The sequence below is a fragment of the Rhinoderma darwinii genome, chromosome 13 (genome assembly GCF_050947455.1).
Source record: "Rhinoderma darwinii isolate aRhiDar2 chromosome 13, aRhiDar2.hap1, whole genome shotgun sequence".
Taxonomy (NCBI): domain Eukaryota; kingdom Metazoa; phylum Chordata; class Amphibia; order Anura; family Rhinodermatidae; genus Rhinoderma; species Rhinoderma darwinii.
The window spans coordinates 7,621,429-7,765,607 of NC_134699.1; the positions used below are offsets into that span (position 1 = coordinate 7,621,429).

General features: G+C 45.9%; 4 protein-coding genes, 1 long non-coding RNA gene and 1 other non-coding gene across 16 annotated transcripts in view; 4 read left to right on the forward strand and 2 right to left on the reverse strand.

The window, feature by feature from the left end:
* Window positions 1-952: 952 nt before the first annotated feature.
* LOC142665876 (tumor protein D54-like) lies at window positions 953-29,402 on the forward strand. Of its 7 annotated transcripts, none has more exons than XM_075845662.1 (9): window positions 953-1,028; window positions 14,357-14,493; window positions 15,495-15,643; window positions 17,169-17,228; window positions 20,484-20,585; window positions 23,454-23,480; window positions 25,505-25,546; window positions 25,900-25,948; window positions 27,601-29,402. In XM_075845662.1, the coding sequence occupies exons 1-9, from the start codon at window positions 1,010-1,012 to the stop codon at window positions 27,685-27,687; spliced, it is 672 nt and encodes a 223-aa protein (XP_075701777.1). In that variant the 5' UTR covers window positions 953-1,009; the 3' UTR covers window positions 27,688-29,402. The 7 variants fall into 7 exon arrangements, with proteins under 7 accessions (XP_075701777.1, XP_075701776.1, XP_075701778.1 ...); XM_075845661.1 differs by having other exon boundaries at window positions 961-1,028; window positions 14,330-14,493; XM_075845663.1 differs by lacking the exon at window positions 23,454-23,480 and having other exon boundaries at window positions 961-1,028; window positions 14,330-14,493.
* A 5,585-nt stretch (window positions 29,403-34,987) lies between these two features.
* Window positions 34,988-35,059, forward strand: TRNAE-CUC (transfer RNA glutamic acid (anticodon CUC)). Its single transcript has one exon. It is a non-coding gene; the product is annotated as a tRNA-Glu (tRNA).
* A 9,134-nt stretch (window positions 35,060-44,193) lies between these two features.
* Window positions 44,194-66,678, forward strand: LOC142666486 (dnaJ homolog subfamily C member 5). The gene is made up of 5 exons (XM_075846553.1): window positions 44,194-44,369; window positions 58,630-58,745; window positions 60,143-60,356; window positions 65,586-65,757; window positions 66,351-66,678. The coding sequence occupies exons 2-5, from the start codon at window positions 58,639-58,641 to the stop codon at window positions 66,455-66,457; spliced, it is 600 nt and encodes a 199-aa protein (XP_075702668.1). The 5' UTR covers window positions 44,194-44,369; window positions 58,630-58,638; the 3' UTR covers window positions 66,458-66,678.
* Window positions 66,679-77,264: 10,586 nt separating this feature from the next.
* Window positions 77,265-123,051, forward strand: LOC142666113 (uncharacterized). The gene is made up of 3 exons (XR_012851639.1): window positions 77,265-77,501; window positions 101,853-102,055; window positions 122,506-123,051. It is a non-coding gene; the product is annotated as an uncharacterized LOC142666113 (long non-coding RNA).
* Window positions 113,011-132,399, reverse strand: LOC142666111 (uridine-cytidine kinase-like 1). Of its 3 annotated transcripts, none has more exons than XM_075846043.1 (15): window positions 132,302-132,399; window positions 126,741-126,925; window positions 126,113-126,219; window positions 125,621-125,791; window positions 124,266-124,337; window positions 123,947-124,136; window positions 123,764-123,825; window positions 122,556-122,572; window positions 115,618-115,716; window positions 115,336-115,429; window positions 114,384-114,446; window positions 114,146-114,268; window positions 113,632-113,739; window positions 113,398-113,554; window positions 113,011-113,153 (listed from the first exon to the last, which is right to left on the reverse strand). In XM_075846043.1, the coding sequence occupies exons 1-15, from the start codon at window positions 132,352-132,354 to the stop codon at window positions 113,083-113,085; spliced, it is 1,572 nt and encodes a 523-aa protein (XP_075702158.1). In that variant the 5' UTR covers window positions 132,355-132,399; the 3' UTR covers window positions 113,011-113,082. The 3 variants fall into 3 exon arrangements, with proteins under 3 accessions (XP_075702158.1, XP_075702157.1, XP_075702159.1); XM_075846042.1 differs by having other exon boundaries at window positions 126,741-126,928; window positions 132,302-132,396; XM_075846044.1 differs by lacking the exons at window positions 113,011-113,153; window positions 113,398-113,554; window positions 113,632-113,739 and adding an exon at window positions 113,770-114,006 and having other exon boundaries at window positions 126,741-126,928; window positions 132,302-132,396.
* A 4,572-nt stretch (window positions 132,400-136,971) lies between these two features.
* The window catches only part of LOC142666426 (zinc finger protein 512B-like), a 20,054-nt gene continuing 12,846 nt past the window's right edge, over window positions 136,972-144,179 (reverse strand). For 2 of the 3 annotated variants that reach the window (XM_075846461.1, XM_075846460.1), the window contains exons 10-17: window positions 143,985-144,077; window positions 141,713-141,811; window positions 141,454-141,621; window positions 140,168-140,362; window positions 139,854-139,955; window positions 138,930-138,992; window positions 138,754-138,852; window positions 136,972-137,807 (exon numbers count right to left, since the gene is read on the reverse strand). In XM_075846461.1, coding sequence (XP_075702576.1) covers window positions 137,526-137,807; window positions 138,754-138,852; window positions 138,930-138,992; window positions 139,854-139,955; window positions 140,168-140,362; window positions 141,454-141,621; window positions 141,713-141,811; window positions 143,985-144,077 — 1,101 coding nt within the window. In that variant the 3' untranslated portion in view covers window positions 136,972-137,525. The remainder of the gene's footprint in view (window positions 137,808-138,753; window positions 138,853-138,929; window positions 138,993-139,853; window positions 139,956-140,167; window positions 140,363-141,453; window positions 141,622-141,712; window positions 141,812-143,984; window positions 144,078-144,179) is intronic. The other variant, XM_075846462.1, reaches the window with a different exon arrangement.

The window sequence follows — 144,179 nt, forward strand, 5'->3', positions numbered from 1 at the left end:
CGCGTTTTTTGCGGCGTCTTTTACGGACGTAATTGGAGCTGTTTTCATTGAAGTCAATGAAAAAGGGCTCCAATTACGTCCCCAGAAGTGTCCTGCAATTCTTTGACGCGGCCGTCATTTTACGCGCCGTCTTTTGACAGCGACGCGTAAAATGACAGGTCGTCTGCACAGAACATCGTAAAGCCCATTGCAAGCAACGGGCAGATGTTTGCCGACGTATTTAGCCGTCTTTTCAGGCGTAATTAGAGGCGTAAAACGTCTCCATTACGTCTGAAAAGAGGTCGTGTGCACTTACCTTTAGGTCCTGTTCACACAGAGTATTTTGCGGAGCTTTTTGGAGCGGAATCCGCTCCACAAAACTCGTCAAAAAGCGGCCGAAAATGCCTCCCATTGATTTCAGAAAGAAGGGACATGCCCTATCTTCGTGCGTTTACGCCTCTGACCTCCCATTGACATCAATGGGAGGCAGAGAGAGCGTATTTCACTGAGTTTTTTGCCCGTAGCACTCAATGGCCGCAGGCGAAAAACGCCATGAAAAACACGGCGAAAATCACGGCAAACGACGTGCAGGAAGGACAAAATCTGCCTCAAAATCCCAAATGGAATTTTGAGGCAGAATTTTCCTCCTGCAAAGAACTCCGTGTGAAAACAGCCTTATTAACACTCCGGTTTTAAAACAGTGGCGTAAAAAGACGCTCCATATGAACTAAATGCTGTTTTTCCCATTGATTTCAATGGGCAGATTTTTGGAGGCGTTCCGTTTTTTCAGGCGTTTTTCGAGGCGTTTTCGCCCCCGAAATACGCCTGAAAACACTGCGTGTGAACATACCCTGATGAACATACCATCAGCCTGCTAGGGATGAAATCAACCAACACAATGGCGTCTTTCCTTCCTGCTTGGCGACATAGCACTGGCGTGACGTCAAATATATGCGACACTTGCTCAGCTGTTAATGTTTCGTCAAGTGGCCCCGCCCATAACTGGAAACAACTTCCGGTCAACGAAGCGATGGATCCAGGCGGGCAGGGTGAGGAGGGAGCGGGTCCGGGTGTTGTTTATGTGATGGTTGGTTGGTGGGTTGTTTATAGTTCGGCCGCGTTCTTGAACATGAGGAGGGCGGGTATTGCTTGAAACCATTCCCGGGGACTGCGCTGTGTCACTCATGACGGGGAATGGCGATACTGGGTGTCATATTATAACAAGAGCTGTCAGGCGGGTGGAGAGGGCAAGTGGTCATCATCGTGTGTGGGGAAATCTGGAGGGGGAGGTTATCCGTGTCTAAGGAATTAGATGGGGGGGGGGGGGGCGGCTCAGGGTGTCACGTGACAGTTGATGGGGCTCAGTGTCATTGGATGAGGGTGTCATGTGACATTGTTAGGGGGCTCGGCGCGACATTGTTAGGGGGCTCGGCGCGACGTTGTTAGGGGGCTCGGCGCGACGTTGTTAGGGGGCTCGGCGCGACGTGTGACATTAGGGGGCTCGGCGCGATGTGTGACATTAGGGGGCTCGGTGCGATGTGTGACATTAGGGGGCTCGGTGCGTCGTGTGACATTAGGGGGCTCGGCGCGTCGTGTGACATTGTTAGGGGGCTTGGCGTGGCATTGTTAGGGGGCTCGGCGCGTCGTGTGACATTAGGGGGCTCGGCGCGTCGTGTGACATTAGGGGGCTCGGCGCGTCGTGTGACATTGTTAGGGGGCTCGGCGCGTCGTGTGACGGGGCTCGGCGCGTCGTGTGACATTGTTAGGGGGCTCGGCGCGTCGTGTGACGGGGCTCGGCGCGTCGTGTGACGGGGCTCGGTGCGTCGTGTGACATTAGGGGGCTCGGCGCGTCGTGTGACATTAGGGGGCTCGGCGCGTCGTGTGACATTAGGGGGCTCGGCGCGTCGTGTGACATTAGGGGGCTCGGCTCGGCGCGTCATGTGACATTAGGGGGCTCGGCGCGTCGTGTGACATTGTTAGGGGGCTCGGCGCGACATTGTTAGGGGGCTCGGCGCGTCGTGTGACATTGTTAGGGGGCTCGGCGCGTCGTGTGACATTGTTAGGGGGCTCGGCGCGTCGTGTGACATTGTTAGGGGGCTCGGCGCAAAATTGTTAGGGGGCTCGGCGTGTCGTGTGACATTGTTAGGGGGCTCGGCGCGTCGTGTGACATTGTTAGGGGGCTCGGCGCGTCGTGTTACATTGTTAGGGGGCTCGGCGCGTCGTGTGACATTGTTAGGGGGCTCGGCGCGTCGTGTGACATTGTTGGGGGGCTCGGCGTGACATTGTTAGGGGTCTCGGCGTGACTGTTAGGGGTCTCGGCGTGACATTGTTAGAGGGCTCGGCGCGTCGTGTGACATTGTTAGGGGGCTCGGTGTGACATTGTTAGGGGGCTCGGTGTGACGTGTGACATTGTTAGGGGGCTCGGTGTGACATTGTTAGGGGGGCTCGGTGCGACGTGTGACATTGTTAGGGGGCTCGGTGTGACGTGTGACATTGTTAGGGGGCTCGGCGTGACTGTTAGGGGTCTCGGCGTGACATTGTTAGGGGTCTCGGCGTGCCATTGTTAGGGGGCTCGGCGTGCCATTGTTAGGGGGCTCGGCGTGCCATTGTTAGGGGCTCGGCGTGACATTGTTAGGGGGCTCGGCGCGTCGTGTGACATTGTTAGGGGGCTCAGTGTGACATTGTTAGGGGGCTCGGTACGTCGTGTGACATTGTTAGGGGGCTCAGTGTGACATTGTTAGGGGGCTCGGTGCGTCGTGTGACATTGTTAGGGGGCTCGGTACGTCGTGTGACATTGTTAGGGGGCTTGGCGTGGCATTGTTAGGGGGCTCGGCGCGTCGTGTGACATTGTTAGGGGGCTCGGCGCGTCGTGTGACATTGTTAGGGGGCTCGGCGCGTCGTGTGACATTGTTAGGGGGCTCGGCGCGTCGTGTGACATTGTTAGGGGTCTCAGTGTGACATTGTTAGGGGGCTCGGTGCGTCGTGTGACATTGTTAGGGGGCTCGGTACGTCGTGTGACATTGTTAGGGGGCTCGGCGCGTCGTGTGACATTGTTAGGGGGATCGGCGCGCTGTGTGACATTGTTAGGGGGCTCGGCGCGTCGTGTGACATTGTTAGGGGGCTCGGTGTGGCATTGTTAGGGGGCTCGGCGCGTCGTGTGACATTGTTAGGGGGCTCGGCGTGGTATTGTTAGGGGGCTCGGTGTGACATTGTTAGGGGGCGACGTGTGACGTGTGACATTGTTAGGGGGCTCGGCGTGGCATTGTTAGGGGGCTCGGCGCGTCGTGTGACATTGTTAGGGGGCTCGGTGTGACATTGTTAGGGGGCGACGTGTGACATTGTTAGGGGGCGAGGTGCGACATTGTTAGGGGGCTCGGCGCGACATTGTTAGGGGGCTCGGCGCGACATTGTTAGGGGGCTCGGCGCGACATTGTTAGGGGGCTCGGCGCGACATTGTTAGGGGGCTCGGCGCGACATTAGACGGGGCTGTCATTTATGCGGGAGTGTTACTTTGTCCTGTCACATTCTATGTGTTGGGGGTTTTACAGTTTGTCCTGTCGTACTGCGATTGTCGGGTGGGGGGCTGTTCTGTTTTATGGGTGGGGTGCGTTATTGTAATGAAGGGGGCTGTATGTGAATGATCTGACATTGTATGGTGGTAATGTAGGACTGTCTATATGGAGTGTGCCAGACACATTGGGCGCCGCTTATCTACCTAACAAATCAGGGATTGTATGGATAAAAATGCCACCTATTTGGGCCGGCCCCGTACTCCAGACTTCACTGCCAAATATCTGATGTGTATGGACGGGGGGTTGTTTATGGGACCTGCTCTGGAGCGAATCACGAGAACGGGGGTCACTTTAAAAGACAATGAGATAATAATTATTTTATAGCGCAGGAAGGAACATGGAGCGGCGCCTCCGTCCTGCATCTTATCCGTTCTTTTCCACAGCAATGAAGCTTCATCTCACAATACATCTGCATTTTAAAACATCGTGTCCTCCTATAGAGCTGCCGCTGTGTGCTGCCGCCGTACCCCATAGAGCTGCCGCCGTACCCCATAGAGCTGCCGCCGTACCCCATAGAGCTGCTGCTGTACCCCATAGAGCTGCTGCTGTATGCTGCCGCCGTACCCCATAGAGCTGCCGCCGTACCCCATAGAGCTGCCGCCGTACCCCATAGAGCTGCCGCCGTACCCCATAGAGCTGCTGCTGTGTGCTGCCGCCATACCCCATAGAGCTGCCACTGTGTGCCGCCGCCGTACCCCATAGAGCTACCGCTGTGTGCCGCCGCCATACCCCATAGAGCTGCCGCTGTGTGCCGCCGCCATACCCCATAGAGCTGCCGCTGTGTGCCAAAGCCGTACCCCATAGAGCTGCCGCTGTGTGCCGCCGCCATACCCCATAGAGCTGCCGCTGTGTGCCAAAGCCGTACCCCATAGAGCTGCCGCTGTGTGCCGCCGCCATACCCCATAGAGCTGCCGCTGTGTGCCGCCGCCGTACCCCATAGAGCTGCCGCTGTGTGCCGCCGCCGTACCCCATAGAGCTGCCGCTGTGTGCGTGCCGCCGCCGTACCCCATATAGCTGCCGCTGTGTGCCGCCGCCGTACCCCATAGAGCTGCCGCTGTGTGCCGCCGCCGTACCCCATAGAGCTGCCGCTGTGTGCCGCCGCCGTACCCCATAGAGCTGCCGCTGTGTGCCGCCGCCGTACCCCATAGAGCTGCCGCTGTGTGCCGCCGCCGTACCCCATAGAGCTGCCGCTGTGTGCCGCCGCCGTACCCCATAGAGCTGCCGCCGTACCCCATAGAGCTGCCGCCGTACCCCATAGAGCTGCCGCCGTACCCCATAGAGCTGCCGCTGTGTGCTGCCGCCATACCCCATAGAGCTGCCGCTGTGTGCCGCCGCCGTACCCCATAGAGCTGCCGCTGTGTGCCGCCGCCGTACCCCATAGAGCTGCCGCTGTGTGCCGCCGTCGTACCCCATAGAGCTGCCGCTGTGTGCCGCCGCCGTACCCCATAGAGCTGCCGCTGTGTGCCGCCGCCGTACCCCATAGAGCTGCCGCTGTGTGCCGCCACCATACCCCATAGAGCTGCCGCTGTGTGCCGCCGCCATACCCCATAGAGCTACCGCTGTGTGCCGCCGCCATACCACATAGAGCTGCCGCTGTGTGCCAAAGCCGTACCCCATAGAGCTGCCGCTGTGTGCCAAAGCCGTACCCCATAGAGCTGCCGCTGTGTGCCAAAGCCGTACCCCATAGAGCTGCCGCTGTGTGCCGCCGCCGTACCCCATAGAGCTGCCGCTGTGTGCCGCCGCCGTATCCCATAGAGCTGCCGCTGTGTGCCAAAGCCGTACCCCATAGAGCTGCCGCTGTGTGCCAAAGCCGTACCCCATAGAGCTGCCGCTGTGTGCCGCTGCCGCTGTGTGCCGCCGCCGTACCCCATAGAGCTTCCGCTGTGTGCCGCCGCCGTACCCCATAGAGCTGCCGCTGTGTGCCGCCGCCGTACCCCATAGAGCTGCCGCTGTGTGCCGCCGCCGTACCCCATAGAGCTGCCGCTGTGTGTCGCTGCCGCTGTGTGCCGCCGCCGTACCCCATAGAGCTGCCGCTGTGTGTCGCTGCCGCTGTGTGCCGCCGCCGTACCCCATAGAGCTGCCGCTGTGTGCCGCCGCCGTACCCCATAGAGGTGCCGCTGCAGCCATACCCTGTACAGCTGTCATTGTGCCGCCCCCGTCTATAACTGCAATGCAGCTACTTGTAAAGTCCTGCAGTGGTGCTGTTTGGAGGTCTGGAATTACTGTCTGGTTCTCTTGCATTTGTGGCATCGTCCGCTGATCCTATCGGTGCAGGAGAACAATGTCGCCGTGTATCCGCAGGCCTGGCATTGGAAGGAGTGAATAAATGCCGCTGGTTTAGTCAGCGACCCCTCTCCCATAAGGCGACCGGCCCATCATATACCAGGACTCCTAGACATTAAAAAGATTGTCCGGTTAAGGCCGATTCCCATTGTGACCCTTTATCTATTCCTGAACGGAGAACTTCTGTAAAGAGCGTCTCTGAGGCTGCGTTCACGCGCTCAACAAAATACGGCTGAACATACGGAGCTGTTTTCCAGGCGATTTTTAAAAAAAAACTCACGTTTTTTATGGCTGTTTTTGGAGCTGTTCTATCGAGTCAATGAAAAACGGCTCCAAAAACGGCTCAAGAAGTGACAGTTTTTACGTGCAGTTATTTGAAAATGAGGCGTAAAATAACGCCGCGTTGATTTCCATTTGGAATCATTGGGCAGATGTTTGTAGGCGTCCTGATTCTTCAGCCATAGCCCGTGTGAACATGCCCTTATAGCAGTGGAACGTTGTATAATCAGCAAATCCTTGAAAAAGTGAATTACCGCGATCGCTTGTTTTTGGATCCTGTAGGCTTCGGACGTCTGTGGCCAGTGGAAATTCAATATCCATAAGAAAACATTTTCCGGTCGGGCAGATATCCTGGGAGGGCGATCGCCGCAGTCTGATCATGTGACGGCTGGCCTGGTGCGGTGCTTACATTAGTAGGGTGTTGCTGCACTATCGGGGTGTGGTTCTGTGGGTGTTACCGTGGCCGTATAGGAAAGAGAATTCCATCTCAGGAGTATGTAGTATATATCGTGTGACTACAGGAAGCAGCGACTGTCCGGTCTGCTCATTATAATATGCAAATGCACCGTATAGGGGATGGGACCTGGCAACAAGTGTTCAGTTTTCCTGCAGCGCCACCACAGGGGAACTGCAGCATTACAGTGAAATCAATGAGCGAATACATGTACACGCTGGGCCCCACGGAGCGAGAATTGGGGACCTACCATGTATTAACTCTAAAGTCCCTATAAGGTCCTGTTGCTGGCAGAACATGTGCCGTGTTTTTCACTGTGTTTTTCGCTCTCGGCCATTGAGCGCCACGGGTAAAAACCGCCCCGAAAAACGCAATCTCTGCCTCAGTCATCAATGGGAGGTCAGAGATGGAAACACCCGAAGGGCGTGCCACTTCTTTTACCCACGAGCGTTTTTTGCCGCTTGTGGGGGAAAAAACGCCTCCACCTCCCATTGAAATCAATGGGTGGCGATTTTGGGCATTTTTCGGCGCTGTTTACGACGTGGTTTCCACGTCAAAAACAGCAACGAGATATGCAGATTTTTTTCTGCGTGTGAACTGGGACTTAACTATCATCACAGATGGGACCACCACCGATCACTAGAGAAGGGGCTCCTCCGCTCTCTGCCTCTTTGAGACTGGAGATTCTTGTATCCGACACCCAAAGAAAGTCCTGTTGAATTCATATAAGTGATAATATAGATGATCTTGGACTCCTTTAGCCGCCACCGGTTTTCATTCTGCGCCTTTGTCAGAACACTACAACTCCCAGCATGTTTTCACCGCTGTATTGCAGAATATGTTAGGACTGTATCTTTCTATTTTTTGGGGGAAATGCTTTTTAATCAGAAAGGAGCAATACTAATAAAGGTAGAAGTCCCCCTCCCCCCCCATTACGCAAATGATTTATTTTCATCACTACATTCAGTCGCCATTGTTATAGATTTAGAAGATCATAATTGCAGGTGGGATCCAGAGTGAGATTTAGTAACGTGGTGGATTACAGTGATTTTATCTGTCAGCTCAGCGTCCGAGCCGGAGACTCCTCGTACATGAGCGGCCGCACTCGCCACCATCTGGCCCCATAAGAGCGCACATCTCTGCCGCGCCGTGATATTAGGGGTCGTTGTCAATGAATTGTAAATGCTGTTGGGTAATAAAATCATATAGAGCTCGTCTAACAGAATATCTTGTGTTATCACGTTGCCTCTTAGACGGGCAGTGGAGCAGAGACTGTGCAGAATGAGCTGCTTACCCCGATGACTCATGTCTCTGCTGATAATGGCAAAGTGTGAATTGCGGTTCCAGCAACACATCCCTACCCTATAACCAGGCACGAAGCGATGTAATCCTGTCTTACAGGGTAGTAACACTTGGGGTAGAGAATAATGACACACTGACACTTGGGGTACAGGATAATGATACACTGACACTTGGGGTACAGGATAATGATACACTGACACTTGGGGTACAGGATAATGACACACTGACACTTGGGGTACAGGATAATGACACTGACACTTGGGGTACAGGATAATGATACACTGACACTTGGGGTACAGGATAATGATACACTGACACTTGGGGTACAGGATAATGATACACTGACACTTGGGGTACAGGATAATGATACACTGACACTTGGGGTACAGGATAATGATACACTGACACTTGGGGTACAGGATAATGATACACTGACACTTGGGGTACAGGGTAATGATACACTGACACTTGGGGTACAGGATAATGATACACTGACACTTGGGGTACAGGATAATGACACACTGACACTTGGGGTACAGGATAATGACACACTGACACTTGGGGTACAGGACACTGACATTTGGGGTGACACATTACTTGCACATTGATATATAAGGCTTTATTTTCTGGGACGTGCGGCGCTATTACTTTGGTTATTAGATCTTGGCGCCGGTTGTTTCCATTGGCTGAGGTGTTTCTGTATCTTGTCCGTTGTCCTTTGTCGTCTCCGGGAGGAGTGACCGTCTCGTCGATCTGGTGTCTGTTTCCGCACCCTGTAATCTAGTCGCTCGCGGTAACATTTTTGGAGATTAGTATCTCGCACAACAAGGAGCCAAATTCAGAAGCCGTTCTAGTAGACAAAGAAAACTGCATTGCCTTCTTGTCCTCTTCCTATATCTCCTAGCAGTCCTTGAATGCAGATTTTGGGGGTATTCTCTGTCTATCTGCTCCCCCAGCTCCGCACTGCATGGATGGGACACATCCTGGGTTACCTGCAGAATTGATTGACTAAGGCCTTGTTCACACTGGGCAGTTGTTGTTTTTTTTTTTTTTTTAATGCCCCCCCCCCCCCCCCCCCCCAAAAGCTGGTGCGGATCCCCGGTAGAAATAAAGTATAAAGCAAAATCTTCAATAAGACTCCGTATGTACGGGGGGGGGGGGGCCTGCAGTGTTCAGGGCGATGGGGATGCGAAACCCGCAACAAAAAGCCAAGTGTCGCGACTTTTGCAGCTAAATCACAGAGATTCCACCGGAAAAATCGCAACTCAGGAAAAAACTAGAAAGAACAAAACATACTTACCCAGAACTCCCTGCTTCTTGCTGCAGTCCGGCCTCCTTTGATGACATTTCATCCCATGTGACCGCTGCAGCCAATCACAGGCTGCAGCGTCACATGGCCTGTGACGTCATCCAGGAGGCCGTACTACACGCAGAGAAGAGGGAGCGGGTAAGTATGAACAGTTGTTTTTTTTGTTGTTTTTTTTTTGCTGCTTTCCGCAGTGGAAATTCCGCCTGAAAAACCGCACTACAACGTATTGCGGTTTTATGGACGGAATGTGCTGCGGGTTCCAGGTCGGATACGCTGCTTAGTTTTTACGCAGCTTATCTGACCCGTTGAAGCCCGGCCTTACCGTCCACTACAGAGTCCGCGTATGATACTCCGTGAATATTTGTGTGTGTGTGTGTATATATATATTGGGCAATGCAGGATATACAGTCAGTCGAGGTCTAACAGATGGGGGTTTTGTGTGTCGGGAGCGTTTCGTTATCCGCTTCCCCCTCTGGTATCACTTCCATGTTGTTTCCTCTGATAAAACACAAGCCTATCGGTCATACAGCGGGGGTTGTATATCCATAGGGTTGTATATCCATAGGGTTGTATATCCATAGGGTCGTATATCCATAGGGTCGTATATCCATAGGGTCGTATATCCATAGGGTCGTATATCCATAGGGTCGTATATCCATAGGGTCGTATATCCATAGGGTCATTTGTACTTTGCTTGTTTTTGTTGCAAATTTTAGCACTGGCCGTAAGTGATCGACATTGTTTTTTACACTTTGTGACGTTTCGAACCGGACGTGAACCACAAGGACAGGTCTCGCCTCTCGTAGCTGTCGATACATTAAGCTCCAGCATGTTAAGGCGGTTGAAACGTAGGATTCTAACTATTTGATTCGCTTATCGGCCGTCCGTTGGTTATGTTTGCGATCCGCCAAAAGAATGAGCGCCATGTTGGATATTTTTGCTCGGTAATCTGTCATAATCTGAGTTTGTTATAAAGGACTGACGGGGTGTATGATTTTGGATCTAAGGATCTTTGTGCTTGATCGCATATGTTTGGAACTGGCCAACCAATAGGACGCGTGTCTGACGGCAGGTTTCCGTCTCATGTCTATGGCCAGCTTAAAGGGGCTTTCCAGACAGTAAAAATTGATGGCCTATCCTCAGGATAGGCCATTAATAGCTGATCGGTAGGGGTCTGACTCCCAGGACCCTCGTCGATCAGCTGTTTTGAAGGGGTGCAGCGCTCCTACGTTACTTGCTCACTGTGAATCGGCTACATCCGTGTCAAAGATTCGCAGTGAGCAAGAAGAAATGAAGTGGAAGCAGCACCCGCTTCAAAACAGCTGATCGTCGGTGGTCCCGGGAGTCAGACCCCTATCGATCAGCTATTGATGGCCTATCCTGAGGATAGCCCATCAATTTTTACTGGCTGGAAAACCCTTTTAAGGGCTCGTGCATCTCCATATTATGGGTCTGGGTTGTATGAATCCATAATATGGCACCTATAGAAATCTAAAGTGCTGCGGAATATGTTGGCGCTATAAAAATGATTTTCATACAGTGATATTTCTCTTACAAACTCATATGGAATCCGTGAGAAAAAATTGTCAGGCTCCATTATGGAGGTATGAGATTAAAGGGAACCAGTCCCCAGCATTTCACCCATTCAGCTCTACTCACCCCTCGCTGGCCGCTGCTTCATTTCCGTTATCCCCTCTCCTAAACTCCTCCCACGACCATAAATAACGGTCTGCAAACCTTTTATGGTAATAATCCGCCAGTCTCGTTCGTTCATCTTCTTATGCCCCGCCCACCGCCGAAAACTGTCCCACCCAGAATGCCGAAATCTTGTCTGAGCACGCATGCGCCGTCCTGTATGGTCTGACACCCTTCGCTGCTTCGTCCAGGCCTAGAATCTAGTTACTGCGCATGCACCGCTATGGTGTCTTGTTGTGCGCACGCACCAGAACAGGACATCACTGCGCACGCACAGGATTTCTTGTGTGCTGGGGTAAGCGAGGAGCTGTCAATCAAAAGTAAGGAGGCGGGGTTAACTAGGAAAGGCATGAGGAATGTAGATAAGACTTGCGCTCATTAGCATACGGTGCGGGAACGCTAAAAAACGGAATGCTAACGGTACAGAGAGCTGACTTAGAAGATAATTATAGGTTACATAACAATGATTTTTCACGCACTACCACCAGGTCTTGCTGCATTAATAGGTGAAATGCTGCTGACAAGTTCCCTTTAAATGCCTACGGTCCGTAATACGGATATGCGCCGCGGTAAGGTTCCGCGTACGTGGCTTTTTTCCTTGTGTGAAGTTGTCCCTGTGTAGCGTGCAATAAGCCTGTTAATGAGAGACTGTCATTTCTTGTGTGATCTGCTGGCCCGGTGTCCGGCGCTCGGTTTCCTGTGATGTTCCCGCGCGCTCCTTTGTTCCGTGTCAGCACATCTGTAGGACGCTCTTATCTGGCCGCCGCCTGTTTGTGTAGGATGTGTCATCCAGGGAGATCTCATTTCCTCAGTTGCCCGGAATACGTCTGGCTCTTTGCAGATCGTTCTAATGATCCTGATCAAATCAGAGGCTGCTGGGTAAAATAAGCCAGGAACAGTCTGCTGCGGGGGGAGGGCGGCTTCCTGCGGGTGTGCGGGGCAGCTCCCACCGTCCTGCCATGTGCGTGCTCTCAATTCTCTCCTCATTGGTCTTAAAATTAGTGGGTTTTTTTTCCTTCACATCGAGGGTCCGTTCACACGTTGCGTAAATACGGAATGGAAAAAAACGCTCAGCAATTGACTTGCGGTGCCGAGTTTTATTCCGCAACATGTCAATTGTATTTGCGTAAACGCTGCGTATTTGTTGCGGGTGTTTCGATACCATTTCGATGCCGTGCGGGGGCAAACGGTTCAATACCGCCAATTTATGTATTTCGATACTGAGCTGTGCTGCCGCAGTGGAAATGAATGAAGAGAACATGGCGCGCGCAGTGCCCGCACCGCTCGTCCTTAGTCCGGCCGCGTCACATTTGGAGGGAGGAGCGCTCCCTCCTTACCTCCATTGACCTCATTAATAGTAATTAACCCCGTCATGTACCTCACACATTAACCCAATGTTGTCCATTATGACTGAGCGAGGTACTTCATGGGATCTCTTACTATAATGGGCAACATTGGGTTCATCTGTGAGGGCAATGATGGGGTTAGTTTCTATTAGGGCTTATTCACATGGCTGTGTTTGGTCCGTGATATACGGATCGTATGACGCCTGCGTTTCCCGGACTGTACACCGTTTAAGCAGCCGGGGGGCGGCGACTTCTATCACTATAGATAACGGATGCCAGGAGCCCGGCTGCTTAAAACGGTGGACGGTCCGGGAAATGCAGGCGACATACGATCCGTATATCACATGTCCTATTTTCTTCCGTTTTCACAGATTCCTCAATAGAATCAAGTCTATGAGGGATCCGTGAAAACGGGACCCGCACGGGCACAACTCGGTGGTGTGAATCCGGCCCAATGTGGATGGTTTTTCTCACGCTGGATTTTCTAGGCTACCGGGCCACTTATAATAATTCTTTTCATTTGAATGTGCGCAGTAAATAAGTTCCGCCTGTCGTGAAGCAGCCGGCAGTTTTACTTGTATTATTTCCGTGTCCGCGCACCGTTTCCTGCTTGGTCTTTAGCGTTGTCTTTGATTTATTTGCGTTTCCTTTTGTTTGCTGCATCTGCCTGAAAACTCGTGCACGCGACAGCAGCCAATCAGAACTCCGCTTTTATTATTCCAGCCTGAAAGTAAAAGCTGATTGGCTGCTGCCTGAATGTAGCTGGCTTCTGATTGGCTGCTGCCTGAATGTAGCTGGGGTCTGATTCGTTGCTGCCTGAATATAGCTGAGTTCTGATTGCCTGCTGCCTGAATGTAGCTGGCTTCTGATTGCCTGCTGCCTGAATGTAGCTGGCTTCTGATTGGCTGCTGCCTGAATGTAGCTGGCGTCTTATTGGCTGCTGCCTGAATGTAGCTGGCTTCTGATTGGCTGCTGCCTGAATGTAGCTGGCTTCTGATTGGCTGCTGCCTGAATGTAGCTGGCTTCTGATTGGCTGCTGCCTGAATGTAGCTGGCTTCTGATTGATTGGCTGCTGCCTGAATGTAGCTGGCTTCTGATTGATTGGCTGCTGCCTGAATGTAGCTGGCTTCTGATTGGCTGCTGCATTTTCTGTATGTACTTCCCTACATAACCTGTCCTATGTCTTCATGATCACCGATACGTGTGATTTATAATATTTGGAGGGTCTTCTGCCTCGTCATCTATGTCCCACGGCGCAGCCGAAAATGGAACAACGTATTTGGTGTTTTTCCACTGCGGTCTCCTCCGATGTTTGCAATGTAAAGGGATCGACTCTGCCATTCATTAAGCCCTGTTCACACGGTGTGTATTTGACGCATTTTCGGCGCGTATAACACATGATTTAAGCTTCCCATTGACATCAGTGGGAAAGCGCATTGTCAGGCCCTGTTCACACAGAGTTGTTTTTGCAGGCAGAAAAATCTGCCTCAAAATTCCTGAAGGGATTGACCTGCCTGCAAATTCTTGCCATGTTTTTTGCCATTGAGCACCGTGGGCAAAAACTGCAGTGAGAAACACTTTCTATGCCTCTCGTTGATTTCAATGGGAGGTCAGAGGCGGAACCGCGGCAAGAAAGAACACGCGGCATGAAATCAATGGGAGGCGGTTTTGGATGTTTTTTGTCGCTGTTTCCGCGTCAAAATCAACATACATAAACTCAGTGTGAACTGGGCCTTAGTGCATACGTTTTTTTACGGGAAAAAAGGTGCATCCGTGCGGGTCGCGTTATTGCTCATCCCCCATAGACTAGGGTTTATGGAGGGATCCGTAAAAACAGAACAAAATTGAACGTGTCCTATTTTTCCGCTGACGCTCCGTTGAAACGTCGCCACGTGACCGGCTCCATTGAAATACAAGAGTCCGTGTGACGGTCTGTATTTTAAGAAGAGCTCGTTAGTTTTTTAGCGCCGTGTGAACGAGCCCTAAGCCTATCGGACGGCCAGCTTGCTGTCATGTTGTTCCGCTTCCAGTTGCCGCTTGCTTGCAGTATTCCCCGCTTGCTTGCTCGCTCACTCCCTTCCCGCTGACTTTCCTTCTCCTCCCCTGACAGACATCAACCTTAACTCTCCCAACAAAGGTTTGCTGTCAGACTCCATGACGGACGTCCCGGTGGGTCCAGCAGGAACACGGATGCCCGCTGACGCTGCAGGAGGAGCGCTGCCGGAGGGCCTGACCGAGGCCGAAGCGGAGGAACTGCGCAGTGAACTGTTTAAGGTTCGTCTCGTCCTGTTATTAATAAGATATCGATTATAAACGCGCGCTATTTAACCCTATATTTAGTGTCGTATTGACGTCTGTACACCCTTTCAGGTGCGGCTTTTACCGTACATACCAGTTATGTGCCATAGGAATACGTCAGAGGTGCATTTGCGGAATTGCTGCTTTTTTTGTTGCCGTTTTCTCTTTCGAATTCAATGGGGGGTAAAACCCGCAACAAATAGCAGTTGTCGCGATTTTTGCAGCAAAAAAGCTGCGATTTCACTGCAAAAATCGCAACTCAGAAAGGAAGTAAAAAAAAAGCTTATACTTACCCAGAATTCCGTGCTTCTTCCTCCAGGCCGTACTCCTGGGAGGACGTTTAATCCGATGTGACGGCTGCGGCGGTCACACCGGATGAAACGTCATCCCCGGAGGCCAGTCTGCAGGACGTCAGTGGGTAAGTATAGGCGGTTTTTGTTTTTGTTTTACGTGGCGGACTTTTCGACCAAAAAACGTCATCATGATTTGGTACGGTTTTTCGTCCGGGATTCCCTACGGCCTGCCAGGGCGGACATGCTGTGTTCCCTTACGCAGCGTATCCGCCCTTTGTGTACTTACCCGAACTCTGGAAGGTAATTGAAAGCGGGTTGGGCTGCGATGTCGCTGTGACGGTCACACGTGATTTTAATTGAAAAAGTTTGTGTCACTCCTTGGAATAGCCTCCGCCTATGTGAGCAGTCTGCCATCTGGTGGCTATTTCAGATATTGCACCCACACATCATCTACCAGGGGTTATAATACATCTAACGTTCATTACACACTATGGACTGCAATATAAAGGAGGATTACGTTACACTGGTCAATATATTAATTTGGGTTCATTAAAGTAATTATTTCAGGACCCTATTAAATCTGTAGTAAATTGCGGCATCTATCTGGAGTTGTTTACATGGATGATTACAAATGTGAGACAGTCGATCAGTCACGTGATGAGGTCTCTGGTCTTTCTTCTATAGGTAGAGGAGGAGATTCTTACCCTGCGTCAGGTTCTGGCCGCCAAGGAGCGTCATTCAGCAGAGCTAAAGAGAAAGCTGGGACAGACCCCTCTAAACCAACTCAAGCTCAACCTCTCGAAGAGTCTGCACGACGTCCAAATGTCCACTGCGTGAGTCGTCCCTAGAGAAATGTTATAACCTCTAAAGATTATTCACGAAGCATCAGGGACCTTTTACACCGGCCAATTATCCGGAAAACGAACGTTCCCGATAATTACACGTGGCAGCGATCAGACAATGAACGAGGAAACGCTCGTTCATCGGCTGATTGTATCATTTTAAATGCTGAAAATATCGTCATTCGTGCTGCCAACATGATAGAAATATATGGGGACGAGCGATCGGAGTAACGGGCGCTCGTCCCCATACTAGCTCCTTTGGGAAAGGAGCAAACGAGCGCCGATCAACGGCCCATCTCATTGATCGGCGCTCGTTTACACGGCCCTCGTAAGACCTCCATTAGCCCTGCCCTCTGGGTCTCATGCCTGTCCCGGGCTTACAAGCAGAATACATTATAAGAGGTGTCTGTACTTATCAGGGTCATGATATTTGTATTCCGCTGCCTGAGTCACATTGTGAGTCCCCTGTAGGAATAAAAAAATCATAACCTCTGAACCTGCAGGGATCACAAAGCCGGAAGTACAGGATTAATTCACACACGTCTCTACCAAGGAGGGTATAGATCTTACGACCCCTATAGATCTTACAGCCCCTGTAGATCTTACAGCCCCTGTAGATCTTACAGCCCCTGTAGATCTTACAGCCCCTGTAGAAGTTACAGCCCCTGTAGAAGTTACAGCCCCTGTAGAAGTTACAGCCCCTATAGATCTTACATCCTCTGCACTTGGCATTACCAGCTATGTAGCTGCTATAAAAATATTTTGCACCCTAAGGCTCAATTCACACGAACGTGGCCAACCTCGGATGTGAGAAACTGCAGTTTTTCACCGGGGCGGGACGCGTTCTCACCGACTCCCCCCCCCCCCCCCCATAGACTAGAGTCTATGGAGCGATGCGTGGAAACGCACGAAAATCGGACATGTCCTGTTTTTTCACGTACCTTTTACACGCTCCGTTAAAACAACGGTCGTGTGAACGGCCCCATTGAAATACAGGAGTCCGTGTGACGGCCGTGGTTTCACGTCAGATATTTCTGTCCTATTCTACTGATTCCTCCTGAGATCAGTGATGTCATCACCATCATCATCATCACCATCCATCTTACATGATACCACTTCAGTAAAAGCAGAGGCGCAGCTATAGGGGTGCACATATTGCATTCACACCTGCGCCCTAGAGTCTGAGGGATCCTAAAAGGCCCCATAAGAAGAGACCAGCATTATAAACGGCACATGGTCGGTGAGGGCCCTTTTACAGATTTTGTTTTGGGCCCCAGTTGTGCAATGTTTTTGGACAGTTTTATTTAATTGCCGCAACACAATTTTCGTTGTCGGCCATTGTAATACTAAAGTCGCGAGCTTCCAGTCCGCCCCAGTGATCGCCTAGGCATGTCTTGTATCACCCGCACCCTGCCATGTGGAGACGCACCATGCCGTTACCCCTCACACAGTGCCAGGCGTCTTCTGCACGGCACACGGCTCTTTCATTAAGATCCCGGTGTTCATTTTGTTACAGTTACGTTAAAACCTCAGAGAAACTTGGCGAGTGGAACGACAAAGTGACGCAGTCTGATGTGTGAGTCATTTTGGATCTGCCGTTCTCCCAGCTTACTGTAGGGGGGGCCACACTTGCTTAGGGGATGTGAGAATGAAGTGTGTGTCGTTTGTACTCTGCTCTGATTGGTCGTACGGTTATTATAGGATTGTGGTTTGGGAGCGTGAAGTACCGGGGATCATGTATGAAATCCATTCTCTGAATGACCCCGACACATCCGACATGAAAACTTTTATGAAATTTCCCCCGTTTATATCTGTGCATGTAGCGCCACTAAGGCCGGGTTCCCAAACAGCGAAAACGCTGCGTAATTTCCGCAACAGAATTCTGTGCGGAAATTCCGGAGCATTTACAGCAGCAGCGAAGTGGATGAGATTCAGAAAATCTCCGGCCCGCGTTGCGGAAAAAAACCGCAGCGTAAACGTTCATAAATTGGACTGTGGTTCAGAATTTAAATCCATGTCAATTTATGCTGCGTTTTCTTTGATTTTCCATTGCGGTTTTCCCTATTGAATTCAATGTGGATGCAAAACCCGCAACAGAAAGCCAAGTGTTGCGACTTTGGCGGCGGAATCGCAACGATTACGTCGCAAAAATCGCAACTCCGGGGGAAAATAAAAAATCATGCCCCCCCAGAATGCCCTCCTCCTTCCTGCAGTCCGGCCTCCTGGGATGAAGTTGTATCTCATGTGACCACTGCAGCCAATCACAGGCTGCAGCAGCGGTCACATGGGATGATACGTCATCCCTGGAGGCTGGCCTGTATGATGTCAGAGGCTGGCCTCTTGGGATGACGTTACATCCCATGTGACCGCCGCTGCAGCGAATTTCCGCAACGGAAATTTTGTTCGACAAAAGTGCACCTTAGCATGGTGCGGTTTTCTTCGGACAGAATGTACTGCGGGTTCCAGGTCGGATACGCTGCATGGTTTTTGCGCAGCGTATCCGTCTTGTGGGAACCCGACCTTAAATGCCTTCCCTGGGATCTGACGTCTGGACGGACGTGTTTACTTGCAGCTTATGCATACAGGTTGCTATATGGACTGGGTACATATATTTATATGGCTCTCTGTGGATATAGATTATATACCCTGTCTGTAGCACAGCCTGTGTGGACGAGTGTTACGTCTCCTGTCTGTGGCACGGCCCGTATGTCGTCACACGTCCTTCCCTGTGCCCTAGATCACTGCTGGGACCAAATGTTTATGCAAAGTAAAGCCCCAGGCACACGACCGGAGTTTTCATCCGTAATTACAGATCAAATTGCGGATCCATTCATTTCTAGAGGTCGCGGACACCTTTCCGTATATTTTACGGATGTGTATCCGTACCGTAGAAATGATCCGCAAAATATAAAACCTGTCCTATTCCTGTTTGCGATAGCGGGGCAGACTCGCCATAGACGTCTATGAGCGCTTCCGTAATTGCCGACAGCTGAGGAGGTGGATCCGTAGCCGTCCGTATTTCCGGAAGCTTTGCTATTCCACGCCAGGGGCTTACGCAAAATTCCGCCCTGTTTTTTTTTTTTTTTTGCGGATCCGTAAAGACGGATGCACTACGGACTATAATTACGGATACCATCCTGTATTTGCAGATGATTGCGGATGACTATGGATCCGTATTTGCGGACAGTAAAATGCAGCACGGTCGTGTGTATGAGGCCTAAATCATGGGAATTTATCACACCATGTGAGTAGTTCTTGTAGCCGTACTTACGAAGGCCCCATGCACGCGGCCGTAGCCGTAATCCCGGTCCGTGATTGCGGGTACAGCCGGCCGCGGACAGTCACCCACATTTGTGGGCTGTGCTCCCATTATAAAGTATGGGAGACGGTCCGTAAAATAAAAAAATAGGACGTTTCCTATTTTTTTCGGCAGGTTTCTACGGCACGGACACTTGCCCGTAGACATACGGGAAGGTGTCCGTCGGCCATAGAAATGAATGGGCCCGTAATTACGGGCGATTTTACGGTCGTGTGCATGGGGCCTGAGGCTGAGTTCACAAGTCGTGGATTTTACTCGGCTCTCGCCCTTTTTCGGCGGTTAAAATCTGCACTCAAAATCCGCAACAAATCCGCGACGTGTGAATGTGGACGGAGTGCCCGTACACATAGCGGCCTTATGTTGGTAGTGCGCTGCAGTTGTGCGGTGCCGTTTTTGCCCACGTAGCGTGTACAGGTGAAGCACATGGTTTCAATGTGCTTCACCTGTACAAGCCGCGCTCCCGAAAAACTGCGTACTGCTACGTGTACTGGAAACCATTCGTTTTCCAACGCTTTGTGGCGTTTTTGTAACGCCGCATTTTTTACACGATTTTGGATAGCCACAGCGGAGGTTTTTTTTTTTTCCCATGATTTGGTGATGATCGCGGCAAAACAAAGCCACAAAACCTGCCCATGTGAACACACACTTATGTGGTCTGAACGGTTGTATGAAGGGTTTCTTCGCACAGTGTGGTCAAATGGCACCAATTAACCGCAATTTGACACCGCACCGTGTGAATAAGCCCAAAAGAGTGGGAAGAACGCCTAGTATTTGCAGTTGGATGAATTTTGTGTGCGCAGGTGGAGTAGATTTGGGTGCTCCGGTGATGGGTGGTGACGTTGCTCATTTCCTTGCTGCTCCTACTATACTAACATGCTGCTTCATTTGCTGCTTCATTTGCTTTGCTAACACGCGACTCCACGTAACATGACTGGGTTGTCACAGAGCTGCTTAAAGAGAACCTGTCACTTGCCCAAAAAACTGCAGCCGACGTTTCCGTTAAATTGCCGGCGCCTCACAGATTCTGCCGCTTTTTCTTTTTTTCTTCTAGCCCCAACCGTTGCTGAGATATCGGTGCGGTTAGTTCTGGTGTCCGATATGCAAATGAGGCCTTTGACTGTCAAGTGGGCGGGTAACACCTGTCACTTGATAAGCGGTAACCGCCCACTTGACGGCTAAAGGCCTCATTTGCATATCGGACACCAGAACGAACGGCACCGATATCTCTGCAACGGTTGGGGCTAGAAGAAAGAAAAAAAAAGCGGCAGAATCTACGAGGCGCCGGCAATCTAGCGCAGGTTTCTGGCCAAGTGACAGGTTCTCTTTAAACCCTGTTTGCCTGTATCAGGCTTGGACAAAGCCCCAGGAGCCAGGTAGCCAGCACCAATTTTGCTGTTGACATCTTCCTCCGCTCCTGAATTGTACATTTGTCCAGGCCTGGTCTTATACATGACACATATTTTGCACCCCGCTCCTCGATGTGTTCATTTATATTCACTGCTTGTATTTCAGCTACAAGAAGACTCAAGAGACTCTCTCTACTGCCGGGCAGAAAACCACTGCCGCTCTGTCCACGATGGGCACCGCCATCTCCAGGAAACTGGGGGACATGAGGTAAAATATCTTCTAGTCATATCTTCATGTTCTGTACGACGTTGTGGCCTCGTAGTTGTCGCCTTTCTAAAGAACGGAGGTAGGGGAAAAAAAAATCACTGCGTATGTGAAATGCATGGAGTCTCGCTGGTCACGTGAAGTCTTGGACGCCTCCAGTGATGGATCTCGGTCTACAAAGCGCCAGCTCTCTGCCAAAGAAGAAGAAGAAACAGCGTTATCAGAAGTCCTGAAAATACCTGGCGCAAAATTATAAGGAACTAGCGCTATGTCCACGTGAGCAGAGACACGTTATATGTGACCCCGGAAGTGGAACGTCAGGCAAAATTTCAGGATTAGTAAAATGGACCTACCTCTACGTTACCCTATCTGAGAGCAACATAGGCTGGAGGGGGAGACGCTGATTTGGGGGATATCTATTATTACATATGAGAGAGCCTGAGTGTCCTGCCTCCCCCGCCCCAACATACAGAGTGATTGACTGGTCTATATGTATACAAACTCATACTGGGAAAGCGGTCAACCACTCTGTGTAGGTGGGAGGAGGACAATCGGGCTCCATGTGTGTGGACGGGGGTAGCGGGACTCGCGGGATCTCTGTGTGGACGGGTAGCAGGACTCGCGGGATCTCTGTGTGGACTGGGGTAGCGGGACTCGCGGGATCTCTGTGTGGACGGGTAGCAGGACTCGCGGGATCTCTATGTGGACTGGGGTAGCGGGACTCGCGGGATCTCTGTGGGTGGGGGTAGCGGGACTCGCGGGATCTCTGTGTGGACAGGGGTAGCGGGATCTCTGTGTGTGGGCGGGGGTAGCGGGACTCGCGGGATCTCTGTGGGCGGGGGTAGCGGGACTCGCAGGATCTCTGTGTGGGCGGGGGTAGCGGGACTCGCGGGATCTCTGTGGGTGGGGGTAGCGGGACTCGCGGGATCTCTGTGTGGACAGGGGTAGCGGGATCTCTGTGTGTGGGCGGGGGTAGCGGGACTCGCGGAATCTCTGTGGGCGGGGGTAGCGGGACTCGCAGGATCTCTGTGTGGGCGGGGGTAGCGGGACTCGCAGGCTGAATCAAATCATAGAGAACTGTATATCCCATACTCCGCGTCTCCCTTTTTATGCGATGTTGCCCTCAGTAGGGTAGAATAGAGCGGTGTTTCTCAATGTTTTTTGTTTTTTTTAGCCCAGTACCCCCTACTCCAAATAAATTGCAGTAAAGTCTCCCCAAGGCAGTTATCATACGGTATACTATATATTAAAAGTGCAGCATGATGAAATATAAGTACCCCCTAGAGACATGTTGAGGACCCCCTGGGGTAGATGTACCGCAGCGTAGGAAACTAGGGCACTTTCTTTCCAGAGCATCTGTCACTAGTAATGCCCAGTCTCCTGGCTAATCTAATAGTCGCTGTCACACTGATAATACTGGCGGGAATTGTGTCCCAAAACATTTCTTATTTTAGAAGTTATGAGCTTTTTTCTAAATATGCAAATGAGGTTATACTAGACAAGTGGGTGTCACCACCAACGATCCTCCTGAGGTGGAGCTACCTCACATCCTCTGACCTATCAGCTTGAAGCTGCTTCACACAGTGTGAGAGACTGAGGCTGGAGGGAAGGGGATCACTTTAAACAGCCATATCTCCGGCTGTGGACCACCTAGACCAGTGGTTCTGGTAACATAAGAATAATGAGATTCTAATCTTTCATATACCACCATCACAGTTCTAGCTGTGAAATTACCAGAGGTATCACCAATTGAAAAAGTCGGGAATGGAAGCTGTATGGAAGCTGTATGATCAGGCTGTGTTGCTGGGCTGGGAAAAGGAGAACTGTATGACCGTGATTGGACAGCGCCATACAGTAAACATTACACCGCCCAGAGTGAAAAGAAAGAGTCACCTCCCATACGACAAGTATAGCCAAATTCGCATATTTAGAAAAATTAACATAACTTTGCAAATAATAAACGTTTTTGGAAAAAAAATATCACACACTAGTTATTATCAGCATGACAGCGTCTATTAGATTAGGTAGGCGATAGGGAATTAATAAACTGGTGACAGATCCCCTTTAATACCCGTCCTGTTATTTCTTTCACTTTAAATGATGGAAATCTGATCATTGGGTTTGCCAACTTTCTTGCTACTAATGTTCGCCGTGTCTCCGATCATGATCGCTTTGTCCTTGGGTTGCGTCATGTTCTCCTGTCGTGCGTTTCCACATTGTTATTGTGCCATGTTAATAGATCCCTTAATACTTTTACTTGATCTGACTTGACCCGTCTGTTTACCTGCGGACACTTCAGCCTGGCTGTGGCTAGAGCGACTTTTGTGCCTTTGGAGATGATCGGAGGGTAAGAGTCTGCGTACCTTGGGGTGCTCCTACTTCTCTGAATCCACTACTTACCTTCCTGTACTGCTCACCGTAAGATCCAAAACTGCTGCAGTCAGTGAATAAAACTCATTTACACAAAAAGGACAAACGGAATGGTTGTAAAAATCAAACATGGCTGATCTGTTTGCAGAATTCTGGGGAGTCCGGCAGCAACAGAATATAAAATGCCTGGGTAGTTTAAAGGGTTTGTACACTACTGTAGCTACATATAAAAGGGGGCAGTAAACGAAGCAATTTTGCAAACCGTGTTAATGAAATATCATCCATTCAGCTCCTATGCAGACCTTTGTCTCCATGGCAACAGACTACAAACAAACCCTCTGCGTAGTCTGAATACATGACTACACACATTTTTTTTGTAGTCTGTTGCCATGGAGACACATTGGTCTTTACAGGAGGGGATGGGGGGGTGCTCTGTTTTCGCAGTGAAGGTTTTGGGGATACCCGGTGCTGATTTCTGTCTGCTCCTCCATTCCCTCGCAGGGCTCTCCCTTTCTCTCAGTCTTTTAGGTAAGGGGACCCCTCCTCTATTCTGTGTTCTCCATTACATATATGCAGGATGTCCCCTCGTGGTGTAGACGTTTCCTGGTTGGTCCCTGTAGCTCCGCATGTTACCCCGAACTATTAGTAGGGAAATGAGTGGTCTAATAACATCCTCCTTGTTTCCTTGTAGTGCTGCATGTTCTTCTCCGTTTTATTTGACTTTTACCCATAACCTTTGCCTGGCAGCAGAGTTAGTGACCGCTATTTCTCTCTGTTGTCATCCTCTGCCGGGTTTGGTTTGTGATGCATTCAGGACATCGTCCCCTTTTCCGAAGATAAAATCTAAATATAAAAGTATACGACGTTTATAGAAAATAACCGTATAGATTTACTGTATGTAAACGGATATAAACGTATAGCGTTACATTTGCATGCGTCGTCCATTGAGATCAATGCTCAAAAGAACCCGTTACGTCGCGTATACGCTTTTTTTTTGAAGTACAGAATAGCGTAGCAGATTATCTCAACGTAAACCCCGACAAACCTAGACCGAAACGGACGCCATTTTGGTCGACATTTGACCCATTATAGTTATGTATACGCTTCAATACTTTTTTAGTGTTTAAAAACATATACGCCCGGCCGAACGCACAAACGCGATGTGAATGGGGCCTAAAGCAGAATTTCGACGACCGCGGTATACGTCCATGTGACGGCCATTATAACAACGGCCATCACACGGACGCATGTATTTCAATGGGGCCGTTCCCACGGCCATTTTTTTAACAGACCGTATGAAGGGTCCGTTGAAAAGTAGAACGTGTCCTATTTTCTTCCGTTTTCACGGATTCCCTCCATAGACTCGAGTCTATGGGGATCTGTCAAAACGGGGGACGTGAAAAACGACCATTGTTCACGTCGGAGTTTCCTCGCCGTTCGCCTGAATTCGGCCTTCTATCCACAGCAGGGCGTTGGTCAGGTCATCGATAGCACCACGGCGGCTGGAGAAATGCGATACGACGCTTTCACATTAAAAAAAAATCAAACGCGTCAGCGATTTTTAGACTTAATTTGTACATGTCCGTTATACATTAACCCTTTATACCTGCATGCCACGCACCGTTCTGTCACCGTCTGGTCTAGATCTATAGAATATTTGCCGCACGCGGTCCGTGTGTCTCCGTTTCTGGTATTTTAGTGAAGACGATTTGTGGTGTGGTGTCCGGTGTTTGGGTTTGATGTTTGCAACAAGCAGCCAGATCCGTCCAGTCATCGCGTATTCATAACGAATATTCTATAGAATTAAAGGGACTTCGCGGGTAAAAACATTTTGGTTTTGATGCGTATATCTCGGCGTTTTCATGCTGCGCGTTTTGTTTGCGATTTTCCTCTGCACTAGGCGGATAGGATTCGCAAGCGGAAACGCAAGTTAAATTGACGCCTCCGATTTAAAAATCCGCACCGCAGGTCGATTCACGTGCGGGAAAAATACCGCAGCGTGGACATGAGATTTCCTGGAATCTCATGGACTAGGCTGGTACTGCATTACGATGACCGGATTTCTAGTCGCGCTGCTTTCTTCGATGACGATACGACTCCTCGTCATGTGACCGGACCCGCTGTACTCCGTGTATAAGCAGTAGTACAGCGAGTCACATGACGAAGAGCCGTATCCTCATCAGAGACGACTGCGCGACTAGACATCCGGTCCCCCGGCAGCGCTATGAAAATCTCAGAATCCGCGCAACCGGAATATATATTAGCGACTGGACTCGCATAATAATTTTTGCTCCCCACATAACCCCTTTAATCTACCTATTACTCATCAGCGCCTGTGCACATTATATAATATATATTGTTGGCAGATACCGCGCACCAAACTAGTGACTCGAATAAGAGCGCAGCGTACGGTTAGATTGCTGGTCTCTGGGACGTCAGTTGTATATTGCGCTGACGGGTACTGACTGCTTGGCTGCTGTTCACATTTACTATGCTCAACGTCTCTTCTCCTCCCTAACTCTGATTTCTGCTCCCACATGCCGTCCGAGTAGCAGTTATTCAATCCGCCACTCCATAAGCATGCCGGCGATGAGGTAACGTATAACCACGGGGTGCACGCGCTAATTGCATGTTCTGAATGTTTCGGGGTAATTGACTTGGCATCTCTTAAAGCCTAACATGACGCACGTGACACCGAGCGCTTTATAGATCGCGTGTGTGTGTATTTATCGGTCTGTATATGAACGGGGTTGTGTGTCGGTATCGCACGCCGCCGGCATTGGGAAGGGTCGAAAGGCAGAACAAACCGCGCCGCGGAATAACGTGCGTTATTATAAGAATGTCTCTGGTGTGTTGGTGAATTGTGTATAATATAGTCATCGCGGTATTGTTGGATGTCACAGGGTTAATATTCGTGACCGTTTTCGTGTATTTTTTTTTTTTCTAGGAACTCGTCCACCTTCAAATCCTTTGAAGAACGCGTGGTGAATATAAAGGTACGAGAATTGTGGAATCGCAGCGTACGGCTTCCTGGTAAAGTGGCGTTGTTATAATCCGTGGACGAGGACCGGGATATATGATGCAACACTGGATTTCTTATCAATTAGGGCTCATTGAGACGAGCGGGAATCTCGTCCGTGCGACGGCTGTTAAAACAACGGCCGTCACACGGACTCCTGTATTTAATGGGGCCGTTCACTCGACCGTTGTGTGAAGGGTCCGTGAAAAAATAGGAGAAGTCCTATTTTACTGCGTGTCACGCATCCCTCCATAGACTCCAGTCTATGGGGGTCCGTCACAACGCGTCCCGCACCGGTGCTCGTTTTTCACGTCCGGGGTTCGCTACGCTCGTCTGAATGTAGCCTTAAATGCCATATGATGCTTCCTAAACTGGCTTCAGACTAAAGTCCCCTGGCTTAAAGGGGTTGTCCACTACAGGACGACTGATGACCTATCCACCAGATAGGTTATCAGTATATGATCGGTGAGGGTCCGACACCCGGACCCCCACACCGATGGCTCCAGTCACGGAATAGCGGCCGAGCCTCAGTATTGAAGTGATTAGGAGCAGAGCTGCAGCGCGGCCGCTACGCAATGTACAGAGCCAACTGCTTCCAGCTCCGTACACTGCATAGTGTGCAATGACATCCGGTGCCTGCAGGCAGCCGGAGCAGCTGATCGGTGCGGGGTCTTGTTGTCGGACCCCCACAGATCATATACTGATGGCCTATCCGGTGGTCATCAGTTGTCTGAGGGTGGACAACCCCTTTAACGGAGGCGTAGGGATTTATAATTGTGCTAAAGCAAAGAATGCCCAAACTGGCGCAAGTGTTTTTTTGCGACCGATTACGGGAGTCGGTCACCATGAGGGCCTCCTAGTCCTAGTCAAGCTGAAGTAGACCGCATACTGGTGACCACTAAAAAAACTCCGTAAGTACCAACAATAGGGCTGGGAAATAGTGTGCCACCCTCCGGGAGGGGGAACGTGGCTTCTTACAAACTGGTAGAACTCTGATTGGATCCGCAATTACCTGACCCATAATTACGGGTGAAAGCTACGGTCGTGTGCATGGGGCCTAAGACAAATAGTTCTGGAAAAGTAGGGATTGTTTGTCCAGGCTCCAAAAAAGCATCTGACACTCCGCTACCTACTAAGGGTACAAGCTCCCCTTTAAATTAATACGTCAAAGATGAAATACCGGATACAACTGCGACTACCAAGCGCCAATCATGTCTATAGGTCACGGACGCCTTTCCGTATATTTACGGATGTGGGTCCGTGCCGTAGAGATGATCCGCAAATTATAGAACTTGTCTTATACTTGTCCGCAATTGTGGCACGGACTCCCCATAGAGGCGCTTCCGCAATGAGGTGGAGCCGTAGCCGTCCGTAATTGCGGAAGCGTTGTTAAGGGACGACGGGATTACCTAAGATTCCTCCCCGTTTTTTTGCGGAGCCGTAAATTCAGATGCACTACGGATCGTTCTCCCGTACTTTTATATCGGAGCTCGGACCACAAGTGCGGATGGCTGTCAGCCGCCAGCCGTTCCCGTAATCGCGGACACTGATTCCCGGCCACCGTCGTGTGCATGGGGTCTACGTTTGGTGCTATTATGTAATTATTTGTCTTTTTTTTTATGTTTCCAGCCCAGGGGATCTACAGACGGGGAAGAAAATGGCAGCCAGAATTTGCACTCTCCAGACAATAAATCACAAGATTCGGCCCCGTTCTAGATCATCTTCATCTCGTCACCTTCAACTTTCTTTATCCATTCTGTCCCGTAACCACCGCATCATCTCAAAGCCCAAAGGGGCTGCCAGCAAACAAAATGACACTAACCTTTGCCCCTGAAATGATGATGCGCAAAATTTGGACGTTCCCTCCCAGACCTTTTCTTTTACAACTGGATGTCCAGGGTTAAATTGTACCTAAAGCAAAGCGTCGCTCCAAGATTCTCCTCCTCCGCCGTTTTAGGGTTCCCCCTGGGTTGTCTTAAAATGACTGCAGCGCTTCTGAGACTACGAGTCTGAGACACTCCCACTGTTCTTGTATTGGCCAGTGCAGAGCAGTTCTGTCCAATCAATGACCAGAGAGGGCGTGTCTTAGACTCCCGTGTGAGAAGCGCTGTGGCCATGTTGAGAGGACCCTAAAACAGCGGATCCACGGCAGACGGGCACAATGCATGGCACCAGGTAATAGAACTCCTTATACCCTATCACATTTATAATTATATCCGGAGACAGGAGCGTCGCTTTAAATCTTTTGGCACCATTTACACAAAACAAACCGTTTATCTCGTTATCCGGGCCAGTTCTGCTAGTGGTGAATCACCAGAGGTCAGACTGATTGCCTCACGTGACCGCTCCTTTTTAAACAATGCCTAAACATAAGGCCTACATTGAGCCAGTTTGTGTATTCTTTGCTTTAGGACAATTCTAGATCCCTACGCCTCTATTAAAGGGGTTGTCCACTGGATAGGTCATCAGTATATGATCTGTGGGGGTCCAACACCCGGACCCCGCGTCAATCAGCTGCTCCGGGCACCGGACGTCCAACCCGGAAGCAGATGGTTCCGGTCACGGAATAGCGCCCAAGCTGCAGTATTCAAGTGAATAGGAGCAGAGCTGCAGTTCCGCCGCACGGCCACTATGTGACGTGCGGAGCCATCTGCTTCCGACTCCATACATTGAATACTGTGCAATGACATCCGGTGCCCGCAGGCTATCGGAGCAGCTGATCGGTGTGGAGTCCGGTAGTCTGACCCCCACAAATCCTATACTGATGACCTATCCGGTGGATAGGTCATCAGTTATTGGCTAGTGGACAACCCCTTTAAATAATGGGTAATTGACTCACGTTTCGCCTCTGCTTCTCGGGTGTAGTGTAGAGCTCGTCACTAAGCTCCTCCATATAGAATTGTGCAGTAGCTTTGAGAATATTTTTGTTTGTAGATTTTAAACACTATGGGAGAGGAGGGTACAGATAGAGGGGTGTAGATCTGACACCACCCGCAGGGCTTCAATGTAAGACCCCCACAGTCGCGCTCTTGTAGTTGGTCCAGACGCTGCAGTTGTGGGGCAGACGTTTACTACTATTCCTCCTCCTTCTTTTTCTTTGATTCATCGGCTGCTGCGTTTCGGGGGTTCGGGTTTACGCCGCTTTCTGCACTTCAATCCCGGACACTGAGAATGTCGTGTCCCGGCAGGAAAATAAGTGAATGCAGAATTATACCTGCGACTGCTTTCTAACGTCTGTCACCTCTCCGATACTTGAACTGCTCTGCTGCAAAGACAAAATATATAAAAATAAAGGCATATATAGGATTGTATTCCCTGCTGGCACTGTCTCTGGGGTCACATTAACTGTTGCTTTTGCTTGTGAGATGTACATGTCGGACGTATCGCTTCATTGTCATTTTTGCTACTCGGAAATAAAAGGCTTATGTGAGTATGGAGGCGCTCGTCGTATGCGATCAGCTCGCTAGGAACCAGCAGGAAGGCTGAGATGGGAGGCTTCTTGTGCCTCGTGCCTCAATACTGTCACTAGTTCCTAGAGAATGAGTGATGTGATGATTGCGTCTGCTGGGTGGCGGTAGGAAGAGGTTTAAGGGACATACCAGAAGTTGGCTTAGGCCCTCTGCCCATGGCCGTGCCCATTATTTGCGGGCCGTGCTCCCATTATGAAGTATAGGAGCCTGGTCCGTAAATTCAAAAAATACGACGTGTTCTGTTTTTTGGTGGATCCTTTCTATGGCCCGGACACCTTCCCGTAAATACATAGTAAGGTTTCCGTGCGCCATAGAAATTGATGTATCTGTATTTTACCCTTTAATATTATGACAAACTTCTGACGTGTCATAAGTTTTGATTGTTGGGGTCCGAGCACTGAGACCCCCCCACCGATCGCTAAAACGAAGCGGCAGAAGTGCTGGTGTGAGCGCCGAGCCGCTTAGTTTCTGATCGTCTTTTTTTCCGGAAAGCCGATGGATCGGAGTACGAGCTCATAGACTTTCTATTGAGTCCGAACTGCGATACATTGATTTCCGGAAAAAGCCGAACAGACACGAAGCGGCTCGGCGCTCACGCCAGCACTTCTGCCGCTTCGTTTTAGCGATCGGTGGGGGGGGTCTCAGTGCTCGGACCCCCACCAATCAAAACGTATGACACGTCAGACGTTGTTTGAAGGTTTAGTTACCCTTTAATAGTTAGATGGATTAAGTCCTGCTGCGTACAAGCGATGGTTAATTATATCTGAAGCCCCCCCAAAACATGGAGGCCGCAATTTTTGAGACTTTGTTAATTTACAAGCCCGACCATAGGGGCTGTTTTCGGCAATAGGTGCACACTTTATAGAAAGCCGGCGCTACTTACTGCTTCCCAAAAAATGTGGGACTGTAGCAACAAGTGACAATTTCTATGGCATAATATATCCTTCGCTTTACAAAGATCACATGGTCTCCAGTAAGTAGCCAATAAATGGCGCACGTCTTATGCCTCTGTTCACATCCTGTTCGTTGTTTATCGGCATTGTTAAGTGTAATCGTGTCCGGATTCCAATCTATCACTGTGATGTATAACCAAAGCATTCAAGTTGTACTGACATCTGCAAACTCCTGATTTATCCACTAGAGGGGGCTACCTCCTGGCCTACCGCAGCACTGAGGGGGGATAGTGGAGGTTAGAGTTCTCTAGATGGAGGAGACTACCTGTAGGATTGACGGCTGCCGGCCTTACGTTCTTCATACTCCTGTCACTGCAAGAGGGGAGGACCCAGGGGTTTTCCGTTGTTCTTCCCCTATGTCCGCAGTGGATGCAGAGCGATGTCAATAAAATATTTACTAGTAGAATCCGCGTGTGTGTCCTGTTTTGTTCCACTTATTTTGATGGTATGTAAATAAAAAAATAAGGTTAATGTGAATGGGATCTAAGGCTTCGTTCACATCTGCGTCGGGCTTTCATTCATGGGTTCCGTCAGACCTTTCCGTCATGTACGGAAACCATATCTTCCGTCTGCATTACCATAGATTTCAATGGTAACGCTTCCGTTGCCAATGGTTTTTGTTTTTGTCTCCGTTCCGTAAGGTTTCAGTTGTTTGGCGGGATCAATAAAGCGGTCGACCGTCAAAAAAAAGAAAATATTACGAAACGGAAACCATTTGCAACGGAAGTATTACCATTGAAATCTATGGTAATGCAAACGGAAGCTATGGGTTCCATACATGACGGAAAGGTCTGACGGAACCCATGAGCGAAAGCCCGATGTAGATGTGAACGAAGCCTAAACCCGTTTTTGGCATCAAGTGTGCGGCGCTCATATGGCCACGTGTATAAAGCCGGAGATCTAACCCCAACCTAATACTATGATGATCTGGCTATGGTTGCCCTGTACACTTTTTCAATGTTTTTACTGTGGCAGATTCCCCCACAAGTGTTTTGCTTGGTCCCAGTGGCGTAGCTATAGGGGTCGCAACGGTCGCAGTTGCCAATCACAAGCTGCAGTGTTATGTGGCCTGCAACGTCTTCCAGGGAGGCCGGAGTGGACGTCAGAGGAGGGGAAAGGGTAAGTATGAACGCCTTTCGTCCGCAGTTTTAATTGCGTCCGAAAAACCACATCATAATGTAGTGAGATTTTTGGAACGGAATGTCCTGCAGGTTCCAGGTCAGACACGTTGCGGCGTTTTTATGCATTGTATCCATCACGTGGGAACCCGGCCTTAACCTTTGGCCTCATCAGACTGCAATGTTAAAGGCGTTGTATGGGTATGGGCCGGTTTTTCATACCGATGACCTTTCCACAGGATAGGTCACCAGTATATGATCGGTGGGGGTCTGACAGCCGGAACCCGCAACGATCAGCTGTAAGGGCTGCCTCCCGCACGGGAAGTTATGCAGTGGTCAGTGCCGATGCTGGGGGCAGCCAGAACAGCTGATCGGGTCCGGGTGTTGGACACCCACCAATCATTTACTGATGACCTATCCTGTGGATGTGGAGAGATTCCGATAGCACAAGTTCAAGTAGGGGCACAACCCAATTGTAAAACAGTAAGGCTGGGTTCACACGACCTATTTTCAGACGTAAACGAGGCGTATTATGCCTCGATTTACGCCTGAAAATAGGGCTACAATACGTCGGCAAACATCTGCCCATTCATTTGAATGGGTTTGCCGACGTACTGTGCAGACGACCTGTCATTTACGCGTCGTCGTTTGACAGCTGTCAAAAGACGACGCATAAAATTACAGCCTCGTCAAAAGGAGCGCAGGACACTTATATACATTATATGCAGGGCACTTCTTGGGACGTTTTTTGGAGCCGTTTTCTCATAGACTCTATTGAAAACAGCTCCGAAATCGCCGCGAAAAACGCGAGTTGCTCAAAAAACGTCTGAAAATCAGGTGCTGTTTTCCCTTGAAAACAGCTCCGTATTTTCAGACGTTTTTGACTCAGCGTGTGAACATACCCTAAGGCTGGGTTCACACGACCTATTTTCAGGCGTAAACGAGGCATATTATGCCTCGATTTACGCCTCAAAATAGGGCTACAATACGTCGGCAAACATCTGCCCATTCATTTGAATGTGTTTGCTGACGTACTGTGCCGACGACCTGTAAAAGAAGTGCAGGACACTTCTATACATTATATGCGGGACACTTCTATACATTATATGCGGGACACTTCTATACATTATATGCGGGACACTTCTATACATTATATGCGGGACACTTCTATACATTATATGCGGGACACTTCTATACATTATATGCGGGACACTTCTATACATTATATGCGGGACACATATACATTATATGCGGGACACTTGTATACATTATATGCGGGACACTTCTATACATTATATGCGGGACACTTCTATACATTATATGCGGGACACTTCTATACATTATATGCGGGACACTTCTATACATTATATGCGGGACACATATACATTATATGCGGGACACTTGTATACATTATATGCGGGACACTTCTATACATTATATGCGGGACACTTCTATACATTATATGCGGGACACTTCTATACATTATATGCGGGACACTTCTATACATTATATGCGGGACACTTCTATACATTATATGCGGGACACTTCTATACATTATGTGCGGGACACTTCTATACATTATGTGCGGGACACTTCTATACATTATGTGCGGGACACTTGTATACATTATGTGCGGGACACTTGTATACATTATGTGCGGGACACTTGTATACATTATGTGCGGGACACTTGTATACATTATATGCGGGACACTTGTATACATTATGTGCGGGACACTTGTATACATTATATGCGGGACACATATACATTATATGCGGGACACTTCTATACATTATATGCGGGACACTTCTATACATTATATGCGGGACACTTCTATACATTATATGCGGGACACTTCTATACATTATATGCGGGACACTTATATACATTATATGCGGGACACTTGTATACATTATGTGCGGGACACTTGTATACATTATGTGCGGGACACTTGTATACATTATGTGCGGGACACTTGTATACATTATGTGCGGGACACTTGTATACATTATGTGCGGGACACTTGTATACATTATGTGCGGGACACTTGTATACATTATATGCGGGGCACTTGTATACATTATGTGCGGGGCACTTGTATACATTATGTGCGGGACACTTGTATACATTATGTGCGGGACACTTGTACACATTATGTGCGGGACACTTGTATACATTATGTGCGGGACACTTGTATACATTATGTGCGGGACACTTGTACACATTATGTGCGGGACACTTGTACACATTATGTGCGGGACACTTGTACACATTATGTGCGGGACACTTGTATACATTATGTGCGGGACACTTGTATACATTATGTGCGGGACACTTGTATACATTATGTGCGGGACACTTGTATACATTATGTGCGGGACACTTGTATACATTATGTGCGGGACACTTGTATACATTATGTGCGGGACACTTGTATACATTATGTGCGGGACACTTGTATACATTATGTGCGGGACACTTGTATACATTATGTGCGGGGCACTTGTATACATTATGTGCGGGACACTTGTATACATTATGTGCGGGACACTTGTATACATTATATGCGGGGCACTTCTATACATTATATGCGGGACACTTCTATACATTATATGCGGGACACTTCTTTGCAACGTAATTTGAGCCGTTCTTCATTGAACTCAAGGAAGAGCAGCTCAAGATTTATTAGCGTCACAGACGTCTCGCATAATACGAGGAGGAGCATTTACGGCTGAAACGAGGCAGCTGTTTTCGCCTGAAAACACTGTCATTTTAGCCGTAAAAGCCTCTCATCGTGTGCACATACCCTAAGAAAGTACTCGGCACCAAAGTTGGAGATGAAATGTTCTTTTTCTTTATGCCAGTGGCAAGTGCGACGTTTCGGTCAACCTGACCTTCATCAGGCACTGTAATGTACCTTTGGACAAAATTGATATATATTAAATGCTCCATATATCTCTAGGATGTCATACCTGGTACAATGTCCTATGAAATACAAACACGCCTAATTTTCTTTCAAGTGTAATAACTTTCCAAATTGATGGCGTTACTTAGAAAAGTTTTCATAGAGAACAGACAAGACTGGTATTACGCAGGGACAACATCCTGGTGTAATCAAATATCCTGGGGAGAGGTCATCAGTGTGAAAAACCGCCCCCGTACTCGGAATTTTACATGATGAAAATGTGTTATAAATATAATACAATTAAAAACGATATAAAACAAGGCTGAAGTAGAAAAGTAAATCCAACGTAGTCAAAGAGCTCAGGATCACAATGGGTTAAATATAGGCTAGCTCTGCGACTACACGTCTCTGGGGCGAGCTAGCGTGGGCGTGGATTAAGAACGGAGCGAGATCGCAGGTCTACAAAAAAATGACGGATTCTACCATAGAATGTGTAGCTGTGTTACTCAAGAGCCGCTAGAGAGCAGTGGTGAAACACTTAGCCCTGCAGGTTACTGATGTGTAGCAACTTCCCTGGTGGTCTAGTGGTTAGGATTCGGCGCTCTCACCGCCGCGGCCCGGGTTCGATTCCCGGTCAGGGAATGAGTTTTTTTTTTTTTATAAACGTCCTCCATAACCTAAATCTCATGTAAATAGGTCATTTTTATTGTAATGCCACCAAGCTACTACAATCTTACATCTGCAAATAAAAAGGTAAATATATTTTAATGTCAACAAATATGTTTAGACCCACAAATAGTTATAAACAATTAACCCTTTGCCTCTGGGGGTTAACAAATTTGCACAGCTAAGCAAATTTCACATGAAGGCTTGTTTTCCACATGATCAAAGCAACCTTTTTGTGGTTTTGTTAGGACAGATGTTTTATTCCCATATTATAGTTAATTATTTTAATGATCCTTTCAGGCTACATTCACACATTGAGGTCATATGTCTTTTTTTTTTTCTGCTGCAGCACAAACTTTAACATGAACGCAACACGTGAAAAAACCCTATTCAGTCTCTATGTGCTTATGGTGTGGCAGTATTATTTAGTAACAGTATTGGGGTATTATTCAGTCACTATGTGGTTATGATGTGGCGGTATTATTTAGTAACAGTATTGGGGTATTATTCAGTCACTATGTGGTTATGGGGTGGCAGTATTATTTAGTAACAGTATTGGGGTATTATTCAGTCACTCTGTGGTTATGGTGTGGTGGTATTATTCAGTAACAGTATGGGGGTATTATTCAGTCACTGTGGTTATGTTGTGGCGGTATTATTCAGTAACAGTATGGGGGTATTATTCAGTCACTCTGTGGTTATGATGTGGCGGTATTATTTAGTAACAGTATTGGGGTATTATTCAGTCACTCTGTGGTTATGGTGTGGTGGTATTATACAGTAACAGTATGGGGGTATTATTCAGTCACTCTGTGGTTATGATGTGGCGGTATTATTTAGTAACAGTATTGGGTTTTATTCAGTCACTCTGTGGTTATGGGGTGGCGGTATTATTTAGTAACAGTATTGGGGTATTATTCAGTCACTCTGTGGTTATGGTGTGGTGGTATTATTTAGTAACAGTATTGGGGTATTATTCAGTCACTCTGTGGTTATGGTGTGGTGGTATTATACAGTAACAGTATGGGGGTATTATTCAGTCACTCTGTGGTTATGGTGTGCCGGTATTATTCAGTAACAGTATGGGGGTATTATTCAGTCACTATGTGGTTATGGTGTGGCGGTATTATTCAGTAACAGTATGTGGGTATTATTCAGTCACTGTGGTTATGATGTTGCGGTATTATTCAGTAACTGTATGGGGGTATTATTCAGTCAATATGTGGTATTGGTGTGGCAGTATTATTCAGTAACTGTATGGGGGTATTATTCAGTCACTATGTGGTTATGGTGTGGCAGTATTATTCAGTAACAGTATGAGGGTATTATTCAGTAACAGTATGGGGGTATTATTCAGTCACTATGTGGTTATGGTGTGGCGGTATTATTCAGTAACAGTATGGGGGTATTATTCAGTCACTATGTGGTTATGGTGTGGCGGTATTATACAGTAACAGTATGGGGGTATTATTCAGTCACTCTGTGGTTATGGTGTGGCGGTATTATTCAGTATCAGTATGGGGGTATTATTCAGTCACTATGTGGTTATGGTGTGGCGGTATTATTCAGTAACTGTATGGGGGTATTATTCAGTCACTATGTGGTTATGGTGTGGCAGTATTATTCAGTAACAGTATGGGGGTATTATTCAGTCACTATGTGGTTATGGTGTGGTGGTATTATACAGTAACAGTATGGTGGTATTATTCAGTCACTCTGTGGTTATGGTGTGGTGTTATTATTCAGTAACAGTATGGGGTATTATTCAGTATCAGTATGGGGGTATTATTCAGTCACTGTGGTTATGCTGTGCTGGTATTATTCAGTAACAGTATGGGGGTATTATTCAGTCACTATGTGATTATGGTGTGGTGGTATTATTCAGTATCAGTATGGTGGTATTATTCAGTCACTCTGTGGTTATGGTGTGGTGGTATTATACAGTAACAGTATGGGGGTATTATTCAGTCACTCTGTGGTTATGGTGTGCCGGTATTATTCAGTAACAGTATGGGGGTATTATTCAGTCACTATGCGGTTATGGTGTGGTGGTATTATACAGTAACAGTATGGGGGTATTATTCAGTCACTCTGTGGTTATGGTGTGGCGGTATTATTCAGTAACAGTATGGGGGTATTATTCAGTCACTGTGGTTATGGTGTGGCGGTATTATTCAGTATCAGTATGGGGGTATTATTCAGTCACTGTGGTTATGCTGTGCTGGTATTATTCAGTAACAGTATGGGGGTATTATTCAGTCACTATGTGGTTATGGTGTGGCGGTATTATTCAGTAACAGTATGGCGGTATTATTCAGTCACTATGTGGTTATGGTGTGGTGGTATTATACAGTAACAGTATGGGGGTATTATTCAGTCACTATGTGGTTATGGTGTGGTGGTATTATGCAGTATCAGTATGGGGGTATTATTCAGTCACTATGTGGTTATGGTGTGGTGGTATTATTCAGTAACAGTATTGGGGTATTATTCAGTCACTATGTGGTTATGGTGTGGTGGTGTTATTCAGTAACAGTATGGGGGTATTATTCAGTCACTATGTGGTTATGGTGTGGTGGTATTATTCAGTAACAGTATGGGGGTATTATTCAGTCACTATGTGGTTATGGTGTGGCAGTATTATTCAGTTACAGTATGGGGGTATTATTCAGTCACTATGTGGTTATGGTGTGGCGGTATTATTCAGTATGGGGGTATTATTTAGTCACTATGTGGTTATGGTGTGATGGTATTATTCAGTAACAGTATGGGGGTATTATTCAGTCACTATGTGGTTATGGTGTTGTGGTATTATTTAGTATCAGTATAGTGGTATTATTCAGTCACTATGTGGTTATGGGGTGGCAGTATTATTTAGTAACAGTATTGGGGTATTATTCAGTCACTCTGTGGTTATGGTGTGGTGGTATTATTCAGTAACAGTATGGGGGTATTATTCAGTCACTCTGTGGTTATGGGGTGGCGTTATTATTCAGTAACAGTATGGGGTTATTATTCAGTCACTATGTGGTTATGGTGTGGTGGTATTATTTAGTAACAGTATTGGGGTATTATTCAGTCACTCTGTGGTTATGGGGTGGCAGTATTATTCAGTATCAGTATGGTGGTATTATTCAGTCACTCTGTGGTTATGGTTTGGCCTTATTATTCAGTAACAGTATGGGGGTATTATTCAGTCACTGTGTGGTTATGCTGTGCTGGTATTATTCAGTAACAGTATGGGGGTATTATTCAGTCACTATATGGTTATGGTGTGGCAGTATTATTCAGTATCAGTATGGGGGTATTATTCAGTCACTATATGGTTATGGTGTGGCAGTATTATTCAGTTACAGTATGGGGGTATTATTCAGTCACTATGTGGTTATGGTGTGGCGGTATTATTCAGTAACAGTATGGGGGTATTATTCAGTCACTATGTGGTTATGGTGTGGCGGTATTATTCAGTAACAGTATGGGGGTATTATTCAGTCACTATGTGGTTATGGTGTGGCGGTATTATTCAGTATCAGTATGGGGGTATTATTCAGTCACTATGTGGTTATGGTGTGGTGGTATTATTCAATAACAGTATGGGGGTATTATTCAGTCACTCTGTGGTTATGGTGTGGCAGTATTATTCAGTAACAGTATGGGGTATTATTCAGTCACTATGTGGTTATGGTGTTGTGGTATTATTTAGTATCAGTATAGTGGTATTATTCAGTCACTATGTGGTTATGGTGTGGCAGTATTATTCATTAACAGTATGGGGTATTATTCAGTCACTATGTGGTTATTGTGTGGAGGTATTATATAGTAACAGTACGGGGGTATTATTCAGTCACCATGTGTTTATGGTGTGGCGGTATTATTCAGTAACAGTATGGGGGTATTATACAGTCACTATGAGGTTATGGTGTGGTGGTATTATTCAGTAACAGTATGGCGGTATTATTCAGTCACTGTGGTTATGGTGTGGCGGTGTGATTCAGTAACAGTATGGGGATATTATTCAGTCACTGTGTGGTTATAATATGGAGGTATTATTCAGTAGCAGCATGGGGTTATTATTCAGTCGCTATGTGGTTATGGTGTGGTAGTATTATTCAGTATCAGTATGGTGGTATTATTCAGTCACTCTGTGGTTATGGTGTGCCAGTATTATTCAGTAACAGTATGGGGTTATTATTCAGTCACTATGTGGTTATGGTGTGGTGGTATTATTCAGTAACCGTATGGTGGTATTATTCAGTCACTATGTGATTATGGTGTGGTGGTATTCAGTATCAGTATAGTGGTATTATTCAGTCACTGTGTGGTTATGGTGTGGCGCTATTATTCAGTAACAGTATGGGGTATTATACAGTCACTATGTGGTTATGGTGTGGCGGTGTTATTCAGTAACAGTATGGGGGTATTATACAGTCACTATGTGGTTATGGTGTGGCGGTGTGATTCAGTAACAGTATGGGGGTATTATACAGTCACTATGTGGTTATGGTGTGGCGGTATTATTCAGTAACAGTATGGGGGTATTATACAGTCACTATGTGGTTATGGTGTGGCGGTATTATTCAGTAACAGTATGGGGGTATTATACAGTCACTATAAACATTCCAGAAAATAAAATATTTAATGAGCAGCACGGAGAGAGTCCTGCTGCCAGGTGACTGCTCCCTCAGGGGTCAGGAAATAGTCCGCATACATTTCCTGGATAGCCGGTCCTGATGATCCAGGTCTTCTATGTAGTGTCTGATCGAGTGGGACCACTGCAGAACTGTATCGTTCGAGATCCATGTCCAAACAAGCATCGTGAATCCTGGTGAAGTTGTGTAGTATCACACACGCTTGTGTCACCAGGGTCACATTGTCCGGATCCATCTGGATGGCAGACATAAGCACTCTCAATTTATGGGTTAAAATCCCGAAGGCGAACTCCACATACCGACGTGCACGTGTCAGCCAATAATTAAAAATTTGCCTCCTTTTGTCCAAACCCTCGCCAGGGGAAAGGACGCGTGATGCGGGGTGAGAGTGCAAAACCTTCATCAGACCCTGGCTGGCGGTCCAGATGATCCTGGTAGTGGTCTGGGTTCCGGGAGGGAGAGCCGATTCGTTTGAAGCCGTTCTCCCGTTCCCCCGTTCCGGAAGCCCAGAAGATGCGAACATCCGCAGTGCTCCCATTGGCCCCGATATCTACAATTATAAACCTGTAGTGTCTGTCAGCCAAGGCCACCAGCAATACAGAGAACAACTGCTTATAATTATAGTACCGGGACCCTGAGCGAGGCGGCTTCCTTACACGAATGTGCTTTCCGTCCAGCGCCCCGATGCAGTTTGGAAACCGCGCAGAATCCGGATAGCCGTCGGCAATTTTGAGCCAGTCTTCCGCCGTTCGCTGTGGCATCACCGTCTGCCTGAGCCTTAGCCAGATTGCCTCGCAGGTCACCCGGATAATCCGTGAGATGGTGGTGCTCCCCAGCAGGAACTTAGAGGCTCTGTCACTACATTATAAGTGGCCTCTCTTGTACATGATGTGATCGGCGCTGTAATGTAGAGAACAGTGGTCCTAGTAATAAAGAGTCTCTGTCACCACATTATAAGTGGCCTATCTTGTACATGATGTGATCAGCCCTGTAATGTAGATAACAGTGGTCCTAGTAATAAAGAGGCTGTCACCACATTATAAGTGGCCTCTCTTGTACATGATGTGATCGGCGCTGTAATGTAGATAACAGTGGTCCTAGTAATAAAAAGTCTCTGTCACCACATTATGAGTGGCCTATATTGTACATGATGTGATCGGCGCTGTAATGTAGAGAACAGTGGTCCTAGTAATAAAGAGTCTCTGTCACCACATTATAAGTGGCCTCTCTTGTACATGATGTGATCGACGCTGTAATGTAGAGAACAGTGGTCCTAGTAATAAAGAGTCTCTGTCACCACATTATGAGTGGCCTATATTGTACATGATGTGATCGGCGCTGTAATGTAGAGAACAGTGATCCTAGTAATAAAGAGTCTCTGTCACCACATTATGAGTGGCCTATATTGTACATGATGTGATCGACGCAGTAATGCAGAGAACAGTGGTCCTAGTAATAAAGAGTCTCTGTCACCACATTATGAGTGGCCTATATTGTACATGATGTGATCAGCCCTGTAATGTAGAGAACAGTGGTCCTAGTAATAAAGAGTCTCTGTCACATTATAAGTGGCCTCTCTTGTACATGATGTGATCGGTGCTGTAATGTAGATAACAGTGGTCCTAGTAATAAAGAGGCTGTCACCACATTATAAGTGGCCTATCTTGTACATGATGTGATCGGCGCTGTAATGTAGATAACAGTGGTCCTAGTAATAAAGAGGCTGTCACCACATTATAAGTGGCCTCTCTTGTACATGATGTGATCGGCGCTGTAATGTAGAGAACAGTGGTCCTAGTAATAAAGAGTCTCTGTCACCACATTATAAGTGGCCTATCTTGTACATGATGTGATCGGCGCTGTAATGTAGAGAACAGTGGTCCTAGTAATAAAGAGTCTCTGTCACCACATTATGAGTGGCCTATATTGTACATGATGTAATCAGCCCTGTAATGTAGAGAACAGTGGTCCTAGTAATAAAGAGTCTCTGTCACATTATAAGTGGCCTATCTTGTACATGATGTGATCGGCGCTGTAATGTAGATAACAGTGGTCCTAGTAATAAAGAGGCTGTCACCACATTATAAGTGGCCTCTCTTGTACATGATGTGATCGGCGCTGTAATGTAGATATGACCTATATTAGATTTATGCTAATGAGTTTCTTAATGGACAAACGAAGGTCAAAACGGACACACGGATCCAGTTTTTATGCGGACATCAAAACGGTGAGGGATCCGTGCACGAGGCCTGAGGCTACACACACACATGGCGTAATCAGAAGCTGAAAAGCATAAAAAATACCGCTAATTCCACAGATGAAATCTGCACTCAATACAGTGTTTTTGATGTGTTTCTAGGTGCGATTTTTACGTTTTGCGTTTTTTTGCTGATTTTTGTGCATTTTTTTTTCTTTTTTAGAAACTCGTCAGACACAATTGTGAGACGGAAGCGCCGGATAAATGAACGCGCTGCAGATTTTGCGGAAAAATTCTGCAAAGTGTAGAAGAGATCACGTCAACTCTCATAAACATTGCTGGTGCCGTATAACGCTGCAGATCTGCCACAGGAAAACAAAGGACCGCTCCTCATTTATCTGCCCCATTACCGACCCCTCCTCATTTATCTGCCCCATTACCGACCGCTCCTCATTTATCTGCCCCATTACCGACCGCTCCTCATTTATCTGCCCCATTACCGACTCCTCCTCATTTATCTGCCCCATTACCGACCCCTCCTCATTTATCTGCCCCATTACCGACCGCTCCTCATTTATCTGCCCCATTACCGACCCCTCCTCATTTATCTGCCCCATTACCGACCGCTCCTCATTTATCTGCCCCATTACCGACCCCACCTCATTTATCTGCCCCATTACCGACCCCTCCTCATTTATCTCCTCCTTTACCGACCCCTCCTCATTTATCTGCCCCATTACCGACCCCTCCTCATTTATCTGCCCCATTACCGACCCCTCCTCATTTATCTGCCCCATTACCGACCCCTCCTCATTTATCTGCCCCATTACCGACTCCTCCTCATTTATCTGCCCCATTACCGACCCCTCCTCATTTATCTCCTCCTTTACCGACCCCTCCTCATTTATCTGCCCCATTACCGACCCCTCCTCATTTATCTGCCCCATTACCGACCCCTCCTCATTTATCTGCCCCATTACCGACTCCTCCTCATTTATCTGCCCCATTACCGACTCCTCCTCATTTATCTGCCCCATTACCGACCCCTCCTCATTTATCTGCCCCATTACCGACCCCTCCTCATTTATCTGCCCCATTACCGACCGCTCCTCATTTATCTGCCCCATTACCGACCCCTCCTCATTTATCTGCCCCATTACCGACCCCTCCTCATTTGTCTGCCCCATTACCGACTCCTCCTCATTTATCTGCCCCATTACCGACCCCTCCTCATTTATCTGCCCCATTACCAACCCCTCATTTATCTGCCCCATTACCGACCCCTCCTCATTTATCTGCCCCATTACGACCCCTCCTCATTTATCTGCCCCATTACCGACCCCTCCTCATTTATCTGCCCCATTACCGACCCCTCCTCATTTATCTGCCCCATTACCGACCCCTCCTCATTTATCTGCCCCATTACCGACCCCTCCTCATTTATCTGCCCCATTACGACCCCTCCTCATTTATCTGCCCCATTACCGACCCCTCCTCATTTATCTGCCCCATTACCGACCCCTCCTCATTTATCTGCCCCATTACCGACCCCTCCTCATTTATCTGCCCCATTACCGACTCCTCCTCATTTATCTGCCCCATTACCGACCCCTCCTCATTTATCTGCCCCATTACCGACCCCTCCTCATTTATCTGCCCCATTACCGACCCCTCCTCATTTATCTGCCCCATTACCGACCCCTCCTCATTTATCTGCCCCATTACCGACTCCTCCTCATTTATCTGCCCCATTACCGACCCCTCCTCATTTATCTGCCCCATTACCGACCCCTCCTCATTCATCTGCCCCATTACCGACCCCTCCTCATTTATCTGCCCCATTACCGACCCCTCCTCATTTATCTGCCCCATTACCGACCCCTCCTCATTTATCTGCCCCATTACCGACCCCTCCTCATTTATCTGCCCCATTACCGACCCCTCCTCATTTATCTGCCCCATTACCGACTCCTCCTCATTTATCTGCCCCGTTATATGCCTTCCCTTTACTCGCCCCATTACTTCATCCACCACCTGCCTCATTCCCTATATCTCTCATCCCTCGCTTTCCCGGTGCCACCCCCTCAGTGTCTGCCTCCTCCCCCTCAGCTTCTGCCTCCTCCTCCTCAGTGTCTGCCTCCTCCCCCTCAGCTTCTGCCTCCTCCTCCTCAGTGTCTGCCTCTCCCCCTCAGCTTCTGCCTCCTCCCCCCTCAGCTTCTGCCTCCTCCTCCTCTCAGTCATCGCCGCACTCACATCTTCCTCCTCATACAGCTTTTCCCGCCCCCGGGAACCCCTGTGCGCGTCCCCTGATTCCCTCACTTCCGGGTGCGCGCATTCTGCGGTCCTAAGTGACGTCACTGCTTGTCCCGCGCGCGCACCGCCCCCTCTGCGTCTGACTGACGAGACGTGACCGAGCCGAACCGAGCGGCACCGGGGAGAGGTGAGAGAACCGGGGATGGTGGCGGGGAGCCGCGTACTGCGGGTAAAAGCCTACCGGGGAGGGACATACGGGCTGCTGGGTGATGAGGCTGGATGAAGAGGGGGTGGGGCGGCTAAATATAGTCATCATCCATAATCTCCATTGATTTCCATCTCTGTATTTCCCGGCCACACGGACGGTCATTGATAATCATATAATGTGTAGTGTATATAACGGCTGCGTGTCGTGATGTGTCTATTATATATCTATATACCGGACTGTACACGATGCACCGCAACATCTACTGCCGGCTCATAACGTCTATTCATGTCTGTGGAAGGAAATTATCTCATATCTATCTATCTATCTCATATCTATCTATCTATCTCATATCTATCTATCTATCTCATATCTATCTATCTATCTCATTATCTATCTATCTATGTCATATCTATCTCATATCTATCTCTATCTATCTATCTATCTATCTCATATCTATCTCTATCTATCTATCTATCTATCTCATATCTATCTATCTATCTATCTATCTCATATCTATCTATCTATCTGTCATATCTATCTATCTATCTATCTATCTATCTATCTATCTATCTATCTATCTCTCTATCTATCTATCTCATATCTATCTATCTCATATCTATCTATCTATCTATCTATCTATCTCATATCTATCTATCTATCTATCTATCTATCTCATATCTATCTATCTCATATCTATCTATCTATCTCATATCTATCTATCTATCTATCTATCTATCTATCTATCTCATATCTATCTATCTATCTCATATCTATCTATCTATCTCATATCTATCTATCTCTCTCATATCTATCTATCTCTCTCATATCTATCTATCTATCTATCTATCTCATATCTATCTATCTATCTATCTATCTATCTATCTATCTATCTATCTATCTATCTATCTATCTATCTCATATCTATCTATCTATCTCATATCTATCTATCTATCTATCTATCTATCTATCTATCTATCTATCTATCTATCTATCTATCTATCTATCGTATAGTCGTCCAAAGACAGGCAGCACTCCAAGTTTAAGTGAAAAAATGGCTTTTATTTAGCCCTTGTGCAACGTTTCGGCTCAGCGTATGGAGCTTTTTTCACTTATACTTGGAGCGCTGCCTGTCTTTGGACGACTATACTTGGATTTGGAGCAGTGATCCAGCTCCCAGGGCGCGCGCCCATCCATAATTTTGACTGGTGCTGCTGGATTGTGGTTAGGTGTATGTTATTAATTTTATTACACTGCGAGGAGGCAGCTATGGGGGCAATATACGGTGTGTGGGCAGTTATGGGGGCAATATACGGTGTGTGGGCAGTTATGGGGGCAATATACGGTGTGTGGGCAGTTATGGGGGCAATATACGGTGTGTGGGCAGTTATGGGGGCAATATACGGTGTGTGGGCAGTTATGGGGGCAATATACGGTGTGTGGGCAGTTATGGGGGCAATATACGGTGTGTGGGCAGTTATGGGGGCAATATACGGTGTGTGGGCAGTTATGGGGGCAATATATGGTGTGTGGGCAGTTATGGGGGCAATATACGGTGTGTGGGCAGTTATGGGGGCAATATACGGTGTGTGGGCAGTTATGGGGGCAATATACGGTGTGTGGGCAGTTATGGGGGTATTATACTGTGTGTGGGCAGTTATGGGGGCATTATACTGTGTGTGGGCAGTTATGGGGGCAATATACGGTGTGTGGGCAGTTATGGGGGCAATATACGGTGTGTGGGCAGTTATGGGGGTATTATACTTTGAGGGGGCTGTTTGGGGGGGCCTAATACTTCATTATACTGTATGGGAGCATCGAATTGTATGGGGCATTATACTATGGGAGGCATAGTGTGGGGGGAATTATACTTTGTGTGGGGGCACTATGGGAGAATTATACAGTGTGGGGGCACTATGGGAGGCATTATAGTGGGGGGGGGGAAACTATGGGGGAATTATACAGGGTGGGGGCACTATGGGAGGCATTATAGTGGGGGGGAAACTATGGGGGAATTATACAGGGTGGGGGGGCAGTGTTGGGGGCATATTATATGCAGTAGTATACATCAGGCTCGGAATATATATTCAATGGCGTGGCATGCAAAAAGGGGTGTGGCCTAAATAATCATTCATTGTAATCCAGGTTACATGTTCAATTAATCGTGATTTTTATGTCGTTTATAGCTGCCCAGTCCTAACATACATACATTTATATACATACCCTAAGGGCTTGTCCACGCGCAACGGAATTACTGCAGAAAATTTCTGCAGCAATTCAGTTGAAAAACAGACATTCTCCTGCGGCAAAAACCTTCCATTTCCTGCCGTTTTTACGGCAGAAAATGGTGCATATTTTATTGCGTTTTTCACAATGTTGGGGGATGGCGACATCTGAAAAACGCAGCAATTCTGCACACTTTCCGCACCAGGAATTGATGTGCAGGACAATTTCGGTTCAGAATTTTTACGCGGCGTGTGGATGAGATTTGTTGAATGTTATCCCCTGTGCTGCTACTTTGTTCTGTTGCGCTTTTTCCCGTCTGAAATGGCGTGCGGAAAAAACGCGGCAATTCTGCAGTGTGTGGACGAGCCCTTATATATTCACTCACACACACACGCTCGCTCACACACTCGCTCGCTCACACACGCTCGCGCACGCTCGCTCGCGCACACACGCTCGCTCACGCTCGCTCGCGCACACTCGCTCGCACACGCACGCTGGCGCACACGCACGCTGGCGCACACGCTCGCTCACACTCGCACACACACACTCGCACACACACACTCGCGCACACACACACACACACTCGCACACACACACACACTCGCACACACACACACACTCGCACACACACACACACACTCGCACACACACACACACACTCGCACACACACACTCGCACACACACACTCGCACACTCCTACATACATTACATACACTTTGCTAATCTCCATCTCTTGTCACCTCAGGGAACCATCTGTCACCTCGGTGTATTTCGCCGTCTGTCCTGTGTGGTTCTATTCTCACTATTGTGGTGATGCTGAGTAGTTGTGCGTTGTGTAGATATTACGCCCTTCAGACCGTTTACACCTCCGGCAGGTGACCGCTAGACGACTACTTCCACCACCGTCATTGTATGTATGGGGAGATATTGTTCTCATGTTTGCTCGGACTATAAGTGCAGTCCAGTAATCTCCATTACAGTCCAGTCCGTGATCGTTGTTCCGTATGAAGCAGGGGACAGATGGCGGCTGTATGTGACAATAAACCTACACCCTCACACATACACATACAGACGCACCCAAGTTTAGGGTGAAGTGTAGAAGAAAAACTAATTTGCGCCATTAGATGCGCAGATGATAGGTGGGTCAGTCTGATAATCCGGCACCATTGGGACTCCCAACGTGCAGATTTATCTGAAATTCTGAACCATTAAATGTCACAACTATATACTGGGGTGCAGCTTCTAGGGGTAAGGCCCCGTTCACACGACAGTATTTTTCATCAGTAATTGCGGACCCATTCATTTCTATTGGCCACATACATACACCTTTCAGTATTTTACTGATGGGCGTCCGTGCTGGAAAAAAATCAGAGAACCCGTCCTATTCTTGTCAGTAATTACGGCAAGGACTGTGCCATAGAAGCCTATGGGCGCTTCCATAAATACGGACGGCTACTGATGAGCATCCGTAAACAGTCAGTGTTTACGGAAGCATTGCTAGGCAACATGTTGAGGACATCATTTGCAACCTCCCTCTTTTTGTAAGGATCCGTATATACAAATGGAATACGGATGCAATACGGACCGTATTTATGGACACCCTTCCGTATGTACGGATGAAATACGGATGCCTACTGATCCGTATTTACGGTCAGTATTTCGGGATAGATGAAAATACTGTCGTCTGCATGAGGCTTAAGCGGAGTCCCGCTCCTGGTCTTGAGGCGCTTCATACCGTTCTCCATTTTTATTTTGCAGCATGTGTAGATTACGCCTATTAGCTGATTGCGGGGCCCTGCTAATGGGATGAGCTGTTATTGCTGGGGAAAGCAATATGGCTGCAGGGGGAGGAAGCATTACTCAGGAAATCAATGGGCTCTTCGTGCAATTCTCAAATGCGCTGGGTCCTCCAGAGTGACGGATAGCGCAGTTTACCCTAATATGGTATTTTAAAGGGATTGTCAAGTTCTGCCAACCCCTTTAAAAGGGACGTGAACTCTGCGGTATAGATTTAATTCCATTTTCTGTGCAGTTGAATACAATCTATTATCCTCTGTTGTCAGCCATATTAGGCTGTGATGTTCTCTCCAGAGCTGAGAATCTCCAGAAACATTTGCATCGGTATGTGTGAGTGATATTCCCCTTATAATGCTGCCGCACTTTTATAAGCTGCTTAAAGTGGAGTGGCCCTTTAAATATCTTGAAATATGTATGCTGTACATAACGTCACGTGTTTCTTTGGAAGTGAAAGTCCGATGTCTGATACTCCGCTCCCACTGACTTCTTTTCTACTCTCTGGAGATCATTGGTCTACTACAACCTGTATCTCTCAATCTGCATGCTGGGAGTTGTTGTTTTGCAAGAGCTGGAGAGCCACAGGTTGGCGACTGGCTATAGATAATCAAGAAGATCACACGAGGTCATTACGTCCGTAATTGACGGACGTATTTCGGCCGCAAGTCCCGGACCGAACACAATGCAGGGAGCCGGGCTCCTAGCATCATACTTATGTACGACGCTAGGAGTCCCTGCCTCGCTGCGGGACAACTGTCCTGTACTGTAATCATGTTTTCCGTACGGGACAGTAGTTCCACGGAGAGGCAGGGACTCCTAGCATCGTACATAAGTATGATGCTAGGAGCCCGGCTCCCTGCACTGTGTTCGGTCCGGGACTTGCGGCCGAAATACGTCCGTCAATTACTGACGTAATGACCTCGTGTGAACATACCCTAACACATGACTGCTGGATCAGACTACACAAGGTATGTTTGTAGTCTGTAACCATGGAGACACCTAGGTCTACATAGGTGCTGTAGACGCACAACTTTAGGAGCTGTTTAAGCAAGACTTGCTTTATTTATTTTATATGCATCAGAGAATGAAAAAAAATTAATTCTTATGTATAACATCTTACACATCTAGGATGGTCTCCTTAGGCCTTGTTCACACGGTGCAATTTTTATGGCGATTCTGCTACTTTGTCGGCGGAGGATTTCATTACTTGCTCCTCACACTGTTTGGCAATAAGGAATTGTTTTCAGATCTTCCAGACGTTCGGCGCTGCTTATCGCTGTGTCCTCACTCGTCACCTGAAGACCCTCTGAATTACGGGCAGACGCTGCTTATATAAATGGCATATTGGAAATGGGTCACTTTAGAGGAAGTGACATCATAGAGACATGCGCATGGACCTGATGTCATATGACGTCCGTTTCGTCCTTCGAGAAACCCTCTATACTCCTCTTGTGACTCTGATCTGATTGTTGATCTTAAGCTCTGATAGGTGAAAGGATCTTGGTGTTATCTTACAGAAGGTCATAGCTCCTTAATGCCGCCTCCTGTGATTGGTGGAGAATACAATGTGGTAGCCATGTGTCTAGTGATGGAATCAGTGCAAATCTGAGTTGTTGTATCCTTCTATTAGTTGGTTATTTTCCTTTCTTTTAATGAACATTTCTCTCAAAATAAAAATCCCAGTGCAGGACCTGAGGGGGTGGAGCATGACACAAGAATTCTCTCTGAGGTTCTTTTCATCCCAGTCTCATGGCCCCCCCCCCTCAGGCTCTGCACTAGGGATATTACAGTGGTTTTGTTTTGCCTTGAGTGCCTGTCACCACATTATAAGTGCCCTGTCTCCTATATAAGGAGATCGGCGCTGTAATGTAGGTGACAGCAGTGCTTCTTATTTAAAAAAACAATCTATTTTAAACCACTTTATGAGCGATTTTTAGCTTTATGCTAATGAGTTGCTTAATGCCCACGTGGGCGTGTTCTACTGTAGACCAAGTGGGCGTTGTACAGAGGAGTGTATGACGCTGACCAATCAGTAACCAATCAGCGTCATACACTTCTCTCTGTTCATTTACACTGCACATAGCGATATAGATATATCACTATGTGCAGCCTCATACACACACTATAACATTACTGCAGTGTCCTGATAATGAATAGACATCACTACCAGCCTGGACATGATGTTTATTCAGAATCCTGACGCTTCTGAATCTTTTCTGTGAGATTCCAGCAAGGGAAGCGTAATCTCATTTGAAATGACAGGTTACATCGTAATCTCTAGAATTTAGTTGCGGAAATTCCGCATCGTTTACGCTACGTGGGAACCCGGCCAAAATAGTCTGTTCAGCTGTTTCTGTGTTGTTCTGGGTGACCAGCACTAGCCCATCACACAGCTTTTCACAGATCTGAATGGCATATAAATCTGCTTATAATATGGCTGCTTTTCAGTGTCCGTATTACAGCCGCGACCCCCAACGAATCTACTGCACCGACCTTACACCACTATTGGGCACTATGTTGGCCTAAATTGAACTGCAGTGGGATTTCTAAATTAGGGCCATGTAAAACTGCCCCAAATGTAAGTTTTCCTTTATTCGTGAACCAGAAGGCTCAGGATGAGCGTGGCTGGAGGTCCCTCCCTGGTAAGGGGCTGTTGCTGTGCATGGAGTAATAGGGGAACGCAGAGAAGGTGAAATCGTAATATAGGTCTGAGATTATGGCCAGTGAGCAGAGCTGCGGCCGCGGTCTGTGGGGCCTCCTGGAATAGCTGCTAGCGTGACGTGGTAGAACGGTTATGTACTAAGCTGGAGTCAACCCCACCGAGGTGTCTCATGTAGAATTAGTCCCAGCGCCGTAATCTCTTACATATATATATATTCTTCAGAGCGCGCGGCTCCTCCGTGGATGTGGAATGTAAATCTGCTGGAAATGTCGCTGTTTTCATAATGAATCTTGTTGTTCTCGTTTCTGTGTTTGGAAACGATGTAGATGGCAAATCCGTTCCTGTTACTATCACAGCAGCATTTCTACTGTATGTGCCGATCTATACCTAATCATATATATAATAGAGGTATATGCTCTCCACCCGCCTTGCCATATATACACGTGACTTCTTATTCTGACTTCGTAGTCTGTCCACCATCTTTACTGCATATCTCTATATACTAACCAGTGCTGTCAGTGTATACAGCTAAACCCTCTCCACCGCCTGCACTGCATACATATATATCCCCTCTGCCGCCTGCCCTGTATACAGCTATACCCTCTCCACCGCCTGCCCTATATGCAGCTGTACCCTCTCCACCGCCTGCCCTGTATACGGCTGTACCCTCTCCACTGCCTGCCCTGTATACGGCTGTACCCTCTCCACCGCCTGCCCTGTATACGGCTGTACCCTCTCCACCGCCTGCCCTGTATACGGCTGTACCCTCTCCACCGCCTGCCCTGTATACGGCTGTACCCTCTCCACCGCCTGCCCTGTATACGGCTGTACCCTCTCCACCGCCTGCCCTGTATACGGCTGTACCCTCTCCACCGCCTGCCCTGTATACGGCTGTACCCTCTCCACCGCCTGCCCTGTATACGGCTGTACCCTCTCCACCGCCTGCCCTGTATACGGCTGTACCCTCTCCACCGCCTGCCCTGTATACGGCTGTACCCTCTCCACCGCCTGCCCTGTATACGGCTGTACCCTCTCCACCGCCTGCCCTGTATACGGCTGTACCCTCTCCACCGCCTGCCCTGTATACGGCTGTACCCTCTCCACCGCCTGCCCTGTATACGGCTGTACCCTCTCCACCGCCTGCCCTGTATACGGCTGCACCCTCTCCACCGCCTGCCCTGTATACGGCTGCACCCTCTCCACCGCCTGCCCTGTATACGGCTGCACCCTCTCCACCGCCTGCCCTGTATACGGCCGCACCCTCTCCACCGCCTGCCCTGTATACGGCCGCGCCCTCTCCACCGCCTGCCCTGTGTAAGGCCGCGCCCTCTCCACCGCCTGCCCCGTGTACGACCGCGCCCTCTCCACCGCCTGCCCCGTGTACGACCGCGCCCTCTCCACCGCCTGCCCCGTGTACGTCCGCGCCCTCTCCACCGCCTGCCCCGCGTACGGCTGCGCCCTCCACCGCCTGCCCCGCGTGCGGCTGCGCCCTCTCCACCGCCTGCCCCGCGTGCGGCTGCGCCCTCTCCACCGCCTGCCCCGCGTGCGGCTGCGCCCTCTCCACCGCCTGCCCCGCGTGCGGCTGCGCCCTCTCCACCGCCTGCCCCGCGTGCGGGTGCGCCCTCTCCACCGCCTGCCCCGCGTGCGGCTGCGCCCTCTCCACCGCCTGCCCCGCGTGCGGCTGCGCCCTCTCCACCGCCTGCCCCGCGTGCGGCTGCGCCCTCTCCACCGCCTGCCCCGCGTGCGGCTGCGCCCTCTCCACCGCCTGCCCCGCGTGCGGCTGCGCCCTCTCCACCGCCTGCCCACAGACTGGAATATGAGACGTTTGCGTTGTTAACACTTTCTGTTCCCTCACATGACTTGCATACAGCCGTCCACCCAACTCCTTTCACAAACATACCAGCTGATGCGTAACCCCAGTGTTAACCCCTTCCTTGCTGCAGAGCAGCAGCATGACAAATGGGGCTTGTAGCTCTCCTTCCTCCGGCCACTGACCGCTCTGCGACGGGATATCTCTTGGGTGACGGATTTCCAGCTCAGCGTTCACTTTCGCCTCTCCAGCCCTTCAGGCGATGTGGCTTGACAAACAGACATTGGCGAAAGGCAGATTCATGGGGTTCCTGCCAGCAGCCGGCTCTCTGCTGTGTAATAAAAACGAGTGAACCAGAGACCCGTCCTGTATAATGTCCACAGCCTTGTAATAGAGGAATGGAAATATTGATCCCCCCTTTTCCTTAATTTGGTTTAATCACCGGTTGACTGAGCCGCTACAATCTCATGTATTCCTGCAGGTTGAAGAAATTTATAGATGACGACTGACTATAGTCCTGTGTGCTTTTCAGGGCCTGCGGAAAGCTGGGTGATCACCTCTAATGGCTGCCGTTTTATGGTTGTCATCTGACCAGGAATAACACATAAAAGGACTACACAGAGTCCAAGTACCTGTTGTGGGGGGACGTAACCGTCCGGCCTGGAACAAATAATAGGACCCTATAGAGAACGTTTGTTGTGGCGGATTAAAAAAAATCCTTTAATGTGAAATCCAGAATCTTTATAATATATTTTTATTCCCTTTTTGTCCTTAGTTTTCAGTTTTTGTTTTTTTTTTGTATTAGGCCCCATCCACACGAACTTATTTTTCCGGCCTGCAATTCCCCACAAATCTGCGAGAGAATTACGGCCCCATTCATTTCAATGGGTCCATGCACACGACCACGGCTTCCACCGCCCGGGCATTGCCCAGGAGCCTGGACCGCAAAAAGAACGGACATGTCTTATTACGGCCGCATCTTGCTGTCCAGGCTCATAGAAATTAATGAACGGCCCGCGGGTGACCATCCTGGCCGTGCACGCCACTACGGTCGTGTACATGAGGCCTTACCCGGGGCAATATAGAATGAACATTTCCTGTACTGCGAGTTGTTGCTTCACCAGTTTTTCCAGAGGTCACTCAAGCTCTTTAGTGATTTTATACGTTTCTGTAACTTTCTCATATACTTTGTGTTTCCGTTCCTTATTTTCAAGATCTCTGCTTGCTGACAATAAATCCAGTAGCTGAAAACGCACACGGAGCTAAAACTTCCCACAGCTGAGGGTTTGCTACTATCCCGCTTAAATCCTATCCTCTGTGAAGCAAATCGTCTGAGCTACAGACTGGTACTTTTTTGGTTGTGTTCACACGGCGGTTCGGCTGACCTTTCCATCATCTATGACCGCAAGTATAATGCAGCATGCGGCGCTATTCTTGCTGTTAAAACTGGAACTTTGGCATCAATGGGGCCCATCGAGCATTGTTTAGATCCACCCAGGCCGTTGTTATGAACGGAAGCCATGACGCAAACGGGAACATAGTTTGATATCGGCAGGTAAAGCTATCGGGGCAAGGATGTCTGCTGTTGATGTGTTTAGCTCACAGAGGACTGTCTAGACTGGATACAATTGTAACAAACACTCAGCTGTGAGGTCCGGATGGGATTTATCCTGAGTGAACGAGATGGTTCCCATTTACTGACAGTAAATAGAGATCTTGAAACCGAGGGATCGCAGTCTTTCTCCGCTGCATAAATTACTCAGAGAGAGGGGGAAAAAATGACAATCAAAGGGCAAGATCATTATGGTTGGTGTCTTATGATCATACTCTGCGGGAAGTTCACTGGCGGGTTAATGAATACATCGGTGGAGGTCACATGGTTAGTCTCTGGTATAGGTAAAATATACTAGACGTGCCTTTAAACACGTTGTGCTCCGTAGGTATATTATATATGTGCAGCACTGATCATATTGCCTTATTTAAAGGGATACCGCCCTTGTCTTCTATTCTATCTCTAGTGCTCCCTGTTATCATCCATTTCAGGCTAGGGAGTGTCTGACTCAATGTGATGAGGAAGTGTAGAAACCTCCCTGCCCCCGTGATCACTGCTATGTCACATATCTCCAGACACCTCGCCATCCATATGTGTGGCTGACCTCATCCGCGCCTCGTACATCGCGGCTGTAATTCGGTATACTGCACCGGGTTTGGGTGAGTCTTGCTCTTACGGACTCGTTTCCTTTGCTTCTGTTTTTAGCATGAATTCAGCACCATCAGCGGATCAGGCGTTTGATTGATTTTTTTTTTTAACTGTTTCTTTGCTGTGTGCATTATTAGTTTTGCAGCAGAGGGGTTAATGACCTTGCTTTTCACTCCCTTCCTGTATAAGAGATTGATCGCCCCCCATACAATTGGTCAGACAGAACATTGATTGTCATGGGGGGAGGATTGTCATAATTTTATGTTGTGTTTTATATACTCGTGCCGTTGCATGGGCCGATGCCCGTCTGTCGGATGTTCTAGTTGTGTTTGCTAAGGAGGGTTATCCCTGAAATGTCCCTTTTTTTTTTTTTTTTTTATTTATTTATTTATTTTCTAACAAAAGGTCTCTCTTCCCAGTATACTTAAAGGGGTTCTCCACTTTGGACAGTCCATTCTTGTTAGAAGGGTGTTTTTACAATAAGCAGATCACAAGGTGTCGTCCTGCTGGAACCCAAAGCAATCCGCTGTGATCGGTGTGTGAATCTTGCAGTAAGTGTTTTCCCTGCAGCACCCCCACAGGAGAAATGAGGCATTACACAGCGTCCATTTATATCTGTGTGTTGTCTGGGTAATACAGGACAGGTCCTCCAGAGACGCTCCATGTAACCGCTCTCCACTCAGATACGATCCTGAACAGCGAACCCTGTCTATTAACTCATTGGGGCGATACTTATCCTATATCCACAGCCACCTTTACTTTTCTTCTAACTTGATCCCCTAGTAGAGAAGGCGATCTGACGATCTCTAATCCTTTCTTGTTTTATACAGGACATATTCTCTTGATCCCCCAGAAATCATCCAAATGCCCGCTGTTGTGTTGGGATTTCTGATTTAATATTGGTATCTTTATAGGGGTTGTCCAGTTCTAAGAAATTGATGGCCTATTCTCGGGATCTGTCGGGGTCTGACTCCCGGGATCCCCACCGATCAGCGGTTTTGAAGGGGTCGCAGCACTTTTACGAGCTCTTCTTCCCCTTCGTTTTCTTTACTGCACATTTTCTCTACACTTGTAGCAGTGGTTTACAGCGTTACAGCCTACTCCCATTTGAGTGATCGGTGGGGGTGTGACGGAGTTGGACCTCGACCGATCAGATGTTGATGGCCTTTCCCGAGGATGGAATTTCATAGGACTGGACATCCCCCTTTAAGCAATTGTTATTTATGCAGTTTCAATGTCTCACTGATCGCACTGCAGAACATAGATTTGTATTCAGCAGGAGAGGATTGGCGATCGGCTGCTACTGTCTGTGTCGATCTCAGAGACTATGGATTGAAGGGTGTCTATAATAAACCTTATAGATGATGACTTTTGACCCCTCTACTGTTCCCGATAATCACGAGACTTGCGTTACCAGACGGATGAAGGCTTATTGAGCTTATTATCTGTGGATCTAGTGATGGCGTCCTCTCACCTCCGACCCCGCAGACCATTAAAGAGAGAACGTACTGAGCAGCAGATGGTGGGGAGGAGGGGAGATCACAGTGTATTAGAAAGGGCTCTTCCCGAGGGGATTTAACTGTGTGAGGACATTTGTCCCTCGTACTGACTCCTCGTCACTGCCTACTTGCTGCCGCCTTGTTTATGCCGCTTTTCTCCGAATTCCGGCACAATGACGATGGCCACGTGTTACCCAACCGTGCTTTTGGTTTTATTGCTGCCTTCTGTTTGTTTGCATCTATGCAAATATTATGGAACAGATCAGTGTCTCCAACCATTGGCTGTCAGGACATGCTGGGAGTTGTAGTTTTGCAACACCTGTATAGCCAGATGATGATGACTACTGCCTTAGGCCTCATGCACACGACCGTATTTTTGTCCACCCGTAAATACTGGCGTAAATACGGGTCCGGTGTCACACGTATTCGACCTGTATTGCACCAGTATTTACGGGCACGTTTTTGGCTGCAAAATTGCACTGCACTAATCGGCAGCCCCTTCTCTCTATCAGTGCAGGATAAAGAGAAGGGGCAGCCCTTTCCGTAATAAAAGTAAAAGAAATTCATACTTACCGGCCGTTGTCTTGGTGACGCGTCCCTCTCCTGACATCCAGTACGACCTCCCTGGGTGACACGGTAGTCCATGTGAACGCTGCAGCCTGTGATTGGCTGCAGCGGTCACATGGTCTGAAATGTCATCCCGGGAGGCCAGACTGGAGGAAGAAGCAGGGAGTTCTCGGTAAGTATGAACGTCTTTTATTTACAGGTTGATGTATATTGTGATCGGTAGTCACTGTCCAGGGTGCCGATCGCTTAACTCTTTCAGCACCCTGGACAGTGACTATTTACTGACGTCGCCTAGCAACGCTCCCGTAATTACGGCCTGAAATAGGACATGTTCTATCTTTTTCAACGGCACGGGCACCTTCCCTTAAGCATATGGGGAGATAGAAGTCCATGGGCCCGTAATTGAGTTTTTACGGTCGTGTGCATGAGGCCTTATAGAATTGTCACCTGATTTGGACAAGGTCGTAGCTAGGTGCCAGCATGGTCGGACTCCTCAGGGTAATTTTTAGGTCTTTCCAGCCGATCCTTATTGTTTTGGTCAAGACGTTGACCCTCACCACACAGTCCTAGGCTTCCACAAGGGACTACCTGCTTTAGACCCTTTCCACGTGCTTTTTGGTGGAATCCACTAATTATCTGATGTCTTTGGGCCAACCAGCCTGAATCTTTGCTCCACTTTCGATAAGCGGCACCATATTCTGACAGACACTTATCTCTCTGACCTTGTTGAAATAACATGCGTGCCTGGCCAAACTGATTGGGTTGTTAATTAGGGAGACCACGAAGGGGCGATCATCTTGCTAACGTTTTACATGTCTACTTTAGTTGTCCATCACATTATCGTAGTGTCGCCTTTTATTGTTGTTCTCAATGACAGACTATGATGAATCCGACACATTCCCGTCTCGGTCCTTACACTATGGCTCTAGTCCCTGGTCTCATCTGCAGTGTCTAAGGCCACTAGTCTGACTGCTTATATGCATACGGCCGCCATGTTTTGCGTTTTTTGTTGCTCGAGCTTAAATTAGTTGTATGAGGTTAGAAAAACATGGAAGCTTTCTTCCAGAAACAGCGCCACTTTTGTCCATGAGCTGTGTCTGGTATTGCAGCTCCGTTCCATTCACTTATAAAGCTGAGCTGCAATACCGGACACGTCTCCTAAACAAAAGTGGCGCTGTTTCTGCTAGAAAGCAGCCATGTTTTTCTAACCTCATACAACCCTTTTGATGCACTGATAACAGGACACGGGTTGGACTGGCTGAACCTGTGCGTCTTCTCGTTAAATGGGGGACTTGTCAAACATTGACTAACTTGAAGTGTGAGTGGAGAAGTAGAGACGCTGCTCCTCTCAGACGTACGGGTGTAGGGGATGTTATGATTTGTCATTGTTTGTAGAATATTCGGCCTTTGACAGACATCTTTGTTTATTTATTTTTTCTTCTCGTCCGTCCAAGATAACTAATACTCTCCTTCTTCTTTTTAGTGACAAAAGATGGCGGACCAACGGCAGCGCTCCCTCTCTACCTCCGGAGAATCCCTGTATCATGTTCTAGGACTGGATAAGAATGCCACATCTGATGACATCAAAAGATGTTACCGGTGGGTAAAGGGCCTTTTACACCGGCCAATAAGCGGCCGCTGCAGCGAATCATGGTTGATCGACGCTCGTTTGCTCCGGTCACACGGAGCTATGGATGGGGACGAGCGCTCGTTACTCTGATCGCTCGTCCTCATACATTATAACCATGTCGGCAGCGCGTCTCCCGGTTTACACACCAAGATGCGCTGCCGACAACCAGAATATTTTACTTTCTTAAAACGATACGACCGGCAGATGATCGAGCGTTTTCCCGTTCATCTGCTGATCGCTGCCCTTTTTACACAAGGCAATTAATCGGCAACGAGCGTTCTATGAACGCTCATCTGCCCGATAATCGTCCAGTGTAAAACCCCCTTTAGAGCTATGCCTCACCCCGCATATATGCTGATGTCACTCAAACAGCTTCATAGGGGTTGTTCAGGATTAGAAAAACATGACTGCTTAGTTGCAGAAACAGTGCCACACTTGTTCATGGTTGTGTCTGGTACTGCAGCTCCATTGAGGTTAATGGAATTGAGCTGCAATACCGGACACAACCTGTGGGCAGGTGTGGCGCTGTTTTTGGAAGGAAGCAGCCATGTTTTTCTAATCACGGACAACGGTTGTAAAGGGATTTGTTATACATTTACAAAGCTGCTTCTTATTCGAGGTTTCCATGTAAATTTATTATATCATGAGGAGTACGGCAACTTTCTAATATGCTTTGTGTATTCCAAGATCTCTGCTTGTTCACAGTGAATGGAACATTCTTGTTAAGGGACCCACATAGACCTGATACTTTTCACAGCGGAGGGTTTGCTACTTTTTTATCCGGTTTAGACCGTTCTACGTGAGCTAAATACATAAGCAACCCAGATCTCTCTCCTTTTCTTATTTTGTTGTAGTTTGTTACAATGTATCAGCACAGGTGAAATGTATCAGAATGTACTTCACAGAGGATTGTCTAGATTGGACACAACTGTAGCAACCGCTCCGCTGTGAGAAGTAGGTTTTTCAGCCTGAGAAGTAGAAGGTTTTTCAGCAAGAAAGTTAAATTCGTTGACAGCAAATATAGATCTTCAGATTGGTGAGGAACTGAAACGCAAAGTATATTAGAAAGTTGCTGAATAAGCTTTATTTTCGTGACGCTGGAAGGCCCCTTAAAGGGACAGTACCCTTGGCATCCGTATGTAGGAGTAAGTGGCGTTCCAGGTTTCTTGTGACCTCCGTTGTAAAATCTTGGATCCGTAACCAGGGCCGGTCTTGAGGAAGACTCCGGTTAATGAGCCACAAAGTTGCAGCTGGGAGCAAATAATGAACGGCGTTGACACGTTGCAGATTCTTTCTTGGATAATATGGGGGGGGGGGTCACAATGTTATAGGAAATGTTATATATATTTATTATTGCATCTTGCAGAAAGTTAGCATTGAAATACCATCCAGATAAAAACCCAGATAATCCAGAAGCCTCCGAGAAATTCAAGGAGATCAACAATGCGCACGGTATACTAACGGACGCTACAAAGAGAAATATCTATGACAAGTACGGCTCACTCGGCCTCTACGTTGCAGAACAGTTCGGGGAAGAGAATGTTAACACATACTTTGTGCTGTCCAGCTGGTGGGCGAAGGTAAGTCGTGCTGGTGGAGAGCCAGGTCGTAAAGATTATATATTGAGTGTTATGTATAGCTGTCTCCAGGCTCTATATATTGAGTTCTATGTATAGCGGTCTCCCCCAGTCTCTCTATAATTGAGTGCTATGTATAGCTGTCTCCCGGGTCTCCCCCAGTCTCTCTATATTGAGTGCTATGTATAGCTGTCTCCCGGGTCTCCCCCAGTCTCTCTATAATTGAGTGCTATGTATAGCTGTCTCCCGGGTCTCCCCCAGTCTCTCTATATTGAGTGCTATGTATAGCTGTCTCCCGGGTCTCCCCCAGTCTCTATATTGAGTGCTATGTATAGCTGTCTCCCCCAGTCTCTCTATATTGAGTGCTATGTATAGCTGTCTCCAGGCTCTATATATTGAGTTCTATGTATAGCGGTCTCCCCCAGTCTCTCTATAATTGAGTGCTATGTATAGCTGTCTCCCGGGTCTCCCCCAGTCTCTCTATATTGAGTGCTATGTATAGCTGTCTCCCGGGTCTCCCCCAGTCTCTCTATAATTGAGTGCTATGTATAGCTGTCTCCCGGGTCTCCCCCAGTCTCTCTATATTGAGTGCTATGTATAGCTGTCTCCCGGGTCTCCCCCAGTCTCTATATTGAGTGCTATGTATAGCTGTCTCCCCCAGTCTCTCTATATTGAGTGCTATGTATAGCTGTCTCCAGGCTCTATATATTGAGTTCTATGTATAGCGGTCTCCCCCAGTCTCTCTATAATTGAGTGCTATGTATAGCTGTCTCCCGGGTCTCCCCCAGTCTCTCTATATTGAGTGCTATGTATAGCTGTCTCCCGGGTCTCCCCCAGTCTCTCTATATTGAGTGCTATGTATAGCTGTCTCCCGGGTCTCCCCCAGTCTCTCTATATTGAGTGCTATGTATAGCTGTCTCCCCCAGTCTCTCTATATTGAGTGCTATGTATAGCTGTCTCCAGGCTCTATATATTGAGTTCTATGTATAGCGGTCTCCCCCAGTCTCTCTATAATTGAGTGCTATGTATAGCTGTCTCCCGGGTCTCCCCCAGTCTCTATATATTGAGTGCTATGTATAGCTGTCTCCCGGGTCTCCCCCAGTCTCTCTATATTGAGTGCTATGTATAGCTGTCTCCCCCAGTCTCTCTATATTGAGTGCAATGTATAGCTGTCTCCCCCAGTCTCTCTATATTGAGGTCTATGTATAGCTGTCTCCCTGGTCTCCCCCAGTCTCTCTATATTGAGTGCTATGTATAGCTGTCTCCCGGGTCTCCCCCAGTCTCTCTATATTGAGTGCTATGTATAGCTGTCTCCCGGGTCTCCCCCAGTCTCTCTATATTGAGTGCTATGTATAGCTGTCTCCCGGGTCTCCCCCAGTCTCTCTATATTGAGTGCTATGTATAGCTGTCTCCCGGGTCTCCCCCAGTCTCTCTATATTGAGTGCTATGTATAGCGGTCTCCCTGGTCTCCCCCAGTCTCTCTATATTGAGTTCTATGTATAGCTGTATCCCTGGTCTCCCCCAGTCTCTCTATATTGAGTGCTATGTATAGCTGTCTCCCCCAGTCTCTCTATATTGAGTGCTATGTATAGCTGTCTCCCTGGTCTCCCCCAGTCTCTCTATATTGAGTGCTATGTATAGCTGTCTCCCTGGTCTCCCCCAGTCTCTCTATATTGAGTGCTATGTATAGCTGTCTCCCGGGTCTCCCCCAGTCTCTCTATATTGAGTGCTATGTATAGCTGTCTCCCGGGTCTCCCCCAGTCTCTCTATATTGAGTGCTATGTATAGCTGTATCCCTGGTCTCCCCCAGTCTCTCTATATTGAGTGCTATGTATAGCTGTCTCCCTGGTCTCCCCCAGTCTCTCTATATTGAGTGCTATGTATAGCTGTCTCCCGGGTCTCCCCCAGTCTCTCTATATTGAGTGCTATGTATAGCTGTCTCCCGGGTCTCCCCCAGTCTCTCTATATTGAGTGCTATGTATAGCTGTCTCCCGGGTCTCCCCCAGTCTCTCTATATTGAGTGCTATGTATAGCTGTATCCCTGGTCTCCCCCAGTCTCTCTATATTGAGTGCTATGTATAGCTGTCTCCCTGGTCTCCCCCAGTCTCTCTATATTGCGTGCTATGTATAGCTGTCTCCCTGGTCTCCCCCAGTCTCTCTATATTGAGTGCTATGTATAGCTGTCTCCCTGGTCTCCCCCAGTTTCTCTATATTGAGTGCTATGTATAGCTGTCTCCCTGGTCTCCCCCAGTCTCTCTATATTGAGTGCTATGTATAGCTGTATCCCTGGTCTCCCCCAGTCTCTCTATATTGAGTGCTATGTATAGCTGTATCCCTGGTCTCCCCCAGTCTCTCTATATTGAGTGCTATGTATAGCTGTCTCCCTGGTCTCCCCCAGTCTCTCTATATTGAGTGCTATGTATAGCTGTCTCCCTGGTCTCCCCCAGTCTCTCTATATTGAGTGCTATGTATAGCTGTCTCCCTGGTCTCCCCTGGCTCTCGATACCCCTTGGTTGTGGTCTGTGGTTTGTCTTGTTGAGGGGCAAATATGCATAATACGGGTTGGTATTTGATTTCAATCTGGATCTTTGATCTTTCTTTCACTTTTTATCTGTACCCCTTATCCAGTGATTACATATTTATGTACTGGTTATTTAAGAGCTGTTTTTGTACAGTATTGTTGAATATCTATATATTGAGTGCTATGTATAGCTGTCTCCCCTGGCTCTATATATAGAGTTCTACGTATAGCTGTCTCCCCTGGCTCTATATATAGAGTGCTACGTATAGCGGTCTCCCCAGGCTCTATATATAGAGTGCTATGTATAGCTGTCTCCCCAGGCTCTATATATAGAGTGCTATGTATAGCTGTCTCCCCAGGCTCTATATATAGAGTGCTACGTATAGCTGTCTCCCCAGGCTCTATATATTGAGCACTCTGTATAGCTGCAGTCTCTGGTCCTTACACCTCTGGGGGCTGTATGTGACTTTTGCTTGTCTCCCCATGTTCTATATATTGAGTGCTATGTATAGCTGTCTCCCCAGGCTCTATATATTGAGTGCTATGTATAGCGGTCTCCCCAGGCTCTATATATTGAGTGCTATGTATAGCTGTCTCCCCAGGCTCTATATATAGAGTGCTACGTATAGCGGTCTCCCTGGTCTCCCCAGGCTCTATATATTGAGTGTTATGTATAGCTTTCTCACCAGGCTCTATATATAGAGTGCTACGTATAGCGGTCTCCCTGGTCTCCCCAGGCTCTATATATTGAGTGTTATGTATAGCTGTCTCCCCAGGCTCTATATATTGAGTGCTATGTATAGCTGTCTCCCTTGGCTCTATATATTGAGCACTCTGTATAGCTGCAGTTTCTGGTCCTTACACCTCTGGGGGCTGTATGTGACTTTTGCTTGTCTCCCCATGTTCTATATATTGAGTGTTATGTATAGCTTTCTCACCAGGCTCTATATATAGAGTGCTACGTATAGCGGTCTCCCTGGTCTCCCCAGGCTCTATATATTGAGTGTTATGTATAGCTTTCTCACCAGGCTCTATATATAGAGTGCTACGTATAGCGGTCTCCCTGGTCTCCCCAGGCTCTATATATTGAGTGTTATGTATAGCTGTCTCCCCAGGCTCTATATATTGAGTGTTATGTATAGCTTTCTCACCAGGCTCTATATATAGAGTGCTACGTATAGCGGTCTCCCTGGTCTCCCCAGGCTCTATATATTGAGTGTTATGTATAGCTTTCTCCCCTGGCTCTATATATTGAATGCTATGTATAGCTGTCTCCCTTGGCTCTATATATTGAGTGCTATGTATAGCTGTCTCCCCAGGCTCTATATATTGAGTGCTATGTATAGCTGTCTCCCCAGGCTCTATATATAGAGTGCTACGTATAGCTGTCTCCCTGGTCTCCCCAGGCTCTATATATTGAGTGTTATGTATAGCTTTCTCCCCAGTCTCTATATATTGAGTGTTATGTATAGCTTTCTCCCCTGGCTCTATATATTGAGTGCTATGTATAGCTGTCTCCCTGGTCTTCCCAGGCTCTATATATTGAGTTCTACGTATAGCTGTCTTCCCAGGCTCTATATATTGAGTTCTACGTATAGCTGTCTCCCCAGGCTCTATATATTGAGTGCTATGTATAGCTGTCTTCCCAGGCTCTATATATTGAGTGCTATGTATAGCTGTCTTCCCAGGCTCTATATATTGAGTGCTACGTATAGCTGTCTCCCTGGTCTCCCCAGGCTCTATATATTGAGTGCTATGTATAGCTGTCTCCCTGGTCTCCCCAGGCTCTATATATTGAGTGTTATGTATAGCTTTCTCCCCAGGCTCTATATATTGAGTGTTATGTATAGCTTTCTCCCCTGGCTCTATATATTGAGTGCTATGTATAGCTGTCTCCCTGGTCTCCCCAGGCTCTATATATTGAGTGCTATGTATAGCTTTCTCCCCAGTCTCTATATATTGAGTGCTATGTATAGCTGTCTCCCTTGGCTCTATATATTGATTGCTATGTATAGCTGTCTCCCCAGGCTCTATATATTGAGTGCTATGTATAGCTGTCTCCCCAGGCTCTATATATTGAGTGCTATGTATAGCTGTCTCCCCAGGCTCTATATATAGAGTGCTACGTATAGCTGTCTCCCTGGTCTCCCCAGGCTCTATATATTGAGTGTTATGTATAGCTTTCTCCCCTGGCTCTATATATTGAGTGCTATGTATAGCTGTCTCCCTGGTCTTCCCAGGCTCTATATATTGAGTTCTACGTATAGCTGTCTTCCCAGGCTCTATATATTGAGTTCTACGTATAGCTGTCTCCCCAGGCTCTATATATTGAGTGCTATGTATAGCTGTCTTCCCAGGCTCTATATATTGAGTGCTATGTATAGCTGTCTTCCCAGGCTCTATATATTGAGTGCTACGTATAGCTGTCTTCCCAGGCTCTATATATATTGAGTGCTATGTATAGCTGTCTTCCCAGGCTCTATATATTGAGTGCTACGTATAGCTGTCTCCCTGGTCTCCCCAGGCTCTATATATTGAGTGCTATGTATAGCTGTCTCCCTGGTCTCCCCAGGCTCTATATATTGAGCACTCTGTATAGCTGCAGTCTCTGGTCCTTACACCTCTGGGGGCTGTATGTGACTTTTGCTTGTCTCCCCAGGCTCTATATATTCAGTGCTATGTATAGCTGTGACTTTTGCTTGTCTCCTCAGGCTCTTTTCATGTTCTGCGGCCTGATCACCGGATGTTACTGCTGCTGCTGTCTCTGCTGTTGCTGTAATTGCTGCTGTGGAAAGTGTAAACCACGGCCCCCCGAAGGAGAAGAGACAGACTTCTACGTGTCCCCCGAGGACCTGGAGGCACAGATGCAGTCTGATGAAAGGGGTGAGTAATGCTAAAGGTTGAATGTTGTGCGGGACATGTACAAAAAGACGGCAGAGAAGAAGCATTAAGATTCCCAATGGCAACCGGTCAAGTTTTCCTTCCAGCCCATATGGCCGCAGGTAAACCACGTAACGTCCAGGCACAAGTGACTTTGTCTGCAAAAGGGAGTATAGCGATGCAGAAACCTACAGCAACAATCAATGCCGTATACATTGTACTCCATACACATCACGTGTGCAGGTCTTCCCTGATGAGTGTTGGTTCAGGCGCTCCACTTTAATCCCTTTCCATTTACTATCAGCTGTGACAATATCAAAAAATTCTTTGAACTCCCGATCCGTTCCGATAATCCGGCACCATGAGTTCCGAATCTGTTAAATCATCAACTTGGGAAGGGTTACATAGCTATTTATTAAACAAACTATAAGCAGGTCAATTTGCCTTTGATCTAATGAGCACCTCGATCATTAAAGGGGCACACGCTGCAATATTAATCTGATCATTGCATCGGCTTCTTCCAACCTTTTTCATTTTGCTGCAGTATTGGAACCACCAACAGCGCCAAAACTATAAATGTTACTTTTCTATTTCAGATACTACTGATATCCCAGTGTTGGTACAACCCATGTCAGCCACGGAGACCACACAGCTCACCACCGACTCCCACGCCAGCTACCGCACCGACAGCGTATTCAACTGAGCGTGTGCGGGACCCCCCAGGTCACTAGGATTAGAGAGGAGGGGGAGAACTGATCTCATCCTACAGCCCTCTGTGTAATGATACCCCCATCCCCTCATCTGACCAGCTATTATCTTGTCCCCTCGGTGCGGTGATTGAACATCCGGGGAGTAAAGCGCATGCTCACCACTCACCTTCCCACCCCCCCACTTTCCTTTTCATGATCAAATCTTTTTAATTTATTTTTCTTTTGTTTGTGTCTAGTTTTTAATGGGTATATTTTTGTATGGGGACCTGTTACTTCTGCACCCCTCCCTTCTTAACCCTTTGTTACCCTCTGAGCGTGCCGAATCCAGCCCTCCGTTACGTTCTCGGTATGCGGTGTGTCATGTTCCAGATCAGCGTGACGGGGGCAAAAATTGATCTCTTAGCACAGATTACTTCCTGTGTTATTTTTCCCCGTGTTCCCCTGAAGATGCGTTTTAATTCTGTGTACGTCACATCGTAGTCTGAGTGTGTGGGTGGACCTGCTGTGTGTGAGTGACAGGGACGCCGTCCAATCAGCTTCTCTCTCCTGGCATGAAGGGCGTTTTACAGAAGAGGACGGTTCTGCTGCTGTAATGTCATTTTTTTTTTTTTTTTTTTCCCCTGCGTAAAATTGTTTACTGGCAGACAGCAGAATTGGCTCGACCATATACATGCGCCCGAAAAAAAAGACATAATTTTCTAAATCTGTTTTTTAAGTCTTTTTAAACCGATAGCACAGACATTTCTGGGAGCTGAATTGCTTGGAAATTTTGGCAAAATTGCGCTTGGATAATATTTCACTTTTGAGGTGCAGTACACTTGTGTAACCTGTAGGAGGTGCTGTGTATTAATTGGTCATACTGGAGCCCCCCGTGACGGCATTTTAGCACATTCTCCCGTTCTCTTTTACTTGTCGTGTGATTCCACCCCCCCAGCAATGGGTGTACGCTTGTGTTAGTATATCGTTCGTAAGGGACAGTGAATTCCGTTACGTCCAAAGTAAGGTGGGATAGCGGCACCCGGTGACATGGGGGTGCTTGGTGTCCATGCAGCCGCCACCCACTAAACTTTGGAGCCCTGGTGCAGTGACTGAGTACTCCCCCCCCCCCCCCCCCCTGCATATTGCTGGCGCCATATTTATTTGTATATAATGTCAGTAGTAGTTTGCAGCGCTGTATTTATCTGTATATAGTGTCACTAGTGTACACAGCGCTGTATGGTGTGCGTGTGTCTGATGCTGGGAGAGTAATTGTCACTATGCCAAAGATATGTGAACTGCCCCCCTAACGGCTTGTCGCGGGTCCTAGCGCTCGTGCAGTGACAGTCTCGTAACCGCGGCGGTGTCATTCTTATCGCCCTCAGACTGTCTCTGATTTGGGAACAATATGAATTTTCTAATGTCTTCTGGAGGGAACGTGGACTTGTATGTGTATTCGGGAGCTCTCTTCGCGCCCATGGTCTGTTCAGCGGGTCGGGTGTACCCAATGACCAGTGGTCTGTGTTGGATGCAGCGTATCATACAGCCCTAATGCATTCGCTATGAACGCTCATGCGTTTTTGTAGGCGCTTTTTTTCATACGCTTCCACTATCCCCATGTGTAATACCACCCAAGCTGTGCGCAGATCACACCAAACGTGCCATGGGTCCGGAAAAAAGCGCCAGTCTAAGCCTTGATGCTGTAGATCAGTATATTTGCCATTTGTGACAGCCTGTGTTTATTTTCCTGTTTTCCTTTACTTGCAGGTTGTAAATAAGCATAGACCATATAATGCATGACCGGCCAACCTCCGATGAGGACAGGCGCAGCGCTCTATCTGTCTGGTATAATATGAGTTTGGTTAGAGAAGGGGTGGACTGCGGTTCGGTCAGTGATATGGATTAGTGACTGGTATTACATCTACTCACCACAAGATGGCGCAGCTGCCTGCAAATTGCGTCTTGTCTGAGTATATTTGCCCTGTGTGTGTGTATATATGTAATGTGTGTGTGTGTACACGTGTGTGTGTGTATATATATATATATATGTATGTGTATATGTGTATGTGTATGTATATATATATATATATATATATATATATATATATATATATATATATACTAAAAATAAATTTCAGACATGTCAATGTACATGTAAGGCTCTGTTCATATCACATGTATGATTCTCTATAGCCATACAGCGGCATGTCGCCCAATGGGGCCCATTGTACAAAAAACATATATACTGGATGCCTGTGTATGGAATATGCCAACGCCTAACCCCCATCCTATGCCAAAAGGACACTCTTGGCATACATCGGGTGAATGGCGCACTATTTATACGCTATGGCAAGCTTTTCTGTCGCAGGCACCGAATAGTGTTTAATAGTAATGTGAACAGAGCCTAAGATAATTTAATTTGCATGTTCTTGTGAATATACACACGTGCTACATTTTCTGACCACTTGGTGACGCTGCAGATGTCTATATTTACAAAGATTCGATTACAAAATTAAAGGGGTTATCCACTTTCACAAGGGTGACGGATTGCTGGGAGTCTTAGCGATCAGTTGGAGTTTGTGGGGAAACCTGGCTGTAATTGTTCAGTTCTCCTGCAGCGCCACCACAGGGGAAATGAAGCATTACACAGTGGTCATTGAAGTAAATGAACTGCCCATAATGAGACGCACCTTGTAGCTGCGTATAGATGAGGGTCTATTATATTAACCCCTTCTATTAACTCCGCTTTTCTTAAGGCCTTGGAAGTGGTACCTGGATTTCTGCAAGGACGAGAGAGTCAGTTTAGCTAAGACCCTTTCACTCGAGGTCATGGTTTCTTCCACGGTCCTTTATTTTGCACCTCAAGTCCATATAACTATCCATTTGGGTGAATGTGGGTGTCAATGCTAAATATTTGAAGCTCCCCTCCCCCTGTCTGATAGGCGTTGCCTCCCTCTATAGGCTGTACAGTTTGGCAAATACTTTTTTACTTCTCTAGTACTGATCTTAAGTCAAAACGTCCCCTCCATTCACAGCCAAAGCTGCATTCAAAGTTCTTCCAGATGCCAATTGGAATCTATCCACATTAGGCTGACAGGGATGCCCCACACTTAGACATAACTTAGCTGCTGCTTATTGCTGCATTGTGCCATGTAGGATGTAACATTTTTAAATCGACTATAGGATTAAATACTATATCTCCCACAATGCACCACAGCAGTGTGCGCTGTACAGTGACTGAATCAGCTGGGAGGATGTGAGGTCCTGAAGTTTAAAAGGTAAAGGTGAACAGACAGAATTATGAGCGCAGCTCTGGATGTGACTGGAGTATAATATGACACCGCTCAGTACAAGGCAAGTATAACAATGTATGTGTGAGATGGTGGAACTAGAACTGGATTTCTCACCTTAAGGGGAACGTTGTCTCCTTAGTCTGACCCTGAAGATTTCATCGCTATCACGTACATATCCGCAGGTCCCTCTTAGAAATCCGGACCGATATTTTACACGATTCTGTTCTGAATTTGTTTAATTATTATTATTATTAGAGACGTTTCTGCTGTCCACGACCTGCCAGGAGTAAACGTTGCAAGTGTTGGCGTCCGCGAATCTGTGTGTTTAGTTATCTGGGGGGGGGGGGCTGGGTTGGGGTCGGGGTGACGCTGAGGTCCCTCAACATTTGCAGAGGACAAAAATCATGTTTTGTTTGTAGCATGTCATTATGTATGTTTGAATATTACCTAACGTGAAACAAAGCCAGACGGATGTTAAGTTATCTGAACCACTACTGTAAAATAAATGTTTCGGTGAAGGAAACTCGCATAAGTGTCTTGTGTCTTTGAGTCGTCTCCGATCTGTCCCAGAATATTGTGTGATGAATGATAGGACTGTTCTTGTCCACAGGGGGCAGTATTATAGTAGTTATATTCGTGTATATAGGAACAGTATTATAGTAGTTATATTATTGTATATAGGAGCAGTATTAGAGTAGTTATAGTCTTGTATATAGGGGGCAGTATTATAGTAGTTATATTCTTGTATATAGGGGCAGTATTATAGTAGTTATATTCTTGTATATAGGAGCAGTATTATAGTAGTTATATTCTTGTATATAGGGGGGCAGTATTATAGTAGTTATATTATTGTATATAGGAGCAGTATTATAGTAGTTATATTCTTGTATATAGGGGGCAGTATTATAGTAGTTATATTCGTGTATATAGAAGCAGTATTATAGTAGTTATATTCTTGTATATAGGAGCAGTATTATAGTAGTTATATTATTGTATATAGGAGCAGTATTATAGTAGTTATATTCTTGTATATAGGGAGCAGTATTATAGTAGTTATATTCTTGTATATAGGGGGCAGTATTATGGTAGTTATATTATTGTATATAGGAGCAGTATTATAGTAGTTATATTCTTGTATATAGGGGCAGTATTATAGTAGTTATATTCTTGTATATAGGGCAGTATTATAGTAGTTATATTCGTGTATATAGGAACAGTATTATAGTAGTTATATTATTGTATATAGGAGCAGTATTAGAGTAGTTATAGTCTTGTATATAGGGGGCAGTATTATAGTAGTTATATTCTTGTATATAGGGGCAGTATTATAGTAGTTATATTCTTGTATATAGGAGCAGTATTATAGTAGTTATATTCTTGTATATAGGGGGGCAGTATTATAGTAGTTATATTATTGTATATAGGAGCAGTATTATAGTAGTTATATTCTTGTATATAGGGGGCAGTATTATAGTAGTTATATTCGTGTATATAGAAGCAGTATTATAGTAGTTATATTCTTGTATATAGGAGCAGTATTATAGTAGTTATATTATTGTATATAGGAGCAGTATTATAGTAGTTATATTCTTGTATATAGGGAGCAGTATTATAGTAGTTATATTCTTGTATATAGGGGGCAGTATTATGGTAGTTATATTATTGTATATAGGAGCAGTATTATAGTAGTTATATTCTTGTATATAGGGGCAGTATTATAGTAGTTATATTCTTGTATATAGGGCAGTATTATAGTAGTTATATTCTTGTATATAGGGGCAGTATTATAGTAGTTATATTCATGTATATAGAAGCAGTATTATAGTAGTTATATTCTTGTATATAGGGGGCAGTATTATAGTAGTTATATTCTTGTATATAGGGGCAGTATTATAGTGGTTATATTCTTGTATATAGGAGCAGTATTATAGTAGTTATATTCTTGTATATAGGGGGCAGTATTATAGTAGTTATATTCTTGTATATAGGAACAGTATTATAGTAGTTATATTATTGTATATAGGAGCAGTATTATAGTAGTTATATTCTTGTATATAGGGGGCAGTATTATAGTAGTTATATTCGTGTATATAGAAGCAGTATTATAGTAGTTATATTCTTGTATATAGGGGCAGTATTATAGTAGTTATATTCTTGTATATAGGAGCAGTATTATAGTAGTTATATTCTTGTATATAGGGCCAGTATTATAGTAGTTATATTCTTGTATATAGCGGGCAGTATTATAGTAGTTATATTCTTGTATATAGGGAGCAGTATTATAGTAGTTATATTCTTGTATATAGGGAGCAGTATTATAGTAGTTATATTCTTGTATATAGGGGGCAGTATTATAGTAGTTATATTCTTGTATATAGGATCAGTATTATAGTAGTTATATTCTTGTATATAGGGGCAGTATTATAGTAGTTATATTCTTGTATATAGGGGGCAGTATTATAGTAGTTATATTCTTGTATATAGGGAGCAGTATTATAGTAGTTATATTCTTGTATATAGGGGGCAGTATTATAGTAGTTATATTCTTGTATATAGGGGGCAGTATTATAGTAGTTATATTCTTGTGTATATAGGATCAGTATTATAGTAGTTATATTCTTGTATATAGGAGCAGTATTATAGTAGTTATATTCTTGTATATAGGGGGCAGTATTATAGTAGTTATATTCTTGTATATAGGAACAGTATTATAGTAGTTATATTCTTGTATATAGGAGCAGTATTATAGTAGTTATATTCTTGTATATAGGAGCAGTATTATAGTAGTTATATTCTTGTATATAGGGAGCAGTATTATAGTAGTTATATTCTTGTCCACAGGGGGCAGTATTATAGTAGTTATATTCTTGTCCACAGGGGGCAGTATTATAGTAGTTATGTTCTTGTCCACAGGGGGCAGTATTATAGTAATATTCGTGTATATAGGAGCAGTATTATAGTAGTTATATTCTTGTATATAGGGGGCAGTATTATAGTAGTTATATTCTTGTATATAGGGGGCAGTATTATAGTAGTTATATTCTTGTATATAGGAGCAGTATTATAGTAGTCATATTCTTGTATATAGGATCAGTATTATAGTAGTTATATTCTTGTATATAGGAGCAGTATTATAGTAGTTATATTCTTGTATATAGGAGCAGTATTATAGTAGTTATATTCTTGTATATAGGAGGCAGTATTATAGTACTTATATTCTTGTATATAGAAGCAGTATTATAGTAGTTATATTCTTGTATATAGGGGCAGTATTATAGTAGTTATATTCTTGTATATAGGAGCAGTATTATAGTACTTATATTCTTGTATATGGGGGCAGTATTATAGTAGTTATATTCTTATATATAGGGGCAGTATTCTAGTAGTAATATTCTTGTATATAGGGGCAGTATTATAGTAGTTATATTCTTGTATAGAGGGAGCAGTATTATAGTAGTTATATTCTTGTATAGAGGGAGCAGTATTATAGTAGTTATATTCTTGTATATAGGAGCAGTATTATAGTAGTTATATTCTTGTATATAGGATCAGTATTATAGTAGTTATATTCCTGTGTATAGGGGGCAGTATTATAGTAATATTCTTGTATATAGGATCAGTATTATAGTAGTTATATTCTTGTATATAGGGGGCTGTATTATAGTCGTTATATTCTTGTATATAGGGGCAGTATTATAGTAGTTATATTCTTGTATATAGGGGCAGTATTATAGTAGTTATATTCTTGTATATAGGGGCAGTATTATAGTAGTTATATTCTTGTGTATAGGGGGCAGTATTATAGTAGTTATATTCTTGTATATAGGGGGCAGTATTATAGTAGTTATATTCTTGTATATAGGGGCAGTATTATAGTAGTTATATTCTTGTATATAGGGGCAGTATTATAGTAGTTATATTCTTGTATATAGGAGCAGTATTATAGTAGTTATATTCTTGTATATAGGGGCAGTATTATAGTAGTTATATTCTTGTATATAGGGGCAGTATTATAGTAGTTATATTCTTGTAGATAGGGGGCAGTATTATAGTGGTTATATTCTTGTATATAGGGGCAGTATTATAGTGGTTATATTCTTGTATATAGGGGCAGTATTATAGTAGTTATATTCTTGTATATAGGAGCAGTATTATGGTAGTTATATTCTTGTATATAGGAGCAGTATTATAGTAGTTATATTCTTGTATATAGGGGAAGTATTATAGTAGTTATATTCTTGTATATAGGGGCAGTATTATAGTAGTTATATTCTTGTATATAGGAGCAGTATTATAGTAGTTATATTCTTGTATATAGGGGCAGTATTATAGTAGTTATATTCTTGTATACAGGAGGCAGTATTATAGTGGTTATATTCTTGTATATAGGGGCAGTATTATAGTAGTTATATTCTTGTATATAGGGGGCAGTATTATAATAGTTATATTCTTGTATATAGGACAGTATTATAGTAGTTATATTCTTGTATATAGGGGGAGTATTATAGTAGTTATATTCTTGTATATAGGGGCAGTATTGTAGTAGTTATATTCTTGTATATAGGGGCAGTATTATAGTAGTTATATTCTTGTATATAGGGGACAGTATTATAGTAGTTATATTCTTGTATATAGGAGCAGTATTATAGTAGTTATATTCTTGTATATAGGGGACAGTATTATAGTAGTTATATTCTTGTATATAGGAGCAGTATTATAGTAGTTATATTCTTGTATATAGGGGCAGTATTATAGTAGTTATATTCTTGTATATAGGGGACAGTATTATAGTAGTTATATTCTTGTATATAGGAGCAGTATTATAGTAGTTATATTCTTGTATATAGGGGTGGTATTACAGTAGTTATATTCTTGTATATAGAGGCAGTATTATAGTAGTTATATTACTGTATATAGGGGGCAGTATTATAGTAGTTATATTCTTGTATATAGGAGCAGTATTATAGTAGTTATATTCTTGTATATAGGATTAGTATTATAGTAGTTATATTCTTGTATATAAGGGGCAGTATTATAGTAGTTATATTCTTGTATACAGGGAGCAGTATTATAGTAGTTATATTACTGTATATAGGGGGCAGTATTATAGTAGTTATATTCTTGTATATAGGAGCAGTATTATAGTAGTTATATTCTTGTATATAGGATTAGTATTATAGTAGTTATATTCTTGTATATAAGGGGCAGTATTATAGTAGTTATATTCTTGTATACAGGGAGCAGTATTATAGTAGTTATATTCTTGTATATAAGGGGCAGTATTATAGTAGTTATATTCTTATAACAGGTTTTCTCCCTTCCCATATTTCATCAGTATCATAAATAACGTAGGTAGAAAACTCTTCAATTTACCAGTTCTATTTCTTTGCTCTGTATATATTCATCCTGCGCTGGTGATGTGTAGGAGTGCTTGGCACGTACGTAGTGAATATTTAATAAACATTTTAAGCAACAGATGGTACATGTGTAAAACAAATGGGAGAAGATCCTTCTTTTTTTAGACTGGAATAAAAAAACCTGACCATCTTTGTTGGTGGTAATGTTCTGTACAGCCTCACTTTGACAGCAGAAAGCAAAGCAAAGTCTTTTATAGAGATGTCTCATGTACTGGAGGTGGCCATTTTGAGGGCTCATAGTCATGGAAGGGAGTGGGAATGTACACAGTGACTTCACCAGCAGAATAGTGATTGCAGCTCTGGAGTATTTTGCAGGATGTAACTCAGGATCAGTACAGGATAAGTAATGTATGTTCACAGTGACTCCACCAGCAGAATAGGGAGTGCAGCTCTGGAGTATAATACAGGATGTAACTCAGGATCAGTACAGGATAAGTAATGTAATGTATGTACATAGTGACTCCACCAGCAGAATAGTGAGTGCAGCTCCGGAGTATAATACAGGATGTAACTCAGGATCAATACAGAATAAGTAATGTATGTACACAGTGACTCCACCAGCAGAATAGTGAGTGCAGCTCTGGAGTATAATACAGGATATAACTCAGGATCAGTACAGGATAAGTAATGTAATGTATGTACACAGTGACTCCTCCAGCAGAATAGTGAGTGCAGCTCTGGAGTATAATACAGGATATAACTCAGGATCAGTACAGGATAAGTAATGTAATGTATGTACACAGTGACTCCACCAGCAGAATAGTGAGTGCAGCTCTGGAGTATAATACAGGATATAACTCAGGATCAGTACAGGATAAGTAATGTAATGTATGTACACAGTGACTCCACCAGCAGAATTGTGAGTGCAGCTCTGGAGTATAATACAGGGTGTAACTCAGGGTCAGTACAGAATAAGTAATGTATGTACACAGTGACTCCACCAGCAGAATAGTGAGTGCAGCTCTGGAGTATAATACAGGATATAACTCAGGATCAGTACAGGATAAGTAATGTAATGTATGTACACAGTGACCCCACCAGCAGAATAGTGAGTGCAGCTCCGGAGTATAATACAGGATGTAACTCAGGATCAGTACAGGATAAGTAATGTATGTACACAGTGACTCCTTTGATCAGTGCAATACATTACAGTCCGCTGGATCTTTCTACTTCCCTTTAGCCTCTGTAATTTTTCTGCCGTTCTGATCTTTTTGTGCCAGTTTCTCTGCGATGGAAAGCCGCAGTTTCTCCCTAAGCAGATGGATGTTGAAGTCAAGAGATTTCATTTTCCCATCGTGTCTTTTTGATAGGTGGTGTTTCCTGGCAAGATGAATCCACGTCCAGGCCCTGATAAGGTAAGCATGCAGGTCACACTTAGAGCCCTGGGTTCACACCCGGATATTTGATCGGTTATCAGTGTCCTCTGTCAGTAAAGAGTCTTGTGGGGGTCCATTCTGTCCAGATTACTCCTAGAGTGAGGACTGAGACCCCAATAATGTACACTGAGTGGTAGAGGACAGCAGGGTACCACGTGTAGGATGGGACACTTCAATGCTACTGCATACAAAGCTTACATTTCAGCTACCAGGCGGGCTCTAAAACAAGTCGCAAAAAAATGTAAAGGGTAGTTTTCCTTTAGACATTCCTATCAGTATTTTCCAGTTTTGCCTAGATACATCCAAATACACCCCCCTAATAAGAGAGAGCTTTCTAGCACTTTAATTTTTTTCTTACCCTGGTTGCAGTTACTGCTTATGGCCAGTAGGGAGATATGTAACATCTGCTATTATCTGTATACTCCTTCATTATTGTCTTTACATTGCCTAAGGTGAAAACTGAAAGGCAAAGCCCATAATCTTTATAATAATGACTTAAACCTCTATTTCCATTTTGTCCCCCATGATGGTGTACTGGGAGGATGATCCCTTGACCTCAGTAGGGACAGGAACTGAAAGCAGTTAAAAGGGCCCCACCCTCAGCATTCCACCAGTGTATTTACTGTCCCTACAGGAGTCAGGGGAAGAGGATTCTATTTTCATCCTAGGGGGGGGGAATTGAACACTAGATTTCTAACCTTCGACATTGAGGTCAGGATCGGGGGCTTCCCTCCTGACAAGCATTCCACTTGGGGGGGGGGGAGTGTACCTAGGGGTTTCCCTCCCCTTGCCTAAGAAAACACCCGTCCGCCTGTAGTCCCGTGAGACTAAAGCTGAGCGGAGCACTTCTACCGGCGTCCCGACCCACGTGGGGTTTCAGCTATGCGACCAAACATCCGGTGGAAGTGGCGTCAGACGACTGCACGGACAGAAGTGATGTCGCATGCGGGGACCGGCATCGGCAACGCGGAACAGGTAAATAGACCGGCGTGTTCAGTGCAAATTGCCGGGTGCATCCTGCTCTGAGGCCTGTGTTTCCAAACGTTTACTTTCCTGGTGCCGATCCGGTGGGGTCCCAGTTTGAAGAATCTGAGGTCTCCTGCCCATCCACTCCCGTGAGTTTTCCCCATGGGGATAATACCCGTCATGTTACTGTAAGCTGTACTATCCCTCTCTCGTTCATTAGGTTGAGAAAGAGGGATCCCAAAAACGTAAGCATGGAGAGCTTAAAAGATCCAAGAAATGCGCTACATGCTCAAATGCTGGCAGACGCATACAACTAACAACTATGTGCGACATGTATTAATAAAGTAATCAAAGCAGAACAACCCTCCTTTATGGACGACCTACGTTCTATGATTAGAGAGGAAGTTTAATCCTTATCATCAATACGTGGCCATACCTCCCCCGTATAAGAAGGCGAAGTTAGTAAACGAACCTCCATCTAAATCAGACACTGAAGGGGCCTCTTTTTCTTTCAAAGATCCCGGGGACATAGACGAATTTGGGTCAATAAATCCTGAAGGAGATCAGGATGAGAAAAAATACTATTTTTCCTCTGAAGATATGGACGATTTATTAAAAGCAATCGGGTGCGATGAATATTGAAGAAGTTAAAAAACAAAAAGACCATCCAAGATGAGATGTTTGGTCGCTCAAAATCAAAGAAAAAGCGTGTGTTTCCATGTTAGTGAAAACTTGTTTAAATTAATAAATAACGAATGGAAGGACCCAGAAAAGTGGCTGCGGGGGTCTCCCGTCAATTTGGATATTGCCACCTTTTTTTTTTTTTTTTAAATATCCTTTTTATTGTCAGTTTTCACATTTTTTTACAAACATTTCACGTAAGAGTTACATCATGAGTGCGCAGCACTCAACTGTCATGGGATTAACTTTTAAATTAAATTCAACATAACATATAAACACACCAACATAGAAACATGGCATAATTGTCGATCTTCAGATGGACCAAACAAACATGACTCCCCCAACTCCAACACCACTTAGATCATCAATGAGTTTCCACTCATCCTTTCTCCCCCAGCTGGCTCACAGTTGCATCCTCCCTAAAGCGCCTGCCAAGAGCTGCGTGCAGTACCACTTTGTGTACTGGAAAGGCCTAACAATTTCCGCTATTTCGGCTGTTGTACATTGCGTTTCTATAAATACTTGCCACTTATCAAATAGCTTCTTGGTTCCCGTTTCCTTCCGCCTTTCCACCTCCACCCTCTCAAGAACCAATAACTGTTTCAGCCGTGACACAATCAATTCTAACCCCGGCGTGTCTGCCTCTAACCAGTGACTCAGGAGGCATCTCAAAGCTACCAGTAAAATCGTGTGCACCAACACGGGAGGTGATCTTACTCCTCGAGCACCCTCTTCCTCTGGCGGCCGCGCCTGATGGAATAGTAGCGCTTGAGGCGTCATTGGGAGATTCGTTTTCCAATGGTCCTTAATATATTTCTGTACCATCCCCCAAAATCGTTTCGTATGTACACACCCCCACACTCCATGCCACAAATTCGTCAGTGGTGTATTGCACTTGGGACAACTTGTAATGCGATCAGGGAAAGATTGTGAGGGCAAGATATTAAAGCCATATATAGCTGCATGCATCAACTTGAAATAGGTTTCCCTCCAGCTCTCATTTATCACACTCTTCCGTACCGTCTCCCAACCCCCCAGTATGGTCTCTCCTATATCTGGATCCTGAGTCCACCGTTCCCAGCTTTTAAAACTAATCCTTAATTGCGGACGAACAAAACCCTCTCTCAATGCTCTATACATTCCTGAAATGGTCGCCCGCCCAGTTGTTGGACCTATGACCTCATCCATAGTGTGCGGAGTAGCTTCCTTACTCAAATCCCTGAGCCTGGAGGTACAAAATGTTCGTACCTGAAGTACTTGCAAAAAATTGACTCTATCTATTATGGGCCTGAGTTTAGCGGTGATTTCCTCCCCAGTTAACCACCTCTTTTCCTCTGTGTGCATAAGATCCCCTGCGCTACCAATGCCTACCCTCCCCCATGAGGCAATTCCGTCCCCCTTGTCCATTCCTGGTAAAAACTCCGGATGACCGCTCAACGGCATATACTTCGATACCAGGTGGGGTAACCCAAACTGCTTACGTACCACTTTCCAAGCTAGAACTGTATCTCTCAATACAATGGAGGTTTTGAGACGGCACGGAAGAGAAGCGATTCTACAATGTAACAAAGCTTTCAGGTTCCAGGGTGAGGCATACTCCCCTTCCAGATCTAAGTTGGAATAATTGCTTGTTTCATGAAGCCAATCTACTACATGACGCATAAGACAGACCACGTTATAACCCCTGACATTCGGAAAGTTCACACCCCCTTCTTGTTTGCCCATCATGAACTTGGTGAGTGCTATGCGCGGCCTTTTTCCTGCCCATATAAATTTAGTGAATGAAGCCGTCAATTTCGAGACATCCACATGCTTCAATAAGAGAGGTAGCGTTTGAAAGGGGTATAGCAATCTAGGAAAACTAACCATCTTGATCAGATGACATCTTCCCAAGAGGGACAACGGCAATTGGCCCCATCTAGTGAGTTCCGCTTGTATTTTTTTTATTAACGGGGGATAATTTAAGCCATACAGAGTGTCTGGTACCCTCCCTATTTTGATACCCAGATAGGTAATGCAGTGTTCCACCGGTGATATCCCGCAACCCAAGGATTGCCAAAAGGTCTTTGGCAATGGTCTGCCCAACTCCAGCAGTTCGCTCTTAGCTATATTGACTTTGTATCCCGAGCATTGCCCAAATTCCTGCAAAAATTGAAAAACCTTCCCTAAATGCTCCTGAGGGTTTGACATAAGTATGACATCATCAGCGAACAGGGCTAATTTCACTGCACAAGATCCCACTTGAATGCCTCTGAACATATCCGATTCCTCCAAGAATCTGGCCATAGGTTCCAATGCTAGATTGAATAGCAGGGGCGACAAGGGGCAACCCTGTCGTGTTCCTTTATGCAATTGGAAGGGATCTGATAGGAACCCCGAGGAGTGAACGCGTGCTTGCGGGCTATTCTAGACTCCCTTCAGGAAGACCCGGAAATCTCCCTGAATGTTCATTTTGTCTAGCACCATCCCCAGCCATTCCCATTGTATGTTATCAAAGGCTTTCTCTGCGTCTAGCGCTAAAAGTGCCGGCCTGGTACCTGGCTGGGGATCGTGCCTGACTGTTTCTAGCACCGTCAATACCTTGCGTAAATTTGTCACTGCAGCCCTGCCCTTTACAAAGCCTACCTGAGATTTTCCCACCAGTATGGGTAGATACATAGCCAGTCGATTGGCCAAAATTTTTGTGAGAAATTTCTGATCTTGATCTATCAGCGAGATGGGGCGGTACGACCCCGGGTCACGAGGATTCTTCCCCTTCTTGGGTAACACCTTTATATGCGCTACCTTGGCCTCTGCTGGTAGAGCTCCCGTTCCTAGTAAAGTATTATAATATGCCACCAAGGTAGGGCTGATTTCTTCTCTCAGAGATTTGAAAAACTCCCCTGTGAATCCATCCGGACCCGGGGCCTTTCCGTTAGATAATGTTTTAATGGCGCTCCAAACTTCCTCTAGTGTAATCTCCGCGCTCAAATGACCATTCTGCTCCTGGGTGAGCCCTGGCAACTTCACCTTCTCCAAAAATTCCCTCCCTTTTTGGAGATCTATGGGTGTTTCTGAGTAAAGGGCTTGGTAATATTTACTTAATATGGTATTGATTTTTTTTGGGTCCGAGGTAGGAGTTCCGTTTGATTCTTTAAGTGTTGTAATATGTGCCGGTGCATACCTCCCCTTTGCTAACCGCGCTAATAATTTGCCCGCCATATTGCCGAAACGCATTAAATCAGCATCAAATTGGGACCGGTAAATACTCTCTCTTTTGTCTAACCATTGACCAAACTGTCGCTTGGCTTCCTTCCATTCCTCCCCCAATAGCATTGATGGCGAATGTAGGAATGCTGTGTACGCACGCCGTAATCTGTCGCTCGCTGCCTTGTATCCTTCGGTCGTCTTACGTTTAAGATTAGACATATACTGCATGATTTTCCCTCTTATTACCACCTTGGCTGTACGCCAATACAATGACGGTTCCGAGCGATGCGCTACATTATCCCCATCGAATTCCATCCACCACCCCTTAAGCTTCTGTGTAAAGCCCTCATCCTTTGCCAGAAAAGCGGGAAACCTCCAGATAAAATCCGTTCCTCTAGCTACTGTGTCAGCCAATGTAATGGTAACCGGAGCATGGTCCGAAATAACTAAATCTTCAATTGCCGCTTCACGTAAACGTCGCGCCATTGCGTCACTAACAAATAATCAATACGCGACCATGACTGATGAACATGAGAGAAATGTGTATATTCCCGCGCATCTGGGTGTAAACTCCTCCACGCATCTATTAGGGCCGTGTGTCTTAAAAAGTCGGGCAAGATCTTATCTCTATTTCTCTGCGAACTAGTCCCTGCGCTCCTATCCTCCTTTGAAGACCTTACAGTGTTAAGGTCTCCCCCTAAAATCAAAAACCTAGTGCGATCCTGCTGGAGTTGGGTTTCCAAGTGACCAAAAAAACCAGTGTTAACCGTATTTGGGCCATACACATTATGAATACTGATGGTTTCCCCTGCATGTTCCATCACTAGATGGATCCAACGGCCTTCGTCATCCCGCTCCTGGGACACCAGCGTAAACGCAAAGTTTTTATGTACCAGAATTATAACTCCCGCCTTACCCTCCCTTGCCGACGAGCCAAAAACCTGACCCACCCAGAACTTTTGCAAATACTTAAACTCCGGCTCGGTAAGGTGAGTTTCCTGCAATAGGGCCACATCAGGATGCAATCGTTTCATGTGCCTTAAAAGTTTGGTCCGTTTCTGTGGGGATCTCAGCCCTTTAACGTTCCAAGAAACTATTTTCATGTTATTGGACCGTGTTTAAGATGAGCTAAAGTGCCTAAAAGTCGTGTGGAGTCCAGGGAGTCAGATCCGTCTTTTCCCAAGAGCCATGTACAAACATTAACATTAACATCATAACCAAACCCTGGCTTGTAAGCCAGAACCAACAAGGCCAACCATCCCTTACATAACAAAATCATAAAATCACCTGCGGCAAGGGTTAGCAGTCCCTTAAAGGAACAGTGTCATCACAAATTATTTTTTTATATGTTAAAGATGTTAGTGCTTTATTAAAAACGTTTATATTCATTTGTGTGTTTGTGTTTTACTTTTTCTTATTTTTACACTTTTTCTTCCCTATGGGGGCTGCCATTTTTTGTTCCATTTCTGTCTGTGTCGATTAACGACACATACAGACATGGAATACGGCAGCCACAGTCCCATAGGGACTGCGAACGGCTCCCGTCCCATTGACTTCAGTGTACGGCGTCTGTGTGGGAACTGCGCATGCGCCGCTCCCACACAGTCCAATTCGAAATTGGCGCCGTCCGGCGCCATTTTCCTGTGGACCGGAAGTCGCGGCCGGACAGTAATATTACTACTTCCGGTCGCGGCTTCCGGATTTGTGCACTTGGACCAGCGGCAGCAAACGGAGCGGACGGGCCGGAGGGAGCCGCGGCGGCAGGAGCAGGTAAGAGATTTCAATGTATGTTCGTGTTTGTGTGTGTTTACTACTGTATGTAAACCTACTACACTGTGTGTTAGCTCAAAAAATGGCGACACACAGTGTAGGAGGTTACACCGTTCAAACCCCTCGTTTATCCCGGCACTAGCCAGGATAAAGGAGGGGGGGATGCTGAGAGCTCACTAGAGCGAGGGCTTTTAACCCAATGTTGCAATGCTGCAATTTTGGGAATAGCTCCATCTAGTGACCAAAAATGGGTAGTATTATAAATTTTGAATTAATTTATAATATTTCCTGACTCGTGAAAAAAATAAAAAAAATTTGAACAATGTTTAATCACCCACACACTAAATGTTTAATTTAAAAAAACAAAAACATGTTTTTCTGGCAACACATTCCCTTTAATACCCACTGGTGTATGTGACTTCACTTTTTTCTGTTATGCCAGAACGCGCCCCTCCCTCCCCCTCCCCCCCAGCCTGCCTATATGGCTCCTTCCATGAGGAAGTAACACCTGCCCTTGCCCCCTCAGTACCTCTTTGTCGCCTGCGCACCCTTATGTACATTCCCTTATCATTACTTTTAACAGCCTAGAGTCCGTTAGGATTGCATCCTCACATTTCCCTATGAACCTTGCTTCGCTTCAAGGTTTCCCTACCTCCGTGTCCCCTATCTCCTACCACAATTTCCCTCAGACTGCCATTGTAAGGGTATGTGCACACACACTAATTACGTCCGTAATTGACGGACGTATTTCGGCCGCAAGTCCCGGACCGAACACAGTGCAGGGAGCCGGGCTCCTAGCATCATACTTATGTACGACGCTAGGAGTCCCTGCCTCGCTGCAGGACAACTGTCCCGTACTGAAAACATGATTACAATACGGGACAGTTGTCCTGCAGCGAGGCAGGGACTCCTAGCATTGTACATAAGTATGATGCTAGGAGCCCGGCCCCCTCCATGTGTTCGGTCCGGGACTTGCGGCCGAAATACGTCCGTCAATTACGGACGTAATTAGTGTGTGTGCACATACCCTTACAGATAACACTAATCCCTTGCGTGGGGGAGGCATTGTATCACTCCCGTTCAATCCCGCCCACCAGGGACAATCTCAGATCCTGATCTAACTCCCTCACAAATATCTTGCAGTGAAAAAGCAGGGAAATATCAGAATGCATATACTTCAACCTTGATAACATTGTAGCATTGTAACAATAGGTCAACTATTGACCGAAACATAGTGCTGTATAAGACCGCAAAATATCCCCCTCAATAACTTTCAGATTATCTGTAAACTTATCTGTATCTGGTCGGAATCTGCAATTGGTCTACAGCGTCCACAAAATCATCATCACAACAGCTTAAATAAAATGCGCCAAAAAGGACTTCGTCCGTCAATCAGGAGACGTGGATCGGGTGCGGTCCCGTGTTCGCCTCTGCGGCTTCGGAGAGTCCCCTCTATTTCCGGCTCGACCCCCCCGGGATCTTCCAGGTGTGGGCATTAAGGCTTCTGCCCAGGTACGCTCCATATTTAGCCGGTTCCTTTTGTCTTCTCTTGACTTGCGCTGCGGACTATGTACTGGACTGTGACGCTCCTCTTGCTGTGATCTCTTCCCACAAAGCTCCGCAAGTGCGTCCTCCGCTTCCTGTGGAGTGGTGAAAACCTTGTTCCGCCCGTTCTCTTGAAACACCCGCAGGGTGGCTGGGTACTGCAGGCTAAAGCGTATTCTCGCTTGGAACAGCGCGGTGCAGATCTTGCTGAAAGCCCGCCTTCGTTTTGCAACCTCCGCCGAGAAATCCTCAAATAGCACTTTCATGCCCATTATTTCCAAAGGACGCGATCTGCTGCGGAAAGCTTTCATGAGTGCCACCTTGTCATTGTAATCCAACAGTTTGAAGATCACTTGTCTGGGACGATGTGAATTGTGGTCAGCTGTTGCTGGGAGGTTTCTGGGGTCCGGCCCCACTCTATGCGCCCTCTCCACCCGGCATGGACGTGGGAGACCTAAGGCTTCCGGCAATGTCCTCTCACACACTCGTTGCAAATCAGCAGATATCACCGCTTCTTTCAGCCCCACCAGTCGCAGGTTGCTCCTCCTGGAGCGGTTCTCCAGATCCTCCACCTTGTCCCCCAACTGCGCAGTAACAGACAGCACCCCTTTGAGTTTGGATTGCAGGCGTTCATTTTCATCCTCCAGCAGCGTCATACGCTGTTCTAACTCATCAGCTCTGATAGTGACTTGTGCCAGCTCCGCATGCACGCGGTTTAGAGAATCTTGCACCGTTTTTTCCAGCGCCTTTTGCAGGTCTGGCGCTATCTGCTTGGCTACTTCACGGGCCAGGGTTACATAGTCAATGGCTACTGGAAGAGCGGACAGTACATGCTCTGCCGGGCTTGAAAGCTGGGACTGATGGTGCTGCAGCTCATCTTCCTGTGTGTATAGCAGGGTCGCAGTGGCGGGAAGCGCCGCCATCTTACCTCCCTTTACCACGGCCGCGGCTGATTCCTCCATGGCTGGCTTCTGCGCGCTTCTGAGGAGGTACCTGTCCATAGAGGCACCACCGATGATGTTGCCTTGTGCAAGGCTGGTGACTTCCCCGCTGATTATCGTCGCCGTAGCGACTATTGCGAGCTTACAGGCTGGACGGGAGCGGGAGCTCAGTCACTCGCGTCCTGCATCCCCGGAACCGGAAGTCATTGCCACCTTTTTAATGAAGAGTATACATGTATCTGGGACGATATCGAAATGGCAAAGGTAATTAAGCAAACATCCTTGCCATTTGAAGATTCTTCTCCGTTGACCGACCCCATGGATCGGAAGTCTGATTGCCTTCTAAAAAAGGCCTGGGAAGCATCAATGTTTAGTATGAAGCCCAACATAGCAGCTACTTCAGTAGCTAGAAGCCTCTTTATCTGGTTAGGCAAACTAGAAAACCACCTTAAGGTAAAAACACCCAAAGACCAATTAGCAGAATCCATTCTGCTCCTAAAAGCAGCAACAGGTTTTTTAGCAGATGCCTCGGTGGAATGTATCCGGTTCGCAGCCAAAGAAGGGGCCCTTACCGATGCCGCAAGAAGATCTCTGTGGTTAAGATACTGGCAAAAGGGGGACACTCGTTCCAAGAACCGACTTTGTAGCATTCCTTTTCAGGGAGACTGTTTTTGGCCCAGACCTAGACAAAATCCTCGAGAAAGCGGCAGATAGAAAGAAGTGATTTCAAGACGATAAACCAATAAAAAGTAAAATTCCCTTTCATTCCCAAAGACCCCAGAGTGAAAACTATAGAGGGAATGTAAAGACAGGTTGTTGGAGTTACCCAAAAGGGGGGAGGGGTAGAGGCTTCTTGCTCAACCCAAATAATTAGAGACAAGAAAACAGATGCCAAAGTCGGAGGAAGGTTGCTAAAGTTCTACGGTCCCTGGAACAACCTCACCCAAAACTAGTGGGTTTTAGACATAATAAAGAACGGCTGTCGAATAGAATTTTCATCCCTTCCTCCAAAATGATTTGTTTTTACCACGTCCCCAATCATCCCTACTCTTTACAGCTCTCTCCCCTTCGGGATTTCATCTGCCCAAGAGTATTCACCAAAATAATGATAGAAGTGATGCCTTCATTTCGCAGACAGTGAATTATGATAGTCCCTTATCTGGACGACTTCCTAATTACTGCGAGTACCCAAAATATTCTTACCACTCAGGTAAAGCTACTAACAGGCCAACTAGCAGAACTGGGTTGGATCATAATTATCAAAAATCAAATCTGATTCCGCACACTCGGGCAAAGTCTCTAGGGGTCCTACTGGACTTTACCCTAATTTCCAATCTCAAAAAATGTCAAAGAGCCACCTCTTGCAATGAGCATTGTAGGTCAGAGGACAGTCATCTAACAGATTCTGGACTTTTTACAGCAGGAGCTTTATCAAGGTCTTAGACCAGGCACCCTCGGAGTACAGGTCTCTGCCCGAAGTACGTTTTTTGACACCCAGCTGTCAGAACACAGGTGAAAAGATTCATGTCTGCAGCCTCAAAACTATGGCCGACCATTAGACAGTCATCTACGCAGTGAGAGCTTGGCATTGGCCTCCGAGCTCTAATCAAACACCCCTTCGGACCAATTGAGAACATTGTCACTTTAAAGTAGCCTTTCTGCTAGCGATGACTACAGCAAGAGACTTGGGAAATACAGGCGCTATCCACAGACGAACCATATCTTAGGATAACGGATGATAGAATCGTACTAAAACTTGATCCTAATTTCCTTCCAAAAGTCATCCCAGATTGTCATAGAAACCTGGAGATTGTCCTTCCTTCATTTTGCCAAAACTCGAAAAGAAGAATTCGGTTGTCTTGATGTTAGAAGGGCAGTCTTACAATATTTACAGCTTGACTCCAACCCCCAAGTCCAGTTTTGGGGTAAAAATTAAGGACCGAAAACCTCAAACGCTACCTTCACTAGGTGGATAAAAACAACAATTAAAATGTGTTATTCTCTGGAGAAAAAAACGAAAATGTTTCTATGAATATCAAAGCCCATTACACCAGATCCACATCTTCATTATGGGCAGAAAGGGGGGAGCCTCCTTAGACCAGGTTTGTACTGCAGCTACTTGGGCTAGCTCCCTTACCTTGGCAAAACATTGTAGGCTAGATCTTTCAGCTAGGAGAGACTTCACCTTGGGCCGCAAAGTACTCCAGGCGGCAGTCCCACCCTAAACCATCTCATTTGTTTTCTAGTGTGCCGTCCTGGGGGATGAAATGGAAAGTAAGAAATGGTTTTACCGGGAATTCAGTTTCCTAGAGTCCAACATGACGGCATACATTTACCCACCTTACCTTCTTAGTGGTATGTAAAGTTAACATACAGTTAGGGTTAGCTAGTTCTTTACAGTGTAGGGTTATGGCACACACTGGTGGGAGGCTGAGGGTGGGGCCCTTTTAACCTCTTAGTTCCTGTCCCTACAGAGGTCAAGGGGTTATCCTCCTAGTGTGATGTCATGGTGGACTCAAGGAAATGGAATTACCGGTAAGACTAATTCTTACTTTCTATAGTGCCTGCGTAATACTAGCAGAGCAGTTAAGTTACAGTAGGGGGCAGTGTTCAGATCTGGAGTATAATACAAGATCTAACTCGGGATCAGAACAGGATAAGTAATGTAATATATGTACACAGTGACTCCACCAGCAGAATAGTGAGTGCAGCTCTGGAGTATAAATACAGGATGTAACTCAGGATCAGTACAGGATAAGTAATGTCATGTATGTACACAGTGACTCCACCAGCAGAATAGTGAGTGCAGCTCTGGAGTATAATACAGGATGTAACTCAGGATCAGTACAGGATAAGTAATGTCATGTATCTACACAGTGACTCCACCAGCAGAATAGTGAGTGCAGCTCTGGAGTATAATACAGGATGTAACTCAGGATAAGTAATGTATGTACACAGTGACTCCACCAGCAGAATAGTGAGTGCAGCTCTGGAGTATAATACAAGATCTAACTCTGGATCAGAACAGGATAAGTAATGTAATATATGTACACAGTGACTCCAGCAGCAGAATTGTGAGTGCAGCTCTGAGGTATAATACAGGATGTAACTTTGGATCAGTACAGGATAAGTAATATATGTACACAATGACTCATTTGATCAGTGCAATACATTACAGTCCGCTGGATCTTTCACCTTCCCTGTAGCCTCCATTACTTGTCTGTTGCTCAGATCTGTTTGGGGGGGGGGGTGTTAACCACTCTGAGATGCAGAAGTGACACCACGAGCTGACGCTCTAGGCCAGTGGTCCTCAACCTGCGGTTCGCAACCCCCTGCTCTGTGGCTTGCCTTGGGAACCCTGTTTTCTGAACATAGGTGTCACGATCTGTGGGTATGTGGACCCACTAGGCCGTAGCGGAGTAGCTGCTGGTCAATATAAATTCCGGGCACAATGGTACCTGTAATAGTCCAGACAGTAGCAACGGCTTAGGCACAGAGGGGACCTTGGCGGCAGGTGATGCAAAACGTGGCAGATGACACCAGATGTGTAAGTCAGCAGGTGTAGTAAACGGCACAACACGAATCCAACACTAGAGATGGCACAGGAACAAATACAGCACGGGATACAGGTAGCAGGGCACGGGAACACAGGGAACAGCATACGACTAAGGGACCATTTGGAAGATTAACGGAGGACTATGAACACGTGTTTTTTTTTTTTACACGTTTAATATGTTTAGATTTTGATTGAGGGCCAGGAGCTGCATTTAAGTAAAAAAAAATTGTTGCATGGCTCAGACGGTATGAAAGGTTGGGGACTGCTGCTCTAGGCCATGCGCACTGCATGGGGTCGTCTTGTGGTTTGTAGCAGGTAACCCCCCTATTTTTAAAGGTTATGGAATCCTTTGATTAACATTTAAAGGAAAAAAAAATATGGCCATCAGTGTGATCTGATTCCTTTTAACTTTTTGAGACACAGCTGCTTTTGTTTTCTGTATACAGAGCAGCTGTATCATGTGCTAAATCCTGTTCCGGCCTGGTCCGCGGGACTAATGGGTTCAGTGTCAGCAGGTCCTGCGTGACTGACAGGCAGGATCCACCTATCTCTTGCTCTGCCGTTTTTATACATAATATGGAAACTACATTCACTGAAGAATTGCGATATCATTCGTATTACAGAATAATATTTCGTTTTGCAACTTTGCGTTATATAGACGATCTATTTATCATCTGCCCCGGGACATTAATTAAATTGTAAGAATTAGTTCATTTAAATTGTAACCGTGTGAATATGAAATTCATGAGTAAGTTTGGGGATCAGGAAATAGAATTCCTCGATGTCCGTGTATCAGTAGTAGAGGGAACGATACAAACAAAGGGTTAAACCTGCCGCCACAAATGCGTTATTGAGGTACGACCGTTACCACCCGGAATGGGTCTGGAAATCTCTTCCTTACACAGATCTTAAGGTTACGACTAATTAATAGTGATGAGGAAGAAGAATTTAGTAAGAGAATAAGGTTATGGGGGAATCCTGCCAATATTATTTCTAACGCGCTGATCAAAGCGAGTAATAAAAACTGCATCGCCCTTTTGTGCATATAAAGCAATAGAGCAAAAAAAATAGTAAAATAAGAAAACGGGTTTGCGCTGTCATTTCAGCGCAGCCCTATGAGTAAAGTATCAGGAACAATGGGTGTTGCATCCACTTTTATCGGAGGTCGTGGATGTAATATCGGAGATGGATTTGTGAGAGGACGTTTCAAATCGAGCGTGAATAAAGAATAAACTGGATAGAAGAATCGGTGTTGGGAGGCAATCATCCTACTGTGATCTGATCCCGATACATAATCATCTTTTTTATTTATTATTATGTAGTCTGTGTTTCTGATGTTTTTACATGTGCAGCTCTTGTCGCTAAGTCTGTATTTTGTAATATTAATTATTTCACAATTATTAAGTGAATGTAGTTCACATGTTACGTATATAAGGGGCAGTGCAGGAAATGACACCCAGGACTTGACAAAGCGTGGGAACAAACAAAACGGCCGCAGGCGATTTGTTTCCAAATCCTATAGACCGAGATAATTGAAGTAAAGGAATCTGTAGGATCGGTGATTGCTGCGACAATCAGTTTACTATCACATATACACAGTCGAGTCCCATTATTATGAGGAGCAGGTAATATCCAGAGTAACCGCCGAGTGCAGCACGGACAACGGTAGGCGTGCTGGGGGTGACTCAACGTGCTGGTCGGTGGTCTCCGGTTTCTGGCGCCTCGTTTATTGCAGTGCGTTCCACGTTTCCTCGAGGGTTTGTGTGGGGGAGGATCCATAGAGCCAACTATTGATTGAGGTCCCACAGATGCTCAATTGGGTTGAAGTCTGGTGGGCAAGGGAAGTACTTGGAGCTCCTTGTCGTGCACGACCAACCACTGTCGGACTTTTCTGGCTGTGTGACCTGTCGCATTGTCTTGCTGGAAGATTCCATCTACCCCCAGAAGATAATCAGCATGTATGGGGGGATGTGATCTGCAACGATGGATTCATACCCAGATCGCTTCAGAGCTGTCCAAGTGGATGATTGGCCCAGAGAAAGCCAGGAACTAATCCGCCAGACCATAACGCTGCCGCCACCGACTCGTGTTCTTCCAGCAGTGGCTGACGGGTGTTTGTTCTCTGATGTTTCTCTCCTGAAACGGCCATCCGTTCCAGGAAGCAGAAAACGTGACTCATTGGAGAACACAACCCTTTGCCAGTCATCAGTGGTCCAATTCTGACACGGCCGTGCAAATTGTAGACTTTTTTTTTTTCCCCGATGCACCTTTATTAGCATAGGAACAGTGACCATCCGTCTGCTTCGGAGCCCCATACGCAGTTGGGTTTGCTGAACTATTGTTTTAAACACTTCTGGTACCCCCACTGGTTGATTTTCACGGTAAGCTGCTCAACTGTAGCGCATCGTTCGACCCTCATGCCCATTTGTAGCTGACATTCATCTCTCACATAAATGGCACGTGGTGCTCCGCAGTTACCATGTCGGTTATTTCTAATGGCACCATTTCTCCAGTCATGATACACTGTCACCACAGCAGCATGCGAACAGTTCACAAACTGCGCTGTTCGAGAAATTCTGCCACCCTGGCCCGAAAGCCAATAATCATCCCTTTTTGCAACTCTGATAAATCTCCACCTGGCAACAACAAGATATGTGATCAGACAGCTGCCCGCACGCCTTATATACCCACCAAGCCCACGACACATCACTTCCTTTATGGGCTACGCGCTGCTGACGTCGAAAGTAGGAGGTGGTTATAATAATGTGGCTCGACTGTATTTACATGCTTTTGTGCTGTTCTATTGCTGCAGGATCAATTATCCAGTACAATTACCGTGGTGAAACTCCATCCATGTGCAGCGTCTTTTGTTGGATTGAGCGGTGCCAGCAATTTTTTCCGTCTTCTCATGAGAATTACAAGAATTATTATATTATATTGATACTGAATCATCTACAGAATGGGAATAGTATATTGCATGATGCGTGGCCGGGCTCACTCAATAAATAGCCGAATCTCCGGGGATCATGGATATGGAGCTTCCACTTCGCCTTCAAATACCTTCGTGAACACAGATCTTACCATGTCGGAGGTAACCCCGGAGACCTGCATCTTCTCTGAACACGCTTCTCTCTTAATAATCCCGACACGGAAGTGAACCTCACAGGACGGGAACTTGAGGATTAGTCGGCTAAATCTAAATGTCATCATTGCCAAAATCTATAGTCTAGTAACAAATAGTGAGATGGCTCAGAGGGTACCTGCTCTGCTTCCCATGCTGAAGACCCAGGTTCAAATCTCCTCTGGTCATTTCATTTCCTGAATCCTGGCTGAAGAAAGACACCCCCTACTGTTCAGATGTGTGAAAAAAATGCTCCATTTTTCTATAACCCGCCACTTCCACTCCAGACGGCTGCACTACAGGTGTGCGGTATTTGGTGTCCCAGACAACTGAGCTGCTATTCCTAGGAGCCAGCACGAGTGTTCGAACCCTGGTCTCCAGAACCACTACCTGTTCTCCTTGCGCTCTACTCTCTGAGCCAGCTCCACCTCTATATATATAAGAGTACCTTTCTTAATGTCATTATCGAGAAAGAGGAGGAAGGGTTTTGAGCGGTTTTGAGGGTTCCGACCCTCGTGGCCAAAAAAAATGCAGAATCTGCTCAGAATGCAACGAAACAAATGAAATAGCAGCAGATAGGGCTAGAACCTATGACTTCTTCTTACTATTCAAGCCGCTGCACTTACCTCTGACCCACGGCCAGATCTGAAAATCATAGGTGGTTTTAGTAATTATAAGTCTAAAATAATGGAAAAGTTACACCAAGAAGAATCTAAAAGTCCTAAGACGGGTACATCAGGGGAAGGGACATTGGGAGACAAAAAAAGAAAATCCTAAGCTCAGTTGTCTCCAACTCAGGCCAGGACTTCAGATGTTCCTGCAGAGAAGACTTCTCATACTTCAAAAAACAACTTCTAGATCAGCCGCCCGCCCCGTTCCCAACACTGAAGCTTAAGATTATTTATGTGGCGCGGGTCATCCCAAGCAAAGAGCAACATGGACCAACTATATCAAGGAGTCAACATCAAGTTCAACCATGGGCATCATCCAAGTCGTCCTACTTCTTACCATGGGTTAATAGTCAATACAGTGAGCAAGATTAATGCAGTTTAAGAAAAATCGAGCCAAATTTTCCAACCATTGGCTGCGCCTCATGACCAACCTCCTGAGCCCTCGCCACTAGTACCACTTCCGCATCAGCCAACATGGTCACTTTTGCCATCTCCACCTTGGCGACTACGGTCCCCTCTGCCACTTCCTCCTGTGTTACTCAATGTGATAAATAATAAAGTCCCCTCATGGGGCCAGAACTCCAGGTTCTCACACCACAGTCTTGTTCTTTTCCCTATACCCTGGACCAGATCATGACTGAGAACACTCGCCAGATAAATACAATGTTCTCCAATGCTGTTTTTTTTCACAAAGGAATATAATGTTCCAAAAAGGGCAGCAGGACTAGAACCTGGAGCTGCACGAAGACAAAGTACAACCCACTGGGCAAACACTAAGCACCACAACTCTTACTAGTGTGGTTTGCACATACCAGATGAATATAATCTATCAAGAGACAAAAAATAAGATAAGAAGCAAAAACTCCAACAACACGTCAGTCTTCATCTCCGCAGCGCCGCCATGACTCTTAGGGTATGTTCACACGGCAGCGTCCGTAACGACTGAAATTACGGGGATGTTTTCAGGAGGAAACATCCTCGTAATTTCAGCCGTAACGGCATGTGCAGGCGCTTGAACGCCGCATCAGTTACGGACGTAATTGGCGCTGCTATTCATTGGAGTCAATGAATAACGGCTCCAATTACGCCCCAAGAAGTGACAGGTCACTTCTTTGACGCGGGCGTCTATTTACGCGCCATCATTTGACAGCGGCGAGTAAATATACGCCTCGTGTGAACAGACAAACGTCAGCCCATTGCTTTCAATGCGCAGATGTTTGTCAGCGCTATCGAGGTGCTTTTTTTGGACGTAAGTCGGGGCAAAAACGCCAGAATTACGTCCGTAATTAGTGTGTGTGCACATACCCTTACAGTCGCCCCAATCGATTTTCGTTTTCAAGCTACTCCCTGAGTAACACTTTACCTGAATCTGAGTTTGTAGAAAAAGTTGTGGTCTACTAAAATGTCAAGGGCTTCTGGAGGAACTTCTATGCTGCTGTTTCAATGTCATACATGACCACAGGGTGATTTGAACCAGGAGCTTCTTCACCCCAGAAATCACTACAATCCTAAGCCACCAAAACACTTGAGTTCAATAACACAAACAGTGTCATATTTCCAGTCTATTCCAAACCTAGACATGAAAAGAAACTGTAGACGTCAATCTTGATGGATGCCATGTTATGCTGTAGGCTTTTGGCCTTCGGTTGGTTCCATTCATTTAGCCCATGTGAGCTGGTGAATAATCAGGAATATGGATGCAATACGGATCGTATTTACGAACTCCTTTCCGTATATATGGATCCGTATTTACGGACAGTTTCGGGATAGATGAAAATACGGACGTCCCAATCTTTCAGTTTTCAAGCTACTCCCTGAGCAAACTCTTTACCTAAATCTGAGCTTGTAGAAGAAGTGGTGGTCTTCTTCTTGACTTTGGTCACTAAAACTTTGAGAAAGCCTCCATAGAAGTTCCTCAAGAAGCCCTCAATATATATAAGACCACAGTGGATGTGAACCGGGAGCTCCTGAACCACAGCAACAACCACCAGACACCCACACCCCTGAGCCATTCGAATTCAAAAACACAAGCAGTATTGTATTTCCAGTCTTTCCTCATTGTCCTCGGCAGCACACATGGGTTATGTGTTCCAACCCGAAATAAAGGACAGAACCTACTAAAAAAAACAAACAGCAACAAAGAGTTAACTCCCAAGCCCCTCCCTTAGGCAATAAAGGCTCCAGTTACCCTTAGGTGTGTGAGTTTTTGTTCTGTCCCCTATAGGACAGGTAGGTTGGTAAGAGTCTCTTCTGACCAGGTAAGCAGCAGCCGTGTTAGTACATTGTAATGGTATTTTTTCTTATGTTGTTTTCTTATGTCTTTGAGAGCCGGCTGGGGGTGTCTAGCTGGTGCGGGTTCAGTGCCACGATCCTGGCACTGAACCCGCTTATATCATAATACCTGTTTTAGTACACCAGGGCTGTCTCTTGTCTTCCCTGTAGGAACGACTTTCTGTGTCTCACTGCCCATTCATCATGTATTGTTTGTGCACATGCTGGGGATATTCAAAGATGGCGCCTGCAGCACTTCCTGTTTAGAGGTAAGCCCCGCCCCAGGTCTGGATCGGCCTTGTTGTAGTTCCTGTGTTTGTGAACATGCGGTGGCTCAGTGTCAGGCAGTGGATCGCTCCAGCAGGAAGGGTGAGCTATGCTCCTGGTATTTTGTGATGTATGTATATATGCCTGGTCTCTTCTGTGTCTTTTCTTGGGGCTACTTTATGAAGTTTGCTGACTCATTTCCTTGATGTCCAGTTCATCTGAGGAGTTACCCAGGAGGAAGGAGCCTGTTATGAGAAAGACCAGACATAGAGAGTGCAATGTCTGTCAACAGCCCTTGTCAGAGGAGTAGAGGCAGGATGTCTGTGTTGGGGCCTGTTCACATCACCATTGCCCTTCCATTGAGGGGTTCCGTTTCTGTCGGGTTAACCCCTCAGCATTAAGGCAAACTGAAACTTCCGTTTCCCTTGCCATTAAACTCAATGGTGAAGGAAACCTAAATAATGGTTTCCGGTTGTGACAGGGTTCCGTTGTTGTTGACAGAACCGATAGCGCAGTCGCTTCATTCCGTCAAAACTACGGAAACCATTAGCTAGGTTTCCTTCACCATTGATATCAATGGCGAGCGAAACGGAAGCGGAGGTTTACGTTTGCCTTTCCGCTGAGGGGTTAACCCGACAAACCTCAGATGGAACCCCTCAGTGGAACACAGAAGGTAATGTGAACTCCGCCTTTACTGCACTGCTTTGGAGGAGTCGCCCCTAGCTTGGGAAGCAAAGTCTTTTTTTGCATGGTTTAAAGGTTACTTGGTGGAAACCTGTAGAGAAGTGGTGATATCCAGTGGTCAATCCACTAAATCAGTCCCTAAACCTGCAGACTCCTCTGTGATAACAGGGCAGAATGCTTTCTTCCTCTGACAGTCTTCAATGGCGACCTCTAGCGACGACTATATTTTATTCTTTCCTTGTTAGGAAAGAACCAGTATCTAAACTGATTAAAGCTGTAAAATCCACCATAGAAGTTGATGATGCAAAACTTCCGATACAAGGTAGAAAAGTTCTCTCTCATTTTCCAAAGAAGGGTAAAGTTTTGCCCTCCCATCTTATTCTGGAAACGGCTTACTAAAGAGTGGGCAGCTCCCGACAAAAAAACCTGATTTTGGGAATAGGTTCAAATCCATCTATAGACTTGATGAATAACTGTTTCCTGGGATTCTCTTGCTAAAATGTACTTGGCTGTAGCTAAGTTGTCTAAAGGTGTAGTGTTTCCTGCTGGAGATTCTTCTCTTCTAAAGAACTCTCTAGACAGAAGAGCTGATACTTTACTAAAGAAGATTTACTCTTCTTCTGCAGCCCCATGTAAAGCCTCCATGGCCACAGCTCCTGTTGCCAGAGCTCTCAGGATCCGGTTAATCCGGCTGTATAATGATATAGAAGCAAGAAAACCTGGAGACCAGATTCTGCAGATGATCCCTATGATGAAAGCCTCCTCAGACTTCCTCTGTGATTTTTGCCCTGGATGTTTTGCGCCTGCCTTCCAAGTAGATGGCGACTTCTAATACTGACAGATGTACGGTTTGGCTAAAACCCGATCTGGTTATATGGCCTCAAAGAATCATTTTTGCTCATTGTCTTTCCAGCCGGGGTATCTTTTTGGAGAACTCAATTTAAGGAATCTTAATGAAGAAAAGGGTAATTATTTTTTCCCCTGGTTCCTCAGCAAGAAGGAGATTTCGTCCAGGCCAAACCTATAGATCATCTACTTCTAGGGGAGGAAGACCCTTTTGGCCCCTTAGTAGGCAACAGTCAGGACAAAGAAGAACAGACTCTGCCAAAAAAACGTAAGAAGCCTTCAGCTCCTCCCTCCAAGCCTGATTTTTTATTTTTTTATTTTTTTAATATGCCAGAAGTCTGCCTCCCCTTCCCAGTAGGTGGCAGGCTGAAACGTTGCTACCACATCTGGCAAGCTACCACCACAGACATCTGGGTGCTAAAAATAATGAAGGTTATTTTCCAGAATTTGCCTGCCCTCCGCCAACCAGATTTCTCCTCAACCCAGGAAATCGTCCTCAGATCACCTCCCTGTTGAAGGAATCTGTAAAAAAAATAAATAAAAAATAAATAAAAAAAAGCCTTAGAACCTGTTTTGCCTAGTCCGCTATCCAGTTGTGTCTAGTGAAGATCAGGCAGGACAAGGCCAAAGTTCTGGTGATTTATCCCAGTTTGGCCCAGGAGGGCATGGTTTCAGGCTTCATTAGAAATTTCAAAGGACCTTACACCTTAGAGAAGATATTCTCCAAGGAGGTCTCAAGAAGCTCCACCGGAGGGCTTGGATATTGAAAGACTAAATCTAGCTGATCAAGGCCTTTCCCATGGCGTTATGACTTTGCTTTCTTCCCGTATGGCTTCGACCCATTCTGTATATAACCGACTATGGCGAGTGTTTTCCTCCTAGTGTTTAGTACATGATTATTTTTTTTTTCCCCAGGGAGATTTAAGTCTTAGATTTATTAGACTTTCTCCAGGAGAGCTTCCAAAAAGGGGAGAGAGGCTCTGTCTCCTACCTACTCTAATAGGCGCTTTAATGTAGATAACTACGTTTTGTGTTTTTTTCTGAAAAATGTTTATTTTTGACCACGTTATGAACATTTTCAAATTTTTATGCAAATTTGTTAATACCCAACTGGGCATTTTTTTTACTTTCCACCGAGTGAGCGTTGTAAAGAAAAGTGTATGACACTGACCAATCAGCGTCATACACTCCTCTTCATTCCTGCCCAGCTTGATCCACAGCACAGCGTGATCTCGCGAGATCGCGCTGTGACGTAAATTTCTCCCGCATGTCCTTCACTGGAGCGACTGAAGAGTGAACAGACATCGGCTCCAGCCGTGCCAGGACGCTTATGCGAATGCAGCGGCTGGAGGCGATGTCTGTTCAGTCTTCCATGGCTTTGGTGAAGGTCAAGCGGGATGAAGTGACGTCACAGCAGGATCTCTCGATCACGCTGTGCTGTGGATCAAGCTGGGCTGGAATGAAGAGTAGTGTATGACGCTGATTGCTCAGCTTCATACACTTTTTTCTTTACAACGCCCACTTGGTGAAAAGTAAAACAAACAACCAGTTGGGCATTAAGAACAAATTTGCATAAATCTTAATGTTCATAACTTGGTCAAAAATAAGTTAAAAAAAAACAAAAAACTGACCTAGTTATCTACATTAAAGCGCCTATCAGATTAGGTGGGAGATCGAGGCTCTGTCACCAGTTTATAACGGCCCTAAGTATAATACACTCGAGGTCCAAGATTCTAATTTTCAAATAGCCAGTTGGTGAGGCGAGGTTTTAGGATCCTTAGACCTAATGTCAGATCCCCTTTCCCATTTTGGGTCTGGCTGTAGTTCTTAAGAAGCTGGCTTCTGAGCCCTTAGATAGGGTGAACCTAAAGCTTCTATCCTGGAAAGTGATGTTAGTGGCAGTCACATCAGCCAAGAAAGTTGGCGAGTTACAAGCGCTCTCCACTGGTGAACCCTACCTGAAGATCCTCCCGGACTGTATTCGTCTGAGAACTGTGCCGTCCTTCCTCCCGAAGGTCTATCCTGAAGCTAATCTAAACCAGGAGATTTACTTACCTGCTTTCTCCCTGCCAAACCGTGAGGTTGAAGATCAGCTGTTACTACTCCTGGATGTTTCCATCTACCTCCAGAGAACCTCTGTCTTCAGGCAATCAGAAGCTATTTCTGCAACTCTTTGGTGCAAGAAAAGGTCTAGCACTCGGTAGACTTTAGCCACCTAGCAAGAGAAGCCTTACTATCTCCTTGGGTCATTCCCTGGAAGGCATTTCAGTGCCTGATGGTATTCATGCCCAATCAACTAGAGCCACCGCAGCCTCCTGGGCAGAAATTGGAGAAGTTCCTCTTCAGTTCATCTGCAAAACAGCATCCTTTACTTTGCTAAAGCACTACAAGCTGGACACTCCTTCCCCTGAGCGTTCCGCCTTTGGCACCAGAGTAATAAGTAAAGCTATTCAAGACCCACCCGCATTGTACTAAGCTATCTAAGTCCCATGGGTGCTGCTGAGGACTATTACGAAGACGAAAATTTGCTTACCTTAAATGTACTTTTCCTTGAGTCCGAGGCGGCAGTAGCCCACCCAATTAATTTAATTGCACTTCGTTTGCTTATCCTTATTTCACACACCTAAGGGTAACTGAAGCCTTTATGGTCTAAGGGAGGGACTTGGGAGTTAACTCTTTGCGGCTTTTTAGTAGGTTCTGTCCTTTATTTCGGGTTGGAACACATGGGTGCTGCCTTGGACTCAAGGGAAAGAAAATTTCAGGTAGGCAAATTTTTGTCATTCCAAACCTGGACATGAAAAGGAAACTGTAGATGTCAATATTGGTGGATGCCATGTTTTGCTTTTGGTCTTTGGTTGCCTCCATTTATTTAGTCCATCCAAGCTGGTGAATAATCAGGATCAAAACTTTTCATCTATGGAGACCTTTTATAGGAACCTTATGAATAGACCTCAATGAGGGTTGCTACGTTATTTACCCAAAAATACTGGCCAGGTTTCCCAGGTAAAAATGGGTATGGTTTTGGGGCATGGCATGTGACTTGCAATGTAGGGCCGGTTTCAGATGGCCATAATTCCGCAGCATTGTAGCATCCGTATTCTACAAAACACGGTTGTTCAGTAGGTTTGTACATCAGGATAAGTAATGTATGTACACAGTGACTCCACCAGCAGAATAGTGAGTGCAGCTCTGGAGTATAATACAGCATGTAACTCAGGATAAGTAATGTATGTACACAGTGACTCCAGCAGCAGAATAGTGAGTGCAGCTCTGGAGTATAATACAGGATGTAACTCAGGATCAGTACAGAATAACGAATGTGACTCCACTGTTTATGTAGATTAGCTCTATATATAAATCGTATAATGGGGTTTAGAGGAGAATATATATATAGATTTCTATAAAACATTTCAGTAGATCTGAATCCACTTTGTCGTGTGCTGCTAGTAAAGCAATTGCCTAATATATTCGGTAAAGTAGTTACACAGGTGAAGCTTCGCTTTTAATGATCCCCAGTTGTCTTCTAGTTAAATGCATTTACAGGTAACATGCACCGTATATATGAGCCCCCCCTCTCTACATGTCACCTGCCTGAGGCCTCTCTCCACAGCCGCGAACTGCAGATTTATAGAGCACAGGATCAGCAGCATCAGATGGATATATAGGAGCTGTCCGGAGTGCTGAACCAGGTGACAGGCACCTGGTCTGTGACAGGAGGGGACGCCAGAGTAAATCTCAGACACATTCACTCATCGTTTTTATCATTTACGAAGTTTATAAGGAATAAAATATACATTGAACTCCGAGATCCTATAAAGTTGTAACAATCTTGTAAAATGTACTTTACATGGGGTAAGACCTTTTTATGTCATATCTGCAGAATATGCCATATGTGTCTGATGGGTGCGGCCTATCTCTAGAATGGGGGTCCGTCGATCCCTAACCTGCCAGGTGAGGCGACCGCCATCATGGCATATCCTGTGAAGGAAATACCCCTTTAAAGGGCCTTACCTCTAGGACCCGTGCTCTTTATGATACAGAATCTGTATGACGTCCTATCAAAGCTGAAGTACAGAGGTTTTCTCAAAATAGCTGCCAAAGTGCCATTAGTTGGCACTTTGTTAAACGGCTTAGTAGGTGCGATTGTGCCCGCCAGCTCTGCCTACTAACAGCACATGGTAGATATTGTACAGTAAAGGTGTCCTTTTCCTAAATTACTATATCCCTATAAAGCTGCAAGAAGGCCCTATTAAAGCTTCCATAAACTCTGAACTGATGCTGGTCGGTGTATAACCAAGTTCTGCAACTTTCTAATATACTACGCGTTTCAATTTCTCACCATTTAAGACCTCTGTTTGCTGCCATTGTATTGAAACCTTGTACAGACCTAATACTTCTCACAGCTGCAGGTTGGTTACAATTGTATCCAGTATAGACCATTATCAGCAGTACAAATCTCTCTCCAGTCCTGATAGTTTGATACACTTTACCTGCACTGATACATTGTAGCAGTCTGGAGTCCAGACTATTCAGCTGACAGGATAACTGTAGCACACCCTCAGCTATGAGACGTTTTAGGTCTGTACAGGTTTTCAGAATTTTGGTGTAACCCTGTATTGACAGCAAGCAGAGATCTTGAAAATGGTCAGGAATTGGAACGCAACGTATATTAGGAATCTGCAGAACTTTCTTATTATACAATGATTAAGATTTATTTGATAAAAACTATTATAAGGATGCCGAAGTGGGATAAAACACCACCTGATGCCAGTCTCCGGCGCCCGCTCCAATGCTTGTTGTGATTTGTCTAATGAACAGATCGTTGTATGATGTGATGTCCGTGCAGGGACCTGGAAACCGTGTGGGAGACAAGATTTGGCAGGAAGCCGTCATTACCATCACCCAAGAGAATGAGCGGTCTCTTATAAATCTGTCATCTGAGCCGAGCCCCTTCTGACAGCGCCAAAACTCCTGGGGAAAATCTGCGTATTAACCTCCGGGCACTGCGTCTGATATGAGAGGTACGTGGCAGACACAATGTGACAAGATAAAGTTACTCTAAATTAAACTTTGTCTCTGTTATATATACAATATGGCATCTGAGGGACAATATGGCTACAGGTGACCTGTTTTTTTTGTTGTCATCCGATCATACTGTAGACCTGTACTTGTAGATGGCTCTAAGGAGTTGCGGCCATTTTTTTTGTAGCTGTGGAGCTATCGTTTAGTCACAGAGTCACCCAGAAATGCATAGCCTCTGCTGTCTCCTCCCCTATTATTTGCACGCTGTCAGCTTTTACACGGATTTGAATGCAGCTGCTGATCTACGGTAGCCTAGAAGGGAAAGTCTGAAAGAAAATTAGATGAGACATTAGGATTTTCCATTTTAGTACAAAACTGTAAGATTGTGAAATCCTTGTCCTGAGGTGTGTGGGTCCTATATGGGTCTGGTGTTGGCTCCCATACAACCACCCTTTACATTGGTCAAATATCAGACCGTCAAATATATAAATAAAAAATAGGGGTTGCTGCGGGAAGCATAAGGGGGGGGGGGGGTCCTCCATGCGGGAACTCCCTATATAAGCCAGGATAGAGTTTCCCCTACTGTGGAGGATGAGGTTGGAAATTCATCTGAATGCCCATGCTCTGCTTCCCCTGGTGATAACCGCTTCAGTTCACAATGTTAAAGATCTCTGCTTGCTTGTCAGTGAATTCTTGAAAGCTGGAAAAGACCTCATACTTTTCACTGTTGATGATTTGTTACAATCTTATCTAGTTTAGATCATTCTCTGTGAACTAAATCGTCTGGACTCCAGGCTAATACATTTTACCTGCACTAATACATTGTAGCAAACTCTCAGGAAGACATAAGGCCTGTTCACATCTGCGTTGGGGCCTCTGTCACAGATCCTGGCCCTAAATACCGTACACAATAGCGTAGCACGCAGCTCTATGGCTTCCGGTAAAACGACGGAAACCAAACGTAACCCTTTAAAGTCAATGGGTTGCATCGTGAACCGAAGGTGTCCGCCGTGCAATGGAACCGGCACTTCTGTTTTTTTTCATCATTCTGCTCCTCTGACGAAACAGAGCAACGGAAACACCAATGCAGATGTGAACAGGAGCTAACCAATCAGCGTGTTTGTTTCAATGCTTCAATGTCGGTTTGTGTCCTTGAGACGTGTAATATCTGATTCTGGGAAAGCTGGGTGGCCTCCATTACAGCTCACGCAAGGCTTGTTACTCAGCTTTTCCAAATTCCTGAAAAGCAAATCTACCTAGTCATGCAGCAATACAGGGCATTGATATGGTCACGGTTGTCACCCAGCTTTCCCAAGATTAGATAAACGCTGCCTCTTACCACTTGTGGCTGGAGCGGCTTTCTTCTAATTTTGAGGTCTGTATCCTCCAATCAGGATATTTGCTGGTAAAAAATAAGTTACATAAACCTAAAAATCTATATCTATGCAGTTTACACATAATCCGCTCGTACGGTAACTCGTCGTTATATCGTCCGTTTTGATGGAGGACCCTGGTCTTTAGTTCTTGGTGCTCAGAAGAGATGTTCCTTGGGCTGACAGACCTGAGATTGACCTTAATTCTCCTCCATTCTCAGGTCAGACAGTCCTGGGGACATCTCTCAATTAGTGGTGGTCAATGGTGGCAGGACGAGGGCCAAGGGGAACGGCACGAGGGGTATTTCCTAGAAATGAAGGAAGCGGAGATTGGAGGTAAATAGTCTTTAAACTTTGAATTAAAGAGTTGTCTGGGATTAGATAAAAAGTTTTTGTTCTTTTTTTCTTCAATAAACAGCGCCACTTTTGTCCATGGCTGTGTCTGGTATTGCAGCTCGGCTCCATTCACTGGCTTACTGCAACACCAGGCAGAGCCTATAGACGAGTGCCGCTGCCCTTTAAGATAAAAATATATATAATCCGATTTTAAACAAATTTTACTAAAACCTGATAGATCCCGGATTATCAAATATACTGGATTATTGGACCGTTATAGAAAAATCTATAAAACGCACTTGTCAAGGAAAGCGAATATAAGATGTCAGGTAATCATGACTTTGTAAAACTTTTTAAAAAATAAATTTAAAAAAAATGGCACAAGTTGGTGAAAAAATGTTTGGTAGAATTAAAAAAATATATATATATTAGGATAAACCTTTTATACTGTGTTTTTATATCTTACGTTTATTTTAATAAAAGACGGAAGATGAGTAAAAAAAAATAAAAATACGGTACCCATAACGACTACATTTTTACTGCCCTTTCATGCGTCTTCCTATATTCTGTTTTTAGACAATGATGAAAAAAATTCACACCTACCAAAAAAAAGCAGCATTATTTTACCTGTCTGAAAAACATCCCCTCTGACCCACTCCGCTTTTAAAGCTACGACACGTTAAGTCTTCCCCATTTTAACACTGCAAGCCGCCATATTAAAATCCCATCAGTATAAAGTATGGTGGACGGTCCGCCTTCACAACGGCTGTCTGGTGATCGGGGTCTTGAACTGTTGCAATGACTTCCTATACGAGTCATACTGGCAATAAGAAATGTAATGTGTTCGAGTTTCTACGCGATTTTACAAATTTTATCTTCAAAAAATTAAAAAAGATGATAATAGTTTAGACCCTTTAGTGTTACAGACAAAATAGTAAATGAGAAATAAAATATTTTTTTTTCAATAACCGTATGCTGAATAATAAGATTAACAGGAATAATAGACAATAATAATATAACAATTGTAAAGTAATAATATAAATAAATGACAACAGGAATAATAAACAATGTAATATGAACAAATATAATAGTAATGATAGAAATAAACAAAAAATTTAACCGGTTCCTGACCGCTGGCTGTATTTACGGCCGGCGATCAGGGTCCTTATAACATGCGCCATAGACTATTTACAGCGCGGGTTTTAGCTGGCTGCCCGAGCGGTCGGGCAGCTGAATGTCGGGTCTCCGGCTGTCAGTGACTGCCGGGGACCCTGAGGAGAGGATAGAAGCAGCTTTCGCTGCTTCTATTGTGTCTGATCTCTTCTACACAGCTCTGTGTATATGACTAGAGGCCGATACTGTGACCGTGATTGTGTGACTGGTCACATGATCGCCAGGTACCGTCAGTGGTAGACTACTGCTGGGTCTTACTAGACACAGCACAGCCCTATTCGTGACAATGGTCCCTATGAGAAGGCTGATTCCCCCTGTATCTGCTGTGCAGCCCCAGTTACATTGGAAAAACCTGGTGTGAAAGCAAAAAAACAAAAACATTTGTCCCCCAAAGGTCTTTTCTGACCTATTGAGGGACAGACCATAGTAATAAAAAAATAAACGTAAAGTGCAAAAAAAAATAATTTATAAATACACCTAAAATACCCACTCCAAAAAAAGCCCCTCACATGTAATATATTAAAATTTACTGTAGACAAGGACAATCACAAATAAAAGGTCTATTTTAGGGTAAAAATGTTATTAGCAGAAAAAAATAGCTAAAAAGTAAAAAAAATGTTTTGTTTTACTGTTATTTTCAAACTTGAAGCCTAATAATTCAAAAATGGCAAAAAGGATGTGATTAGAAATGATAAGAAAAAAAGAAACCTGCACGGTCTACGGAAAAAAACACAAAAATCCCGTTGCTAGCCCAACAAGTAAGTTATAGCCGTTTATCTAACGTGCTAAAAATGGCTAAACGGTGTCTGGTACTGAACCGGTTAAAATATAATTTTTTTTTATGCATTTTTGAGGACCCCAATAGGGAATTAACCAGGAGGAGGAGGGGAGCTTGTTATCTATATAAAGATGTTATAAAAAAATAAATAATGGCAGAATTGCTGTTTTCCTAGCAGCCGGTCTTCCAAAAAAAAATAATTCAAAGTGATCAAAAAGTTTTATGAACCCCAAAATGGTATCAATAAAAACTACAAGTCCTCCTGCAAAAAATAAGCGCTTATACAGCTAAAAAAAATGATGGCTCTTAGAATGGGGCGACACAAAAGCAAATTATATTTTTTAAAAAGCAAAAATAGTAAAACATAAAAGCTGTGTATGGCTGTAATCGCAGCGACCTGTAGAATAACGTTTTTATACCACATGGTGAATTATTTTTTTATTATTACCCCCCCCCACACAAAACAGTTAATAAATATGCACCCCAAAATAGTTCCAGTAAAAATTACAACTTGTCCTCAAACGACTAAGCTATGACTTTTGAAATTACGTTTTTTTTTCTAAAAAAAAAAAAACTGGAAAAAAAAAAAATCGCTCAGTCATGAAGGCCCAAAATAGGCTGGCCACTAAAGGGTTAAGGCCGTCTTCACATCGCGTTTATGAACTACGTTTATTTTGCACTTCGGGAAAACTCACATCTGAACGTATGCGTTTTGGCCGTCAGTCAGAGGTAATGTAAAGGGGCTAAAAATAAAAAATTTATGTAAAACCTCATTGTCCAGAACTAGAAAAAATTGCAGCTTTCTTCAATGAACAGCGCCACACCTGTCCATGGGTCGTGTGCGGTATTGCAGCTCAGCTGCCTTGAAGTGAATTAGAGCGTTGTGCTGTTTTTGGAAGAAAGCTGCCATTTGTTTTTCTGCTTCGGGACAACCCCTTAAAGGCTGCGTAAACCTTGGAAAGGGATTTTTGTTTTTTAAATAAAAAGTTCAATCCGTGTGTCGGGTGCAACTCATTACATTAAGTGATCAACTTAGATGGTAACGGCTCGATCCTGCGTGTTAGGGCTTATTAACACTAACGTGGGGAAACTCAGACGTGAAAAACGGCAGTTTTTCACGTCCGCGTTGCCCAGTGCGGGTCCCTTTTCCATGGATCCCCATAGACTTGAAGCTATGGAGGGATCTGTGAAAACGGATGATAATGGGACCGATTCTAATTTTTCATCAGACCCTTCACGCAGTCTGTTGAAACGGCCGTGTGACCGGCCACATTGCGATACAAGCGTCCGCGTGACGGGTGTTGTTTTAATGGCCATCACCCCGATGTACTCTACAGTCGTCTGAATAAGGCCTTAGAGACGGGCAGAACCCGCTGACACTGAACCAGGGTGTATAAATCCCCGATCCTACTTTGTGATGGTTCCTTGGCGTCACCCGTGAGCCACACACACCGTTACTATACGGTTTCGGTTACATTGTGGCTATAGATTTATTGGGGAGTGAGGCCGATATATGAACAGTATAAGTGGGGGGGGGGGGGGGGGTCTGTTCTGCAACTTTCTAATATACATGGTCTTAAAATTTGTTACTGTTTTCATTAGCTCTGCTTGCGGTCACTTAATTGGAACATTATTGTTTACATTCATTCACACAGCTGAGGGTTTGCTACAATTGTATCCAGTCCAGAAAATCCTCTAGGAGGTAAATATAGCAGCAGCTCAAATCCCTCTCCTGTTCTGACCTTTTGCTACAATGTATGGGTGCAGGTAAAATATATCAGTCTGAAGTCCAGACTATTTATCTCATACAGGATTTCCTAGACTGGATAGAATTGTAGCAAACCCTCAGCTGTGAGAAGCACTAGATGCCTGAATAGAAACAAAAAATTTTCTATTTACTCACAGCAAGCAGAGGTCTCGTGAGGAACTGAAACACAAAAGGAGGAATTTATTAAGCCAGTTACACTAGTTTTGTGGCACAAAGTTGCAAATTGTGACGGACGTAATCTTTGTGCAATAATTTGCACCACTTTTGTAAAAATGGCAAAGGGTGGGTGGGGGTTAACCGGGATGGGGCGGGGCTAGGCTAGCAAGTTTAACAGATTTAACATTTTTAAAGACCAAAAATGGTGGAAATTGCTTCGTCACTCTAGTTTTCATTTTCTATCTGAAGTACGGCCCAAGATGCGCCAAATTTATCAATATGCGTGCGCCGAAAATAAATTTAGAAAAGAGAAAAGCCACAGAGCGCACCAATAGGGAAAAAATCTGATTGGCACCGGCAAAAGGACCAGTGGTGAAAGAAATACTCGCTCGTCTGTTCATCGAAATAAATTTGGCGCATAACACTCCAACAAACTTCCGTTCTAGACTGCGGCATGAATCATCCGTCTTAATAAATCCCCCAAAATCTATTAGAAAGTTGCAGAACTTCACTATACAAAGAATAAACCTCAAACTAGACGCCGGCCCTTTAAACTGTTCATCACCCATGAACTATAACTCCCAGCATACCCGGACAGCCGCATGTTGTGAGTTGTAGTTTCACGACCGCTGGAGAGTCACCGATTCAAATTTTTTTGAAAAATCCCCCAAAAGTCCGGTCACTTATCGTTGATCTTTATCATTACATTCAGAGACCTAAATCTCTAGTAGTCCTCGATTTTTTTATAAAGTTGATATAATATAAAGGGAGATGTGATCGCTCACCTGTCAGGTACCTGCAGGTCTCATCTTCACTATATAATATAGTGGCTCAGTCACAATTTATAAACCGCACCCAATACAACCCCCCCTCCCCCTCCAGATGGTGCAAGGTGATTGGCTACTCAGACCTGCTTGTGTGTGCTTCCTGTGTATGGTCGGGGGGGGGGGGGGGGTGTATTGGGTGTGGTTTATAAATTGTGACTGAGCCACGATGTCCTGTCTTATAAACTGGACAAGCCCAGCAGCAGAGACCCCCACCTCATATCTAGATATATCTGTCAGGGTGCCGGCAGCCCCACACCCATGTATCCCCATCAATGAAAAAAGACACATGTCCATCAAGTTCAACCAGGTGATGGGAAAGGGGAAGAAATGAAAGAAAAATTCTACTCTGAAATAGGGGCTGATATTTTTCAGTTCTAGGAAATTATCTTTTTTTTTTTTTTTTTTAAGGCCATGTAATGTCCCTGCTGTGACGGCTCCTGCGGTCGGCTATTAAAAGGGTCACAGATCTACGCCAAAATCTGCACCACGTTGCGGGAAAAACAACTTTCATACTTACCCCCTCTCCTGTGCGTGGTATGGCCGCCTGGGATGACTCTGCAACCTGTGATTGGCTGCGGCGGTCACATGGGATGAAACGTCATCCCAGGAGGCCGGACTGGAGAAGAAGCCAGGAACTCTGTGGAAGTATAACTTTTTTTTTTTTCTTGGGATTTTTGCGGCGGAATCGCTGCGATACCGCAGCAAATATCGCAACGCAACAAGAGCAGCGATTCTGCAACATTAATGTACATGCCGCGGCTGAAGAAACCGCACTGCAGGTCAATTTGTGTGCGTTTTTTCGGCTACTTTTTTTCCCGCTGTGTGGGGACGAGATTTGTTGAAATATCATCCACTCAGCTGCTACTGTAATACGCTGCGGACAAGGAATGCGTTGTGGAAAATCTGCAGTGTTTACACCATGTGTGTTCCTACCCTTACAGTAAAGACTTGTCGCCTCTGCAGGTTGAACCTTTTTTTCTCCAGACGGAGGGAGTGCCCCCTTGTTTTTTGAGGGGGTTTTACATGGAACAGGATTTCACCATATTTTTTGTATGTGCCATTCATATATTTATATAAGTTAATCATGTCCCCCCTTAGTCGTCTTTTTTCAAGGCTAAATAGGTTTAATTCTTTTAATCTTTCCTCATAACTTAGATTCTCCGCGCCCCTAATTAGCTTTGTTACTCTTCTTTATATTTTTCCTCCTTTCTATGAACTGGAGCCCAGAACTGAACTTCATATTCTAGATGAAGCCTCACTAATGCTTTGTAAAGTGGTAATATTACCTCCCTGTCCCGCGAGTCCATGCCTCTATAATACACGACAATATCCTGCTGGCCTTTGAAGCAGCTGATTGACATTGTGCTGCTATTTAGTTTATGATCTAAAAGTCCATCCAGATCCTTCTCATCAAGTGACTCCCCCAGTGTAGCTCCCCCTAGGACATATGATGCTGCAGATTATTGCACCCAGTGTAGCCCCCCCCCCCTAGGACATGTGATGCTGCAGATTATTACTCCTAGTGTAGCTCCCCCTAGGACATATGATGCCTGCCAAGTGGACACCCAAACACTCAGTGCGTCCAAATTCGCTTGTAATTTACAAACATCTGCCTTAGACTGAACTATATTACATAGCTTGGTGTCATCTGCAAAAATATAAATAGTGCTATTAATCCCATCCTCTATATCATTAATAAGTTGAATAATAGTGGTCCCAGCACTGAACCCTGGGGTACACCACTTATTACCGGGGACCACAGAGTAGGAATCATTGACCACAACTCTCTGTAATTGGATTGAGAATTGGCTCAAGGATATATCCAAACGATACTTTCTAAACCTATAGTCCTTAATTTACCCATTAGACGTCTGTAAAGGCATTTGACACTGTCCCTCAAAGTCCAAAAACACTACATCCACAGCGGCCCCTCTGTCTAGGCTTCTGCTCACCTCTCATATACACACTATATCCACAGCGGCCCCTCTGTCTGGGCTTCTCCTCACCTCTCATATACACACTATATCCACAGCGGCCCCTCTTTATATGAGAGGTGAGCAGAAGCCCAGACAGAGGGGCCGCTGTGGATAGTGTTTATATGAGAGGTGAGCAGAAGCCCAGACAGAGGGGCCGCTGTGGATATAGTGTTTATATGAGAGGTGAGCAGAAGCCTAGACACACTATATGCACAGCGGCCCCTCTGTCTCGGCTTCTGCTCACCTCTTCATAAAAACAAATCCGGTTGTGACAACTTCTGTCCTTAGTAAAACTGTGCTGGCTGTCACTTATACAATTATCTGTCACATAATCCTGTATATAGTCCCTCAAACATTTTTACAACAATTGATGTTAGAGACTGTCACCACATTATAAGTGTCCTATCTCCTACATAATGTGATCAGCGCTATAATTTAGATAAGTGTGTTTTATTTTAAAAAACAATTTTGAGCAAGTTATGAACAATTTTAGATTTATACTAATTATTTTATTAATAGACAACTGGGCGTTTAACTTTTGATCAACTGGACGTTGTAAAGAGAAGTGCATGACGCTGACCAATCAGCGTCATACACTTCTCTCCATTCATGTCCATCTGTATTCACTGCACAGTGTGATCTCGTCACTGTGCTGACATCAGTAACTTTACTGAAGTGTCTTGGGAGTGAATAGACATCACCTCCAGCCAGGACGCGATGTCTATTCATACTCCCGACACTTCGGTAAATTTTCTGTGGGACTTAATCACACAGCACAGCGTGAATGGAGAGAAGTGTATGATGCTGATTGGTCACCGTCAAACTTCTCTTTACAACGCCCAGTTGTCTATTAAGAAACTAATTGGCATAAATCTAAAATTGCTCCTAACTTGCTCAAAATTTATTGTTTTTCAAAATAAAAACCACTGCTGTTCTCTACATTATAGCGCCAATCCGATTATGTAGGAGACAGGGCACTTATAATCTGGTGACAGAGCCTCTTTAAGCTTACTGGTCTATAATTACCCGGGGAAGACCTAGAGCCTTTTTTTGACAATCGGCACCACATTTGCACTGCGCCAGTCTCTTGGCATTATACCAGTCACTAGAGAATCTCTGAAAATTGAAAGGGTCGATAGAAATAACTGAACTAAGTTCTTTAAGAACTCTTGGGTGTAACCCGTCTGGTCCCGGGGCCTTGTGTACATTTATTTTAACTTACCTTGGACCATATCTACATTCAGCCAATTCACTATACTAATTGATGTATTAACAGCACTGGCCCCGGCCACATCAGCGCTCCTCAGCACTGGCCCCAGCTCCTCAGCACTGGCCCCAGCTCCTCAGCACTGGCCCCAGCTCCTCAGCACTGGCCCCGCCTGTGCTGCTCTTCTGTTGTATTTACAGAGCTAAATAACCTATTTAGTAACTCTGCTTTCTCTCCCTCGAGTAACTCCTCAATACCACTATTTGGGGGTCCTACATGTTCAGACCTTGGCTTTTTGGCGTTTATCGACTTACATTTTTTGGGATTTGTTCTGCTATCCTTGGCCACTTGCCTTTTTATTTTGTATTTTTGCTGATGTTATTACGCTCTTTATCATTTACTGGCTGTAGCACAGATTTGTATTTTTGCCCATATTGGTCCACTAACTGTTGCACTAGGTGGTAGGATAAGGAGGTCCTAATATACCTGGAAGAGGCCATATAGTAGGTTTGCTGAGGCCGACTACTGACCCCCCCCCCCCCCCCCAGGTCTGTCCAGTGCGGTTCCCTGCTCCATCTCTTATAACGCTGCTGCGTTCACTGGCAGTGTTAGGTCTTGTTCACATGGCTTTACTTGCAAGCCGATTCTGATGCTTTTTCAGCGTAACAATCCGTGTGGAAAACACCTATTTTGCTTTCTCTTGTTTTGGAGGTCTTTTGCAAAAAAAAATTGTTTATCGTTCTGCCTGAAAATTCATATTGAAATCAATGGGACGCTAAAAAGAAGAAAAAAAAAAAAAGAGCGCCAAAGACATTCGGCACTGAAAAGCACTAAAAACAGCACGCCGATTTATAAAGTTCAAAGACAAAACCTCCATGGGGCAGATTTAAAAGCAAAACGTGCGGAAAAGCAGCATCTGAGTATTCAGCCCCAACGTAATATGATGTGAACATACGAATAGGAGGATAATGGGGGGGATCCAATAGGATCCTTATTTGTATGAACACACCGCGCAGATATTTGCCCCCTATTATTTATAAACATAATATACGATTACGGGGTCCTGAGTAATCACATAACAGTTCATTTATGTACGGAGCAGAATTATCAGACTCAGATCATCTGTGTGGAAAAATATCAGCCCCTTCCTTGGGCCCTGTTTTTTTTTTTACGCGAAAACCACCCCAAAAAACGCAGAAAGAAAACACTCGCAGGAAAATAAGCGGCTGCACGCGCCTCTCACTATCGGCTCCGCCATCATCCACCTGGCATCGATCACACATTGATCTTCTGGAATAATTAGACAGATGACTGAAGTTTGTCCGATTTTTTTTTTTTTTTTTTTTTTTTTTTTTTTATTACTTAAAAAATATGATTTGGATCACGACGACACAATAAGGAACATTTATGTGAATAAGGAAGGGAGGACCGATCAGACCGGATCGTCCTCATCACTCCAGTCCGCCGGGGCATCTGTCCCAAAATAACGATCCCCAAAATTACCTGCAAAGAAAAACACTTTTAACCAGGGGGGAAGGGACTTTACATCGCACATCGATCAGATATGCCGCAAAAGTTTGGGGACTCCCAAAATTGGCCAATAATGATGGGGGTCTGTTCCTGGTAGAGAAGGGGCCACGCATGGGACAAACCACCAAAGAATGTTTAGTAATTTAACAGAAATGATAAATTGAAGATTTTCGTGATTATTTCTGCCTCCACCTCAGAATTATCCAGCAAAACGTACCAATCCCAGGGATGATCCGGAACATGTCGTTGACTTTCTTGTCCACTGCTGTGGTTAGGATCCGTACATGGGGGAAAGCATAAGCCACAGAGTGCACTCCCAGCTCCGCCATAAGAAGGGACAGCAGGAAGATCTTGTCCTCGGGAACCTCGTGGTCCTGTCAGCAGAAAAGACAGAAGAATTGAGACGGCAAATCCCCGGATTATAACCCTGATCGTCTCCCCATTCACTCACCAGCAGTACCCGAACGGCCATCATGGCTGCTGCTCCCGTGGACACGGTACAATCCATCAGAATAACGTGGTCCTCACTAATATCCTTGGGAAGTCGGAGATAATGCAGCTGAGGAGGAAACGGATGAAACAAACAACAATCTCATCCATGGCGTTACTACTTACTAAGCGATCCTTGTACACAGGGGTCCGTATTAGTGCCGTTCTGAAATGCATTAGATCTAATCAATACGATCACTATGTATCTGTTCTGTCTGATCACCCGATCCTGGATACAGCAGGTTCCCCTTTTACTTATATCAGCAGGAGATTCCATCCGTTGCCTTTAGAAAGAGCCGCAGCATCGTTACCCCAGCATAGGAGTCGGAATCCCCCCCTATAAAGTGAGAGGACCTCCTGATGACCACAGATCGGAGGTTTAGGAGAACGGTAAATATTACTCGCCAAAATTTTCCTAGTCCGGTTCATTCTCATTACAACTATTGCCCCCAATTTTTCTACCAGTGGCCCCGTACCTCCGGCTCCCCGGTGCTGGGGTTGGTCTGGATAAGAATGGTTCCAATTCTCACGTCTTTGCACACGGCTCTCAGCGCTGGTTCCATCGTCTCTCCAGCTCTCAGTATAGAAACTCCGGTTATCTAGAGCAGAAATGAGAGAACACGCAAATATTCAGACATGGGATGAATACCGGGCACAGATAATGCCAGACAGCCGCATATGCCACAACCGTAAAAACACACCCTCATTACTCACCCGTTTGCCGTCATATGTCCGTCCATTGTAGTCATGTTCTTGTGGGGTTTGCACAATGCAGCTCTATGCAAAAAGGCAAGAAAACTTAGAAGAGCAGAATCTCGTAAATGAAAGTCTCACATTCTTATAATAATTATATCATGGGGTGTATATGGAGCAGCGGTGCCCCCTGTAGGTGCTGGTTCATGTCATTATATTCTTAGGACAGGGGGGCCCACAGCGTGTTGCATCCCTCCCCTCACATTTCCATCCCTAGTAGAAGTGAATGATCTGCTGTTTCCCTCTTACTTGCTGGGGATAGGGGGAACCCAGTGCGTAGTAAAGGTGGGTGAGCTATGGTCGCCTTAGCCGCTGCCCTAATAGTAAGTACACCCTTGACTACACCATCCATTTTACACCTTACACGAACTAAAGTATTTCACCAATTAATGGTGACCACTACTACTTCAAAATGACAGGAAGTTGTCACAGCCCCGCCCCTAATACTAGTGTTACCAAATAGTAATTAAATATTTATATATCTACTTAAAGGAGAACTCCACCCAAAGTATTTCTTGGATTGCTGCTCAGCTTAAAGGGGTTGTCCCAGAATCCAAAACTATCACCTATCCACGGTGATAGGTGATAATTCTCTGATCGCTGGGACCTCCACAGATTTTGAGAATGGGGGTCCTGAACCCCCACATACTCCTCACTGACCGGCCGCAGTGAGGAAGACTTTGAATGCAGCGACAGTGTGCATGTTCGACCGCCGCTACATTCAAAGTGTATGGGAATGACGGAAACAGCGCGGCGGGGGGGGGGGGGGTGCAGCCAGGAGGATCTGGGGGTTAAGTCCCCCCCTTCTCACGATCCAGCGATCACGTCTGCTGTGCATAGGCGATAACTTAATTTTTGATTCTGGGAAAACCCCTTTATCTACCAAAACAGAAAAAAATGATTGTTCCTTTACCCTGAATGGAAGAAAGGACAGTGCGTGTTCTATCAGAAGCCGCATGAGGCGACGAGAATAGAAGATGAATTCGTCCCGACTCGTCTCCTTGTTCCTGAATAATGGAAAACGTTGACATGTTAGGGGGTCTATAGTCTGGTTGGTAACATAAATTTGTTTTCTATTCTATCCTGGGATTTTAACAGGAATGATGTTCTGGATGGGAATTCTCCATCATTAGCGAAACTTGGCCAAAAATGTCCGCCGAGAAGAGAAGGTAAACGACACCCGGCTATCACCTACCTTATTATTGTGTGCATGACGCTTACTTGAGGAGTCTCCTTTAATACGCAGAGTGTCCTTGGAAGTGGCTGCGATTGATGGGCAGAGGCCAGGGCGGCCCTAATGTCAGAAGAAAAGTGAGATAAGGGACATCCGGCAGATTACCTGTGTATATGCGTTAGTGCCAAGCCTCCCATCCACCAGTGCCAAGCAGCCATCCCCCATACAGTAGAAGGCAACACTCCACAACACATGCAATGCCTCATCTCCTATAGGACTGTACAGGATAATAGCCTCTGCTACCCCGTAATGCCACAGTTCTATACTGGTCTAAAGGATTTCACCACCTTCTGCCCATAAAGCTGAACGTAAACCTAGTCTACCACGGATCCGTCCAAACCAGGTGTGTAGTTATAGGAGGTGGAGAAGTTGCAGTTGTACCAAGACGGTACTATAAACAGCTGGCGATATTTGGGGGGGGGGGATCTCAAGTTCAACTTCTGGTCCAGACATAGTCCATACATGCATAGATAATATAGCGTCCTGGTCGCCCCCTATTATATTCCACACCCAAAGTAATAAAAGAAATGGGGTCTGAAAGATCATATTTGTAGCCTTTACTTCCTCTTCCAACTCAACATGGCAGCTACATGAATGAATGGATTGTAGTGAAGTTGGCGTAGCCGGCGGGATGACCCAAAAACCTGGCAGCTTGTCAGTCTAGCCGCACTATAACCGTGAAGCTGCCAGGTGTTACTACCATGTTATGGGTGGTTCAAGTAGATGCAACATGGCAACAACAAACTTGTACTAAGCGTACGCCTTTATCCTATAAGGTGAGCCTCTGAGTGGCATGGCAAGCAGACCTATACACTCATCTAACGGAAGCTACAGAGATAACATTAGTTTATGCTTCACACAAGAAAATAAAACATATAAATGTGTAGGGTCACCTTTTGGACATTACATTTTCTCATCTAACATGGACATCTGCACACTACTATGGATGCTGCAGGGCTAGACTAGTGAAGAGCCATCGGCAAGGTCTGGTCCCCGGCAGAAGACATAAAACATGGACAATAGTCCTCAGCACTGGAGTGTGGTTTGTACAGAACTTAATTTTATCATGATGGTGCTAAAAATATGGCCAAGAGACTGGGGAAAAATTCTTGTGAAATAAAGACCACCCCTGTCTATATGCCCGGGGGGTAGAGAGGCCGGACCCGTGGCGATCAGCCAGAATACATTAAAGGGGAAATCCAGATTGAAGGATTTGGCTCTATAGAGCGATCAGATCCCTTTGGCACAGCTCAGAGACTTCTGCTACTAGAAACCAGACACCATTGAGATGAATGGACCTTTGCTTTGCATGGAGCAGCTTCTGTGGTGCAGAGTTTGGGCAGTACCATCATAGGGTCATCCATAAATGAGGATTATCCTCCTTGGACAGGTTTCTTTTGTTCAGTAAGGGATTGCCGAGCTGGAGTTCGTAGCATTTGGATTTCTGCCTAAAGACAGATTTAGGATCCTGCAAAACGAGACCGGGTCCGCATGTCTACAGGGACTGCAAAAATGTCCCCTACCTTTCACATCAAGGGAAACAAGGAAGATATTGCATTTCAACCAGTCTCATTCCATTGTGTTTCGTGATAAGGAGTGCCTGGAATCTGGCAGCCACTTATCTCCCACGCCTATTGAAATAAAATGCACTTTGCCGAGCCAAAGGAGCATGTTTATGGGGGAGTCCGAGCTGTCCCACTTACCGTAACCTTCAGGTTGACATGACTATGCAAAAATATTTCTACTGATCTTGAGCGGAGGCTTCGCTATAGGGGCTGCAGGGCTAGGGACTGTAACTGGACTACAACCTTGTAATGGGGACCCATAGTCCACTGAGCCAAATGAGAAAGCAGGATAATGGTGCAATAACATCTCATAACCGTATTCTGATGGAGCTATCTCACCGTACGAACGGATGTATATAGATTCTATACAGGATGTGATCGTTCGATCTTAACATGGCATGTCATTGACCCAGCCCATACAAACACATCCTCAGATCTTGAGTAGCATCATGCCTTATAAGCTATTCCTATGTGGAGCGGAGTTCACAAGTCTGCTGGTTGCTACTTGGAATCAGTCAACACTTTGCTGTCAGACACACCCCTAATACAGTATATTAGGTCAATGCGTCACGTGACGTGGTTTCTACGACAGATGACTGGTATACAATCTTATTCACCCATCAGATTATGCTCTATACAGACACTGAACCAGCAGGGAGACGTGAAGTCGAAAGCTCCGCATGTCTGGATGAAGGGGATATGTTGTGCATGAAAAGTAAAGCGATTACAAAGTCCCACAACAATATATATAGACTAGATCTAGACGTCGCCCAACGTTTAAAGGTGACCCTACACTTTATAGATCACATCTGCTGCAAACAAATCACATATGGCAGACATGCGAGTGGGTTAAGCGGGTCAGATCAGTGGCCGTCACACAGATAGAATAATGCAGAGCGAGCCCACGAGGGGTTAATGGAGGTGAAGACACACGCAGGCAGCCTGAACACGGATCTCACATGTCCCAGCGGAGCTTCCTCTGCCCAGAATACACACAGCAATGAAGGAGGGGATGAGCAGAAAGGGGGGAGTCACACATAGGAGGGAAACGAGAGCAATTGGCAGTAAGGAAGGAAGTTCTGGATCAATTACTAACTTACAATGTCATTCGTTTTCTCTAGAGGACGAGCCATCTGTGTCATATCAGATTCTGGGAAAGCTGGGTGACAACTATTATGGCCTCCAAATGGTTGTTAAACGTTCCACTTCTGATGAGCCGGTGTATCTAATCCTATCCTGTATGATACAGCCTCATAACTACGTAGCACTACATTCCCCATCATGTCATGTCACTGAATTTCATTAAAAAAAATAATCTCCAGGGACAGGGTCTGCTGAGCTGTGTATCTAATCTCATGTGTGATACTGTCTGCTGAGCTGTGTATCTAATCTCATGTGATACTGTCTGCTGAGCTGTGGATCTAATCTTGTGTGATACTGTCTGCTGAGCTGTGTATCTAATCTTGTGTGATACTGCCTGCTGAGCTGTGTATCAAATCTCATGTGTGATACTGTCTGTTGGGCTTGTGTATCTAATCTTATGTGTGATACTGTCTGCTGAGCTTGTGTATCTAATCTTATGTGTAATACTGCCTGCTGGGCTTGTGTATCTAATCTTGTGTGATACTGTCTGCTGAGCTGGTGTATCTTGTGTGATACTGTCTGCTGAGCTTGTGTATCTAATCTTGTGTGATAATGTGGTGAGCTCGTGTATCTAATCTTGTGTGATACTGCCTGCTGCAGAGCTTGTGTATCTAAACCTATCCTGTGTGATGCGGTCTGCTGAGCTGTGTATCTAAGCCTCATGTGTGATAATATGCTGATGAGCTGGAGTATCTAATCCTATGTGATCCTGTACACTGGGCTGTGTATCCAAGCCTATCCTGTGTGATGATGTCTGCTGAGCTGTGTATCTAAATCCTAGTGTGTAATATCTGCTGAGCTGCTGTATCTAAGCTCTCGGACACAGCACTACATCCCCAATCATGTATGGGTAATAACCTGCCGTAGCTTGTACAATGTGCAGTTGTTCCGTCTTCTGCGGTTCTGACAGATCTCTATCTGAACGCCAAAGTAAAATCTGAAAATAGCAGCTCGGGGTGCAGCGTCCAGGCAGCGAGGCCGAGCTGACATTTATGACAGGAAGCTTCCGCTGCGGTGTGCGGAGCGATGAGAGGAAGGAGTGTGGGCAGTTTCCTGCTCTCACCACACAGCCTGACCAACAGTGGAAAATACCCCTCCACCCTAGACCTCGCCGAGGCCACATGAGACATGGGAGGGGTAGAAAAGAGACATACGTTCTGTCAGCGACGGACAGGCACAGATGTGAAGGACTCCGTATTGTCAAAGATTTTACCAAACAGGTGGAGGGACCGGCTGCAAAAGTGTGAAGAGCCCAGCACGGCCCAGCACCCAACCGTCACTTCAATGTAATAAGGTTTTCCACCTTACTAGATCTTAAAAAAGATCGGAGACTGCTGCCAAGCTAAGACTGGTTGTTAGGCAGCATATCCCTAGCAACCAGCCTGTCCCATATTAGGCTGCAGTCACACGTGGCAGATTTTGTTGCAGAAATTTCTGCGGCTGAAGTTCAGTTCTATTCATCAGAATTGGTTCCTTCTGCAGAAGGTGTAAAGATTTCCGCACGTCCAGATAAATGAATGACACGTAACGGAATTGCTGCGTATTTTCTGTCCGGAACTGCAGATGGAAAATACGCAGAATACAATATCAGCAAAGTGGGGGAGATTTAACGAATGTCATCCACGCTGCGTAAATACTCCGAGCAGAAATATCAACTGACTGAATTGCTGCGTTTTTCAGAGATGTCGTCACCATCCCCCAACATTGTGAAAAACGCAGCAAAATCCGCACCGTTTTCTGCAGTAAAAAACACGCAGGAAATGGTGCGGTTTTTCCGCAGCGGAATTTCTGCAGAATTTCTGTTACGTGAGGACAAGCCCTTAGTTGCAAAAATTTCTGCAACAAAATCTGCTGCATGTGAATCCCACCCTTAGGGGGGATTCACACGAACGTGTATTGGGTCCGTGCGGGCCGCGTGGTTTTCACGCGCCACGCACAGACCAATACAACTCTATGGGGCAGTACAGACAGTCCGTGCTTTTTGCGCAGCGTTTGTCAGCTGCGCAAAAAGCGCGACATGCTCAATATCTCTGCGTATTTCGCGCATCACGCACCCATTGAAGTCAATGGGTGCGTGAAAACCACGCAGGTCGCACGGAAGTACTTCCGTGCGAACCAACTGAAACGGCGCACCAGCTGTCAAAAGGATGAATGTAAACAGAAAAGCACCACGTGCTTTTCTGTTTCCAAACATCCAAACGGAGTGTCTTTGAGATGAGCGAACCCGGACAATCGAACCGAACTTCACCGGGTTCGGCCGAACTCGGCAAAAAAATTTCCGGTACGCGACGTCAGGAGAAAGTCACTGTCCAGGGTGCTGAAAGAGTTAAACTGTTTCAGCACCCTGGACAGTGACTTCCGATCCCAATATACATGAACCTGTAGAAAAAAAAAAACGAAGTTCTGACTTACCGCTAACTCCCGGCTTCTTCCTCCAGTCTGACCTCCCGGGATGAGTCCAAGTGACAGCTCCAGCCAATCACAGGCCAATCACAGGCTGCAGCGGTCACATGGACTGCCGCGTCATCCAGGGAGGTGGGGCCCGATGTCGAGAGGCGCGTCACCAAGGACGCGTCATCAAGGCAACGGCCGGGAGGGAAGTTCTCGGTAAGTACGAACTTTTTCTTTTTTTTTTTAACAGGTTTCTCGATATTGTGTTCGGCATTCACTGTCGAGGGTGCTGAAAGAGTTACTGCCGATCAGTTAGCTCTTTCAGCACCTTGGACAGTGACGGGCGTCGACTAGCCTCATCTCTATGATGGCGGCTGCGCGAAAATCACACAGCCGCGAATCATACACGGATGACACACGCAGCTGTCAAGTGTTTTTTGCGTGCGCACAACGCCGCGTTGTTTGCGCGCGCAAAAACGCAACGTTCGTCTGAATCTGCCCTTAGACCTAGTTCACACAAAGTTTATTGGAGCGGTTTTCAACAAGGAAACCGCACCAAAAACCGTCAAATCGCCTCCCATTGATTTCAATGGGATGCGGAGGCGTTCTTTTCCCAAAAGCGGGGAAAAAAACATTTGTGGGAAAAAAAAAGCGTCATTCTCTTCTCACGATTCCGTCTCTGACCTCCCATTGAAATCAATGGGAGGCAGAGAAAGCATTTTTCGATGAGTTTTTTGCCTACAGTGCTCAATGGCCAGAGCCGAAAAATGTGTCAAAGAAAGTGCAGGCAGGGCAAAATCTGTCTGCAAAAAAAACCTCAGTGTGAACATGGCCTAACTCGAACCTTAAGTTTAGAGTGACTGTCCACCCTGGAACTGAACATCATTTTGTTGCTGTTTTTAATTCACGGAAGTCCAACATTCGGTGCTGATCAATTTCCTAATATCTCTTTATAGCAGTTGGAGTTCCATTTGTCTGATACAGAGCTCCAAATCCCCTGCTCAGACGTGTAAGTAAACATTTATAAAACTTTGGACATGTCAGAAATTTTGATCAGTGGGGTTCGAGTACTGAGACCCCCACTAATCACCAAAACAAAGTGACAGTAGCGCTCAGGTGAGCGGTGTGCCGCTTCGTTTCTAATGGTCTCTCCTTGGAAAGCCGAGCGAGCAGTGTACGGGCTTAATAGAAAGTCTGAGTTCATACACCGCTCCCTTGGACCCCTACTGATCAAAACTTCTGACATGTCAAAAGTCTTAGAAAAGTTGAGTTATATTTTAAGAGTCTGCAGCGACCACTAGGGGGAGTATACTGCATACATTTAAAATAACAGTATGCAGTTAGCTCCCTCTAGTGGTGGCTGAAGGCAGACAGAAAAAAATGGGACTGATTGCTAAAAAGGTATTTTAAGATGCTAGTCAGCACAGAATTGTGTACTTAAAATGACATGCTATAGTGGGCATTTAATTTAGGGCCAAATTGGCAATGGGGTGGGGCAGAGATTAGGAATCGAGGCCTGGGAGGGCTACAGGGCAGCAGATTCTATAGGGTACTGGTGGGCAGTGTATGGTGTATCCCTGGCAGTAATCTCCATCTACTATATACAATTTGTTCACTGCTTTCATATTTTCCCTGTATCCCCCATATATCAGACTTATTTTAGTGATGTCATCGTTGTGGTAAATGTCTTGACATCACTTAACGCTGTCATCATGGGACCCGATTCTCAGAACGAGATATCTTTCCACAGGAAGAGCCGACCGACACGGACAGAGCAGCAAACGTCTGCGGGTCTCTTACCTGACACTGATCTCCCTCTGCAGCAATGGGACAGACATACAGACAGCTTGAAGAGGACACAGATAGACAGACCAGACACAAAGAGCAACTCCTGGAAGCCCCAAAGATCCCCCGCAGGGCACCCCTCGTTTACTGGAATAAGATCAGCATGCAGCGGGGCTTCCTGAGGCACGTGGTATATCACCCCATGTAGCAATTATTTCTGAATAATTAAAATGCATAGAGTTCCTGCACTCCTCGATGTAGCACTCTATGGATGTCTAACGGCAGCCACGGTCATTGGAACAGGTAGGTTAAGGCCCATTTACACCGGCCAATCGAGAACGAGCATACGTTACAACGCTCACTCGGCCAATTATTGGCCTGTGTGACGGAGCCGCGATCAGTCTGTTCATCGGCTAATCACATCACTTTTGCAGGCAATAAAGTCATGGTTGTCGGCAGCACATCTCACCGTGTAGATGGGATGTGCTGCCGGTTGTAATGCAAACCGATAGGGACCAAACGATTGTATTATTAATGGTTCGTACCTATACAGTATAGCATCGGCCCGTGTAAAAGGGCTGGTTAACAAGCGCCGATTGACTCGTTATATTATCGATCGACACTTGTGGGCAGAAAAATCCACCTTAAGGGCTATGAGCACCTTTTGAGAACGACTATTTAAAAAAAAATAAAACTGCATGAGAGTGTGATTGGCGCAACTTTCTAATTTTTATTAAAAATTATTTTGACTTTTTGAGATACAGCTGCTTTGTATCCTGTATATAGAGCAGCTGTATCTTACGCGGAGACCTGAATCCATCAGGTCAGCGGGACCGACGGGTTCAGTGACAGAGGGTTCTGAGTCTCTGACCGTTCAGAACTTAGATGTGATCAATAACAGCTCGAACCTGCGAGACACACAGGACCCGATCTCGCTGCACCCGTCAGTCCCGCGAACCTGACGGATTCAGGTTTCAGCGCTAGATACAGCTGCTCTATATACAGGATACAAAGCAGCTGTATCTCAAAAAGTAAAGATAATTTTTAATAAAAAGTCATTACAAAGTTACAGAAAACACACTTATAGATATTATATTTCTATATAAAAAAAAAAAAAGTTTTCAAAAGGTGTCGCATGTCTCATGATATGGCCCCTTTAAGCATGAGGTGGTGACTGGGTGTAACAACAATGGCTCCTATACTGAGTCTTCATTTCCACTCACCTCCTCCAGCTGACTATGTACGTGCTGCACAATCAAGTCAATGGCCACTGTATTACCGCTACCTGAAAGACATAGGAACGAGAGGAAAGTTCAAACAAAATTGGTGGTGACCCCCTTTATGGTAGTCCCGTCCGCCCCCCCACCGGATATTTCTCTCTCACTTGAAGCTCTACAGTATCTTACCTCTCGGCACGACAATATCTGCAAGGCGCATAGTGGGCTGTATGTACTGGTCAAAAGCCGGCTTCACAAAGGCATGGTACTGTTTGAGGACTCCCTCAATATCTCGGCCTCGCTCTGAGATGTCCCTCCGAAGCCTCCGTACAAGGCGGATATCGGAATCTGTGTCTACAAAGATCTTCATGTCTAGAAGCTGCAATGAAAACGCAGGCAACTACTTTAAGATGGGGTAAGAAGTGTGTATACAGCCGGGTTACCGTATATATCGTGACCTATAGGAAGATAATAGTAAATATGAACCCCAAACCCAAAAAGTACAAACCTTTAGAAGATCTGCGTGTGCGAATGCCATGATCCCTTCAAAGATGATCACGTTGGCTCCGTAAAGGGTTTTCTAATGAAAAGATCACAAGGAAATGAAGATCATATATGTACGAATATCAGGGGTCTCATCTGTTGGACCACCACCGATCTAAATTATATTACCGATCCCATAGTGATAAACGTAAATGCCTGAAATCCCCCCTCGACTGTCCGCTGTATATTTCCGGCGAGCGGTACAGGTCCTTAAACCCGCGCCGTAGTACATTTATGGCGTGGGTTTAAGATGGCGGCCGACGGTGTCTGACCCTGGAGAGAAGTTTTCACCGCTTCTGTATTTTCTGTACTCACGCGTTTAGCACTCAATGAGCCTCTATTGGCCCGACTGGTCACATGATCGCTGGCATGCCGGTAGTGGGGGGGCTGCTGCTGGGTCTAACTAGCCCCGGCACAGCAACAATAGTCGCTACAACAGTATCTGTGCAGCCCCAGTTACAGCGAAAGAGTAAAGTATAGTGTAAAAAAAAAAAAATCACGAAATAATAAAGTCCCCAAATGTCTTTTCTGACCTTTGAGGGACCGACCAGAATAATAAAAATAAAATAATCGTTAAAAAACTAACAATAGATTCAATAAAAATAGACAAAAAATACCCTCCCCCCAAAAACGCTTCCCACACCCATCACTTGCCCTGACCCAATTACCCTATATATGGACAGTGACATCATGGGCTTCTACAATCCCGGAGTCCCTTGTCAGAATGCTACCGCTACTCTGGTCGGAGACTCCATAGTTGAAAACCTCTGACGTCACTTTCCATATATGGAAAGTGACATCAGGGGCTACCCCAGGGCCGGAATCCCCGGGGAGCGCTACCGGATGCTCTTCCTGCCGACTTTGTCCCTGGGGAAGCTCCCCAAGGTATATGTTTAATGTATACCTCTGACCGATGCCATAAAGCAGCCTCCAGTACACATAGCCTTCGGTGTTAAAAAAAAATTAATATATGTTTTTCTTTTTGTGGGTTCCTTAGGGATGGAGCAGCGTAGACTACTATGTTATTCCATCCTCCAAAAAAAAAAAAAAGTATACCATTCTTTACCAGCCCGGCGGAGGCCAAAGGGAGATTCTTTTAGCCTCCATTTGCCTAACGGGGCCCCTATGGACACGTTTAGTGTGTACGTCAAGAGATTTCCCGACGCGCACGCTAAACATCGGGCTACAACGCAATGTGAACCAGGCCCAACGCAAGCAGAAAATGGCTAAACGGGTCCTGAAGGCTCCAAATAGCCCGGTCCTGAACATCTCCCCCTCCTAAACCACTGCAGTGCGACCCCCCCCCGTCCATCCCCTCACCCAATCTTTGGTTCGGCTGTGAGTGCTGAAGTCGTATGTGGGGATTTTCACACTCTTTCCCTGTTTCAGCTTCTTCAATGTGCTGATCATGAGGTCAAAGTCAAACGAGTCCGGGTGATCAAAGTTATATTCATTGCAGGCCGCCTGGGCCTCCTGTTCTTCCGTCAGCACCTGCAAGACCGAACATGGATTATATATTAAAGTTATCAGGGGTTGAATACTTTTGCAAGTCACATTAAAACCAAGTGTCCAACTCCAAGGTGACTTCTAATATTCTTAATAATGTAAAGTCGGGGTACTTTATTGTGTGATGCGCTTCTCTGCTTAAAGAGGTTATGCAGCAGCTTAGTACACTGCCGGAGCTGCTGCCAAACCTCTTTTAATAGCAGAAGGGATATCCATTCCAATTACCGATGATACGAAGCTCCCCCTAATGGACGTACCGGGGATTGGGGCATTTGGAGGGACATATATTGAAAGATTTGGGTTTACCTTGTAGAAAGAGTCCATAGATAAGAGGACCACCCAGGGGACATCCAGAGCTTCAATGATCATCCGGGCAACGGTGGTTTTACCAGACGCGCTGCCACCACCTAGACCTGGCATGAAAAAGAGTGAAGTAGAGCAATAAAAAATGTAAAAGTATGAAAAACCACTTAAAGGGGTTGTTCAGTTTAGAAAACAAATTTTCATACACCCTATTGGAGGAGTTTATAGAGGGGGCTCCTCATCTCTTGGTGTGAAGCGGTTCCATAAAACGTCTCTTGCTCGAGCGCTGATCAACGTGACAGCTCGTCTGCTCCTTTCACAAGGATTAATCATCGATCGTGTATGGGGAAGAGCGCTAGTTTGCCCAATTATTGGCCCGTGTAAAAGCTAATGCTTCACTTGTCCTGTGGTGGCGCTGCAGGGAAATTAAACACTTACTGCCAGGTTTCCCCACAGATCACAGCTGATCACTGGGGTCCCAGCAGGGGAGATACTTTGTGATTAGTTGCTTACATAGGGGGGGGGGGGGTTGTCTTATTAGATCTGGCTCCCGATATCTCTGGCTGATTTTGCAGCGACCGCCTAGTAACACATTCTCTGCATAAAAAGTTTCTGACTGCTGAAGTCTTACCGATCACAAAAGCCTCCTTAGACTGCGTCCCGTGCTCGTTGTACCAAGGAGGTCGTCCGGCGGTGTAGATGGTCCTCTTGCTGGTTCTGAGGAGAGGGGGCTCTGACTTACACTGGCTGGTCGTCCGCCTTCGGCTGGATCGTCCGGAGCCGGCTGGGGGTAGTAAGCCATGACCGGAGTCTGCGCTGCTGGCGATAACAGGGGATGAAAAATATTAGTAAAGGAGGAAAAGGATCAACAGGAAGATAATCCATGGATGGGTAACATCTAGAACGGGTACTATATGAATAGCAACGATCACTGAATAAAGGTAAAATTCTAAGGTTTAAAGAAAAAATAAAATATCTTGTTACAATGTCCCCATTGTTTAAAGTGCAGAGCAGCCGAATGTGGGCGGGGCTGCAGTGTGATTGACAGCTCTGCCCTCCGGTCCTGTGTTACAAGATCATTGTACTCAAAACCGTAGAGGCGATGTTCACACTACCGCTCGAGGGATCTTTCGGGATTACGGTCCAGCTTCCCTGTATTTTTGATGGTAAGAATAGTGCCGTCTGATTCTCTATTCTCGCTGTCAATAATACCAGTCAGTCAGCGTCCGTTTAGATCCATCAGAAAACGTATCGGTCACAATGTCTCAGTTTATTAATGAAACCTCAATGCGTGTCTGAGAAAATGTCGTTTTTACAGAGCTGCAGGCTGGGCGCGATGTTCTGCGACAGCACAAGATCCACACAACAGCAGGGAATGGACAGCGCTATCTGCATCCTGGCCTCTGTCTACGGACATCTCCCTTGGATACCAGATTTTGGTATTTTTATGTTTAGACCCCCTGCAGTGTGTCTGGAACGTAATGTGTGGTTGTTGTTTTTTTACCGCTGTATAAGGCTGGGTTCACACGTGCATGTTCGGTCCGTAATGGACGGACGTATTTCGGCCGCAAGTCCCGGACCGAACACACTGCAGGGAGCCGGGCTCCTAGCATCATAGTTATGTACGATGCTAGGAGTCCCTGCCTCTCCGTGGAACTACTGTCCCGTACTGAAAACATGATTACAGTACGGGACAGTTGTCCCGCAGCGAGGCAGGGACTCCTAGCGTCGTACATAACTATGCTGCTAGGAGCCCGGCTCCCTGCAGTGTGTTCGGTCCGGGACTTGCGGACGAAATACGTTCCGTCCATTACGGACGTAACATGCTCATGTGAACCCAGCCTAAAACTACGCATTTTATTCCAGCATTACACTTGGCGTCAATGTTTGAAGGAAAAATTAAACGCGAAAAACACAGCAAAATCTGCACGCGTTATATCCGGACTTCACGGATTTCACCCTTTGCATTGCAGACGGCAAAATCTGCAGTAAAAAAAACAAAACACAGAGTACCCCGATTTCCGCCACAGATTTTGACGTGGATTTGAAGCGAATTTCACAATATAATAAGTGTGCCACAAATAATAAAATCTGCAGCAGAAAAATCCACCAAGTGCGAATGGGGTTTTATATGATCCCATATACTGACATTGTACTGTAAATTTGTTGCAGGATTTTGGTGCAGAGTTTGAACCGAAAAATCCACTATAGCCCTGCCGCATCTGAATTCAGCCTAAGAACCGGTTCACATCTGCGTCGCGGGCTCCGTCACCGATCCAGCCAAAAATACCGGACACAATAGCGCAGCATGCTGGTAAAATCACGGAAACCTGGCAGAACCCATAAAAGCCAATGGGTTCCGTCAAGCGCTAGTGATGTCCGTCATACAACGAAACCGGCGCTTCTGGTATTTTCGTTGTATGACGGAGGAAGCAGAACAACGGAAACACCAACAATGTGAACCCGATCTTACGTCTACAACTCTAGGCCTATAAACTTTCATACGTCTGCCGTTATAGGACACTGTATATGTTTTCTTGCGTAATCACCTTGTATGAAATGCGTAAGTCTTCTACGCTTTATAAAAAAAACGGTAAACCAATGTATACGGACCAAATATATGCAAACTTTTTGCATAAGTTTGGCTAATGATTCTCTATGGCATCAACATATACACCAAACATATACATATAGCGACATCATTGCTCTATCCCGTATATATACACGGACCAAGCTGCGGAGACCCTATGCTTTTCACGCAGACAGTGGGAAAGGTTAAAGACCCTTTCATCTCAATGAAGCAAATATTAAGGAATTACAACACGAACAGATTCTAAAATAACCGGCCGCCCCGTCCACCGGTAAGAGGATCAATGCCAACGCGTTTTACATTATTATAGTCAGGAAATCACTGCTGCAAACCTTCCCGGTAGTCCTGAAGACTCGACCCCCCCCCCCCCCACATCCAGTATAATAGACAATATACGAGGACACGGCTCTACGCCATTCGTTACCGCACGCTGCTCTACAGAGATTTTCTAGCTGGATGACCGGACGGCTGCGTCCACGTACATCGCAGGACAGCAGGTTTATTTAGCGCAGGGAAGGGGGTGACGGCGTAATGTCGGGAGGTGGGGACGTCACGCGATCCTCGGGGCATCATTACAAAGCTTCTAAAATGTCCTGGCTCAGGCTGAAGCAGTCACAACAATCCTGACACAGAGCAACAAAAACAAGCTGCAGAGAAGCTGCACCGCTGTGTTATAGGAGATCGGAACAGCTGCCAGGTGCCTATAGGGCAGCACAATACGTGGAGGCGACTGCTGCGGATACAAGACTCAGGGCTATAGGGTCAGTAAGGATCTGGGACCGGGCAGGTAAGTAGCACTGACCTGGTGTGCGCCCCAAGATTCCAACACCCGGTCACCCCCGAACCAGGACACAGGGACAGACTCATCGGGAGAAAATCCTGTGTCCCTCTCAAGTAGGGATTATGTTCCAGGCTGGTATTAATAGCCTGGAGGATATAAATATGGCTGTGCAAAACCAAGCACAACAAACACGGCTGGTCACAGGACGCGTGCGATCATCACTAACGGCAGGCGTAACGGTGATTGACCACAAGAGGCGATCCCTACTGATCATCGTGCAATGTTAAGAAAAGGATCGAAACGATTTTCCAATTGTTGCAGCTATCTACAGTGTATGTCCCTTTAATTATGGAATGGGGGCATGTTGACCTGTGTATGACACCCTGCCCTGTTTACCAACACTCAATTTAAAGGGGTCCTCCAATCTTAAATAAAGCTTAAAGGGACGCTCCGAACAAAACTGATGCCTAATGCAGAGCCTGCGGGAGGGGGCACGACGCTGTTCTTTGAATCCCTGTGTCACATACCACCCCCTATAGACCTGCATTAGGAATAACCCAGTGTTATAGATTTGTCCGGAGTGTCCCTTTAATGCACCACGATTATCCCACTTTGTGTTGATCGCAGTGCCATATCGTGCATTGCTGCCACGAATATTAGATTATAGGGGGCTGCATTCTCAGAGTTCTTTGCACAGGCTATTTCACATGACCCCCATTAACGCCATCTGACCCCAGCCCCATTAAATCCTGTTTACATATTTTTGGATGCACTAATTGGCACATTTTTGAAAAGTATTCATTATCGCCAAGTGGAATTGTCCTAAAGGTTCCGGGGATAGACCTGGTCCTCATTTTAACAACCCCCTGTGACGTCAGGGCGGCGCTATCCATGAGCTATGGTCCCTCTGAGCCAATCACAGCTCAGCACACAATTCGGAGTTACAGCGAAACATTAAAATGGGTTCTCAAAAAGAAGCCCCTTCTACGTGTACAGAAGTCGCCGTCACTCATAGGTCAAACCTTACACAGCAGAACAGCGACCCGGTGACATCGGCTACAGGACAAGAATGGCGAAACCGGAGCCGCGGCGACATCACTGTACTATAACCCCCCACATCCCCTACAGTAAGTATACAAACAAGACGGTCATACAATGCCCCCCCCCCTCCCCTGGTAACGTCTTCAGGGGGTTTCTGTAAAATGAAAAGATCTGCAACTTTCTAATACATTTCATCACCATTTCAAAACACGTGCTTGCTGTCAGTGAAAAGCAATATTCTTGCTTACACCCAAAGGGAGAAAACCTATGCACGCACGTTTTTTACAGCTCGCAGGAAAAAAAAAACGCCTCCGCCTCACATTGAACTCATGGGGAGGCGATTTCGGGCGTTTTTTATCGCCGCTGTTTCCAACTCGGGTTCCGCTTCAAAAACAGCGCCAAAATACTCCATGTAAACTAGCCCTTCTACTTCTCACAGCTGAAGGTTTGTTACAATTGTACGCAGTCTAGACAATCTTCCGTGAGATAAACATCACATCAGAGCACAAATCTCTCTCCTGTCCTCATAGATACATTGTAGCAGTCTGGAGGCCACGCCCTTAAAGGGGTAATCCAGTTACATTTTATAACTTTTGGATGGGCTATAATGTATCAATTTAACGTAATCCTAGTTTTTCATAAGAAAAAAGTCTGTATGTTGCACGTGCCCCTTGTCGAAACGAGAATAAAACAATATCGTCACATAGTCTGGCCCATTCACGGTCTAGTATCCCTCAAGAACGCGCATGCGCCAAGTTGGACGTGCGTCAGGCTGCTCAGAGATTAGCCAATCAGGGCGCGCAGGCCGTCGTGAGCGCGCTTTGATAAAAGCGGAGAATTTTAGGAAAGTAGAAAGACGGCTCAGACAGGTGACACGGCCGCTGCTAGAACGCGCTCCAGTATCTCGGAAGACGTCATCACGCCACCGGAATACCCTGAGGATTATCTCGACTGGATACAACTGTAACAAACCCTCAGCTCACAAAAACACTGTTCCCCATTCCATTTATTTTCTGTTGTGCCTCAGCGGCAACTATAGCAAATTCTTTTGCGCTATTCAGGCCTTAAAAAAAAATGAAACACCTGCTGGATCCACAAGGGATTCAAAACATATAAGCGGTTATGGCTGCGTTAAAGGGTCTGTTCAGATAAAGCCCCTTTTAAAAGGGTTCCAGAAGCCCCCACAGCCTGGAGGGGAGATGGAACGGTCGTCCATGTGCTACGGCGCCGTCCGTTCTGGCTCATAGAGGGGAGTCTACACTAATGGAGCACATGGAGAGGGGCGGTCTTCATGAGACAATCCGAAGAATAGAATCCATGATGCTAATGTGAACAGAGCTTTAAGTCTTTACCGGTTTTTAGCCTCTATGTGTAAACAGCAATGTTCCTAGTCACTGACAGCAAGCAGAGATCTTGGAAATGGTGAGGAAACAGTCTGAACCTTGATGGTTGTAGTGACCGCTGCCCCCTGCAGAGTTCTGGAAATGGGGGGGGGGGGGCGTTGTGTCCATCACATGACCCGAGCTGTGCGACACTTTGCGGCAGCTTCATGGAGAAGCTTTGCGGCTGTTGCAAATGCTCTAGCATTGTTGTTAAACTACAATTCTCAACCTTGCACCTGCTGTGATTTGTAGTTACACGACAGCCGTGGAGAGACCGGGCTAAGAGTGACACAGCAGCAGCTCCCAAAGTCTTACAATGTCGTCTCCTTCCTCTCCATTACTGTAGTTACTCCAAACCACGGTAACCTGTCTCCTCCCTCTTCCAGTCTCCCTCTCACCTTTCAATGCCCCCAACCTCCTTCCCAGACCAGACTCTCTCAGGCTCCGCCATTGCAGGGGAATGTCACAAGCAGGAGCCGCAGAGGTTGTCGGTAATTGTAGTTCGAGGCAGACGCCTAATAGGACGTAAATTGCCAGATTGGACTACAGTTCCCGACAGACCCTGCGGCAGTAAGCGACGCCAACAGGAGGCTGCGGCAGTCTGGTTACCTAGGTAACCAAATACAAGCAGGCATGGGAGAAGATGGCTTCCATAGGCCTCACATTATCAGTACAAAAATAAATCACCAGTCAGCCATGTTTACCCAGAGATCCCTTTAGTAACCAATAGGAAATAAAAATTGTAGAACACGTGACAAACCGATATTGACATGTTCAATTACTTAAATGTACTGGTTGCCATTAGTTACAGCGGCCATTACTTATCGCTGGCCATAGATAAAAGGATAAAGTAACAGTATTAAAGGGTTAACACAGCCACGTACCCTCGAATGGGAAATAGGTACGCTATACCCACTAAAATATTCTTTAAGTGACTCATTTTGTGCCCCAAAAATGGTGCAGATAAATGGGTTATATTTATGAAGGACGTGCGCCGGTTTTAATTTTTCTGTGCCCCATGTACGACAGAAAGATTGAAAAAAAAAGACGCATTAAAGGGGCGTGGCTAAACAATCGGTGAATTATTGATTTGCATGAGTGCCAGCCATGAGAGCCCAAGATGGCCGCCTCATTTTGAAGAGCGTCATTCTTACCCCACTGGTGATAACGTGGCCCCGCCTCCAAAAAACAAAGCTCGTGCTTACCTCAGGCTGGGACCGGGCTGAGTTGCAGCCGTCAGGGCATGATGGGAGTTGTAGTTTCGAAACAGCCGAAGAGTCTCAGGTTAGAGATCACCCGTGGATACTAGAATTGTAGATCTAGCCATCTTTTTCAACAAAGCGTTGTCTTTTATTAGTAGCTCTCTGATAATAGAGCATGGCGGCGGGCAGGTCAAGTCTGTCAGCAGAATACAGGCCGCTGTTTACCGTAAGGCTATGTTCACACGCTTAACAAAAAAACGTCTGAAAATACGGAGCTGATTTCAAGGGAAAACCGCCTCTGATTTTTCAGCCGTTTTTTAAGCAACTTACGTTTTTTGCTGCGTTGTTGGAGCGGTTGTTCTATTGAGGCAATGAAAAACGGCTCAAGAAGTGACACGCACGTCTTTTTAAGAGGCGTTTATTTACAGGTCCGTTTTTAAAAATGGCTGCGTAAAAATCGCCCCATCACAACAGAATGCCGTATTTCCCATTGAAATCAATGGGCAGATGTTTGGAGGCGTTCTGCTTCCGATTTTTCAGTCGTTTACGGCCCGAAAACCAGCTCAAAATAGTCCGTGTGAACATACCCCAAGTGTCAGGTGATCAGGATCGCTGCTGCTCAAGTGTATTAAAGGGGTCCTCCGACTCTAATGAATCAGTTTTGCAGCCAGATATTTTGCTAGGCCGTGGCCGGGTGGCTACTTTGCTATTGGCCATGCAGCGATATGGTGTAAAATATCTGGGGACGGAGATAGTAGGATCTTACAGCTCACAGTCGGCAATCTGCTGTACTGCATTGCGGGAGATGCAGCATTCTACATCACACTGGTATAAATACTACAACCCTTAGAGTATTTTGATGAGTTTTTTGGCACGGAAACCGCTCCGCAAAACAATGCACCACAGCTCGGAGTGGTGACTGCCCTCTAATTGGAAAGCGGAAGAATTGTCGATGTGGCTTTGGATGTGACTGGAGTGGAAGATCTGATACATCTCAAAATGAAGAAAGTAGAGGTAACCGGTCGGATGATCCAAAGCGGAGTTACGTTTTACAATCCGGTACGCAGTGGAGGTGTCCAGTTTTTCAGACAATATCCATGAAAGAATATTATAGCTCTAGCAGGGGCTGTCACCCAGCTCGCTACGGTCCTGAATGGCAAATCTACCTGCCAATAAAGTGATAACGCAGTGCATGATGTATCTCTACTTTCCATTCAGTGGTCTGAAAAAGCTGGGGGGCAATCCCCATAAAAGGCAGCCATGTTTGTCGTGATCCAGATTTGTGTGTCCTTGTTCACACAGCGCAGATTTCCTGCAGGTTTTTCTTGTATTTTTTTTAAGCCAGAACCTAAACAGAAGAAATGTATAACGGAAAGCCTTATAATTCTGCTCTCCTGCATCCAATTCTGGTATTGGTTTATAAAACTGCATGCAAAATCTGCACCGTGTGAACAATACCTCTGTAAGAACGATGTATAACAACACTGACACATACCAACCCACGCCGCGTACAAGAATCTTGTCGTCATTTTATTGTAATATGAAGCCGGATGCCAAATAATATACAACGGAGAGATGACAGACACGGGAGGAATACGGGGAACTGGTATACACAGAGCTTCACGTGAGTGAGTAAATCAGTATCTGCTCTACACACCTACAAAGCTGCGGCTGAATATCTGGTCATATATGGATACAAATAAAAGCGTAAGTATTGGGAATGGTCATGGATGAGCATCAAGGTCAACCATAAGAGAAACTAAAGACTGGAGTATATATTTGATGTGCTTAGTGTTAAAGTGAAGCTCCGCTCCCGCACGTCATTAAATCCTCGTATAACGTGCAGCAACTCTGCAAATGCTGATCTTCAGTTATAGTGTGTCCAATACTCCAGTCACATCCAGAGCTGCAATCCCAATTCCGCTGGTATCCACTTGGCATCGGTCAGACTTTTATAAAGCTTTGTACTCTGCTGGCTGCATTGCATTGTGGGAGATGTCATCAACATCACGTACGACGCACCACAGTACGGACATTGAACCGACAGGGGGTAGCAGTGAAATGCAAGAGCCTGCTGTGGGACAGCTATATTTGGAAAAACTGGAGAAATGTGAATGCAGCTTTGGATGTGATTGGAGTATAAGACATGATGTAAGTCAAGATGAGCAAAATCAAGGCTCCTGCAATGCTACTCAATATTAGAAGTGGATTTAAACTGTACACGTGCAAAAGCGGAGCTGCGTTATAAAATCTACAATCATACACGGAGCGGGGGCGTCTATTTTGAACACAATATCCACGACAATACATTGGACCGAGCGCGCTGTATTCTTACAAATTCTTCCGGTTGCTACTGAAGTGAATAAGCAAAATAGCCGTCTCCTTTGTGTGCGCAGCTAGCGTCCTATAAATGGCTGCCTCGCGGCGTTCCAGGTATGTACGATGACATCATAGTATCTTCTAGGTCTGGCGGTCTCCAGACGTTGACCACTGGCGGATCGGTAAGTGCTTATTAAATATATAAATTAAACGTCTCATATAATTTTTCTTTTCTTATACCGGAGTCAATAAACAGTCACTTCTCTTCTCATTGTCTTCATTATGCGCCATGATTTTTCCTGATTTCAGCAGGGAGGGTCTGAATGCAGCTCACCCTTAAAGGGCCGGCATTGCAAGGCAACATTGCATCCAGGTGCAGTAAAAGCCCAGCAACCAATCAGGAATCAGCGTTTATCTGTAGTGCAAGTCTATAGACCTCGGTTATGAAACGCATGAGGCACAGTTCAGCTTGATTTACTCCATAGGTGAAGGGGATCCTGTACTATAATGAAAGGGCGCGAATCAGGGACAGGGTGCAACTAGGTGATATACAAATTTTGTACGGGGCCCTTAGGGAAAAGTTTGTTCAGTGCATAGGTGGTTCTTAAAGGGTAACTAAACGTTCAACAAACCTCTGACATGTCATGGTAATATATCAAGGGTTGATTGGTGGGGGTCCGAGCACGGAGACCCCCAGCAATCGCTAAAACGCAGCGGCACAAGGACCTGGAGGAGCCGCTTCGTTTCTGTTCTGCTTTTTCCGGAAAGCCGATGTATCGGAGTACGGACACTTAGACTTTCTATCGATCCCGTACCCCGATACATTGATTTCCGGAAAAAGACAAACAAGACGCGAAGCGGCTGAGCGCTCACACGATTGGTGGGGGTCTCAGTGCTCGGACCGCCACCAATCAAATCTTCTGACATGTCAGAGGTTTGTCAAACATTTAGTTACACTTTAAAGGGCTTTTCCAGTTTTATGTGTAATCAATAGTTCTCAGATTTCCTAATATACTTTGTGTTGTAATTCCTTACCATTTTCAGGATTTCTGCTTGCAGTCAGTGAATAGAAGCATTCTTGTTTACATCCAGAGGCTAGAAACCGGTCCGATCCTATTCAACTGACACAGATGCACAGCTCGTTACCTTTTGTAAGAACAGACGACTGAAATAAAGCAACATTTTACCGCCAGCCGATGCAAAAGCCGGACCTGCCATGGTTCAAATGAACCCAACGTTATCACCATAGAACCCTTCGTGAATGCAGCCGTACAAGTTTTGGACCTCCGTCAGATCAGAATGAGATTACAGGCCTCTGAATATAAAAGGTTTCGATTCACTGAAAGCAAGCAGACATCTTAAAAACGGTGAGCATAAGTTCTGCGACTTTCTAATATACTTTGTCTTAATTCATTATACAATGATTAAAGGGGTTGTATGAGAGTATTTGGTGTTCTTCCAGAAACAGCGCCACGGTTGTCCATGGCTGTGTCTGGTATTACAGCTCGGATCCATTCAAGTAAATGGGACTGAGCTGCAGTACCAGACACAGCCATGGACAACAGTGGCGCTGTTTCTAAAAAATAAAAAAGTGAAAACTTTTTTTGCCCTAATCCCATACAACCCCTTCAAGCTTTACTTATATAAAACTGGAAAATCCTTTTACGACACATTTCTCAGTAACGTCCCTCACGCAGATAAGATGACGCATCGAGACTCCAAGCTGCGTTGCACTGCGCGTAATTTGCGTTTGGTAACCGAGGTCGTGTATGGTCGCTATTCCTCAGTGCCGACTTTGCACCTAAATGCAATATTAGCATTGTCTCCCCTATGACTACAGTCGTCCCTTGTTCCTTTTTTGGGGGCGACACTTAGACAGCGGATATCCTTTCCATATAGATTCCTATAACAATATTCAATAATAACGTCACTATTTTCTATCCTGACTTTCAAGTAGTAGCGAGCGGATGATATACGGAGTATACTTGGTCCTGTGTTACGCTGCAGCGGTGGGCACAATAGGAATGTGTATATTGATTGGTGCGACTATCGTTGGTTACTAAAGTGGGTTCTGGAGCCGGACTGTGGCACCGCTTGGGTGTCATTTCCCTCTTCTTGATGGGCCACCCTTCCGCACGTTCCCCTTGGGTGCCATACAGACCCCGGGTTTACTGGATGCTTTTTTCGGTTGGGTTTTTAGTGCAACTGGAGTCTCTTGAGCGGGGGGTGGGCTCGAGGCTGGGGGACGGCATGACGGGGCTTTCTCCTCGACCTTCATCTTTTTATTCTCCTCTATTTCCTCCGTCTCCGACACATCAGGGGAGCGCTCCGGACTCATTTTTCTTTTAGAAGGCGACGAAACGGTGGAAACCCGGAACCAGTTCTAGGAATACACAGCCAGTAGTAGAACTGCGTTACTCTGCTGCAAATAGTCCTGTGATCCCATAGCATGCTCCCAGTACGTGTGACTCCATCTTGCCACCCTCCCCCCACTTCCTTGACATGGGTTCTCATACCGTCGCAGAGGCGCGGTCACTCTCTATTAGGCCCTGTTCACACAGAGTGTGTTTTGCCGGCAGAAAAAAAATCTGGCTCAGAAGTAGCTTTTTTTTTTTTTTTGCTGGAGTCTTTGCAGCGTTTTTCGCACACGGCCACGAAGCGAATGCAAAGACCGCGGGCAAAAAAAGCAGTGAAATTTGTTCGGAAATGAGCGCCGCAGCTTTTTCAATGGGAAGCCAGAGGAGGACGCCGCGGCAATCAGGACAAGACATGCCGTTTTTTGTTCCCGCGAGCGTCTAAAACCCACGCAGGAAAAAAAAACACGCCACTAACACCCGTTGAAGTCCATGGGGGGGGCGATTTCGGACGTAATTTGATTCAGACGCAAATTCCGTGTCAACATCAGTGTAAAGAAAACCCAGTGTGAACAGGGCCTTACAGCGTATGAAGAGGGAATCCGCTCTACAAAAAACGTCCGAAATCGCCCGAGAGGCAGAGGCGTTTTTTTTCCTGTCAGCATTTAGCCGCTCACAGGGAAAAAAAGCAGCATGTCCTTTCTCGCCGCAGTCTCCGCCTCTGACCTCCCATTGAAATCAATGGGGGACAGAAAAAACGCACGGCGCTCGTTTCTGAGCGTTTCTTGCCCATGGTCCTGGCATTAGCCTCAATGACCGCAGGCGAAAAAACGACGCGGAAAAATAGTTCCTGAAGGAATTCTGAGGCAGATCTTTTCTGAATGCAAAAAAACTGTGTGAACAGGGCCTTACCTTGCTGGACAGTGAACCGCTCCCCCATCAGGAGCGCAACTTTCCCCATCACCGGCTCCTCACCTGTGAGTGCGTCTTCAGGATGTGATACTTCACGCCGCTTTCGGAGCTGAACTCCTTCTGACACAGCAGACATCTGTATTTCCCCCCGGAGTGATTTCCCTATAAGGGAAATACAACAGGATGAAGACCACCCCCTTACAACAGCCTGCAATGATGGAAAAGTAGTAACTTGGTACCTTATTACAGTTTGCTAGATGAGCCTTCAACCCAGACACGCTGGAGTATATCGCTTCACAGCACTGCCAAAGCAAAGCACGGAATGAGTGACGGGGCCGGCATGAAAGAGCATTTTCCCCTTAAAGTAGTCCCCAGTAAATAAACGTTCCGGATTCATTCTCTTCGGTCAAGTTCTTAAAAGTTCTATTCATTTCCAGGTCATATCTGTTTCTGGGAAAGCTGGGTGAGCACCTCTAGGCCTCCTACTGCATCCACCACAGGAGTTGCCACCTGGTTATCCTAATGCTATGGCAAATCCAAAGTGAAAATCAAGTTCCGGATATAATAGGTCAGACAGTTTTCTTCCTGTGGGAGTCGATACGGCGGCCATATTGGAGGTCATTTAATATTACCCAGCTTTCCAAAGAAGAGATATTGCGTAATAGAATTTCTAAGAACTTTTGAGAAAACGACCATCAAGAACTTCAATTTACGGGTCATTTTTTTTTTAAACATTTAAGTTGGAAATAGTTTAAATACTTCAGTTCCTTACCATTTTCACAACCTCTACTTGCTGTAAGTGAATAGAAACATTTTTGTTTACATCCAGAGGCTGAAAACTTGTCCTGCTTATACAGCTGAGCTGCTACAATTGTATCCAGTTTAAACAATCTGTGACAAATCAGTAAAACAAATCTCTTCCCTGTCTTGATAGTTTGTTACAATGTATCGGGGCATGTACAATGTATCAGCCTGTTTAGTCTAGACTGGATACAATTATAACAAATCCTCAGCTGTGAGAAGTATTAGGTCTGTTGATGTTTTCAGCCTCTGTGTGTAAACAAGTATGTTTCCATTCACAGATTGCAAGCAGAGATCTTGAAAATGGTTCAGATATACTACTCATTTTTTTACATTTTCTCCCCAAACCCACATCCACTCACATTATTGGGACAACAAATGAAGCCGTTCTCCTTCACAAGTGCTTTCCAGCGATCCAGGAGGTGGGGGTTAAAGGTCGGCAGGCCGGGGCGGAGGTAGTTCAGCTGTCACATGACATGCATATTAGACATCCCTACTGGACCTCAGACATAACTAGACGGCTGCAGAATATATTCTACAGATGTGACATCACAGCAAGCAATAGCTGCAGACAGTGCACTTACCTTCCCATATTATACCTACGAGCGCGGCTTCCGTCTCTATCATTATACCTGTAAACGTTAGACGCCACAGATTCTCATAATCTGCCTCTCACCCTCTTGCTGTCAGGTACCAAATCCTCCTTCTTTCTCCTGCGGCTTCCTTCCCTCGCCAGCTCGTCCTCTGCAATTTCCTGCAAATGGAAGACGGCGACCTGTGCCGAGTGCCTCCTGACCCTGCCACTCGGGGTGCGCTCAAAATCCTCCACCACCTTCGTCTGCTTTGACTCTGGCTCTGGTTCCGCAGAATCCTACAAAAAAAATATGTGGCTTTCTTAGTCATTTCCTGAATCGCAAGTCATTGCAGCCTCCGGCCGCGTGTACGTACTGTGGTCATGTGACCTAGTGATGCGTTAATGCACATTTTCTCTCTCCATCGGGGGTAGTCTACGTGGAGCTGTGCGCTCTGAGCCAATCAAATGTCTCCCCCTGCTGCTCTCCTTCTCCCCATCAAACTCTAGTGAGAAACTGCAGCTGCATCCCCCTCTTCCCCCACGGACAGATTTTTGGTGACAGTTTTCGGAACATTAGCAGAGACCCCGCAGGCAGGGGAAGGTTAGGAAGATGGCCGAGTCAACTGTGCACGTTTATGGGGAGGTCGAGGGAGACGCATATATATATTAGGTGCTGACATCGGTCGAGTGCATGAGGCCTAAGTGTGGCAATGCACACAACACACGGGTGACAAGTACTACCCATACACACTAGATGAAAGTCCGCCATACCTGCCTAATTCGGCGGGGCCGGCTGACCTATATAATTTTCATGTATTTGTCTCAACCCTCTCTAGTGGCAGATGTCGAGGGGAAAATAGGTTTGGAAATGATCAATTTCATCATCCCCGATCCCCTGTTCTCGCAGAAGAAGCACATGAACATGCGGGTGTATGAGGAAGTCGGCTAGATAAGCTGTGGGCCAAAACGGCTACTGTCAGTATAAGGACGGATTGACATTTTTAGTTCAGGTCTTAATAGTCATCAATGGAAGTCATGAATGGTAACTGGTCAAGGCCCCATGCACACGGCCGTGCCCGAAATCAGATTGCGGGCACGGACAGCCACCCACATTTGAAGGTCGTGCCCCCATATGTATAATAAATGGGAGCATGGTCCGTGAAAACAAAATATAGGACATGTCCTACCTTGTGCGGTACACTTCTACTGCACGGACACCTTCCCGTGAATATATACGGGAAGGTATCCGTGGTCAATAGAGGTGAATGTGTCAGTAATTGCGGACGGTTCTTATGGTCGTGGGGCCTAACTAAAGTATTCGGACCGCGCAGAAGCCTCAGGATCTGGAAAAACACAATTACAACATCTTTTACAAAGGAGCAACTCACCGCGCAGTGCTCCGAGCGCACATGGTAATCCCTTCCGGCCTTGGACTGGTAAGCCTTCTTACACTGAGGGCAGGAGAAGTGCAGCTTCTCCCGGTCGCACTGCTGGGTGCCGCAGCGCTGGGTGTGGTACTGATACCCCATCAAGCTGCAAAATGTGGCCGTGCAATTCTGGGATCATAGAAGCCGAGAGTACACACAGTGTTACCGCTACAGGTGGGCCGGCAATAGCAATATATGGCATTTACAGTTCGCTGTATACCTGCTTAGGACAGCGCAATTTTCCCATCTGCTTCAACATTTTTCTCAGGCGTTCCCGCTCTCTGGGATCATCTAGTGGGTTACCGTGAAGACTGGAAGACTTTGGGAAGGGGAATATATGAGAATCTGAATATATGTGCACACACACACCAATATTGTAGAAACTATTAAATTCTCAGCATTTGCCATACACCATAAAGCATACCAGGCTTCAGAGCAGAAATCTCCCAGTAATCCCTGCTTGTTCAGTGTCTGCACAAAGATTGCTCTAGTGATTTGCATTCTGGGAAGTGTCATCAGAACACCAGTCCCCGTACAATATTCAGAAGTAGGAAAAACTCAGCCGAGATGTTAGGGGTAAGTAGGCAAACTTGCTGACTGTTTCCAGTAACAACCAGAAGAACTGCGACTAAAGCTTTGAACTATAATACAGGCTGCAACTCCGGATCAGTAATGTAATGTATGTACACAGTGACTCCACCAGCAGAATAGTGAGTGCAGCTCTGGAGTATAATACAGGATATAACTCAGGATCAGTACAGGATAAGTAATGTAATGTATGTACACAGTGACTCCACCAGCAGAATAGTGATTGCAGCTCTGGAGTATAATACAGGATGTAACTCAGGATCAGTACAGGATAAGTAATGTAATGTATGTACACAGTGACTCCACCAGCAGAATAGTGAGTGCAGCTCTGGAGTATAATACAGGATGTAACTCAGGATCAGTACAGGATAAGTAATGTAATGTATGTACACAGTGACTCCACCAGCAGAATAGTGAGTGCAGCTCTGGAGTATAATACAGGCTGTAACTCAGGATCAGTACAGGATAAGTAACGTATGTATAGAGTGACTCCACCAGCAGAATAGTGAGTGCAGCTCGGGAGTATAATACAGGATAAGTAATGTATGTACACAGTAACTCCACCAGAATAGTGAGTGCAGCTCTGGAGTATAATACAGGATGTAACTCTGGATCAGTACAGGATAAGTAATGTAATGTATGTACACAGTGACCCCACCAGCAGAATAGTGAGTGCAGCTCTGGAGTATAATACAGGATATAACTCAGGATCAGTACAGGATAAGTAATGTAATGTATGTACACAGTGACTCCACCAGCAGAATAGTGATTGCAGCTCTGGAGTATAATACAGGATATAACTCAGGATCAGTACAGGATAAGTAATGTAATGTATGTACACAGTGACTCCACCAGCAGAATAGTGAGTGCAGCTCTGGAGTATAATACAGGCTGTAACTCAGGAGCAGTACAGGATAAGTAATGTATGTATACAGTGACTCCACCAGCAGAATAGTGAGTGCAGCTCTGGAGTATAATACAGGATAAGTAATGTATGTACACAGTAACTCCACCAGAATAGTGAGTGCAGCTCTGGAGTATAATACAGGATGTAACTCTGGATCAGTACAGGATAAGTAATGTAATGTATGTACACAGTGACCCCCACCAGCAGAATAGTGAGTGCAGCTCTGGAGTATAATACAGGATATAACTCAGGATCAGTACAGGATAAGTAATGTAATGTATGTACACAGTGACTCCACCAGCAGAATAGTGAGTGCAGCTCTGGAGTATAATACAGGATGTAACTCAGGATCAGTACAGGATAAGTAATGTAATGTATGTACACAGTGACTCCACCAGCAGAATAGTGAGTGCAGCTCTGGAGTATAATACAGGATAAGTAATGTATGTACACAGTAACTCCACCAGAATAGTGAGTGCAGCTCTGGAGTATAATACAGGATGTAACTCTGGATCAGTACAGGATAAGTAATGTAATGTATGTACACAGTGACCCCACCAGCAGAATAGTGAGTGCAGCTCTGGAGTATAATACAGGATATAACTCAGGATCAGTACAGGATAAGTAATGTAATGTATGTACACAGTGACTCCACCAGCAGAATAGTGAGTGCAGCTCTGGAGTATAATACAGGATGTAACTCAGGATCAGTACAGGATAAGTAATGTAATGTATGTACACAGTGACTCCACCAGCAGAATAGTGAGTGCAGCTCTGGAGTATAATACAGGATGTAACTCAGGATCAGTACAGGATAAGTAATGTATGTACACAGTGACTCCACCAGCAGAATAGTGAGTACAGCTCTGGAGTATAATACAGGATGTAACTCCGGATCAGTACAGGATAAGTAATGTCATGTGTTTACATAGGTAAAATCCATAGAATTCCTTCCGCCGACCTTGTAGAAGCTGCAGAGCGCGGGCGTTTAGCTCACCTTATTGATGTGCTCTGCCATGGTATGATAATTGAGACCGGCTTTGGATTTGAACTGCTTCCTGCATTGCTGGCACCTCAGTGCTTCTTGCAGCTTAAAAATAAGAGACAGGTAACGTCAGCGCATGGCTGGTTCTGCAGCTGCTGTGTAACTACCCCCACAAAGAGCTGAAGATATCATTACACACAAACTGAC

Excerpts from the sequence above, each read along its gene's own strand:
- LOC142665876 (XM_075845661.1), top strand. Across the intron at positions 14,494-15,494 it reads TGCGCAGTGAACTGTTTAAG|GTAGAGGAGGAGATTCTTAC; the intron begins GTTCGTCTCGTC and ends TTTCTTCTATAG. Across the intron at positions 20,586-23,453 it reads AGGAAACTGGGGGACATGAG|GGCTCTCCCTTTCTCTCAGT; the intron begins GTAAAATATCTT and ends ATTCCCTCGCAG.
- LOC142666111 (XM_075846042.1), bottom strand. The coding sequence starts at position 132,354 with ATGGCGGAGCCTGAGAGAGTCTGGTCTGGGAAGGAGGTTGGGGGCATT. Across the intron at positions 126,929-132,301 it reads GAGGTTGGGGGCATTGAAAG|CAGCGCAGACTCCGGTCATG; the intron begins GTGAGAGGGAGA and ends TGTTATCGCCAG. Across the intron at positions 114,269-114,383 it reads GGACATATGACGGCAAACGG|ATAACCGGAGTTTCTATACT; the intron begins GTGAGTAATGAG and ends TTTCTGCTCTAG.
- LOC142666486 (XM_075846553.1), top strand. The coding sequence starts at position 58,639 with ATGGCGGACCAACGGCAGCGCTCCCTCTCTACCTCCGGAGAATCCCTG. Across the intron at positions 58,746-60,142 it reads GACATCAAAAGATGTTACCG|AAAGTTAGCATTGAAATACC; the intron begins GTGGGTAAAGGG and ends TGCATCTTGCAG. Across the intron at positions 60,357-65,585 it reads TGTCCAGCTGGTGGGCGAAG|GCTCTTTTCATGTTCTGCGG; the intron begins GTAAGTCGTGCT and ends TTGTCTCCTCAG.